We start from the raw sequence: 144179 nt of genomic DNA on the forward strand, positions 1-144179 counted from the left end.
AGTGAAAGGGCTGCCAAAAATTACAAGGACCCGGCACTCCAAAACACCCTTTGTTAGACATAAAGAAGGGCATCATACACACCCTTGAAAAATTATGATTGATGGCCTGCTGGTGACCCTCAAAAACATTTGGAGCAAGGGCCTGCTGATCTGACCATCTAAAACATTAGGGGCGAGGGCCTGCTGCTGCATTGGTGACTCTAGATAACCTTTGGGCGATTGCACGTTCCCGTGACTGAGACAATCCATTCGGATGTCTGTCCTATCAACTTTCGATGTTCGTTTCTGCGCCTACCATGGGGATCATGGGAAACGGAGAATCAGGGTTCGATGCCGGAGAGGGAGCCTGAGAAAGGGCTACCACATCCAAGGGAGTTCAATGGCTGAAATATTATTGGCTGTTGTTACATTGCCCCTTTTTTTTCCTAATTGTGAACCACCCAGAGAGGGTGGGACAAGTTATTAAAGCACAAGCGTCCAAGGAAGGCGGCAGGCGCGCAGCAATTACCCACTATCAACTCGGGGAGGTAGTGACGATAAATAACAATACAGCACTCTTAAGAGGTCCTGTTATTGGAATGAGTACACTTTCCGTTAACGAGGATCTATTGGAGGGCAACTCTGGTGCTAGCATCCGACTTGCTCCCGGCCTCCACAACATTCACCCAGTGTGCCGTCATGGTGAGGATTGTGTTGACCAGACTCTTGGCTACTGAGACTGGACTTGTAGGTGAGGGCCTGCTGCCGCTTTGGTGACTCTAGAAAACTTCTAGGCGATCGCACGTCCCCGTGATGGCGACGATTCATTTGGATGTCTGCCCTATCAACTTTGGAGCAACAAGGACCTTCTGGTATAGCACCGTTTTGCTTGTCCTCTCCACCAGAGGAATGAGAAGTTCTCTTTGTAGTGGGGGTCGGGCAGCACTAAATGCCCCCCATCAGTGCCGGTGACGTCACCGGGGTTCCTGGCAGCCCCATGGAGAGCCCCGGTACGTCACCAGAACTCCAAAAAATGCCTTTGCCCTGCGCAATTCAGTGCAAGGCAAAGAAGAGCATCGGAACATTAACTGCTCCAATGCCCAAGTAAGGGGGGTTGCCGGGGGGGGGGGGGGGGAATGGAGGGATGTCCGGGTTCAGCTCTGAACCCGGACAACCCCTTTAAGCATGAAAATGGCAGGAAAACCCTAGTTGACAGGATTAAATAGGAACTTTTCCTTTTGCTTTCTGCTGCAACTTCTCTCTTTGTCTGACTCTATGGCAAGGCACAGGGCAACTTCTTCTTCCTGGCTAATGAGACTTCTAGAAGTCTCTGCTCCAACAGAACTGAAGGTGTTCTGGCTGGTGCGGGTAACACATGTCCAGGAGGGACGCAGCACTGCACACCTGCTTCCTTAGCGGGGGGTCAGCTAGCACTAACTGGAACTAACTGGTCCCCACCCTTCCTGCAGGACATGGGACTCACCCACTCCTCCACAGGGGGTTTAGAATGGACTGGAAGGTTCCATTCTATTCTACATACTGCTCTGCCATATTTGCTGCCACCTGCTGGTGAACCAGGCACATTACATTTGAAAATAAACAGATGCATAACAGGAAATGCACAATATATGGGACCTGAAATAAATGTATAAAATGACATTGAGATTTCATACCCAGATAGAAGCAGGGCGTAGGAGTGCTAATGCCACTCGGGGCGTTACATTATCCTTGTCTGTTATTCGGACAATAATAGGACATGTTCTATTTTTTTGCAGAACGGAAATACAGACATACGCAAACGGAAAGCACATGGAGTAACTTCCATTTCTTTTGCGGACCTATCAAAATGAATGGTTCCGTATACGGTCCACAAAACAAACTGAACGGACATGGAACAAAAATATGTTCATGTGCATGAGGCCTAAGGGACATAGACACACATAGCTAAGGTTATTTTACGCCCCTATAACCCCCCTTCCCCCTGAAGGAAAGTCTATTGTAGTTAATTGAAATAAAGAAATATTGTTTGTCCTCTTAATTACAGGAAAAGGATGAGGAAAAAAAGGAAAGATTAATGATTCTTCTCTCTCAGAATTATCTAAGGCATTATTGTTTTTGTTAATAATGTATGATGTGTGTGAGAGAATAACTATGCTGTCTTGTTGTTATAAGCTTTTGATTGATTACAGAATGAAGACCAGAAGACGTTGTCAAATAATGGCAGAAACAGGCAATAGTGGCCAAAGTCAATTCTGGGTGTGGTATGTATATGTGTTTCCAGGAAAGCTGGGTGGCTATATAGTTTCAGGGATATCCCACAGAGGGGGCTGAGACCAGTAATGTAGCCTTAAATAATTTATTGATAGGACAAGAGGACTGGGAATGGGTGCGGCTTTGAGTAGCTGTTTGTGAATGTGTGAAGTTGTAGCGGAGAAGAATTTGATGGATGTTTAGTAAAGTTGTGTGTGAACTTTGTACTCCAAAAATAAGATGTAAGTATGACTATATGACACTCAGACTCCACCTCCGCTCTGTTGTCATCCAGCGATAACAGACTGTATTTACAGGAAACAACTTTACATACTCAGCAATCCGATGGGGCGCAAGCTTAATTCCCACCTGGCCAAGTTGCTGGCTTTGTAGTCACTGCCATACCATTTAGTAGAGTATGTTTCTTTAAGGGAGCTGACGTCTTGCACTCACACTTGCTGAAAGATACCTAGCTGGCATTATTTCTCCCAAAAAGCCATCCTTGTTTTGCATTCTCCTTGCGCTTGTGGACATCTAGAGCATCTGTTGCTGGTACATGTCTTTCACAGCCCAATCGGTCAATTGTTTTTGCATAGACATGATTCAGCACCACAGCAACAAAGCCAGGTCCAGGGGCGTAACTAGAAGTGACTGGGCCCCACAGCAAATATTTGTAAGGGCCCCCTCCAGCGCGCTTCGCACCTCCCTCCTCCTGTGTAAACCCCACTCCTTTGGCACAGACAAGGGCCGGGGGCACAGGCCAGGGCCAGGGGGGCGCAGATAAGGGCCAGGGGCTGCACTAAAAGGGCCAGGGAGGTGCACATAGGGGCCAGGGGCGCAGACAAAGGCAGGGGGGCACAGATAAGGGCCAGGGCCCAGGGGTACAGACAGTGGCCAGGGAGGCACAGACAGTGGTTAAAAATGTATGGGCCCCAGCCAGAGCAAATTTATGAATGCCCAGAGCAACTTCCCCACAACCCCTCCCTCAGCAGCGGCTTGTAAGACGCCTACACTCACCACACGTCGGACGTCCCACTCACTCAGTAGGTATGCCCCTTAGTGCCCCCAAACAGTAGTTATGCTCCATTATTTCCCCTTCACAGTAGTTATGCTCCCTTATTGCCCCCACACAGTAAAATGTTATTATTCCCCATTAGTGTCCACACTCCACACACTAGTTATGCCCCTTTATTGCCCCACAGAGTAGACATTTTCCATTAGTACCTCACAAAGTAGTTACTAGCTACCAGTACCACACTCTGCGCTGGGCTGGGCGCTGGACCGCTGGTGCTGGACCTGACGTGCTGCTGCTCTGCCTCTTCTCTACTGCTGCCGCCTGCAGCGCAGCTCCTCCTGTCCTCCCGCCTCCTGTCACGTACTGCTGCCGCCTGACGCTCCCTGCTCTGAATCATCAGTATGTGCAGTGGCGTTGCTAGGGCTGGTGTCACCCGGTGCGGTAGAAAATGGTGCCAGTATCAAGTGCCTCTCTCCTTCCCACCCCCCATGTGCCAGTATCATAGTGCCAAACCCCCCCATGTGCCAGTATCAAGTGCCTCTCTCTTCCCCCCCCATGACCTAGTATCATAGTGCCATCTCCCCCCCAAAAATGTGCCAGTATCAAGTGCCTCTCCCCCCCATGTGCCAGTATCATAGTGCCAAACCCACCCATGTGCCAGTATCAAGTGCCAACCCCCCCACGTGCCAGTATCAAGTGCCTCTCTCCTCCCCCCCCCCCCATGTGTCGGTATCAAGTGCCTCTCTCTTCCCCCCCATGTCCCAGTATCATAGTGCCATCTCCCCCCCAAAAAAAGTGCCAGTATCAAGTGCCTCTCCCCCCCATGTGCCAGTATCATAGTGCCAAACCCACCCATGTGCCAGTATCAAGTGGCAACCGCCCCCTCCCACGTGCCAGTGCCTCTCTCCCACCCATGTGCCAGTATCAGGTGCCAACCCCCCTCCCCCCATGTGCCAGTATCAGGTGCCTCTCTCCCCCCCCTTCCCATGTGCCAGTATCAGATGCCAACCCCCCTCCTTCCCCCCATGTGCCAGTATCAGGTGCCAACCCCCCTCCCCCCATGTGCCAGTATTAAGTGCCTCCCGCTCCCCCCATGGCAGTAACAGTCGGGTATAAAAAAATAAATAAATAAACACTTATACTCACCTCCATGTCAGCGATGCGATGAAGCCTTTTCCTGTATGTCCATATATGAAGTCAGTGCTTGTATTTCAGAAAAGTTTCTGCTGGGATTCGAACCCACGACCTTCTGTATCAAAGGCAAAGCACTTACCCACAGAGACTTCTACTGTTATAGCTGGCTAAGTGTACATCTATACACATGAAAGCTGCCCCAACACACCCAGTACTACTATATCTCTATATGACAGCTGTCCCAGCACACTCAGCTCTGCTATATCTCTATATATGACAGCTTCCCCAGCTCTGCTACATCTAATTCACATGACAGCTGCACGAGCACACTCATCTCTACTATATCTCTATATATAACAGCTGCCCCAGCACACCCAGCTCTGCTATATCTATATATCTCTAAGTATTGCTATACAGTAGATTGATATATAGAGATATAGCAAAGCTGAGTGTGCTGGGGAAGCTGTCATGTGTATAGATGTAGCAGAGATGGGTGTGTTTTGGCAGCTGTCATGTGTATAGATGTAGCAGAGCTGGGTTCGCTGGGGCAGCTGTCATATATAGAGATATAGTAGAGCTGAGTGTGCTGGTGCAGCTGTCATGTGTATTAGATGTAGCAGAGCTGGGTGTTCTGGGGCAGCTATCATATATAGATATATAGCAGAGCTGAGTGTGCTAGGACAGCTGTCATATAGAGATATAGCAGTGCTGGGTGTGTTGGGGAAGCTGTCATGTGTATAGATGTACACTTAGCCAGCTATAACAGTAGAAGTCTCATATTTTTTCAATCAGTGGCAATGCAGCTTTATGGCTGTGTGGGTAAGTGCTTTGCTTCTGATACAGAAGGTTGTGGGTTCAAATCCCAGACACATCTCTCCCGTCCCTCTCCTGAGGACAGCAATACAAAGTATGTGGGCGGGCTTAATACATCCAGCGCAGACTTCAGGAAACAATAAGATCACATTAGCGAGGGGGCCCTGTCTGTTGCTGTGAAAGGGCCCTGAACATTAAGACAAGAATCGATCGTATTCAACTAACTTGAAAATAAACTGTCACACACGCTGCCGGGCGCCGGGCCCCTTGGCAGCCCGGGCCCCAAAGCAGCCGCTTCCCCTGCTTCCCTGGTAGTTACGCCACTTGGTAGTTACGCCACTGCAAGGACTGAGCTCTCAGGGTGAGTCATGAGGAGGCGTGGCCGGCCTTCACTCAACTGCCTAAGCCAAACCAGGAAGTTATCAGGACATTTACTGCTGGTAAGATTGAAAAAGCAAAGTGGGACAACCCCTTTAAGTCAAAACATTCGGGGCTTGAGCTCCAGTGCCCCGAATGCTATTCTCCACCCCCCGGTACTTGTCCACTGATCGGCCACTTCAGAGCGCTGTGCAACCCTCCGTCCTGCAGCGCATAATCCCGCGAGACCCGCTGCGGGAGGTCACAGGTCTCGCAGGATTATGCGCAGCAGGACGCGGTTGCGCTCTGAAGTTTCACTTTAACTACTTGCAAACCACCGGATGACTTAAAACGTCCAGCAGGTCCAGATGTATCTCTGCCATGTCCCTGGATGTCCTTGCCAAGTACAAGGTGGGCGGCAAATTACATAATATGAGGCACTAGTGTGTGGGCAAATTTGTGAGGCAGTGTGGGGGGCAAATTACATGATGAGGGCAGTGTGGGGGGCAAATTACATGATGAGGGCAATGTGGGGGGCAAATTACATGATGAGGGCAGTGTGGGGGGCAAATTACATGATGAGGGCAGTGTGGGGGCAAATTACATGATGGGGCAATGTGGCAGACAAATTACATGATGGGGGCAGCGTGGCGAACAAATTACTTAATGGGGGCAGCGTGGCGGGCAAATTACTTAATGGGGGCAGCGTGGCGGGCAAATTACTTAATGGTGGCAGTGTGGCGGGCAAATTACTTAAGGGGGCAGTGTGGGGGGCAAATTACATGATGAGGGCAGTGTGGGGGGCAAATTACATGATGAGGGCAGTGTGGCGGACAAATTACTTAATGGTGGCAGTGTGGGGGGCAAATTACTTAATGGGGGCAGTGTGGTGGGGCAAATTACTTAATGGGGGCAGTGTGGGGGGGCAAATTACTTAATGGGGCAGTGTGGGGGCAAATTACTTAATGGGGGCAGTGTTGGAGGCAAATTACATGATGGGGCAGTGTGGCGGACAAATTACTTAATGGGGGCAGTGTGGCGGACAAATTACTTAATGGGACAGTGTGGGGGGCAAATTACATGATGGGGGCAGTGTTGGAGGCAAATTACATGATGGGGGCAGTGTGGCGGACAAATTACTTAATGGGGCGGTGTGGGGGGCAAATTACTTAATGGGGCAGTGTGGGGGGCAAATTACATGATGGGGCAAATTACTTAATGGGGGCAGTGTGGGGGGCAATTACATGATGGGGCAGTGTGGCGGGCAACTTACTTAATGGGGGCAGTGTGGGGGGAAAATTACTTAATGGGGGCACTGTAGGGAGCAGTGTTACTAATGAGGGCATTCTAGGTTGGGGCATGATGATAGAAATGTGAGGAAGCTAAGATGTCTGTGTGTCACACTCTGCAGAGACGAGGTGCGGCTGAAAGAAGTGTCCGGACTGAATGCAGAAGACGATGACAGAGAAGATCTACATCCGAGGAGACATCACCTGGAGGCCCTGGATGTGACAGGTATGTGCTGCTGTATAGCGAGTACAGCAAAATGCGGTGTGTGGGGGGAGGGTCGATTTAGAGAACTTGGCCAGGGTTAATGCAAAGTGTTAATATGCACTGTGAATATAAGCCCAGTACTGTGTTGTCACTGTGCATATTAACCCTTTACTGTGATGTCACTGCATATTAACCGCCTCCGGACCGCCTAACGCAGGATCGCGTTCCAGAGGCGGCAGCTCCAGGCACAGTCACGCATATATGCGTCATCTCGCGAGACGCGAGATTTCCTGTTCACAGGATCGGAAGGTAAGCGAGTGGATCTCCAGCCTGCCAGCGGCGATCGTTCTGGAAAGCGCCTGACTGTATAGGGAGGGTGCTTAGGGACTGATGGTCCTCCCCCTCCCCCCTTTTCCCCTTAGGGGCATTTAGGAATCTGGCCCCGTCTCAGTAATGGTTAAGTAGGTTGCAGATTAGGGTCATTGAGGGTTAATCACTGGGGAACCTCCTTAGACAGGATGGGGGCGGTGCAGGAAATCCTGAAGGTCACATATACCTCCTCTGTCCTGGTCACTTCCTCTTGCAAGTGGAAGCAGATTGGCCCTCCCTCCCTCCCTTTGCGGTTATTCTTGGGAGGCGGGTCGAAGTGCACGGTTCTGTTCAGTTATGGATACTTGGTTATTCTGTTTTGTTTTTCTATTTTTAAGAGACCCTGCTGGGAGTCCAGCGGTTTTGGATATTGCTCCGATGATTACGGCTTTGGAGAGCTGCGAATTTTGGTCGAGTTTATCAATAAAGTGAAAAAAAAAAGTCACAGCTGGCGGCATTTGAGTACAGCGGAGATATGGTGGTAGCAGATGGAGTAACTGCCCGCTGGGAGTCCAGCGGTTGGCAGACAGCTCTGATGATTACGGTTTAACTTGCCCGCTGGGAGTCCAGCCTTTGGCATACCGTTCCGATATTATGGTTTATTAAGGTTTGCCGCTTTAATAAAGAAGCTGTGGCCGATCACCATCCAGCAATAAAGTGATACAGTTGTCGTGTCTTTTGTTATGGGTCAAGGTTGGGTAAAGGGGCCAAGGGTGAGTTAAAGGTGGTATCCCCTCCCCCTGTTACCCTGGATACCAGCAGTCGCTGGCAGGCTGGAGATGCGATTTTCTTTTAACCCCTAACAGGTATATTAGACGCTGTTTGGCATTTGGGTCATTTGTGCGGTTTTTATACTGTCTGGCCATTGTAGAACCTCAGGAAACATGACAGGTGCTCAGAAAGTCAGAGCTGCTTCAAAAAGCGGAAATTCACATTTTTGTACCATAGTTTGTAAACGCATAGTTTGTAAACGCTTTACCCAAACCATTTTTTTTTTTACCCAAACATTTTTTTTTTATCAAAGACATGTAGAACTATAAATTTAGAGAAAAATTTATATATGGATGTTGTTTTTAAAAAAAAAAAATTACAACTGAAAGTGAAAAATGTCATTTTTTTGCAAAAATTTATTTAAATTTCGATTAATAACAAAAAAAGTAAAAATGTCAGCAGCAATGAAATACCACCAAATGAAAGCTCTATTAGTGAGAAGAAAAGGAGGTAAAATTCATTTGGGTGGTAAGTTGCATGACCGAGCAATAAACCGTGAAAGTAGTGTAGTGCAGAATTGTAAAAAGTGGTCTGGTCATTAAGGGTGTTTAAGCTAGGGGGGCTGAGGTGGTTAAAGGGGTACTCCGGGATAGGAAAATAAATCCCCTATCCAAAGGATAGGAGATAAGTGTCTGATCGGGGGGGTCTGGCCGTTGGGATCTCCTGTATGGTACTCCGGATCTCCTTGTGCCCGGAGCGGTGGTCAACACTGCCCCTCCATGTATCTATGGGAGAGCCGCAGATACAGCACTTGCGTATCTCCGAGTCTTCCATAGAGATACATGGAGGGGGAGTGCTGACCACACCACTGCTCCGTGCGGTGGTTGACACAGCTTATTTCTTGAGGACTGAGCAGGGGTGCCGTACGGGAGATCATGGGCATCCCAACGATCTTCGTGGGGGCCTCATGTTTGAGTTTCGCCTAAGGCATCACAAAGTCTAGAGCCACCTCTGCCCCTACCTCCCCTGAACATCTTCCTGATGGCAGTCCAAAACGTTGACTGTTTTCACACAAGTCACCAACAGGAAGACTCCCTTGAGTATCTTTCATAGTGCGTGGTGGGGTTTTGTTGCCTCTTCTTTATGCATTTGTTGCCACTTCAACTAAAATGGGAATAGTAAATGCAGTTTTTACAATAAAATGCATTTGTTGTCACTATACCGTGTCTTGAAGTAATATAGCACATTAACTAAAATGGTCAAACTAATATTATTATTGTTATTGCAGTAAAACGCCTTTACAACTTTGCTGTAACAACATTATCTTGCAGTCATAAAATGCATTCAATGACACGCTGAAAATGCCCTATTACAAATGGAAAATTGAAACTGATTTTTAGAAGAAAAAAAAAGGCGATTGCTCAAGGTTTGCTCCAGAGTGTATGCTCTAGTATGCCTATAATCTGTAGAAACTTGAGATAAAAAAAATAAATAAATGCTGGCTAGCGGTCCATATGCAGAAATAAATGTGTCTGTAATGTATAACTTAGTTGCCAGCGAGCTGTATGAACAATGCAATAACATAAAACTGAGTGACCTGTCTCTCCCTCACTCTATGCTAACTAAGCTTTCCATGATAAAACGCTAAAATATACCCAATTATATAGCCTTATTCTCTCCTTATACTCTCCCTATAGTGTCCGTAGAAGCTAGATTAATGGCTTTTGTCTCTGCAATTGTTTTTTGTCAGACACAGCCACAAGACATCCTATCACATCTCTTGGTGTGCATAGAATGACGTTTATTCCTTCTGAGCAAATATATGTCTGAATACTGTTTCCTGATTGGCTGATCAGGCTATCTGTCAGTTTCTGAGTCAATCAGGGCAAGCCCCATCCCCCATGTGATCCTCCATCTTCATCCTTCCTGTAGTTTTCCCCACAAATTTTCACATTTGTTGCATGAGTAACCAAAATTTATTTGACTGACAAATATTTGTAAAATTTGCTACAAATCCGATTAGTTTAGAATCTATTTGCTCATCTCTAGTATAATGACATATATTATTTACAGTTAGTTTGTACAATGATGGAGTGAAGCCTGTCCCCAATTTCACTAATGCATTTACTGTATGTCATACTGGGAGAAGCTATTTATAGACTGCAAGTAACAAAGCAATTGGCTATGCAGCTATATAGTGTAGTGGTTAAAGTTCTGGGCTATGATGCAGTAGCTGTGAGTTCAAATCCCATTGCAAACTCTTTCAGAAATAGAGGTTAAATTAGATTTATATATTTTATATATTTTTTTGTAATTGTAAAAAATGTATGCCACAAAATAAATCATACTACTTATATATATGAATGCATAATATGTGGAAAAATACTACTGATGTTTTAGCCATAATATATTTGCATATATTATAATATATTATATATTCTAAATATATAATAATATGTGTAAATATATTATGGCTAAATATATATATATATATATATATATATACACCGTATTTTTCACCCTATAAGATGGCAATGCGTCTTATGGGGCGAATGCTGCCATTTAACACTGATACATCGCCGGCCGCGATGCTGCACAGTGCGGCCGGGAATGTATCAGCGGGGAGAGAGGAGGAGCTGGGGGTCAGCAACTGATATTGGAATGGCAGCGGGGCCCCGTGCAGTCACTGCATTCTATTACACCGGGCCCTGCTAAGTTGGTAAGGCTGAGGTTCAGCCTGCATTTGTGGGAGGGGCTTGAGCCTATTTAAACCCCCACTTACCTCATCACAGTGGGCGTTCCGGTTCTTGGTTATTCACTGGCTAGTGTTCGTGTGTTTCCTGGTACCTACGGTCGCCTCTTGCAGAGTTCGTGTCTCCTGGTGGTAAGTAGGGGAGGGGGGGGCTCTTTCGCAGGGCAAGGACTGCGGCGGTCTGGCACCCTCCCTCCGCCTCATGCTGCCGGTGCGTTCCAGCGTGGAGCGCACGGGCTTCCGGCTCCCCTCCTCCTCCACTCGTCTCCCTGTGTTCCTGGCGGTATGGCGTCAGGTAGCGCACCCGGCAGCCGGTCGGCTCGTCATGCTGGGGACGGGGGGGGGTGTTTTTCCCTGGTCTGGCCGGCTCACCTTGTTACCGGCACGGCGCAGGAAGGCGTGCGTTCCAGGGTGGAACGCACGCACTTCCTGGTTCCGGTCCCCGCCCGCTCCACTTGCTTTCCGGCGGCAGCAGGGACAAATCAGCGCCTGCCGGCGGATACCCGTTCATCGGGGAGGGGGGGGGGGTTGGGTTCCTGGGCAAGGCTGCACCCCGGGTGCGGCATGGAAGCCGGTGCACATAGGCGTGCGTTCCAGCCTGGAACGCACTCCTCTTCCGGCGCTTCTGTGACGTCACCCGCCCCCTGCCGGTCTCCCTGGCTGCAATGTCAGCTTGCGTTCCACGCTGGGCGTGGGCTCACGGGCAGCCAGGCCAGACGGGGAGGGGGGGAAGAAAGGAGGGGATAGTAAAGGAATAATTCACATAAATGAAATAAGCAATTGGTATCAGTGTGTGCAGTAAACCCGCCACAGGGTCTATATAAAAAAAAAAAAAAAAAAGGGATAAGTACGTTGGTAAACCCGCCATATAGTCCGCAAAAAAAAATAATAAAAAATTGTAATAAATAATTGAAAAAAAAAAAAAAAGGTATATGTGAGTATTTACAGCACAAACCCGTCGGATCATCAAACCCGCCATATAGTCGACACCGACTAACCCCCTTTTAATAAAAAAAAAAAAAAAGAATTATTTAATTTTCTCGGTTGGACAAGGATAGGTGTCCCACGTAGGACCGATCTGGCCCCACCTCGGGCACCTGGTTACGGCCAGGGTGTCTGGTCTTCCTGGTTTCGCCCAGGCCACCGGGTTTTGTCTTGTTGCCAAGTCATTGTCGGCCGGTCACAGTCAGGTGTCCGGTCGCGGTTGGTGGCACCTCCTTCTTCCCTGGTACGCCCGGGGCTCGGTTCACTCCTGGTACGCCCAGGTCTTCATGTTTTTCTTGTCTATCACACGGGTTCACGCACCTGTCCTTCGGCTTTCAAGTCTTCCAAAGGGGCCGTCCTCGGCTTCTCCCCGGGTCATTCTTGCTTTCCGTAACTCCTAGGTTATGGCTTACCACTGCCCTTCGCGGGCCGCTGCTACGCGCAGCCTCTATTTCATGGCTACGCGCCTTCTCTCCTGTCAAACCGCCTGGTACGCTCAGGCGGCTCTCTTTTCGGTCAGGTGTTCGATCCGATGCGCTCGGATGGTCACTTGGCCTTAGGGTGAGCCCCAGCCTGGCCAGTTCGCCTGGTTCCGCAGGTTGGTGGGCACCCGTGTCCTCTGCACTTTCAAATGTTTTTTTGCCTGTGCTTTATTTACAGAAGTTTGTTCCCAGTTCTCCGTTCCTTTCGGTCCTGTTCAGGTAAGTTCGCACTGGCACCACCTCGGTCCCAGTCAAGTCATAACCACGCGTTAATTGTCTTTGTCTGTTCGGTTAGGCCAGGTTCGACTGAGCCGTCTCGTGAATTCCGTTACCGGTACGTGTCTCTCTGTCATGCACCAGTCAAAATTCCAGTACATCGTCACCCTCTTTTTTTTTTTCCTTTTATTTTGTTATGCCTTGTATTTTTGTTTAGCTGCTCTGCCATGTCTCGAGCCTCAGACATGGAGGACGGCCTTTCCATCTCCGGCTCAATCGTGTCAAGCCAAGCGGGTCCCTCATCCCTTCGGAGTTGGATCATCCCAAAACTGTTGGCCGAGTTGAACCGAAGAGGCATTCCACATCCGGCCACCGCAAGAAAGGCAGAGCTATACAAACTGCTCATGACCAGCCCCAGCACCACAACAGTGCAGCCAGAGGCGTCGGCCATCCATTTGTCCCTGGTGCAGCTACAGGCGACCCTGAATTCCTTGGTGGACTCGGTGGCGGATGTGCGGGCAAGGGTTTCGGAGCTCGAATCCCGGCCACCCGTTGTACCCCCGGCTCCTGTTCCGCTGATGACTCTCTCTACATCAGGCTGGCTGGCTACAGGTACGCCAAGACCCATTCCACATGTGTCCCCCTCTCACTTCATTCCTGATAACCTTAAGAGAGACATCCTGGCAGGGAAAGATGTCAATCTGGCATCAATCCTCATTGCCGCTCAAGATGTTCCCGAGAACCGGGTCATCAACTGTGGCGATGTGTCGGTGGTCCTTCGGGCCAAGGATTCGCGGCTCAACCGCAAGTTGTCCATTCCGGAATTTGTCCTGGCCTTCAGCCTCTTCAGGGACATCGTCTGCACCGCACAGCCGGAGAGAAGAGAGGAGCTTGACAGCTATTTGTACCTGGTCACTGACCTAGGGCACAAGTATGGTGGGTCGGCCTTCTATGACTACCACCGTTCCTTCGCAGCTAAGGCGGCGGCAGCTCTGGACCAGTTCCAGTATGTCACCAGCTGGTCCTTGATTGACACCGAGCTCTTCTGCCGTCACTTCGCTGGCCTCAGGGCTCCCAACTGTGCGACGTGTCAGTCGATTTTCCACTCCTCAGAGTGGTGCCCCAATACCGCGCACCCGCCTCAGGACAGGGCCATCCCGGGGACCTCCGGGTCATTTCCATCCAACCCCTCCACAGACAAGCTCGGCAGACCTATTGTCTACCTGGGGAAGAGCCAGGTCTGTAATAACTTTAATTCAGGGGGGTGCTCATATGCCAGCTGCAGGTCACTCCACGTCTGCTCCCTGTGCTTCAGGGCTCACCCACGGTCCGCCTGCCCAAAGAAATCTTCCAAAGGTTCCTGACTAGCGGACATCAACGTGGACCTCTTGGCGGCACTCCTTCACGATCACCACGATCAAGACTTTGTGGCGTTCCTGTTGGCAGGCTTCCGCCAGGGGTTCCACACAGGGCTCATCACCCTGCCGCAGGTGCCCTGGCAGGGCAGGAATCTGCTGTCCGCCACCCTGGACCCTCCAGCAACTAGCGAGTTGCTCCAGTCGGAAGTTTCCAAGGGGTTCCTCATAGGCCCATTCCCACGCATCCCGTTTTCCTCATGGCGCATTAACCCCATCGGCTTAGTGGCAAAAAAGAACACTAATAAAAAAAGATTAATTTATGATCTGTCCGCCCCTCATGTGTCCGGTATTCCAAGTCTTAATTCTCTGATTCCCTCAGAGGAATTTTCCATGCGTTATTCCTCGGTGGACGACGCCATCCAGGCCATCCTGTCACATGGTAGGGGCGCTTGGCTGGCAAAGGTTGACATTGCGGATGCATTTAAACTCCTGCCCATCCTGCCGCAGTTATGGCAATTCTACGGCATTGAGTGGGCTGGCCAGTATTTTTTCGCCAACAGGCTCACGTTTGGATCCAAGAGTAGCCCGTGGTTATTCGACCAGCTGGCCAAGGCGCTGCATTGGATCCTGATCCATCACGGGGGCCTCCGGTCGGTCATCCACTACCTCGACGACTTTCTGGTTGTCGAGGATCCGCAGGGCGGGTCCAGCATACTCACCATCCTCCTCGGATTGTTCGCCAGTCTGGCTGTTCCGATCGCGGAGTCAAAGACTGAGGGTCCTGCCACGAGAGTCTCATTCTTGGGCATCGTCCTGGATTCGGTTCTGTTGCAAGCCAGCCTACCGGAGGAGAAACTCACTCAGTGTCGGGAGGTCATTTCCCATGCGGCAGCCACGGGATGCCTGAGTCGAGTCGAGTTGCAGTCTCTTCTGGGGCGGCTCAACTTTGCCTCCAGGATTATGCCCCGGGGAAGAACCTTTGTGTCAAGGCTGCTCCAGCTTCTTCCCTCAGCACCCGAACAGGACAGCATCATCCGTTTGGACGGCCAGGCCATGGCAGACCTGGCCATGTGGGAGTTGTTCCTGTCCCGATGGAACGGCGTCTTCTTTTTCGTGTCACCTTGGTCTTCCTCCTGCCCGACCATTTTTTCAGACGCAGCTGCATCTTGCGGCTACGCTGCCATTTGGGGTTCCCAGTGGCTAGCGGATCGTTGGCCCAGTACCATCTTAGAGGAGGCTGAATCCATCCGCACCTTCTCTCTGTTGGAATTATACCCCATCGTGGCAGCTGCTCAGGCATGGGGCCACCTCTGGGCTAACTTGCCGGTGATGTTTGTGACAGATAACCAGGCCTTGGTCGACATCTTGGCCAAGGGCAGGGCCAAGTCCCCCAAGATCATGGCGCTGTTGCGCCAGCTGGTTTGGCTGGCCCTGTCACATAACTTCCATGTGCATTGTAGCCACATCCCGGGGGAGAGGAATGTAGCAGCCGACGCACTGTCTAGGTTTAATTTTGAACTCTTCTTCCAGGTCATGCCGGAGGCCGAGCCACGCAGATATCCCACCCCGCCTTTCAGTTCCCTGTCAATGGACTAGGCTTGCTCGTCTCGTCAGCAAGGGACCTGGCGCAGCAGTCCCTTGCCCCAAACACGGCCAGGAACTACCTTTCAGGCCTGAAAACCTTCCAGGAGTTTTCACGTCTGCACCCGCAGGCGGGCCTGGCGGACATTCCTTACATCATGGCCTTCATCGCCCATTGCCACCACCAGTTACACCTCTCCTACAACACCATTAAGTTGTACCTAGCAGGCGTCCAACACCACACCATGCTCCGCAACCCAGGGGGCGGATCCATTTTTTCTGCGCATGCAGTCAAGGCCACCTTACGAGGGGTCCAGAAGGGTGGGTCCAATCCCTCGTCCCGCAGGCAGGGCGTCACGGGAGAGATGTTCCGGAAATTATCTTCAGCCCTGGATGGTGCTCCTTTTGGGCCCTTTTCTAGCTTAATCATCAAAGCTGCCATGTACTTAGCTTTTTACGGCTTCCTTAGGCCAGACGAGTTCACGTGCAGCACGGCGGGATGGTGCAGCCTGCACCGAGAGCAGCTGGTGAGGGTGGTTGACCATTACGCGCTGAAGATAATTATCTCCAAAACCAGTCAAACAGGCCCCCCGGTGGAGGTCCAGTTTTTTCCCACTAGGAATGAATGGTGCCCGTTACAGGTATTTGACCAGCTCATCCTCGCCCTCCGGGATGCGCCACCTCACAGCCCTCTGCTACCCCATCTGAAGGGAGCGCTCACCACGGCGCAATTCATCAGCCACATCCGCACGGTGGCTGCTGGCTTAGGGTTGGACTCAGGAGCAATATCCGGTCATTCCTTCCGCATTGGGGCAGCCTCCGCGGCTTCCCGGCAGGGGGTCCCCGCCCACGTCATCCGAAAGATGGGGAGATGGCGTTCGTCTTGCTTCACCAGATACATACCTAACCCGCAGGTGGAGATTTCGCAGGCATTTCGGTCTTTGGTGTTATAAGGTAATAAAGTCTTACACCTTAACTATTTTGTTGTCATTTTGCCCCCTTTTAGGCTACTCTCATACCCGGCTCCAGGCACACCTCAGCCGGTTAGGTTCCAGGCAGGCACTCTGCCTAAGTTTCGTATTTAGCCTTGACCACAAGTTGGTAAGGCTGAGGTTCAGCCTGCATTTGTGGGAGGGGCTTGAGCCTATTTAAACCCCCACTTACCTCATCACAGTGGGCGTTCCGGTTCTTGGTCCCACCCACCCATTCCCTTCATTTCAAGGGTCCTCCTTAGGGTAGCCCCCTTTTAGGCTACTCTCATACCCGGCTCCAGGCACACCTCAGCCGGTTAGGTTCCAGGCAGGCACGCTGCCCAAGTTTCGTATTTAGCCTTGACCACAACTGTAGTATTCATATGTAACCTGCAGGCATGGGAGCTTTGTTAAACTATAGAAAACCTCTGAAGCAGTATCGCAATCCACGCAGTACTCACTCAAAACTCACGCGCCTGCTCCGGCAGCTTCATTCTTAAAGTGAGAGGAGCAGGCGGTGATGTAGTGAGTGATGTTATGCTGCTGCCCGGCCTGCCTGGTACTGGAGTTTCAAGTGAGTACTATGTGGATTGCGATACTGCTTCACCCGAGCATTGCAAAGTGTTCTACTTGAGCACACGAAAACTTTGGTGCTCGCTCGACACTAGTCACCACTCTTTATCATTGTTTTTCCCCCAAACAGCAGAACTGGAATGACAGCAAGAGGTGCACAGAGGCAAACCTCTGCACAGACGGATCTTCTCATTAGAAGAACAGCACATAGTAATCCATTCTGTACTGCAAGTAAAATTGGACGTCACATCCCAATCCTATGGTGACTACACAAAGCATTCAAAAATACATTTGCATAACATTGGTCTGTGAGCCATACATTGGGCTACACACAACTGCTCTCAAAGGATATCATGCTGAATAGCAAGAAGGCTAGCACATATGAGATATTGTTGGTTGGCAATTGTAAAGGGAGCTACCAGCATCGGATCTTAATAAATTGTGTGACCAAGTGCATTCAGTGTGGCTGAATATTCCTCAGACAACCACTAATAATCTCACTGATACCATGCCAAAGCGTGTAAGTGCATATATTTCTGTGCATGGCACTCATACTTCATATAGGATAAATCAGCGAGTGTGAACCCACTGTGCCAACTAGCAGATTTGACTTTGGGCTAAACCCTAAAGGCGTTATTCATGTGCTGCCAAGGTATTTACCCTTTAACCCCTGTATAGGGATATGGACTTTGTTGCAGGGAAGCAGCCAGACTGCTACTTCCAGGGATAGTCTAGATGTACTTAGCAACTGACCCAGCTGAAGCTTAAGGTACAGAAAATGCAACAAAACTCTGGAAAACTGCAGGTATAGTCTCCACAGTCACCAAGAGTTGAATGCTGTTTTTTTGTAGATCTGGGCAGTGCATAGTTAATAGTCTTGAGCTCGAATATTCGAATCGCTAATTTTTATTGCGAATATTGCCACTTCCAGAATTCGTGAACATCTAGAATATAGTGCTATATCTTTGTAATCGCGAATATTCTAGATTTTCTTTTCATCAGTACCTATGATCCCTCACTACTTCTTGCTTGTGGGCCAATGGGAAGGCTGCAATATCTTTGACTTTAGGAGTAGTGTTGATTGCAAATTTTCGTATCGCAAATTTTCCGATTGCAGATTTTCGCAATCAAGAAAATAATGACTGGAGATCACAAATTCTCAAATTCGCGAATATATGATGAATATTCGCCCAAATATTCTGTCACGGCTGAGGGTGGGGAAAACCCTCAGCCGTGCAGTGTCAATAATAAAGGGTAGCTGCTGGGCCAGGACAGGAAACAGGGAGCAGGACACCTCCTATAACGTCCCTAAATCTGACCCTGACTCCTAGCTGTATGAGCCAACCCTGATGGTAGGAGGGCTCATACTCCAGAACCTAGGGTCCCTACTAGCCCTCAGGATAGCCCTGGAACTAGGAGCAGGATAAGACGACCTGTTCCTCCTAGGCACGGATGAACAGGAGTCTCACTGGGCAAGCTGCAAGGAATGGGGAACATATACAGCAGATGGCAATGGCGGGTAGTGAAACTAGTACAACACCTACCTGCCACAGACACACAGACTGGAACCCGTGCAGAAGTGCTAATGTCTACACCAAATACAAAAGGACACTGCACACACACAAAGCACACAGGAACCTAGAAACCATAAGCTGCAATAAACATAGAGACACCACTAGACATATAGTAAGATAAGAACATCTATGTCTAAACATAACTTATGACCACAAGGGTGGCCCTCACTGGATAGATGGTATATGAGACCAGGAAGATGACTCCAGCAAACACCATGGCTGGAGTACCCCTCAGCTACTGGCATCCAGCAGGAGCTAAATAGCCCAAGTAGCCACACACACACACACACACAGAAACACCCAGTGTTCACTCACTAGGAAGGGAATTAACCCTTCCAACACCAGGCAAGGGAAGAAAGCCACTTAAAGGGGAAGTGCACACACAAACATCACACTCCACCTGTTACCGCCGGCAACGGCATGCAAGGCAACCATGTCCTGGGAAACAGCCACAAGGCCGAGACACTGCCACCACATGCACACAACACCACACGTTGCCACGGGCAACCGCAAGTGAAGGAAAGTGTCACAAAACACACCATAGGCCATGACATATTCTCAAAATATAGCGAATTTGAATATTGCCCGTGCCGCTCATCACTGATAGTTAATGCAAACACAGGAAAGACTTGCGGATGGAGTATTGATGGGGCCAACATGGGTTAACTTAATCACAAACTGAACTTGGGCTTGAAAGTGCAGGGGTACACAGGTACGTAAGATGACACACACCTTAAACACAGCAGGAATGCAGGCAGGAGATAACACAGAATAAATATAGGAAAATCACAATAGCACTAGACAATGAGAACACCTGTTCTCCAGGGAACCTAAAGCTCAGTCACCCACCTGCTGGAGAGGGTTCCTTAAATACCAATGGACTCTCAGCCTTTGACTGGGGAAGGATTAGGGAGCGCACGCACTGACTCTTTAATAGGCCAAAGGTGAGCGTGTGTATGCCCTAACGGTGCATCAGGCAGGAGCATGGAGGCAGCAGCATGGAGATGACGCCAGCAACCACGATGCTGGATGACTTGGTAAGTAACACAACAACTGCACCCGCAGGGGACAGCAGGAGGGCAGCGGGCACAGACTGCAGACCTAACATGTATAATGTGTCCTTAACCACTTGTGGACTGCCCATACAGTATAAAAGTCTGGGCAGTCCACATTTAACTCTACCAGTGGCATGCTAAGGGGGGCCGGGGGGAGAAGGGATGGTATGCGAAGGGGTCCTGCTCTAATAGAGGTGCCAGAGCCCAGAAGCAATGAGCGCTTTCATCAAAACAGATGAAAGCGCTCATTGCTGGAGAGCAGAGAGCTGTAGTCCTGTCACTCAACTCCCCGCGCTCCTCCCTTCCTTCAGGCCGGTGGCACACTGAATGATGAAGCAAGGAGACGTCTCCCTGCTCCACAATTCAGCCTGCAGGCACAGATCGCGCTTCTGGCCTGTGTGGGAGGAGCCTGCAGACCAGGAATCTGCCTAAGCTTCTCCCACACAGGGCTGCAGTTGCGATCTGTGTCTGCAGGGGAGAGCTGGATGTGAGCTTCAGGAACGGGACAAGATGAGGACTTTACTACAGTGAAGGGGGCACAATGGGCATTTCTACCATGCAGGGGGCACAGAGGGCATTACTACTACAAAGGGGTTACAGAGGGCATTACTACTACAAAGGGACACAGAGAGCATTACTACTACTAAGGGGGCACAATGGAAATTACTACTGTTGAGGGGGCACAATAGAAATTACTACTGTTGAGGGGGCAAAATGGGCATTTCTACTATAAAGGGGGCATAGAGGGCATTACTACTATGAATGGGACACATTAGGCATTATTACTATGAAGGAGGCACAGTGGGCATTATTACTGTGAAGGGGGCACAATGAGTATTGCTACTGTGAAGGGGGCACAATGGAAATTACTATTATGAAGGGGGCATAAAGGGCATTATTACTATGAAGGTGGCACAGAGGTCATTACTACTATTAAGGGGGAACAATGGGCATTAATACTGTGGAGGGGCAAAATGGGCATTTCTACTATAAGGGGGAACACAGGGCATTACTACTACGAATGTGACACAATAGGCATTATTACTATGAAGGGGCACAATGGGCATTATTACAACGAAGGGGGCACAGAGGGCATTACTACTATGAAGAGGGCACAATGGGCATTACTACAATGAAGGGGGCACAGAGGGCATTACTACTCTGAAGGGGCACAGAAAGTGCATTACAACTGTGAAAGGCGGCACAGATAGGGCATTACTACTGTGAAAGGGTCACAGAGAGGACATATCTACTGTGAGGGGGCACAATGAGGGCATGACTACTGTGAAGGGGACACAATGTAGGGATAAGTACTTTAGAGGGGCAGAATGAGGACATAACTACTGTGTAGGGGGCACAATGAAGCGATAAGTACTTTAAGGGGCACAATGTGGGCATAACTACTGTGAAAGTTGTACAGTGAGGGCATAAATATTGTGAGGGGGCACAGTGTGAGCATAACTACCATGAGGGGGCACAATATAGGGATAAGTACTTTAAGGGGCAGAATGAGGAAATAACTACTGTAAAGGGGGCACAATGAAGGGAAAAGTACTTTAAGGGGGCACAAATCTGGACAAAACTACTGTGAAGGTTGTACAATGAGGGCAATACTACTGTGAGGGGGTAAAAAAAAATTTGAGTATTGGGGGGGGGCAGAGAAAGAACTCGCCCTTCGGTGCCAAACACCCTAGGCACACCACTGAACTCTACAAAGATGTTTCTGCATTTACGCATCTACGGAAGCAGGGAGCCCATTGGCAGTGACAGTTGGGCTCCCCACATAAAAAGCAGAGATGGGTTATTACCATCTCTAGCTGAATTGAACCTGTATGTGTATGGAGGAGTAAAGGGGAGTTGGGAGAGATAGGTCGACAGCTACAGTGCCTTGAAAAAGTATTCACACCCCTTGAACTTTTCCACATTTGTTTACGCTACACCCACAAACTTAAATCTATATTATTGACATTTTATGTGAAACACAAATGCAAAGTAGCAAATATGTTTGAAGTGAAAAGAAAATGATACATGGTTTTCAAAATTTTTAATAAATAAAAATCTAAATGTGGAGTGCATTTGTGGCATGCCAGAACCGCAGGGGCTACACGTGAGGTGCACGGTGGGCCGATGAGGGCCCAATAATGATACAGTTCATTGGTTTACTCACGGTTAGCAGAAAGCCTCCCTGGGCCATCGCACAGAGGAAGACAGCACGAAATCCTCAGAGGCACACTCTGTGGTAGGGAAGCACCAGCCTAGATGGAGGTTGAGGTGCTCTTGATGGCAGTGGTGTTTAGGGTGCTTGTGGCGGCTGGGTCCCTTGGTGTTATTTGTCGTGACGCCAGTACCGTTAATGGTGGTACAACAAGTTGTAATTAAATTGAAGAATGAAGTAGACAGTGGTAGGATACAACTCACAACATTTACTGAAGTTTGTTCCAGTTGCGGCATATACATCCAGACAGAATACAGTCTTTAATGATTTAGAGGAATTCTGTTGATCCACTGTTAATAGGTTTGCCTGGGTTTTAACTTAGCTTCAAGGTCTCTTTTGAACCAGTATAATTTGGTGAGGTTGCCTGTAGTACTTACTGGTATGCTTAGTCCTATTGTTTCTGTATCTTCCAAGCCCTTAAACAGGTAGCTAATCTGTATTCTTCAATGTATGGTGAGGCTGCCCATGTGCAAAGGTGCCCATTAAGCCTTAGGTAGTGGCTGTTATCACCAATGTCTCTCTTTAGCTTGGTTTTTCTTCCAGTGACGCAAACACTATCCTCTGGTTGTAGGATGTAGGAACTAAGAGGATCACAGGAGGAAAACACTCTCCTGCCCCTCATACCTTGGCTCTACCTCATTTCTGCAGCTGACTTCACCCATTACTCTGTGGTGTGTAGCCTCAGCTTTTACAACTGACTCTGCTCTTCTACCTTCTCCTCTCTACCTTTCTTTTTCTACACTAGGCCTGACTTAAGTATTTATATAACCTAAGTGCTATCCCCATCTAGTGGTGGGATGTATAAATTACTCCAGACCAGCCTATGAACAGGGATACAACAGGAGATGCAATGCAGAATGGCATGCAACATGGTCACATTAATTTTGCAGTTCCCACGTGTCCTGATAGAGTCCAATCACGTCTTATATGGCAGGTAACAGATGTGCGGCGCAGTGGGGAGGGCAGGGGTGTACCCTTTCACTAGGGAGAGGGAGGAGTGGTGACCCCTAACTCACCTAGCACTGGCACCTTGCTGCCCTGATGTCCCTAGACAGGCTGCTAACCCGTACGCCGATCATGTGCCTTAGGTAGTGAGTAGGGCAGTGGGAGCACTTGTCCTCACCACTGACACCTAGGGTAACAACAGGGAAAGGACAAACAGCACAAACAATCCCCAAAAGGAGACCCAAACAGGAGAGAACCAGAGATCCGACAGCAACAGTTCCAACAGCTCTACAGCAACTCCAACTCCACCAGAGGTCAGAATAGAAGATCTGGAAAGAAGGTCTATATCTGGCAACAAGGGAAGCAGAAAGGGAAAATATAAAGTAGCTGGGAGTGGCTGAAAGAGAACAGCTGAAAGAAAAAGCTACAGATTCCTAAATAGGACAAAAAAGATTGCAAACCTAAGCAGGAAAATCTGGACCGGAATCCATTCTCACCACTAGGTCAAGGAGTGATCTCTCGAGAAACCGAGCGAGTAGCCAGCCACTGCGACCTTCTGAACCCAGGCACCATATGGTCAGTGATAGGTCGTGACACCCTCGTTATCACACAAAGGGGGTGGGGAAGTGACCACTGAGCTCCACCCGCACCCCTGTCCCTGCCTACTTGCCTCGCACGTCCTAGTGACAAGGGACAACTGGTCAACAAGCCCTTAGCTAGGAAAGTGCAGGGAAGACAGACAACACATGCAGCAGAGTAGTCAAACAAGCCGAGTCAAAAACCAAGAGAGCAGTAAGGTACCGGAGGAGCAAGCAGAGGATCATCAGGAGAAGCCGAAGTCAGAACCAGGAGGAAATGCCAAGACCAAGGGATGAGACGGACAGGAAATCAGAAGCCAAGCTGGAACAACAAACCAGGTAAGTATATCGCAGGAATGACCTCAATAACAATCTGTGGCCAGCAGATTGCTTGTTTAAATAGGGCGCTAGTGGAGTCATGTGACGTGGCCAGCGTCACATGACTCCTGAGTTCCAATACAGCCCATACAGCTGAGCGCCGAGTGATCAACTCGGCACTCAGCCCCAGTGTGGTTACTACAGGAACGGGTGACGCCGGGTGTGCTGATGACGCGAGCGTGCCCCGGCAGTCCCCGCCTCCTGTAGCCACGCACAGAGCGCACCGTGACACTCGTGACAGTCCATTTGTATGTAATTTATTCTTAGTATAACCACTACTATTTTGTTAAAGTCTTAGAGGTTTGTTAGAGAACATTAGTGATCAAAGAGCATCATGAAACCAAGAAACACACCAGACAGGTCAGGGATAAACTTATAGAGAAGTGTAAAGCAGGGCTAGATTATAAAAAAAAATCCTAAGCTCTGAACATCTCACAGAGCACTGTTGAACCCATCATCCATAGAGTATGGCACAACTACAAACCTACCAAGACATGGCTGTCCACTAGGGTTGAGCAAACCCGAACTGTAAAGTTCAGGTTCGTACCGAACTTTAGGATTTTTGGACCCCGGACCCAAATTTTTCAGTAAAAGTTTGGGTTCGGTGTTTGGCGAGTTAATGGCGCTTTTTGAAAGGCTGCAGAGCAGCCAATCAACAAGCGTTTAACTTGTGTGCCCTTAGAAGCCATCACAGCCATGCCTACTAATGGCATGGCTGTGATTGGCCAGTGCAGCATGTGACCCAGCCTCTATATAAGCTGGAGTCACATAGCGCTGCAAATCACTCTTCTCTGATTGGTGTAGGGATAGGATGCTGCTGCTGTGAGGGAGATAATAGGACAGAATCTTTAATCTGAAGTGCTCAGCTATCTACCTAGATTTTGTTTTGTGGGTACAGTGCACAATCTTTTTACCCGGCCCTGAGCACAGTGACCCAGAAAAATTACTTTTATCCGTCTGTTAGTTTGGTGGGCAGCGGCGGCCATTTTATGCAAGTTCTGTGCACCAGCACAGCATATGTGTATTTGTGACAGTCAAATAGAAGCTTGAACTACTGCAATTATATTCTGGGTTTAAAAAAATCACCCATTTATGGCAAGAACATCTGTGGCCTTTGCAGCATTTGTCTGTGTGAAATTTAGGCTTGAAATACTGCAATAATTTTAAGGGTTTTAAAAAAACACCCCTTTTTGGCAATACCCTACATCTGGGGCCTATGCTGCATTTTTTTATGTGACATACAAGCTAGAAATCCTGCAATAATATTCTGGGTTTTAAAAAAAAACACCCATTTTGGGCAAAATACTAAATTTGCGGCCTTGGCTGCATCTGTCAGTGTGAGATACAAGCTTGAAATACTGCAATAATATTCTGGGCTTAAAAAAACACCCATTTTTGGCAATACCATACATCTGGTGCCTTTGCAGCATTAGTCAGTAGGAAAGACATGCTTAAAATACTTCAATAATTTTCTGGGTTTAAAAAAAACTAAAGAATTTTTGATATACCCTACATCTGGGGTCTATGCTGCATTTGTAAGGCTACTTTCACACTGGTGTTTCTGGGTCCGCTTGTTAGATCTGTTTCAGGGCTCTCACAAGCGGCCCAAAACGGATCAGTTCAGCCCCAATGCATTGTGAATGGATAAGGATCCGTTCAGAATGCATCAGTTTGGCTGCGTTTGGTCTCGTTGCGTTTTTTAGACGGTCACTAAAACGCAGCTTGCCGCGTTTTGGTGACCGTCTGACTATGCAGAGCCTAACGGATCCGTCTAGACTTACAATGTAAGTCAATTGGGACGGATCCGTTTTTCACTGACACAATATGGTGGAATTGAAAACGGATCCGTCCTCCATTGACTTTCAATGTAAGTCAAGACGGATCTGTTTTGACTTAGACTTTTTTTTTATGGATAATGCAAACTGATCCGTTATTAATGGATACAAGCGTTTGCATTATTGGTGCGGATCCGTCTGTGCAGATACAAGACGGTTCCATACAAAACGCGAGTGTGAAAGTAGCCTTAGTGTGACATACAAGCTAGAAATAACATTTTAGGCCAAATACTAAATTTGCGGCCTTGGCTGCATCTGTCAGTGTGAGATACAAGCTTGAAATACTTCAATAATTTTCTGGGTTCAAAAAAACACATTTTTGGCAATATCCTACATCTGGGGCCTATGCTGCATTTGTTAGTGTGACATACAAGCTAGAAATACTGCAATAATATTCTGGGTTAAAAAAAACACCCATTTTGGGCAAAATACTAAATTTTCAGCCTTTGCTGCATCTGTCAGTGTGAATTACACGTGTTAGATGCTGGTGTTCTATTCTGTTATTAAAAAAACACCCATTTTGGGCAACATCCTAAATTTGCGGAGAATGAGGAGAGCGTCAAATAAGGGACGTGGCCCCAGTCGTGGTGCTGCTGGTGAAGGTCCTGTTGCAGGGAGAGGACGTGGTCGATCTGTGCCAGCTACAAGCACAAGTGAAACACCTTCCTCAGGTGCGAGTAGGCAACAGAACCTTCAGCCTTATTTTGTGAGCTCTATGAATGGTGAGGCCAGAACAAGTACAGGCGATAGTAGATTGGGTTGCTGAGAGTGCCTCCAGTTGCTTCACATTGTCTCCCACCCAGTCTCCTGCTGAAAGATCAGAGTTGGTACCTGCAGCCGATGTCCATCATTCTTTCACCTCACCCCCTTGCAAATCAGCCAAGCAGTCTGAGCCCCAAGTCATGCAGCAGTCTCTTCTGCTTTTTGATGACTCTGCAAGCAGGATTTCCCAGGGCCATCCACATAGCCCGGCCCCAGAAGTGGAAGAGATTGAGTGCACCGATGCCCAACCACTTATGTTTCAAGATGAGTACATGGGAGGCAGGGGCGTAGCTAGAAATGCATGGGCCCCATAGCAAAAAAAAATTATGGGCCCCCCCCCTCTGTGCCATCCACAGATCCCCCTCCCCTAAATAGTGCCATCCACAGATCCCCCCTCCCCTAAATAGTGCCATCCACAGATCCCCCTCCCCTAAATAGTGCCATCAACAGATCCCCCTCCCCTAAATAGTGCCATCCACAGATCCCCCTCCCCTAAATAGTGCCATCCACAGATCCCTCTCCCCTAAACAGTGCCATACACAGATCCCCCCTCCCCTAAATAGTGCCATCCACAGATCCCCCTCCCCTAAATAGTGCCATCCACAGATCCCTCTCCCCTAAATAGTGCCATCCACAGATCCCCCTCCCCTAAATAGTGCCATCCACAGATCCCTCTCCCCTAAATAGTGCCATCCACAGATCCCCCCTCCCCTAAATAGTGCCATACACAGATCCCCCCTCCCCTAAATAGTGCCATCCACAGATCCCTCTCCCCTAAATAGTGCCATCCACAGATCCCCCTCCCCTAAATAGTGCCATCCACAGATCCCTCTCCCCTAAATAGTGCCATCCACAGATCCCCCTCCCCTAAATAGTGCCATCCACAGATCCCCCTCCCCTAAATAGTGCCATCAACAGATCCCCCCTCCCCTAAATAGTGCCATCCACAGATCCCTCTCCCCTAAATAGTGCCATCCACAGACCCCCCTCCCCTAATAGTGCCATACACAGATCCCCCTCCCCTAAACAGTGCCGTCCACAGTATCAGGTGCCTCTCCCCCCATCCCCATGTGCCAGTATCAGGTCAGGTGCCACCCCCCCCCCCCAGGTGCCAGTATCAGGTCAGGTGCCAACTCCCCTCCCCTCATGTGCCAGTATCAAGTGCCCCGCGCTCCCCCAGTAACAGTCGGGTATTAAAAAAAAATAAAAATAAACACTTCTACTTACCTCCATGTCAGCGATGCGATGCAGCCTCTTCCTGTGTCCCGCCCTGTATGTCGTCACTGCTTGTATTTCAGAAAAGGTTTCTGCTGGGATTCGAACCCATGACCTTCTGTATCAGAGGCAGAGCACCTAACCTCAAGACCTTGCCTTGCTGCTGAATGAAAAATTATGAGACTTCTACTGTTATAGCTGGCTAAGTGTACATCTATACAGCTGCTCATATATTGAGATATAGCAGTGCTGAGTGTGCTGGGATAGCTGTCACATAGCTGTCACATAGAGATATAGCAGTGCTGGGTGTGTTGGGGCAGCTGTCATGTGTATAGATTTACACTTAGCCAGCTATAACAGTAGAAGTGTCAAATTTTTTCAGTCAGTTGCAATGCCTACTTTATGGCTGTGAGGGTTAATGCTTTGCCTCTGATACACTGATACATTGGAGGTTGTGGGTTCGAATCCCAGACACATCAGGAGACTTTAGAATACAGTAAGATTAGAGCACATTAGCGAGGGGGCCTGAACATTAAGGCTGCTGTGAAGGGGCCCTCGATATTTAACTAACTTGAAAATAAACTGTCTGTCCCCGAAGCAGCTGCTTCCCCGGTAGTTACGCCACCTCCTGGCTGTCTGTGTGTGTTAATAATAAAAAAATAAAAATAAAAAATAAATTGGAATGCGGTCGCCTAGTTGCTATGGCGATCCCTACGCCACTGGGAGGACCACCACAGCACGTCTCGGATGATGATGAAACACAGGTGCCAACTGCTGGGGCTTTCGAAAGTGTGCAGACCAACAAGGAGGGCAAGGGTGAAGACTGGGTGGAAGATGATAGGGAGGACGATGAGGTCCTCTACCCCATGTGAAATCAAGGTCATGCGAGTGACCTGTGTAGTTCAGAGGAAGAGGCGGTGGCGGTGGTCACACAGAGCCACCAACACAGCAGAAGAGGGAACAGGGTGCAAAAGTGGAGCGGCCGTTCCCTAGACAGTAAGCCTGCTACTGCCCACCGCAGCAAGGGACCGAGCACACCAAAGCCAGCTCCAAGGAGTTACCTGGCGTGGCAGTTCTTCAATGTGCTGACGACAAGACACGAGTGGTTTGCACGCTGTGCAATCAGAGCCTGAAGCGAGGCATAAACGTTCTCAACCTGAGCACAACCATGACCAGTCATCTAAGAGCAAAGCACGAGCTGCAGTGGAGTCGCCACCCCGCAAACAGAGGATCTGCCAGCAACACCACCACCTGGGTCACCAAGCATATCCACAATGTCCCAGGGAAGCGTTCAGCTCTCCATCTCCCAAACACTGGAGCGGAAGAGGAAGTACACCCCTACCCACCCGCGATCCCTGGCCCTCAAAATTACTAGCCTTTGAAATGCTGTCAATTCGTCTGGTGGAGACGGAGAGTTTTAAAAGCCTTATGGCGGTGCCCAGCCACCACTACTTTTCCAGGCGAGCTATCCCTTCCCTGCACAACCAAGTGGGGGACAAAATCAGGTGTGCCAACCTTACTACGGATACGTGGACCAGTAAGCACGGTCAGGGACGTTATATCCCCCTAACAGCACACTAGGTAAATGCAGTGGTGGCTGGGCCTGAGGCGGATAGCAGTTTGTCGCATGTCCTTTCACCACCGAGGATTGCAGGGCACTTCTCTTTGCCTCCTGTTGCTTCCTCCTTCTACTCCGCTTCCTCATCCTCTACCGCCTCCTCATCCGGTCAGCCATCACCACTAACTTCAGCACAGCCAGGGGTAAACAACAGCAGGCAGTTTAAAAATGTATCTGTTTGGGGGACAAACCCCACACCGCGCAGGAGCTGTGGACGGGCCTTGAACAGCAGACCAATGAGTGGTTGCTGCCAGTGAGCCTCAAGCCCGGTCTGGTGGTGTGCGATAATGGGCGAAATCTCATAGCAGCTCTGGGACTAGCCAGTTTGACGCACATTCCTTGCCTAGCGCATTGACTGAATTTGGTTGTGCAGAGGTTCCTTAAAAATTACCCCGATATGTCAGAGCTGCTGCAGAAAGTGCGGGCAGTCTGTGCGCGCTTTCGGCGATCTCACCCTGCTGCTGCTCGCCTGTCAGCTCTGCAGCGGAACTTCGGCCTTCCCGCTCGCCACCTCATATGCGACGTGCCCACAAGGTGGAACTCCACCTTGCACATGCTGGCCAGACTGTGCAAGCAACAGCAAGCGATAGTGGAGTTTCAGCTGCAGCACACACGGGTGAGTCGCTCTGCGGAACAGCACCAGTTCACCACCAATGATTGGGCCTCCATACGAGACCTGTGTTCCTTGTTGCGCTGTTTCGAGTACTCCACCAACATGGCCAGTGCCGATAACGCAGTTTTCAGTTATACTATCCCACTTCTATGCCTCCTTGATAAAACGCTTCTGGCGATGATGGAAGAGGATGCGGCACAGCAGGAGGAGGAGGAAGAGGGATCATTACATAGGGTTTCCGGACAGTCATTAACAAGTGGCTCCGAGGGTGGGTTCCCGCACCCACAAACGCTAGGGACACAATTGTCCGTCCAGGGCACAGTTCAGGAGGATGATGAGGAGATGGAGGAGGAGGAACCGTGTTCACAGCAGGGTGGCACCAAAACCAGCTCATGGCCATCACTGGTGCATGGCTGGGGGGATACAGAGCACACAGACGATACACCTCCCACACAGGACAGCTTTTCGTTGCCTCTGGGCAGCCTGGCACACATGAGCGATTACATGCTGCAGTGTCTCCGCAATGACCGCCGAGTTGCCCACATTCTAACTTGTGCTGATAGCTGGGTGTCCACGCTGCTGGATCCTCATTACAAGGACAACGTACCGTCCTTAAGTCAGTCACTGGAGCGTGATTGTAAGATGTGCGAGTACAAGCGCACGCTGGTAGATGCGCTGCTGGTGGCATTCCCACCTGACAGCGGGGGCACAATGGAAGCACAAGGTGAAGGCAGAGGAGGAGGTTGCCAACGCAGCTGGGGCACCACCAGCACCTCAGAAGGCAGGATTAGCATGGCCGAAATGTAGAAAAGCTTTGTCAGCATGCCACAACAACCAGCACCACCAGCTGATATGGAACGCCTTAGCAGGAGGCAGCATTTCACCAACATGGTGGAGCAGTATGTGTGCACATGCCTACACGTACTGAATGATGGGTCTGCCCCCTTCAACTTCTGGGTCTCCAAATTGGGCACATGGCCTGAGCTTGCCCTTAACGCCTTGGAGGTGCTGGCCTGCCCTGCAGCCAGTGAATTATCTGAACGTGTGTTTAGCACTGCAGGGGGCGTTATCACAGACAAGCGCAGCCGCCTGTCCACAGCCAATGTGGACAAGCTCACGTTCATTAAAATGAACCAGGCATGGATCCCACAGGACTTGTCCATACCTTGTGCAGAATAGACATTTATACCGACCTTACCCAGCCATTGTTATACTACAGCGCAATTGCTCATTGTTGTATTTTTGATATTTCCCACTCTTTTCGGGTGTACCCTATTTTAAAAAAATAATCAAAATTTAAACCAAAAACCAGTGTTGGCTACCTTGTCCTCCTCCACCGCCGCTTCCACCTACATCGCTATGTCCACTGCCTCCTCAACCTCCTACTTCATATGGACCTCCACCTCATACATCAAAATAGTTTTTTTTTATTTGTACGTATTTTATTTTATTTTATGTCATTTCACTGATTTGTCTGTTACATTTTCGGGTGAAATTCACCAATTTTTGGCTGTGATATACCCCTGCTCTACCTAGTAGACAGGTTAATAAATTTCACGAATTTTTCGGGTACATTCTTGGGTGACATTTTACCATTTGTGCCGTGAATAAACCCCTGCTCTGCATAGGTGACAGGGACCGAAATTTTTAAAAATCATCTGTTCCATTGGTGGGTGACATTAACCCATTTCTGGCGATGAAAAACCCCTGCTCAACATAGGTGACAGGGACTTAAATTTCAAAAATTCGGCTTTAATTGGCCCTTTCATTCGATCCTTCTTCTGCTTTAATAACTTGTCCCACATTTCCGCTCGATCACATTGCAGCCATTGACCTCCCTTGGGTGTGGTCTCTCTTTCTCACGCTTCCTCTCCGGCGTGGAACCCTGATTCGCCGCTAACCGTAATCAACATGTTAGGCTACTTTCACACTTGCGTTAGGAGCGGATCCGTCTGGTGTCTGTACAGACGGATCCGCTCCTATAATGCAAACGCTTGCATCCATTCAGAACGGATCCGTTTGCATAACTGTTTTTTTCAGATCTGATTTTTCACTTTGTGAAAACTTAGATCCGACAGTATATTCTAACACAGAGGCTTTCCCATGGTGATGGGGACGCTTCAGGTTAGAATATACTAAAAGAACTGTGTACATGACCACCCCCCCTCCCTCCCCCCCCTGTTTTTAACTCATTGGTGGCCAGTGCAGCCGCCCCCCCTCCCCCCCTGTTTTTAACTCATTGGTGGCCAGTGCAGCCGGGATCCCCCTCCCCCCTGTTTTTAACTCATTGGTGGCCAGTGCGGCCGCCCCCCCCCCCCCATTTTTAACTCATTGGTGGCCAGTGCGGCCGCCCCCCCCTCCCTACCCCCCTGTTTTTAATTCATTGGTGGCCAGTGCGGCCGCCCCCCCTAATTAAAATGACCGACCCCCCATCATTGGTGGCAGCGGAGAGTTCCGATCGGAGTCCCAGTTCGCTGGGACTCCGATCGGTAACCATGGCAACCAGGACGCTACTGCAGTCCTGGTTGCCATGGTTACTTAGCAATTTTAGAAGCATTATACTTACCTGCGATGTCTGTGACCGGCCGGGCGCTCCTCCTACTGGTAAGTGAAAGGTCTATGCTATAAGCAATGCGCCGCACAGACCTTTCACTTACCAGTAGGAGGAGCGCCGGGTAAGTATAATGCTTCTAAAATTGCTACGTAACCATGGCAGCCAGGAATGCAGTAGCATCCTGGTTGCCATGGTTACCGATCAGAGTCCCAGCGATTAAACTGGGACTCCGATCGGAACTCTCCGCTGCCACCAATGATGGGGGGTCGGTCATTTTAATTAGGGGGGAGGGGGGGCCGGCCGCACTGGCCACCAATGAATTAAAAACAGGGGGGGAGGGAGGGGGGGCCAGCCGCACTGGCCACCAATGAGTTAAAAACAGAGGGGGGGAGGGGGGGCCGGCCGCACTGGCCACCAATGAGTTAAAAACAGGGAGGGGGGGTGGTCTGCCCCCTGCTGCCTGGCAGCACCTGCCAGGCAGCAGGGGGCAGTCATGTACACAGTTCTTTTAGTATATTCTAACCTGAAGCGTCCCCATCACCATGGGAACGCCTCTGTGTTAGAATATACTGTCGGATCTGAGTTTTGCGATCTAACTTAAATCCGATGGTATATTCTAACATAGAGGCGTTCCCATGGTGATAGAGACGCTTCAAGTTAAAATATACCATCGGATTGGAGAAAACTCCGATCCGATGGTATATTAATAGGGACTCCTGACTTTACATTGAAAATCAATGGGGGACGGATCCGTTTGCAATTGCACCATATTGTGTCAGCGTCAAACGTATCCGTCCCCATTGACTTGCATTGTAAGTCTGGACGGATCCGTTTGGCGTTCAGGTGTCCGCCTGCTGAGCGGAACGGAGGCCAAACGGTGCCAAACTGATGCATTCTGAGCGGATCCGCATCCACTCAGAATGCATAGGGGCAGTACGGATCCGTTCGGGCCGCTTGTGAGAGCCTTCAAACGGAACTCACAAGCGGAACCCCGAACGCAAGTGTGAAAGTAGCCTTAGGCGCAGAAAAGAACATCGAAAGTTGATAGAAAAGATATCCAATTGGATCATGGACGTCACGGGGACGTGCGATCAGGCAAAAGTTATCTAGAGTTAACAAAGCGGCAGCAGGGCCTCTCTTGTCTAACGTTTCCAAATCCAAAATACCCCAGTGACATTCCCTATAATTTTGTATTATTCATTCCAATAACAGGGCATCTTAAGAGTCCTATATTGTTATTTATCGTCACTACCTCCCCGAGTCGGGAGTGGACAATTGCCGTGCGCCCCCTCCTTTCATTCGATCGTTCCGCTTTGATAACTTCTCCCACATTCCGCTCGATCATATTTCATTTCATACATTGACCTCCCTTGGATGTGGTATCCCTTTCTCACGTTCCCTCTCCGGCGTGGAACCCTGATTCGCCGCTAACCGTGATCAACATGGTAGGCGCAGAAAAGAACATCGAAAGTTGATATAACAGATATCCAATTGGATCCTGGACATCACAGGGACGTGCGACATGGTGGAGCAGTATGTGTGCACACGCCTACATGTACAGACTGATGGGTCTGCCCCCTTCAACTTCTGGGTCTACAAATTGGGCATATGGCCTGAGCTCGCCCTTTACGCCTTGGAGGTGCTGGCCTGCCCTGCAGCCAGTGTATTGTCTGAACATTTGTTTAGTATGGCTGGAGGGGCTTATAACAGGTTATATTACCCAATGTTTTAGGGTGTACCCTAATTTAAACAAAAATAAATAAAAAATAAAACCAAAAAGCAGTGTAGGCTACCTCCTCATCTTCCACAGCCACTTGCACCTACACCACCATACCCACCGCCTCCTCAACCTCCTGCTAAGATCAAGATTATTATTTTTTATTTTTACGTATTTTATGTTTTTGAAGTCATTTCCCTATCCACACTTGCCGTGCTCTTAACCACATTTTGCTGCCATTTGCAGCCCTCTAGCCCTTCCCATGACTTTTTTACAGCCATTTTAGTGCTCAAAAGTTCAGGTCCCCATTGACTTCAATGGGGTTTGGGTTCGGGGTCAAGTTCGGGTCCCAGGTGTCCGCTCAACTCTACTGTCAACCTAAACTGACAGCCCAGACAAGGAAAGCACTATTTAGAGAAGCAGGCAAGATGCTAATGTTCACTCTGGAGGAGATGCAGAGATCCACTGCTCAAGTGGGAGTCTGTTCACAGGACAACTAATAGTCGTGTACTCCACAAATCTGGCCTTTATGGAAGAGTGGCAAGAAGAAAAAAATTTTTTAAAGCAAGCCATAACAAATCCCATTTACAGTTTGACACAAGCTATGTAGGGGACACAGCAAACATGTGGAAGAAGGTGCTCTGTTCAGATAAGACCGAAATTTAACTTTTAGGTCTAAATTGAAAACATTATGTGTAGAACATGGTGGTGGCATCATCATGCTATGGGGATGCTTTTCTTCCGTAGGGACAGGGAAGCCGGTCAGAGTTTGTGGGAAGATGGATAGAGATAAATACAGGGCAATCCTTGAGAAAAACCTGAAAGAGGCTGCAAAAAACTTCAGATTGAAAAGAAGGTTCACCTTCCAGCAAGACAACGACCCTAAACATACAGCCAGAGCTACAATGGAATGGTTTAGATCAAAGCATATTCATGTGTTACAATGGCCCAGTCAAAGTCCAGAGCTAAATCCCATTGAGAATCTATGTCAGGACTTGAAAATTGCTAAATTGCTAAATTTAAGCCCCTAGATCTACATGAGCAAAGGTGGTAGAAACATACCTCAAAAGACTTGCAGCTATAAATGCAGCGAAAGGTGGTCCTAAAAAGTATCGTATTGACAGGGGGGGGGGGCTGAATACAAATACTATCCCAAACCCTAACCCACATTGTCAAGATCTTTATTTATTATTAACATTTTTTGGAAGTGACATATCATTTTCTTTTCACTTCACGTATACGGGCTACTTTGTGTTGGTCTATCACATAAAATCCCAATAAAATATATTTAGGTGTGTGGGTGTAATGTGAAATAATGTGAAAAAGTTCAAGGCACTGTATTGAATGTTTGTGGGCACCTCAAGTCATTGGGATCTACCAAAGAGTATCTAATGTGTATGATCAACTTAACAGTTACTGGGAAGAAGGTTCCCACCAGGGGCCTTAACCAACCTTGATATGTCCCTCTGGAGGACTCCTAAATGAATTAAAAAGGAAAATCTTTTTTTTTTTCTGGAGATCCTCTGAACTGATTTTCACTATAAAATGCAGAAAAAACTGCAACATTTATAAATCTTCTGCAAAACAGAGACAAGCTAGCCTACTTCTGTGTAGACAATGGCTGTTGGTTATTAGATGCATAGACATACATGATGCATATACTAAGTATCATATATTATGATGTTTTAGCACCCTTTGTCTTTGCTGGGTTGATATATCACGAATTGCAATGTGTTTTTAAGTGTAGTAACTAACTTCTATTTTTTTATTTTTTATTCTGTTATAATAGTTGACTGTTCTAAATTATGTACTACCCATTCCATTACATCCATTATGCACTCAGCAAATTTCTTAATACAGTCATATTTGTCCAAACCTGGAAACTAGAAATATGCAGTGTATAAGAAAAAAAGGAGTGTTCACATGAACATTCAGTAGGTGGCACTTAAAAGGCTTCTTTGAATTTGCAGTCGCCATTAGACAAACAGGAGTAGGAGCAGAGGCTGGAGCCAGTCCATCCCTGAGCACAAGGCACTGTAGCCAAGGTACTGAGGAAAAAGAAACAGCCCAGGCCAAAGCAGAAAGAGACAAAGGGGGGAGGGAGACTCAGCCAGGGAGTACATCAAGGAGCAGGCAGCAAATCCAAGCAGCAGAAGGCAACAATCACAGTGCAGCAGACTGAGCACTTCCAGAAAGGACAGCTCCTTCTTTCCTACCAGGTCTCTTTGTAGTATGACAGCAAAACTCTGAAGATATTTCTTGTGGATTTCTTCATTATCAGGTATTTATCTTGCTATTTACCTATAGAAAATGTCTAAGGATTCTACCAGGCTGCTGCTGCTACATTGTGCATTGCTGGGTGCTAGAATCCAGGTCAGCAGCATCTACTTCACCTGAGCCATTCACTGTTGTGAGTCTGCACAGTCTATCTAGAGTATAATATGAGAATACCTGATTATTTACCTTCTTAAGGTCCAGACTAGATCATTTGTCTTTCTCCTGATTATACACAGACATTGTTCCCCTGGCGCCCCTACATAGGATGAGATCATGTAGATTGTCCAGTGCTTTGGAACTCTGACTCTGCTGATACTATGTATATGCTCAGCAGGGCAGCAACATTCAAAGGCAAATCCATCTTGGTTGTGTGGAGGATATTTTCGGTTAATGTCCTGTAATCCTGATTTGGAATCAATACTTTGCGCAAGGGAAGCAATTAGACATCTCTGTTCTGTTTTCTCAACTTTAAAGCATAGCTGCTGTGGGATGTTCAGGGGAGGAAATCTGGCCTTTGATGATGAGACTCCTGTTAAACATTACCATTGATTTTCTTACCCCCAATGTATCAGAAAAGAGATACTGGGATACCACAGCCTTTAAATCAGCTTAGCTTCCTCAATCTCAGCAAAAGGCGGCGAATGGAGAAAACACAGATTAAATGTAGGCTTTAGCAGGGGAAGCCTACGATTTATATAACACATGACTCATTGTTTCATGTTTTATTGCACATTTTAATTGTTTTTTTATTCTACTAAAGCAGCAGCAAATATAAAAATATTATTAGATAAAATTGTCAAGACATTGTAACACATGATTTATCTATTTCTGAACATAATCATTGTTATTAAATTATAACTTTCTATCAGTTAAATGCTCCCTTATTAGATAACAAGGTGCAAAAATGATTCTTACATACAGAATACCACAATGTAAAATATCAATAAAGAAATAATGGGGTGAGTATTCTCTGCAGAGATATTGAAAAGCTGTGTCTACAAATGTAGAAAAGTTGAGTTTGTTACATGGCGTGTTGAGGTAACCAAATGCGGTAATTAAGGTTTTGCATAGGACTTCAGGAAACCCACACCATTGAAAGTAGATCTGTAGAATGATGCTCTATCCTCTGGCACCTTTTTTTTTAAACTAGTGATTTGTAGTACGTTCCCTTTTGGCGTTGCTTTGGCTGCCATCTATATTTAGATAATCAGATCATTTTAGATGCGTATATACTATAATGGACTGCTAGCATCAGATTATACAACACAAGGTTAGGAGTATGTTAGTAATGAAATAATTGTACAATATGAAGAAGGAAAAGCTAGATAGCTGATTATCTGCTGTGTATAGTGTAGAAAGCAAATATGTATTTAAAAAATGAATACATTGTATGTATATTGCTTAGCCTAAAATACATTCCATGTCCGATTAGTTAGAGTACAGCTTATTTTGCATAAAAGAAAAAAGTATAAAAAATTTATATGGAACGGTTCTGAGGTTCCCTACTATTACATTGCCATAGGTCTGATTAGTTCAGGTACATCTCATTTTGCATAAAAGGAAAAAGTATAATAAATATATGGAACAGTTCTGAGGTTCCCTACTATTACATTGCCACCCATATTTCCATACTCTAACACAAGTTATGGAGTGTAATACTGCTTTTCAAGGTTTTTCTAAAAACTGTATGAGAGCTCCTATGGACGCTGTATTGGCTGGTAATAATGCTTGTCACCTAGCATCTGCAGGACCAAGATAAGTCACAATCATCAAAATAGACGTTACGCAAGAGGACAACCCAGTGACTTAAAGTGAACCTGTTACCATGAAAATCTGCAAGCAGCATGATATAGAGAAGGAACTGAGCAGATTGATATCTCTTTTTATAGGGAAAAGATTGAGAGACTTCCTGTATGACTATGCATAGCGAGATAGCTGTCAATCACTGATAGGGTTGCCCACATGACTTCTAAGCATAGACAGGGAGATAGAGAGCACAGATTTAACCCCTTTAGAACTGTCTCCTTACATGAATGGCGCGGCCAGCATGGATTTACAGACCAGCAAGATACATGTGCATCCCTATTAGTGTTGAGCTTATCAAAGTATCCAAAGTGGACTTCAATCAGAATTTCAGGAAAATTTTGATTTGCCGCGAAGCTGAATTCATCACGCTCTGTGGTAACGAATCAATTTTACCTAAAATGGTGGTAAAAATAAAAAAATACATACTCAACTCATCCATTTGCGCGCGAAGAGTCATCTTGAGTGAAGATATTATGTGAAATCTTGCGCGTGGTGACATATGACATCATCACGTCACCGCACAAGATTTTGCATGGTGTCTTCAATCAAGATGGCCGCAGTGGCCTCTACACGATCAAATGGATAAGGTATTTTTTATTCTTTTTTTAGTGGATTAACCCTGAAAGACCTTAATGTTAATCTCAGATGCTGGGATCAGCGATGAACATGGCATCTGAGGGGTTCAATGACGGGGCGGCACCATTGATGTTCCCCATCATTGCTCTTGCTACATGCAAAGTAATTTGTCACAAAGTGAATTTCTTAGTGAAATTCTGCAAAGCAGCTGAATCAAATTTTGAATAACTTTTCTCATCCCTAATCCCAATGAATAACCAGTCACCTCGTCTAATGACACGGTGACTGGGCTAAGATGGCAGCTGTCCCCGACAGCCAGCCATCTTAGCTAAGGGTCCATGGAGGTTGTAACTCCCCTCTGCAGCCCCAATCGTAGTGTTGACCAACTAATCACAGCTTCCTCACTGTAAAAGCCAATGAGGAAGCTGAAGGTGGGCTCCAATGGGGGGTGAGTAGTACTGAAAAGGACCCCCCCCTTCATTTTAGTTGGATGCCAAGCCACCCATGAACACTTTTTGTCACAGTTTTTATTTTTTTACAGCCCTGCTCCAGTTTTCCTGTTTACGAGCTGTGACCGCCAAGAGCTGATCAGTCTGTACGTCACTGATCAGCACCTGAGCTCAGTTTTTGGCGCATGTATTTTGTTTTCTCATCTTTGCTCATGTTTTGGCATGGCGTGTTTGTTAAAAAAAAAGAAATAAAGGTTAGGGTTATATATATATATATATATATATATATATATACATACATTTTTAGCTAGATTTTTTTTTTACTGTAGTACATTTTATACTGAGCACCTATCAGTACCATCCATTACTGTATCTGCATTCAGTTTTCTGTGCAGGAAGCTCATGAAGGAAGTCATGTGTCATGAGCTGGCTTGGTGGATATATAAGATGTGCGACAGGCTGTCTGCACACATATCCCTTGTTGCTGTCATGGGTAAATGGGGCAAATTATCAGAGTTCCAAAAATGGATGGTATTGGCTTTTGGGCCAAGGGTGACAGTGTTTCTGGAACTGGGCAGTTTGTGAACTGTTCGTGTGCTGCTGTGGTGAAAGTGTATTGTTGAGTTGAGTGGACAAATGGCAACATTGCGAATAAGTGACGTGGAAACTGCAGAGCACCACATGCTATTGATATGAAAAGTGAACGTCAGCTTCAAAGGTGCGCAAGAGCGGACCAAAACGCTACAATAGAGCAGGACACTGCCAAAATGAACCAGCGGCCACCAGATGTGTGTGTAAAACAACAGCTCAGTGATTCCTACTGTGTATGGGGCTCTAAAGCAGACAGATGGTAATTGCACCTCTGCTAAAAATGTTGCATCAGCACCAAAAGCCTCCACAGACTTAAGGTATAAGGGAAATATCTGTGTTTAGAGCCGCATCTGGTTTGGGCTAAACATCACTGATGGAAATCACTGACCAAAACAATAACTGTGATTTCTTTTTTATTTTACACACAAAGAAAAAAACAAGGGAAAACTGAGCAAAGATGCAATCTCTCTATTTGCCTGCATGTGCCCTGGAACCAATGAGTGTGATCAGTAATGTATATTTTTACGTTTTACTGATTGTACTGTATCTGTGCACAGTTTTCAGAACAGGCTTTTTTTTTTTACTTTACGAAATACTCCTTTTTTTCCCCCCTTTTGTTGTTACAAATTTATTTCAGCCCCCACAAGTATAAAATTGAAAAATTGCTTGAGGGGTGTAGATTCCCAAATAGAGTCTCTTTTTGGTGGATTCCGCTGTAGGGTACCTCAGGGTACGTCTTTAAATGCCACATGTTGCCCGAATACCATTTCGGCAAAATCTACCCTTCAAAGCCATATGGCGCTCCTCCCCTTCTGAATCCTGCTATGTGTCCATACAGCAGTTTATGACCACATATGGGGTGTTTCTGTAAACTGCAGAATCAGAGTAATAAATATTGAGGTTTGTTTTGCTGTTAACCCTTGCTGGCTCCTTCGGTCAACTGTTTATTCAGTCCATTGCTTTTTTTGCTGCTTTTTGGTCCCTGCATGTAAACTTCTGGCATTGCCAGAGGTTGCCAGGGGTCACATGCGCCACTGCAGCCATCCTATATGTATACTGCACAGACCATCCAACTTCTGTTTCATAAATAGTTAACTAGATCACCATTAACACCAACTACTGTGATGCAGTAAAGGTTGACTGAGTGCAGATTAGCAGTAACCTATAAATTCTGATCTGTAATTCAATTTAATTTACTGTGTACAATAATGTACAGTAATTACTGCACACCATGTAGGCATTCAGTTGCTGTACCATGTAAAAAATGAACTCATTGGTTATGGTTCCAACTTGCTATGAAATTTGTCTTGGTGGGGGCATGCCAGAGAAAAAGAAATGACAATGGATAGACAGGGGCTGATGTGAGTGAATACATTCCCTGTACAGCAATGCTGAATATATATATATATATATATATATATATATATATATACCGTCTTTCCCCGAAAATAAGACATCCCCCGAAAATAAGACCTACCTCTGGTTTTGCCTCTTGCTGAAATATAAGGCATCTCCCCGAAAATAAGGCCTCCCCGATAATAAGGCCCCCCGGAATATAAGGTCCCAGAAGTTACTGCAAGGCATCTGACTCCTCCCGATCGTAGCGGCGGGCGCCGCCGCGCAGCTCACTGATTGGCCGCAGCACAGCCAGAGCTGTTCAGGCGGTGCGAGGTCTCTTTAAATCCGAGAGCCCGCGCCACTGCCAGGACAAGCTGCCGCCTGCTGCTCGCTCTGCCCTGACGGAGTCTGGCTGACTCACTGTCTAAATGTGAGTGAGTTGCGCAGGGCAGGAATCGGGCACATTGTGTGGAATCTGGCCGGCACGGACATACAGGGGTGACTGAGGTATGGGGGGGGGGAATGTCTGATAAATTGGTGGGGGATGTGCAGCGTACTCAAGTTAGGTGTAGAAATGTTCCTGGGTGTTGTAGTGCAATTGTGACACTAACCTGAGACAGCTGACTCTCTGCAAGGGCAGGTGATGATAAGTAATGTTCGTGACGCCAGTGCCAATTAAACGGTAGCACGCCGTTTGCTGATAGCAGGAATAACTGAGGAACCACGTGATGTTAAAACAGAACTCAAACTTTAGTAGTCATCATACATGGACATAGATGGAAGTGCAGTTCCTTTGCAGACAGTTGGTTGCAGTACATTTGATGCAGGCAATATATAGCAAGGTGACTTCAGAGTGTTAAACACAGGACTTGCAGTACAGGCGGCTTGCACTCTATTCCTGACTGATCCTGGAACATAGAAACTCTTCTCCAAGGCCCGATGCCCTAGCTCTGGCGTATATCCTTGGTTTTATAATTATCAAGTACCTCCTCTGTTGTCTTTAGTCCCTCTTGCTTTTCTGGACTTGCCTCTGTCTCTCTCAGCACTGACTCTAGAAACTTCTGAACTCCCCTTCCTAGGCTAGGCCCTGCCTATTTATACTGAACTGGGAGCTCCCTCTGCTGACTGGAACAGGGATTGCCTGCAACAGGCCTAACTGGCTTAAAGGGAAATACACATACAACCTAGCAGTGTCGGGTAACCTACCCGTATGCTGCACACCCCCAGACTTTAACGTGAGTAAGGCCTCGTACTCACACACACCTTCCTGAACCGGCATAACATGGTACATAACTTAAGCATTACATCATGAATATAATAGATAATTATTTCACACAGAAAAACATAACATTAATAACTTCATGACCAAATGACACAAGGGAAAGGGGCGTCTTCTTACTTCTTAGACACGGCCGCTGACCTGGCACAGCGGACTTAGGGTGAACCAGGTTAGTCCATTCTTCTTTGGTGGCAGTATAATAACGGAACTACCCAGGAGTATCCTGTGGGTGTATCACAGGCAAGGGCTCACGTGGAGGAGTCCATTCTTGCGCACAAATGTCAAGTAAAGTATTACCAGTAGCAACTGCTCGAGAGGAGACACCACCAGCATAGTCAAAGTCTCCTAAACGGACTGGCGGACGTCCCCTGGTCATCCGGGTGGACCTTCTCAATACAGGGGTCACCTCTTCCCTTAGCAACGAGGTAGAAGAGAGAGGAGCAACAGGAGGGTCTCCATCAGTGAGACCTTGGTCAGGAACAACAGGAACAACTAGATCCACTAGAGGGGAAACTGGATCCGGGGCATCTTGAACCGGCTCTTCTGGAGGTGAAGATACAGTAGGTGCCGGAGCAGGCACCAGCAAGTTCAACCATGGTGTCAGAAGCCAATGCATGGGATCAGCGTCATACCTCAGATTACTGACAGCCTGCATAGGATCCTCGGGCGGTATTGATGACTCTGACACAGGGGATTCAGATCCAGAACTCTCGGCACTAGGTTCTGGTGTCAGGCAGAGCTTTAACCAGTTTCGGTGTACAATTTGGGATCCCTTGCCTTCCCGGGTGATCTCATAAGTGTGAGTTCCAACATTTGGGATTGCAGTGACAACATAGGGACTTCGCTCCCATTTACTGTCCAGTTTACTGGTACGGCGGTTATTTTTTAACCATACCACAGCCCCTATTGTCAAGGGTTCTGCATGGGCTGCTTGATCATAGTCTCTCTGCTGTCGGTCCCTAGCATAGTCCATACGTTCCTGAACAATGGCTTTGGCTGTATTCAATCGCCTTTGATGTTCAGCAACCCAGTCGGTGTTAGATAATGGGTTAATGCAATCAGGTACGTGTATGTCCAATGAATGATCAGCAGGCAATGTCCCTTGGCGCCCAAACATCAAATAAAAGGGGGTATACCCGGTGGAACAATGTATGGTATGATTGTATGTGAACATGAGCTGTGGCAACAGATTAGGCCAATCTCCTCTGGTTTCAGGAAGCACGGCCCTCAGCATCTCTATCAAGGTCTGATTCATTTTTTCACATATTCCATTACCTTGAGGATGGTAGGCCGCTGTCCGGATCTTCTTACAGTTGTGTAAGCGGCACAGTTCATGGAACAGATGGGACTCAAAAGCAGGTCCTTGATCGGTGAGGATCTTTTCTGGACATCCGTAGGGCAGGAGGAAGTGCTTCCAGAACAGTTCGGCTGTAGTCTTGGCTGTCTGGTCTCTCACAGGCACCGCTACAACAAACTTAGTGAAATGGTCAATAATAGTCATGGCATAAGTATACCCTGAGCGACTAGGCTCCAGTTTCACATGGTCGATGGCGACAAGTTCAAGAGGACGAGTACTTACAATGGGTCTCAGTGGTGCCCTCTGATCATGGTGCTCACTTCGTTTTAAGGCACAGGCTACACACTCCCGACACCACTTCTCCATGTCTTCTCTCATGCCCACCCAGTAAAACCGCTGGCGGATAGTAGCCTCAGTCTTTTGGACCCCAAAGTGACCGGATTGATTGTGGTACATCTCCAACACCATACCTGCATCTCGTCGGGGTATAAGAATCTGGTGCACTCTCTCGTTGGACACTGGGTCTAGGCTTCTCCGTAGCAATAGGCCCTTTTGTATGAAGAGTTGATGGCGCTGTCTCCACAGTTTGATGAGCTCAGGATCTGCACTCTTACGCCGAATCCTCTCAGGGGCTCTGCCACTAGTAATGAAGTCCAACAACTCACCCAGCACTCTACTTTCAGACTGTAGTTTCACCCACCTTTCTTCTTTAGGATCAGGCCTACTGGAGGGTGAAGGAACTGCAGCTCTGTCATTGGTAGCTCGAGCCTGATCCTGTTGAGCAAATTTGTTATAGAAAGCCGGCATCTCTACATCTTCCCAAGCATCTCGCACATCATCAGGAGCTGTCTCTGTGGGAAGCCTGGATAAAGCATCAGCATTATCATTAGTACGTCCAGCACGATATTTTACAGAGAAATCATAGTTGGCGAGGCGAGAGGCCCATCTCTGCTCCAAGGCCCCTAATTTAGCTGTATTTAGATGTGCCAGAGGGTTATTGTCAGTGAATGCAATGAACAGGGTGGCGGCTAGATAATCTTTGAATTTTTCCGTCACTGCCCACACTAAGGCCAGGAACTCTAGTTTGAAGGAACTATAATTCTGGTCATTTTTCTCAGCTCCTTTCAGGGAGCGGCTTGCATAAGCTATCACTCTTTCTTTTCCCTCTTGGATTTGGGCTAACACAGCTCCCAGGCCTCGCTTGCTAGCATCGGTATAAAGATGGAAAGGCTTGCTATAATCTGGATAACCTAACACAGGAGGCTCGGTCAGTTTCTTTTTTAGCAATTGGAACGCTATCTCTCTTTCCTCATTCCACTCAATGGGCACAGGAGTTCTAGGAATTTTCTTGGGTTGCCCCCTCAAGAGTTCCTGGATAGGATCAGCTATTTGAGCAAAATGGGGGATAAACCGTCTATAGTAGCCTGCAAAACCAAGGAAACCCCTCACTTCCTTGACAGTAGTAGGAACCGGCCAATTACGAACAGCCGCTAACTTATCAGGGTCAGGTTGCACGCCCTCTCCGCTTACCACATGCCCCAGGTATCTTACTGCAGGTTTGAGCAGGTGACACTTGGATGGCTTTACCTTCAAGCCATATTTGATAAGGATTTCAAATACTTCTGCCAAATGTTTCAGATGGTCTTCATATGTTTTTGAGTACACAATGACGTCATCTAGATACAGCAGCACTGTTTCGAAGTTTTTGTGACCCAAACACCGCTCCATTAGTCTCTGGAAAGTTCCTGGGGCATTACATAGCCCGAACGGCATACAATTGAATTCATACAGGCCCATAGGAATGGTGAAAGCAGTCTTTTCCCTATCTGCAGGGGCCATGGGTACTTGCCAGTAGCCACTGGTCAAGTCCAAGGTGGAGAAATAGGCAGAGGAGCCCAGAGCAGTTAGTGACTCCTCAATGCGGGGCAGTGGGTATGCATCCTTGTGGGTTATTTGGTTAATTTTTCTATAATCCACACAGAAAGGGATACCACCATCCTTTTTCTTTACAAGGACCAGGGGTGCAGCCCACGGACTACGGCTGTCCCGGATTACATTAGAGTCTTTCATCTCTTGGATCATTTCTTTTACAGTCTGATATGAAGTAGGCGGTAAGGGTCTGTATCTCTCCTTGATAGGAGGGTGAGAGCCAGTAGGTATGGTGTGTTGTATGGCACTAACCTCTCCATAGTCAGTAGCATGCTTACTGAAGGCCTGGTGGTGCTCCTTGACAAGCTGTAGAATCCCTTCTTGTTGATGTTGGGGGGTAGTCTCGTCCCCTACATGGAGCTCTTCCCACCAGGGCACTTGTGGCTGGGTCACCGGCGAACATCCGCTGCCTGCAGCTGGCGGCTTTTCTGTCACTGGAAGACGAATGATGTCTTGGAAGGACACCTGAGAAAGCTGGGCAACACGGCAATGCTTAGTAAGCGCCACAGGATGATCACTCAGGTTAATCAGACGGACAGGTACTTTACCTTGGGAGACGTTCACCAGGCACTTGGCAGCTCTCACATAAGGGTAATCCTCCATCTGGATTGGTTCCACCAGGGCTGGATAATCTCGGCCTTGGACTCCCAGGACAGCACGACACCATAAAAGAGTTTGAGAATTAGGAGGCAAAGTCACAGGCTTAATATCACTAATCCTGGCAGTACAAATTTCTCCTTTCCCATTAGCAAACCTCTGCTGGGCACTTAACACAGTAATAGTCTTTTGAATCACCCTCTTGGATGCAGAGGAAGCAGTGGGCAAAGTCTGGTGTAATACGGCAAGTATTTCTGAATAACAGTTTTTGAAGACATTGGTGCCTAGAATGACAGGATGTCCTCCTCTGTCGCCGGCCTGTACTACTATCACCCCCTGTTGCGGTAAGGTTACTTCTCCCACCTGCAGGGTGGGTTCCCAGTATCCATGAATCTTTACTGGTTTGCCATTGCTGGCGATAATCTCCACCCAGGATTCAGGCGGCTGGGTCAATTGGTTGGTGTCCCAGAATCTTTCAAAGGCGGGCAGCTGAATAGTAGTGACCTGAGACCCAGTGTCTAATAGGGCTTCAAAGGAGACCCCGTTGATCTCTATGTTGATTTTAGGATGGGATCCTACATACCGTGGCATCCAATTTGGATCCTTTGGACCTAGTGTTCTACCTCCCGAGGGGTGGTCCTCAGCCTCAGGGGTTGCCCGTTTAACTGCCAGCACGTGGATTCTGTGTGTCCCAGCTTTTTGCAGTATGTACACACGGGCCTCTTGCGACCTCTATTACGCCTCCCAGGATCCCTGGGGTGAGTCTCTTGGTATGGAGGTGGGAACGGCCTAGGAGGTGACAGGAACTCTTCTTCTGACATTATGGGTTTTTCCCATTCCTCTATTTTTCTGCACACTCTCTCTAGACTTTTAGTGAGGTGATTTACTTGCTCTGTCAGCATGGCAATAGTATCGGTAGCTGAAGCTTGAACAGCTTGACCGGCCTGAGCTTGGTTAATGATAAGCGGTTTTGGCCTGCAGGCTGGTGATTCAGGTAGGGTGCTCAACTCCAGAGATACTGCTGACCCCAGAATTTTTATAGCCAGTTCTTTAAAGTCCAGAAAGGTACTGTTAGGGTGCTGGGCGGACAGCATCTTTAGTTGGGTCCTTATTTGCTCACTAGACACCCCGTTGATAAATTGTTCCCTCAAGGTCTGGTCCTGATTATCAGCCTCTTTGGGATCTATCTGAATTACAGCCCCTAAAGCCTCCTGAAGTGATAGGGCATAGTCACGGAGGGACTCACCGGACTTCTGTTTCTTGCCAAAGAAGTGCATCTTTATCTCTGAGGCAGTCCTAGTTTCAAAAGTGGCCCTGAGGCGGGTGAATATCTGTTCTAGAGTACTTCGCTCAGTAGCAGGCCAGGATAATACCTCCCTGCGGGCAGCTCCCTCCAGTTGCGCTAGCAGGATTTCCATTTGCTGATCGGCATTTATGGGGTACAGTTTGAATAATGCCAGCAACTTTTCTTTAAAGTCTCTTAGGGTATGGGTCTCTCCTTTATAGCGGGGAAACCATGGGGCCCCGAAATAGTAAGGCATGGTAAAGGGCATCATGCTGGGGGCTATAGAATCATTAGGAGCCGCAAGCTCTCCCGGGGCCGGCTGCTCGGGAACTCCCGGTTCTGACATGTGAGCTTATTGCGATGTGGCCGCTGGTGACTAAAGGGGCCGGAACAATCCCCTTCCCTCCGGTTACAAGTTCTTACCGGTATCGCCGGGCTTGCGCAGGCCAAGTCTCGAGAGATTCCGGATGTCCTGAGTACGCGATGACGTAGAAGAAACCGGGCCGCGGCGGTGCGATGATGACGAGGGGCGGGATTTTCTGTGTCTTTGAAGGGATCCGCCCACGAAGGTCCTCAGCAGCGCGGGAAACTTTACTCCAGGCGGCCGGTGGCCATCTTTTAGCAAGAAACGCTGTCTATTCACTGACAGCAAGCAGGATGGTAAAAAGTCCATAAAACCACACTCCGATGTGGCGATTTCCTTCCTCTTGATAGTGCAACACTGCACAGCGCTTTTTGGAGGTTTTAGGGACACTTTTGGTATGTTTTTCAGTCCACAAAGTCCACTTTAATAAAACAGGCAATTTGTCACTTTGGTCACAGGGCAACTGTATAAGGCACAAAGTTCACGCTTCTTGCACTAGAAAGCGTGCGTATCCTGTTCGTGACGCCAAAAGAGAGGTGCAGCGTACTCAAGTTAGGTGTAGAAATGTTCCTGGGTGTTGTAGTGCAATTGTGACACTAACCTGAGACAGCTGACTCTCTGCAAGGGCAGGTGATGATAAGTAATGTTCGTGACGCCAGTGCCAATTAAACGGTAGCACGCCGTTTGCTGATAGCAGGAATAACTGAGGAACCACGTGATGTTAAAACAGAACTCAAACTTTAGTAGTCATCATACATGGACATAGATGGAAGTGCAGTTCCTTTGCAGACAGTTGGTTGCAGTACATTTGATGCAGGCAATATATAGCAAGGTGACTTCAGAGTGTTAAACACAGGACTTGCAGTACAGGCGGCTTGCACTCTATTCCTGACTGATCCTGGAACATAGAAACTCTTCTCCAAGGCCCGATGCCCTAGCTCTGGCGTATATCCTTGGTTTTATAATTATCAAGTACCTCCTCTGTTGTCTTTAGTCCCTCTTGCTTTTCTGGACTTGCCTCTGTCTCTCTCAGCACTGACTCTAGAAACTTCTGAACTCCCCTTCCTAGGCTAGGCCCTGCCTATTTATACTGAACTGGGAGCTCCCTCTGCTGACTGGAACAGGGATTGCCTGCAACAGGCCTAACTGGCTTAAAGGGAAATACACATACAACCTAGCAGTGTCGGGTAACCTACCCGTATGCTGCAGATGTCTGGTGAAGGTGGGAGGGGGGAGAGACTAAATAATCCACTGTCCGCTGGCACAGGGCAGGGGGATCACTTAAAATGACACAGGGGGATCAGAGGGGGGAATCAAAATGACACAGGAGGATAAGAAAGGGTACTAAAATTGTAATCTTCCCTCAGATTCTCCTGTGTCATTTTGATTCTCCCCTCTGATCCCCCTGTGTCATGGAAAAATAAGACATCCCCTGAAAATAAGACCTAGCGCATCTTTTGGAGCAAAAATTAATATAAGACACTGTCTTATTTTCGGGGAAACAGGGTATATATATATATATATATATATATATATATATTAGATTATCATATCTTCCAGTCTAATTTTCGCTATATTAATTGCAAAAGTCGATGTCTGGTGAAGATAATTACTGACTGCAATGCTAAGATTTAATTGAGCAAATGATAAAAATCACTGATTTGCAATATTATTGCCACTTCGGACTTTATTCTACATAAGGGAGGAGTTATCAGTGATTGATTGCATTTCCTGTATAAGTGTGATGGCCCCTGTGTACAACAGAACTCACAGAAGAGATTTGAATGCATAAGTTACAAGTTTTGCTGAATCTTTTCCCTCAAAACTATATATCAATCAGCTGGGCTACTCCTGCTCTATAACAAGGTGCCTACAGATTGCACTGCATTTCATTGTGACGAATTCAGTTTAAGTGCCGGTGGTTCACCTTTACACATCTTATTGGAAATGGTTCATAAGCCGAGATCCCCACATAGCTAGAATGGTGGGTTCTTTACTCTGAGTCAAATGGTATAGTTTCATATATTAAACTATACTTTATATAGTTTCATATGTTATATGACACTATTAAATTATTTATTCCACATTTCAGGTTCAGATCATCAGATGTCTAAAATCGAATTCCCACAGGTTCCACAAGTTGAGTCAACCATTGATCTAGGAGAACATTGAATTGACAACACGTACATTAAAGGGGTTGGTTCATCTCATACATTGATGGGATGATATCGTTAGGATATACCATTGAGATTGGATAGGTGGGGGTCCCTTTTCTGGGACCTGCCCCTATCTCCAGAACGGAGTCTCCAAAGTGAAGGAGAATACGCGACATGTGCATGGTGTGCTCTCCATTAATAGTTATGGGTGAATGCAGAGCAAACCGCACAAGCGCAACCACCGCTACATTCACTGCTATGGGACAGCTGGTGCTTGGCTATTTTTGGAACTCCCATAGTGGTGAATGAAGAGTGGCCGTAAGTGCCACATTCCCTTTGGGGGACTCATGATGGATATTGGATGTCCCCCCACCCCTCTTTAATGAATATTTGAATAGTTTTTAATTTAAAATGACAAAGCAGGAGACAGTTTCCAAATTGTCACTCTGAGTCCATAGTTAACCTTAAAAGACATTGAACAAAAACAGCATAAATACAGTATAAATGTCTCAGATAAGCAGCGGGCATAATAGGAAAACCCACTGACTTGCTCTATATGCTGTAGTTCTGAGATCTCTGGTAAAGCGATTGGTAGGTAGTGAAGTAGTTATTTACTGAATCTTCAGATCATCAGACTACCCCAACTCAGTGGTTTTTCTATAGATTAATGGGCAGCATATGTTTGTCACTATATCACTTGAGATTAGGTAAAAGAGGAAATGTATTACAGTCTGTTAATAAGAAGTCATAAATTAGTCCGTAGACAAGCTAACACGATTGCATGGCTATAAACTGAGAATAGCAAATTCCATTTCCACATGGTAAAACCTGGTTTGTCAAAATGTAGGTATTTAGAGAGGGCTCACCTGTATAGTCAAGAATGGAAATGGGTGCTACTACAAAGAGGATTCACCCAATCCTCTAAAAATATTAGAATCAAGAGGAAAGTAGTAGGGCACACCAATATTCGGTTCCACACGGACAATTAATATAACAATATTTATTAGTAATATACACTATTAAATGAACATGCATAAAATTACACACTATAAAATGCTAAAATTAATAAAATGTTAAATACAGTAAAACATAATATTACTATTTAATAAATTTAATTATTTAAATATTTTCTGTATTTTGACCGGAGTTTGTTGTATGGTACGATAATGTCCTTCCAGACGGGTTAATTAACCAATCAATATCCCAGCTTGTCTTTGCTTTTAAAGATAGAAGTTCACCGATCCCTCGCTTCTTTCCATACGCGTTTCGGAGTGGGCTACTGAAGAAGGAGTCGTAGCCCACTCCGAAACGCGTATGGTAACTATCCCATGGAATGAAGCACAATAAAGGAGGATCAAAAGCACTGAAAGAAAAGAAAGAAGCGAGGGATCGGTGAACTTCTATCTTTAAAAGCAAAGACAAGCCGGACACCTGTTTCCTTGGAGAGTCGGTTTTTTGGCAAAGTCCACTCCTGCGAGATATCCACTAAAACGCAGAAGGAATATACTACCGACTGACCAATACAGTACGGCTGCACACGATCACCGAGGATCCCGAAGCCACATAATTTCTACACGCCGCAGCCTGCAAAAAACTTCATCACACGTGGGACGCCACCAGTGATGCAATAAAAGCCGGTATCACTCCATTTCAAACTGTGAGTAAAATAGTTCCGGCTTATTCCTATCAACAGGCAGCAACATTGTAGCGATAATATATGTGAAACGACTATTAAGTCACAACAATATAAGTGATTATTTAAAAGACTGTATCTAAATATCAAGTCTACTCCCAATATTGAAATTTCACTTACTGGGATATTGATTGGGTTAATTAACCCGTCTGGAAGGACATTATCGTACCATACAACAAACTCTGGTCAAAAAACAGAAAATATTTAAATAATTAAATTTATTAAATAGTAATATTATGTTTTACTGTATTTAACATTTTATTAATTTTAGCATTTTATAGTGTGTAATTTTATGCATGTCCACTTAATGTATATTTACTAATAAATATTGTTATATTAATTGTCCGTGTGGAACCGAATATTGGTGTGCCCTACTACTTTCCTCTTAAAAACTGGTTTGTGTTATGTACAGGTAAAGTATGCTATGGGCAATCTGTCTCTATGTATCCATACTTAGGCTACGTTCACACCTCACTTGAAGCATTCGTTTTTACTGAGCTTCTTTTTACACTGCTGGGTCTTGCAGCTCTTCTCCCATTCACTTCAATGGGAGCAGCACCATAGTAACCAGTCATGTAGCTACTGCAGAACAGCTGATCGGTGGAGTCTGACCACCATTTATCTGATATTGATGACCTATCCTAAGAGTAGGCCAAGAATATAAACCCCTTTAGGAGCTTTTACTGTGTTATATTTCAACTGCACCTTATGTGTCTGCTGATTTGGCTCTTCCTACAGATGCAAGGGCTGCAGTGTTGAATAGTATGGCATTTCATTCCAAACTTTGGCAGTTGGCATACTCTTTGTAAATCAATAATGAAGTCAAACCGAGAAAACATAAAAGCAAGCAGTATCTTTAAAGGGGTTTTCTCACTTCAGCAAACGGCATTTGTCATGTAGATAAAGTTAATACAAGGCACTTACTAATGTTTTGTGATTCTCCATATTGCTTCCTTTGCTGGCTGGATTCATTTTTCCATCACATTATACACTGCTCATTTCCATGGGTACGACCACCCTGCAATCCAGCATCGGTGGTCGTGCTTGCACATGTCCTTTCTCAGTTTGAACTCGGTTGCAGAGGGGTACAAAGTAGTAATATCCTGTATAACATTATAGCGGCCCACATTCATTAATGCAGGTACACTTGGTTTCTGCAGAAATTGCATAGTTAAAAAGTTGCATCTAAGAATGTGCCGATAGCTGTGAAATGATTAGCAAAATCTGTGAGAAAAGCGGGCATGGTTCATTAGTAAGGGCACAGCCACATGGTCAGGTTTCCTGTTGCAGTTTTGGAAGCCAAAACCAGAAATGAATTCAAAAAGGAGAAGAAGTGGAGTAGAGGGTAAGCTAGGGTACCCTAGAAGGAGGGAATACCTATTAAATGTTGTTCAAGAGGGAACCATTGCTTATCTGGGTTGAAACGTAACCATTCCACAGCTCTAGACAGGAGGATTGCTTTACCGTATAATTTTGATTAATTGCTCCAACTAAATTGAAGGTGTCTTGCCTATGCCTCACCAACCACGTGATGCAATGCTCTGTAACTGATTGCTTGATATATGTACTTCAGGTTGCCCCTGATCTTACACAAACCTAGTGATGTATTTCTATGTATGATTCTGTACTATTCTGTACAATTGTTAATTTTTACCTGTTTTGGTAAATAAAAAAATTATATAAATAAAAAATTTTAAAAAAGGAGAAGTCATATCTGTCCTTTATCATTTCTCCTCTTTTATGATCTACTCCTGATTTTGGCTTCCAAAACTGTATCAGAACCCTGATCATATGGCTGTACCCTAAATGTCTTTTAAGCCTCATTTATCCAGGGCAAAAGGTTAAAAAGGTGCAAGTTAGTGGTGCAAATGTACAGAGTAAAAGAAATTTCAACAAGCAGATTTTAATATAGACCAGTTATTAAATTAGATGGGATTCTCGCCTCCTACCCTCTCCACGTTCATTGGCATAATATACACCATTATTAATGAATGTGGGCCTGGGTCTTTCTTTTTTTTTTTCTTTACCTACAGAATATTTCATTCTTAGCAATGACAGTTTGACCTGAATGGAGATATATATTTTTTCCTACATAGCAATGCAGCACAGTACCCTACATAATGCAGAAGGAGCCCTGCGTTAACCCTTTCTTTAATTGCCATGGTATAGGCTACTGAATCAGAATGTATGATTGAAGTGACCCTGTCCCTTGTCCTATGCTGCCCGTTCTTAAAGCCTTGTAAGACAGAGCTGCAGGTTTGCTGCAGTATTTTATTGTAGAAATCAGAGGTAATTCAGGCGGTGAGTCTGTCTTGTCCATGTCCACAAAGTGATTGCCACCAATCCCTGTAGAAGTGTCAGTCTGTATAAGCCAGAACCCCACACTCACTCAGGCCAGGTTTACATTAAAATACAGCAGGAATATCTATGAAATAATCTGTCATTAAGGTTAGCAGTCCTCTTAGATAAGGCAGCATAGGAGAAATGACCAGCCCCTATCAACCACCAATTTAAGGGACACTTCCATCAAAATTTTAAATCACCTATTAACATTCTATATTTATTTTTCATGAAAAATGAGTGAAAGGTTTTAGATAAAAATTTTGAAGTCGTTCCATGTATTCTACTTTAATGCACTTTTAGCACACCAAATAGTATCACTTAATGGTCAGGCAATCAATGCAGCCAGAGAGAGCCCCCTGTAGTGACTCAATTAGAGCACCACACATTTCACTGATAAGTGCAAAGGTCTTCTGTGGACATCTTTATCAAGAAAACAGAGAGATTTTTTTTTACTGTTATTTCAATTCTATACCTACTATTATCATAAGGATTAACCTTCAGTCCCGCAGGGTAATAAACTGACCATTGATTAGCTACCTATATAGGAGATCCTATCATTTATGCTGAATGCTACAAGACACTATTGTGTACTTACTTTTCAGTGATATAGCACTGCTGAAATGAAAAAGAAAAACAGCCCAAAACTGTAAATTAGTTTTTTTTTTTATTTCACTTACAGGTGAAACTCGAAAAATTAGAATATCGTGCAAAAGCCCATTTATTTCAGTAATGCAACTTACAAGGAATTGCATTAATGCAGCTTAAAATTAGAATATTGTGAAAAGGTTGAATATTCTAGGCTCAAAGTGTCACACTCTAGTCAGGTAATTATTCCATAGCCCCTGAGCAAAGGGTACCTGAGATTGTGACTTTGGGGTTTTCATAAGCTGTAAGCCATAATCATCCAAATTATAACAAATAAAGGCTTGAAATATCTCGCTTTGCAGGTAATGAGTCTCATATGTTATTTTAATCTTTTAAGTTGTATTACTGAAATAAATGAACTTTGCACAATATTCTAATTTTTTGAGTTTCACCTGTATGTGATGGAAGTGTACCCTTAAAGTAGAATATTTCTGATACTGTCCAGGTTGTAGCAGAATAAACCTGCAACATCACCTGTACTCCTGTTAAGAAGTCCTCCGGCTGTCTGTCTGTTGCCTGTGTAAGCATTGCAGTTCTGCATCCGCCACATCCATGGTGAGCAAACTAGTAGTGGTCGTGCGTTAACTCCCACTCTGCTGTTCAAATCTGCTGCATACTTTTCTGTGCATGAGCAAGCACATGACTACTGCCATTTTGTTCCCCTATGGACAAAGCAGCCGCTGCACTGTGATGTTTACATGGGCAACAGACGGACAGACAGGGGACTTCCTAACAGGGGACATAAAAGCATACCATGGGTTTATTCTTCAACCCCTTCTGAAGTGTTTAGCTAGCAAATGTAAAGTCTTGTATCCAGCTTAATGAGGAACTCCCAGAAATATACAGTAATAATTTAAACATGGCTCCATTAGCTAGCGTTAGAACATTGATGTGGATCCAGTGATAGTCTCTATGACAATTCCAAACTGATGAGACACAGGGCAAACATTTGTTATTTGGACAATGATACGCCCAAAGGTTGAAAAGTTATTTTAATGGACAGTTGATTGCAGTTGCAATGTTGTACATATTTAGAAAACTTAAAGGGGTTGCCTCACTTCAGCAAATGGCATTTATTAAGTAGAGAAAGTTAATACAAGGCCCTTACTAATGAATTGTGATTGTCCATATTGCTTCCTTCGCTGACTGGATTCATTTCTCCATCACATTATACACTGCGCGTTTCCATGGTTACAGACCATCCTGCAATCCAGCAGCAGTGGTCATGCTTTCAAACTATAGGAAAAAGTGCTGGCCTATGTGTGCTCCCACTGTCCGGGCTACCAGAGAGGCCAGTGCATTTTCCTATAGTTTGCAATCACGACCACCACTGCTGGGTTGCAGGATGGTCGTAACTCCTGGAATAGAGAAGCATGTAATGCGATAGAAAAATGAATCCAGCCAGTAATGGAAGCAATATGGACATTCACATTACATTAGTGTCTTGTCGTAACTTTCTCTACATGATAAATGCCATCTGCTGAAGTGACACAACCCCTTTTAATGCATAACATTAAAATGGTATTCCAAACTTAAAGAGTATCTAAACCTTCATAACAATTTTTTATATGTTGTCCCTAATGCCCTAATAAAACTATCTCTAATATACTGTACTTTATTAATTAATTTTGTGTTTTTCTTACTCTTTTTCCTACCTAAAGTGCACCATTCACTGTGCGCTTATAACTCAGTTCTCTGTACACTGCTGACAGCTCACCGGAGTACAGAGTGTAAAATTATTGAATGGGCAGCAGCAGAGCTGTGGCATAGCACATGGGTACCCTGCAGCAGAGCCGTGATGCTCATAGGAGGGAATGGAGAGAGCCACTAGCTGATGAACCGGCGTTGCTTGGGTATTTATTGCAATTTTATATTAAATAAGTGACTTTCACAATGGCCGCCCCTTTTTAACCGTGACTGCCCCTTTAACAGTGACTTTCACGGTGGCCGCCCATTTAACAGTGACCGCCCCTTTAACAGTGAATTTTACAATGGCTGCCCCTTTAACGGTGACCGCCCCTTTAACAGTGACTTTCACAGTGGCCTCCCCTTTAATGGTGACCGTCCGTTTAACAGTGACTTTCACAGTGGCCACCCCTTTAATTGTGACTGCCCCTTTAACAGTAACTTTCACGGTGGCTGCACTTTTAACAGTGACTTTCACAGTGGCCGCCCCTTTAAAAGGTGACCGCCTCTTTAACAGTGATTTTGTTGACCGCCCCTTTAACAGTGACTTTCACAGTGGCTGCCCCTTTAACGGTGACCAGCCCTTTAACAGTGAGTTTCACAGTGGCCGTTCCTTTAACGGTGACCCCCGTTTAATAGTGACTTTCATAGTGGCCGCCCCTTTAATGGTGATGGCCCCTTTACCAGTGACTTTGTTGACTGCCCCTTTAACAGTGACTTTCACAGTGGCCTCCCCTTTAATGGTGACTGACCATTTAACAGTGACTTTCATAGTGACCACCCCTTTAATGGTGACTGCCTCTTTAACAGTGATTTTCACGGTGGCTGCACTTTTAACAGTGACTTTCACAGCGGACGCCCCTTTAACAATGACCGCCCCTTTAACAGTGATTTTGTTGACCGCCCCTTTAACAGTGACTTTCACAGTGGCCGCCCCGTTAACGGTGATCGCCCCTTTAACAGTAACTTTCACAGTGGCCACCACTTTAACGGTGACCCCCGTTTAACAGTGACTTTCACAGTGGCCGCTCCTTTAACAGTGACTCTCACAGTGGCCGTTGCTTTAACAGTAACTTTGTTGACCGCCCCTTTAACAGTGACTTTCACGGTGGCCGATCCTTTAATGGTGTCCATCCGTTTAACACTGACTTTCATATTGGCCGTCCATTTAATGGTGACCGCCCCTTTAAAAGTGACTTTCACAGTGGCCGCCCCTTTAACGTTGACTGCCCCTTTAACAGTGACTTTCACGGTGGCTGCCCCTTTAACAGTGACCGCCCCTTTACCAGTGACTTTCACAGTGGCCACCCTTTTAATGGTTACTGCCTCTTTAACAGTGACTTTCATGTTGGCTGCACTTTTAACAGTGACTTTCACAGCGGCCGCCTCTTTAACAGTGACTTTGTTGACCGCCCCTTTAACAGGGACTTTTACAGTGGCCGTTCTTTTAACAGTGACCCCCGTTTAACAGTGACTTTCATAGTGGCGGCCCCTTTAACGGTGACCGCACCTTTAATTGTGACTTTCACAGTGGCCGCCCCTTTAACAGTGACTTTGTTGACCGCTCCTTTAACAGTGACTTTCATAGTGGATGCCGCTTTAACGGTGACTGCCCCTTTAACAGTGACTTTTACAGTGGCCACCCCTTTAACGGTGACCGCCCCTTAACAGTGACTTTCACGGTGGCTGCCCCTTTAACGTTGACCACCCCTTTAACAGTGACTTTCACGGTGGCCGCCCTTTAACAGTGACTATCCTTTTAACAGTGACTTTCACAGTGGCCGCCCCTTTAACAGTGACCTCCCCTTTAACAGTGACTTTATCAGTGGCCGCCCCTTTAACAATGAACTCCACGGTGCCCGCCCCTTTAACAGTGAACTCCACAGCGCCCGCCCCTTTAACAGTGAACTCGACAGCGCCTGTCCATTTAATAGTGGCCCCTGCCCCCCATGCATGTAGCATTGTAATTGTGCCGTCATACGTCATATGACCTGCGAACTGCTAAAACCTGTGATCAGTTGTTATGGCAACCTGGAGTAGGACCTGCGAGCTTCTATTGGCTGATAAGGGACATGTGACCGTGTGTATGGCAGTTTACATTATATGTGAGGGCCTGCTGGTGAGCTGACCCTCTAAAAGATTGTAGGTGAGGGCCTGCTAGTTATCTGACCCTGTAAAAGATTGTAGGTGAGGGCCTTCTGGTAAGCTGATCCTCTAAAGCATTACATGCGAGAGCCTGCAGGTGAGCTGACTCTAAAAGATTGTAGGTGAGGGCCTGCTGGTGAGCTGACCCTCTAAAATATTATATGCGAGGGTCTGCAGGTGAACTGACCCTCTAAAAGATTGTAGGTAAAGGCCTTCTGGTGATCTGACCCTCTAAAACATTATATGCGAGGGCCTACAGGTGAGCTGACCCTCTAAAAGATTGTAGGTGAGGGGCTGCTGGTGTGCTGACCCTTTCACCATCTTCCAAAATGTTTCCCTCCTTGTGACACTAGGCTGCGCATCAGGGTGAGGGTGCTGGTGGGGTGTAATGAAACTGTCCCAGGCTTTGGAGAGTGTTGCCCTGCCTCTGTTGGAACTGCTGTGTGTTCCCATCATCTCCCCTCTTTGGTTGCCCAAGGAACTACGTACTCTGCCTCCAATGTTGTCAGCTGGAAATTTTTGGAGCAATTTTTCCACAAGGACCTTCTGGTATTGCACTATTTTGCTTGTCCTCTCCACCACAGGAATGAGAGATGAGAAGTTCTCTTTGTAGTGGGGGTCGAGAAGGGTGAACAAGCAGTAATCGGTGTTGTTCAAAATTTGTAAAATGCGTGGGTCACGGGAAAGGCAGCCTAACATAAAGTCAGACATGTGTGCCAGAGTCCCAACAGACACGACTTTACTGTCGTCATCAGGAGGATCACTCTCAATCTCCTCATCCTCTTGCTCCTCTTCTGCCCATCCACGCTGAATAGATGGAATAAACCTAATTTCCACCTCTTCCACATGAAAAGCGTCGGCCTTAATTGTGAGCAGCGAGTGTTTGAGTCGACACAGAAGTGGAATGGTGACGCTGAAAATATCGTTATCGCCGCTCATCATCTGTGTTGATTCCTCAAAGTTTCCTAAAACCTCACAGAGGTCAGACATCCATTACCTACTCCTCGGTTATGAAGAGTGGAAGCTGACTGGAAAGGCGACGACCATGTTGCAGCTGGTATTCCACTTCTGCCCTCTGCTGCTCACAAAGCCTGGCCAACATGTGGAACGTTGAGTTCCAGCGCGTGCTCACATCACACAACAGTCGGTGAGCTAGCAATTATAAGCGCTGCTGCAGCGTTGACAGACCGGCGGAAGCTGTCGATGACTTGTAGAAATGGACACACACGCGGCGCACCTTCACCAGTAGCTCAGGCAAATTGTGGTAGGTTTTAGAAAACGCTGAACCACTAAGTTAAAGACATGAGCTAGGCATGGGATGTGTGTGAGCTTGTCGAGCTCCAAAGCCGCCACCAAGTTACAGCCATTATCAGACACAACCATGCCTGGTTCTAGGTTGAGTGGCGAGAGCCACAGCTCAGTTTGGTCTCCTATCCCCTGCCACAGCTCTGCAGTAGTGTTCTCTTTGTTACCTAAGCAGATCAGCTTAAGCACGGCCTGTTGACGCTTCCCCACTGCAGTGCTACACTGCTTCCAGCTACCAACTGATGGCTGACTGGTGCTGCAAGAGGATAATTCTGAGGTGGAAGTGGAGAAGAAGTGGGGGTTGGAGCCACTAACGTAGGTAGTGGTGTCAAACGAAGGAGAGCAGCAAGCAGGTGAGACCATGACAGTACCTCCCCCTCAAAGGCCCCTCCTCCGCGGAGCACAAAACGGTTTCTGAGGGAAGCGTGCGTGGAAGGCTCGGAGCAAGGCAGGAGCATGGACATCTGCGGAGGGAACCCAGGAACGCTCCTCTGGACCATAACCACGCCAATGGACCAAAAACTGCAACCGACCGCGGACCAGGCGTGAGTCCAGGATATTGCTCACCTCATATTCCTCACGATTGCCCACTTGGACCGGACGAGGCCGAGGAACCGAGGAAGTGAAACGATTACACACCAGTGGCTTCAACAGGGAGACATGAAACACGTTGGAGATCCGCATTCCAGGAGGAAGCGCAAGGGCATAGGCTACCGGGTTTACCCTGCGAAGCACTCGGAAGGGACCAACAAAGCGAGGCGCCAGCTTGGGAGTAGGCACTCGAAGGTTGAGGTTGCGGGTGGACAACCATACACGGTCTCCGACCTGGTAGGAAGGAGCAGGCGCTCGTCTGCGATCAGCCTGGAGTCTCTGGCGCTGCGCAGAGACCTCAAGGGACTTCTGGATCTGTACCAAAGAAGCACGTAGGACGGAAAGGTGATCCTCCACAGCCGGAATATCCTGGGGAGAGAATACCTCCGGTAACACGGCAGGTTGGAACCCATAATTGGCCATGAAGGGAGACGTCCCAGAGGAAGAGTTCACCGCCGTGTTCCTGGCAAACTCAGCCCAAGGCAGGAGGTCAACCCAATTGTCTTGGTGATCGGAGACATAGCAACGAAGGAATTGCTCCAAGGCCTGATTGGATCGTTCTGCGGCCCCATTAGACTGAGGGTGGTAGGCCGAGGAGAAGGAGAGATGAATCCCCAACTGGGAGCAAAAGGCGCGCCAGAACCTGGACACAAACTGACTCCCCCGATCCGACACAATCTCCTTAGGCAAACCGTGCAACCGGAAGACCTCCCTGGCAAAAATCGTGGCCAACTCTTGTGCAGAGGGTAACTTCTTGAGAGGAACACAGTGGCACATTTTGGAAAACCGATCCACAATCATGAGAATGACCGTATGGCCTCGGGATGCAGGGAGGTCCACAATGAAATCCATCCCCAGGTGTGACCATGGGCGCTCCCCGGTGGCTATGGGTTGCAGAAGGCCCAACGGAAGGTGCCGAGGGGACTTACTCTGGGCACAAACGGAGCATGCCGCTACATATGCGGCGATGTCGGAACGTAGGGAAGGCCACCAGAACAGAAGTGAAACAGCCCAGGACAGCTGATTCTTTCCAGGATGCCCCGCGGTCTTGGAGTTATGGTAGGTTCGCAACAACCGAGTGCGCAACTCCTCAGGCACAAAACATCTGCCGTTGGGTCTCCCAGAGGGAGCACCAGATTGAGCCGCCAAAATCTGCTCACCCAGGGGAGAGGTCAGGCTGGTGCGAATGGCGGCCAGGATCTGATTCGGAGGTATGACCGAAGTCGGAATCGACTCCTCCCTGGACAGCTCGGAGTACTGCCGTGATAAGGCATCCGCCCTGATGTTCTTGGAACCGGGTAGGTAGGAGACCACGTAATTAAAACGTGACAAGAACAGAGCCCATCTGGCCTGACGTGGTGTCAATCTCTTGGCCTCAGAAAGGTAGGTCAGATTCTTGTGGTCCGTCAGGATGAGAACCGGAACCACCGAACCCTCGAGCAAGTGCCTCCATTCTTTAAGGGCCTGCACGATGGCCAATAACTCCCTGTCACCAATCTGATAGTTGCACTCCGCGGAAGACAGTTTCCGGGAGTAAAACCCACAAGGAAGCAGAGGGCCCTCTGGTGTTCTACGCTGAGACAGAAGGGCGCCTACTCCCGTCTCAGACGCGTCCACCTCGAGGACAAAGGGCAACCCAGGGTTGGGATGCGACAGAATCGGAGCCGACACAAAGGCGGACTTTAGGGCCTCAAAAGCTCGGATGGCCTCGAGCGGCCAGACCTGGGAATTACTGCCCTTCCTGGTCAGATCCATGAGAGGCTTGGCCAGCATGGAAAAGTCCCTGATGAACTTCCGATAATAATTGGCGAAGCCCAAAAAGCGCTGCAGGGAACGAAGACCATTGGGCTGGGGCCACTGTAAGACAGCCGAAACCTACTCAGGATCCATGGAGAACCCCTCAGCGGAAATGATGTAACCTAAGAAGGTTACCTGGGATCGGTGAAATTCGCATTTCTCAAGCTTACCGAACAGCTTGTTCTCTCGTAACCGTTGCAACACTCGTCTGACATCCAGAATGTGGGCCTCCATGGATTCAGAATATACCAAGATGTCATCCAAATAGACTACCACACACTGCTGCAACAGGTCACGGAAAACATCGTTGATGAATTCCTGAAAGACTGCGGGCGCATTGCACAACCCAAAGGGAATAACCAAGGATTCGTAATGACCGGTCCTGGTGTTAAACGCGGTCTTCCACTCATCGCCCGCCTTGATCCTTACCAGGTTATATGCCGCCCTCAGGTCGAGTTTGGTAAAGACCGTGGCCCCTTTAAGGCGATCGAACAGCTCGAAAATCAAGGGTATCGGGTAAGCGTTCTTGATCGTGATGCGATTGAGACCCCTGTAATCGATGCAAGGCCTCAACTCACCGCCCTTCTTTTTCACAAAGAAAAATCCAGCCCCTGCCGGGGACGAAGATTTGCGATGTGTCCGCGTGAAAGCGCCTCCCTCACGTACTCCTCCATGGCCTCATTCTCCGCTACCGACAGTGGATAGACTTTGCCACGAGGAGGAACGGCACCAGATTGTAACTCTATGGCACAATCGTATGGGCGGTGCGAAGGTAGGGCAACCGCGCGCACCTTATCGAATACATCCCGGTACTCCTCGTATTCAGGAGGCAACAGAGAGTCCGAGGAAGTACACAGCAACTTGACAGACCCATGGATGCAACTAGCCCCACACTGCGGTGACCACGAGAGGATCTCGACCGATCTCCAATCGAAAGTCGGATTATGCTTCTGGAGCCAGGGGTACCCCAAGACCACCGAGTAGTGTGGAGACAAAATAACCTGGAGGCAGACCGACTCTCTGTGAACGGCACCAATGGCTATCCCCACTGGAAGGGTCTCATGAGTCACGTGTGGCGGCAGAAGGGGTCTGCCGTCTATCGCCTCAAGAGCCAGTGGGGAACCTCGAGCCTGCAGAGGAATGGAATTGGCGGCAGCGAACACACTATCAATGAACAAACCACCAGCACCAGAGTCCACCAACGCCTGGGTCGTCACCGAGCCCCCGACCCAGGAGAGGACAACAGTGATCAGTGGTTTGTCAACACGGGAAACCGGGGACGAGGAGACTCCACCCAAGATCTGCCCCCGACAGGATCTCAGGGTACGAGCGTTTCCCGGACGGTTCGGACATGCCAACCGAAAATGCCCACCGAGACCACAGTACATGCATCGGCCCTCGCGTCTCCGGAGTGCCCTCTACCCCTCGGACAGGCGAGCAAACCCCAGCTGCATGGGTTCACCCCCAGACAAGTCATCCCCAGGAGGCGTGGGAGGAGAGGGAGGCACGGGTGGGACAGCAAACGTAGGCACCAATCTGTTAGAAGACCTCCGCAGGTTCTCCTTAAAGGAAGGTCTCTCCCTGAGTCTGGTGTCAATCAAAATCAGGAAAGAAATAAGAGACTCGAGCTCAACTGGTAGGTCCTTAGCTGCAACCTCATCCTTCAAGGCATCCGAGAGACCATGAGAGAAAGCAGCGACCAGAGCCTCATTATTCCAGCCCACCTCTGCTGCCAGGGTACGAAACTCAATGGCGTATTCAGCTACGGATCGTGAACCCTGTCTGATGGACATAAGGAGCTTCGCAGCAGAGGCAGCACGAGCCGGCACATCGAATACCTTCCGAAGAGAAGCAACAAAACCGGAAAACTCGGCAACCACCGGATTGTTGTTCTCCCATAAAGGGCTGGCCCAGGCCAAGGCCTTGTCCGAGAGCAGCGAGATCAAGAAGCCCACCTTTGATCTCTCAGTAGGAAAGGCATGTGGCAGCAACTCGAAATAAATGCCCACCTGGTTAAGGAAACCTCGGCACTGAGTTGGCTCTCCCCCAAAGCGCTGTGGAAGAGGGGCAGAACCGGTCATACCCCGAAACACCGCAGGCGCAACAACAGGTGTCGGGGTAGACTCTGGCGCAACAATCAGAGCGGCAGTAGGAGCGAGCCCAGGAGCGACAACCGACCCATCGGCAACGGGAGCGAAATGAGCCGTGCGTTCAAGCAGGGTTTGCAACGCCACAGCGAACCGACCCAACAGGTGATCCTGCTGATCAAGTCTGGCAACCAGCGTGGGTAGCGAGGATGGCCCTGTACCGTCAGAATTCATGGCTTGGTCCTAATGTCACGGAACCATGAACCAGACGTACAACAAGAGATAAGTGAAAATAAGAAGGCTTTATTGAAAATAAAGCTGTAAAGCAAAAGTCCAAACGGATGGTGAAACCGAGCAGAGTCTTTGCGAAGCCAGAGGTCAGGAACCAGAAGGGTAGTCAGACGAAGCCAGGATCAGGAACCAGCAGGGTAGTCAGACGAAGCCAGGATCAGGAACCAGCAGGGTAGTCAGACGAAGCCAGGATCAGGAACCAGCAGGGTAGTCAGACGAAGCCAGGATCAGGAACCAGAAGCAGCAGCAGTCTTAGAAGCATGTGAACACAAGAGGACCAAGCAAGGAACTGAAGCCACAGACCTCCTATATATATGAGCTAGGCATCCAGCTCCTCCCAGGGGAAGGAGGAGCCGCAGGGTGGAAGGCTACAAGAAACCCAGAAACCAAGATGGCCGCCAGCACATGTCAAACGAAGGAGAGCAGCAAGCAGGTGAGACCATGACAGAAGGATCATGCTGGTGGTGGTGAGGTTGCTAGTGTTCACGCCCCAGCTCATTTTTGTATGGCACAGGTTGCAAATTACAATTCTTTTGTCATCCGCACTTTTCTCAAAAAAGCGCCAGATTGCGGAACACCTACCACTTGGCAAGGGATATTTCCGCAAGGGTGTGCTCCGGGAAGCAGTTGCAGGCCTGTTTGGTGTGGCCCGCCTTCTACCTTTTGCCACCCCACTGCCTCTTTCAACCTGTTGCGGTGCTACAGATCCCTCCCCCTCTGTACTGCTGTCCTCGCTCGGCTTGCCCCCTTCCCAGGTTGGGTCAGTGACTTCATCGTCCACCACTTAGTCTTCCACTTTCCCACTCTGCTCATTATCCTGACTTTTTGATCTAACAACAACCTCAGTTATTGACTACTGTCTCATCCTTATCATCAACCTCTTGAGACACTAATTGCCATTGACTTATTGGCAACTGTGTCTCGTCATCATCATCATCCACCTCGTGAAACACTAATTGCCGTTCCCCACCGTCATCTTTTTGTGACTGTGAATGCTAAAGAGTTTGGGAATCAGGGCACAGCATCTCATGTCCCTCTTCAAACGGGCTTGTCGAGAGGCCCAAATGAAGGAATGGTGCTGAAAAGAGCTCCTCGGAATATCCAAGTGTGGGATCACTTGTTTGGCAAGACTTTCCATGGTGGCAGGAAGGAGGATCAGGGTAAAGATTGTGTTGACCAGACTCTTGGCTACTGAGACTGGACTTGGTGGAAGACAGGGTGTTGGTTAATCGACTGGAAGCATTATCTGCTGCAATCCAACCGACCACTTGGTCGCACTGGTCTGACTTCGAGAGCATTGTCCTGCGCCGCCCTGCAAACTGGGACATGACGCTAGGTATTGTGGGTGATTGTTTTTCTTGTGCTCTGGCAGCAGGCACAGTTTCAACGCACCCAGGGCCACAGCCTCTGAATGCGCCATCAGCATCACGGCCACTTCCCTGTCTCTTACTGGTCGCCTTCTTTATATTAAATGTTATATATGCTTGCAAGTATGTCACACGTACAGTAGCGTAGGATTTGTAATTGTATGTGCAAACGTCACACAGGAGATATACCGCAGATAATGTCGCTGATGTCAGCAGTGGCTAATAAAAATTACAGGGAATGTCACAGGTATTTGGGATGTGGAAACGCTACACAGGAGAAAAACCGCAGATAATGTCAATGCTGTCACCAGCGGCTAATAAAAAATTACAGGGAATATCACAGGTATTTTTGATGTGGATACGTCACACAGGAGATATACCGCAGATAATGTCGCTGATGTCAGAAGCGGCTAATATAAAATGACAGCGAATGTCACAGGTATTTGGGATGTGGAAACGTTACACAGGAGAAATACGCCAGATAATGTAGCTGATGTCAGCAGCAGCTAATATAAAATTACAGTGAATGTCACAGGTATTTGGGATGTGGAAACGTCACACAGGAGAAATACCGCAGATAATGTTGCTGATGTCACTAGCCACTAATAAAATATTTCAGGCAATGTCACAGGTATTTAGGATGTGGAAATGTTACACAGGAGAAATACCGCAGATAATGTCGCTGATGTCACCAGCGGCTAATAAAATATTACAGGTAATGTCACAGGTGTTTGGGATGTGGAAACGTTACACAGGACAAATACCGAAGATAATGTAGCTGATTTCACCAGCAGCTAATATAAAATACAGGGAATATCACAGGTATTTTGGATGTAGAAACGTTACACAGGAGATGTACCCCAGGTAATGTCACAGTCCGCAGCGGACACCGTCTATGGAAAAAGTACACTGGATGTCACTGATAATTTTCGGATGAGCACACGTTACACAGGAGATGTAGCGCAGATAATGTTTCTGTCTGCAATGGTCTAACTATTGCACGCTGTTTAGCGCAGGATGTGCTAAAAATAGATATTGCTGGCACACACAATTAAAAGGACTTTTGGGTCTGTAAAGTTTTAGCAATTTAACGCAGGTTGCGCTAAAAATATATATTGCTGCTGCCACACACAACTATAGTCCTTAAAAGGACTTTTGGGTCTGTAAAGTTTTAGCAATTCACTCCCTACACTATCTTTCCCTTCTTCAGCACAGCTCTCCCTGACTAACACTGAGCTGAACACATGTCATATAGCACCCGATGACGCCTTCCAGCCAGCCTATCACTGAAATGCCAGTAACTAACATGGCTACGGCATTACAGTGAAGGGCAGTACTTACCTGCATGTTTATTGGCTGTGTAGCACCCAACAAACATGCGGGGAGAAGACTCGAGCATTGCGCTCGAGCACATGTGGTATTCGGCTGAATACCGCCATGTGCCGAGCATCGAGATGCTCGAGCCGAACTGGTGTTTGGCCGGGCATGCTCGATCAACACTAAGATGGAGTTTCCTAGTGGAAGCGCCCTGCAAAAATGCATTTTTTTATTAAAATGGGGTAAAATTTAATATTTATATCACCAAGATTTGGAGATCTGAATTATGTATTAGATCAAGTTTTCAACAGATTTTTCATTTAATGTTTTAGATCAAAGGGACACCAGTCAAAAGGGTGTAATTTTTTTTACTCAATAGTCATAATTAGAAAACATTTGTTTTATAATTTTCAGCTACTTTTCTTTTCCATTTTGGCAGTGCATTACCACTGAAAATTAAATGCTAAATATTATTCTTCTGTAGGTGTCAGTACACAGAGATAAAGCTAGTATATAGACAGACAATCCATTATTTAGTTTATGGCAGCTGTGAAATGAAGAGGTTATCTTCTGGTATAATAGTAAATTGTAGAGTTTGGATAACAATATGAAAGCTTTTTTGTTCTCTTGATATGCCTAGATAATGATCATTGCAGTTATCAGTGTAATGTGTGATGCTCTAACTGAGTCGCTCATATGCCTCTCTGGTCTCAGTAAATGGCAGGCAATGTTTGCTCGTTGTTGCTATCATTGCTTGTTGGCCGATAGAGCATTTAGACTGCAGATTTCTGATTAGATGAGGGATGTGTTGGTGACTAATGATTTTAGAGTCACAGCTAAGACAGTAACCCGTCAGAGGGTCAATATGCTGAAGTGGTATAAATCCAAATAGACTACTGGTGGTCAAATGGGAATATTTCCCTGATTCTCACCCTATACTATAAAGCCCTGCCTATAGAACGGGGGCAATCCTGTATTCAGGAACCTCCTAATAGCCTTTGGATGGCCCTGAAGAGGGATCATAGAGGCAGACCAAGATAAGGTGTCATAGAACAGGTCTAATCAATGACCTACTCTAAATACACAAAATAATGAAGGCTGAGTACATAAAAATAATAAATCAATACTGAGTACATCAAAATGAATAATTGCTAAATACATACAAAGAATAAATAGACGCCCAATGCAATTTCTGCAATTTCAGATTATATCCTTATTTGCATCGCGGATGACCCTAGGGTGGCTCGTTCCCATCGCGGCCTGCTATTGGCTCAATGCCCCCTCCCCGTTGCCGGATGTTTTATGGAAGTATAACCTGTGTAAGGGGCCTGGACATTTTGGGGGGAATTATGGATGACCCAATTAAACTATGCCAGCTCCCTTGCTGGAGTAGTTTAAGACCATTTTCCATGCCATAAACTGACGTAGAAAATGGTAAATGAGACGGACTGGCTGGCCCGTCCTCTTCCCCGCCCATTTCACGCCCGCTTTTTCCATCACCTCGTGAGTGAGGAAGAGTCGCAGATTTGGCTGCAAATCCCCTTTGTTACCAAATCTGCGATAAAAATACACCAAAAAGTGGCATAATTACAATCATAAATTAATAAATGACCCCCAATATTCTTCATGGGAGATCTACATTGAGGGTCTCCAGATCCATATTTTAATCTTTATATTTTAAATCTTTATATATATATATATATATATATATATATAATGTGGGGATTTGCTTTGGTAGACAGGTTAGCGGACGCAGTATAGAGGCAAGGAACCAGGTTGTAAATCAAACTTCAGTGTTTTATTCACACTCAGCAAAACATAACAGTCTTGGTGCTTGTTCACACACAGCAAAAACAAAACAAAGTTCACCTGGAATCCTAGGTGTCAGTTCACACCTGGCTGAATGCTCAGCCACAGAAAAGTTCACTGGCAGGCTGCTAAGACCCGGCCTGGAACGTGGGGAATAGCCACCCACCCAGCACTTTGGCTACAACCAGTAAGAGCAGTCCCGGATCAGCTTTAGGCCTCATGCACACACATGTTTTTCTCGACCTCCGTTCCATTTTTTTTTGCAGATAGGATGGGGACCCATTCATTTCAATGGGTCAGCAAAAAAATGCTGATAGTTCATCCGTTTGTGTTCCGCGTCCGTTTTCCGTGTTTCCCTTCAGCAAAAAAAATAGTGCATGTCCTACTTTTTTTCACATTTGCGGACAAGGATAGGCATTTATTACAAGGGATCTGTGGAAAAAAATGGATCCTCCAAAAAAAAATGATTCCGCATGAGGCCTAACAGGCATACTAAACTGCTGAATTGTCAGACTGCAATCTGCAATAATGACACTTCAAGAAAAAAAACGGCTCTTACCTCACCGAGGCCAGGAACCTTGGTGACACGTACCGACCATCAATGATGGCCCCTTGTTCCTTCCTACAATCTATATATATAAAAAAGGACTTGTAGGTATGTGTGTATGTTCCGCGAAAACTCAAAAACGTAATCATCTATTTCAACAAAACTTGGCCTACACATCCCTTGCTACTTGGAAATAAATCTTGCGGAGGTCTCAGCTCTTTAGGACGCACCGTTCATGAGATATTCCCAAAAAATGACCTGCATTAGCCAATACAAGCCTGCCAGCCTTTCACTTAAATCCTAACTGCCATACACACGGTCACATGTCCCACATCAGCCAATAGAAGCTTGCAGGTCCTGCTCCAGATTGCCATAACAACTGATCACAGGTTTCAGGAGTTCGCAGGTCCTGAAATATTCAGTCATATGACGTATGACGGCACAATTACACTGCTACATGCATGAGGGCAGGGGCCACTCTTAAACGGACGGGCACTGTGGAGTTCACTGTTAAAGAGGCGGGCGCTGTGCAGTTCACTGTTAAAGGGGCGGGCACCGTGGAGTTCACTGTTAAGTGGGCGGTCACTGTTAAAGGGGCGGCCACAGTGAAAATCACTGTTAAATGGGCGACCACTGTGAAAGTCACTGTTAAAAGGGCGGTCACTGTTAAAGGGGAGGCCACTGTGAAAGTCACTGTTAAAGGAGCGGTCACTGTTAAAGGGGTCGCCACTGTAAAAGTCACCGTTAAAGGAGCGGTCACTGTTAAAGGGACGGCCACCATGAAAGTCACTCTTAAAGGTGTGGTCACCGTGAAAGTCACTGTTGAAAGGAGGGCCACCTTGAAAGTCACTGTTAAAGGGGCGGCCACCGTGAAAGTCACTGTTAAAGGGGCGGTCACCATGGAAGCCACTATTCAAGGGGCAGCCACCGTGAAAGTCAATTTTAAAGGGGCAGTCACCGTTAAAGAGGTGGCCACTGTGAAAGTCACTGTTAAAGGGGCGGCCACTGTGAAAGTCACTGTTAAAGGGGCTATCACCGTTAAAGGGGCGGCCACTGTGAAAGTCACTGTTAAAGGGGTGGTCACTGTTAAAGGGGCGGCCACCGTAAAAGTCACTGTTAAATGGGTGGTCACCGTAAAAATTTTTGTTAAAGGGGCGGTCAACAAAGTCACTGTTAAAGGGGCGGTCACGTTAAAGGGGCGGCCTCTGTGAAAGTCACTGTTAAAGGGATTCTGTCACCAGTTTCTTACCCCCCCCATTTAAAAATATGGTTATGTTCATGGAGCACTAGCGATTCCAAATGTGGTCTTATAACCGAAATCCGTAGGCTCATTTTGTCTAAAAAACTTTATAACTAACCTGTCATTTATCTCACAAATGTGCCCAAGGGGATGATCATGTCTTCCAGATGCCGCCCGTACCCGCCGCCGTTTGTGCCCAGCTCCTCCTTTGCTGTCATCAGCGCCGCCTCAGAATCCTTTGCTATGCCTCCGGCTCTCCCTCACTCCCCCCTCCTTCTTCTCTAACATCCCGCGCATGCCAGTTCTACTTTACACCAGTTTTATTAATGACCCCCTAAGTCTTTTTTCGTGCCTCTTCTCTTCAATAAGAAAACAAAGCAAAACTCAGTATGTACGTATGTATGTATATTATATATGTTTTTTCACTTTATCCTCAGTAGTGCCATTGAATTTTTTCTTCTATATTGTTGTACGCAGTATCAAGGGCATTTACACTGGCATCCGTCTCAACCCCACATAAGAGTGTCCTGCCAGGATTTGAATTGATTATATATATATATATATATATATATATATACACTCACCTAAAGAATTATTAGGAACACCTGTTCTATTTCTCATTAATGCAATTATCTAGTCCAACCAATCACATGGTAGCTTCAATGCATTTAGGGGTATGGTCCTGGTCAAGATAATCTCCTAACTCCAAACTGAATGTCAGAATGGGAAAGAAAGGTGATTTAAGCAATTTTGAGTGTGGCATGGTTATTGGTGCCAGACGGGCCGGTCTGAGTATTTCACAATCTCCTCAGTTACTGGGATTTTCACGCACAACCATTTCTAGGGTTTACAAAGAATGGTGTGAAAAGGGAGAAACATCCAGTATGCGGCAGTCCTGTGGGCAAAAATGCCTTGTGGATGCTAGAGGTCAGAGGAGAATGGGCCGACTGATTCAAGCTGATAGAAGAGCAACGTTGACTGAAATAACCACTCGTTACAACCGAGGTATGCAGCAAAGCATTTGTGAAGCCACAACACGCACAACCTTGAGGCGGATGGGCTACAACAGCAGAAGACCCCACCGGGTACCACTCATCTCCACTACAAATAGGAAAAAGAGGCTACAATTTGCACGAGCTCACCAAAACTGGTCTGGTCTGATGAGTCTCGATTTCTGTTGAGACATTCAAATGGTAGAGTCCGAATTTGGCGTAAACAGAATGAGAACATGTATCCGTCCTCTGATGGCTACTTCCAGCAGGATAATGCACCATGTCACAAAGCTCCAATCATTTCAAATTGGTTTCTTGAACATGACAATGAGTTCACTGTACTAAAATGGCCCCCACAGTCACCAGATTTAAATAGAGCATCTTTGGGATGTGGTGGAACGGGAGCTTCGTGCCCTGGATGTGCATCCCTCAAATCTCCATCAACTGCAAGATGCTATCCTATCAATATGGGCCAACATTTCTAAAGAATGCTATCAGCACCTTGTTGAATCAATGCCACGTAGAATTAAGGCAGTTCTGAAGGCAAAAGGGGGTCCAACACCGTATTAGTATGGTGTTCCTAATAATTATTTAGGTGAGTGTATATTACATTTCCTTATCAGTCTGCACTCAATACCTCATAATGACAATGTGAAAAAAGAATGTTCAAAATTTGTGCTAATTTATTGAAAAGGAAAAAACTAAAATACTGCATTGACTTAAGTATTCACACTCTTTACTCTGTACCTTTTGCAGAAATTACACCCTCAGTCTTCTTCGTTTGCACATATAGGTTTGGGTATGTTCTGTCATTCTTATCATCTCTGCAGGTCCTCTAAAGCGCTTCAGTTCAAATCAGGGCTCTGGCTGGACTAGAAGGACACTCATAGAATTCTCTCTAGGCACTCCTGTGTTTTCTTGGCTGCGTGCTCAGAGTCCTAGTCTTGTTGGACGTTGAACTTTCACTGCGGACTGAGGCCAAGAACACTCTGGATCAGATTTTCATTAGGAATATCTCTGTACTTTGTTCCAATAAGATTTATTTCAACTCTTACCAGACTCCCTGTCCCAGACACTAAAAAAAAATCCCCATAGCATGATGCTGTTATCATCATGATTCAAAGTAGGGATTGTATTGGGTAAGTGATGCGCAGTGCCTGGTTTCCTCCTGATAAGATGCTTAGAATTAAGGCCAAAAAGTTCTATCTTGGTTTTATCAGACTAGAGAATATTATTTCTTTAAGTTTAAGTGTCCTTTGAGTGCTTTTTTACAAATTCTAGGTGAGTTTTCATGTGTCTTTTATTAAGGAGAGGCTTCTTTATGGCCACTCTGCCATAAAGCCCAGATTGGTAGTTGCAGTGCAGTGGTGGTTGATCTTCTGAAAGTTTCTCCAATCTGCACACTGGATCTTTGGAGCCTAGACAGAGTGACCATTGGGTTCTTGGTCACCTCTCTTACCAAGGCACTTCTCCCCTGGTTACTTAGGTTGGTGGAGTGGCCAGCTCTAGGAAGAGCCCTGGTTGTTCCAAATTGCTTCTATTTAAGAAATATGGAGGCTCTAGAGACCTTTCAGTGCAGCAGAAATTGTTTTATACCATTTTTCAGATCAGTACATCCACACAATTCCTGTCTCTGGGCTCTACAGGCAGTTCTTTCCACCTCGTAGCTTAGTTTTTGCTCTGATATGCAACGTGAGCCAAGAGATCATATATAGACAGAGGTGTGTCTGTTCAATCAACTGAATTTACCACAGGTGGACTCCAGTCAATGTTCTGAAATCTCATAGATGATCAGGACAAATGGGAAGCCCTCAAATGTAATTTTCAAATTTCATAGGAAAGGGTCTGAATGCTTATGTCCATGCAAAATTAAAGTTTTTCCCATTTCTAAAATTCTGTTACATTTTCTCATATGAACAAAAAGTGAAAGGGGGGTGAAGATTTTTACAAATTCAGTGTGGTTTATTTAAAAGAAGTGTTAGAGAAACAGCTCAAATCTGGAGTTTTGGATATTTGGATAGTGTAGTGGTGCTGCCTATACTATAAATCACTAAGAAGCCCAGACCTAAGTTTGCTTGGCTGTTATCAGAACTCCCATAGAAGTGTAGTTATAGGAAATAGGGGCAGGTCCCAGGGTCATTTATTAGCATTACAATACTGCAGGATTATGATTCCTTAAGTTTCTTCTAATAGACGGGATACCCGTGGGCAGTTGGATACCCTTAATCAGGGATGCTCAACCTGCAGACCTCCAGCTGTTGTAAAACTACAACTCCCACCATGCCCTGCTGTAGGCTGATAGCTGGGAATGCTGGGAGTTTTTCAACAGCCGGACCGCAGGTTGAGCATGACTGCCCTTAATCATCAAGGTACATAAGAGTGGCTTGGCATAATGGCTGTTAGAATTACTTAACTAGATAACTTGTTTTACATGCTTTTAAATGCACTCTAAACATACAAAGCAAAGCATATCCCAGATAAAACCAAGAAATTCATGGAACTCTGGTTTCCCCCCCTCTTCACCTCAATGGTGAAATTTATGGCTGTAAGACAGCTGGTTGGAGCAGGAGCCTCTATCATCTGCCATCTCTGCAAAGATTGTTAGACCCTCACATTGGCTACATCCCACCCCATTAGATATCTCCACATTAATAATGAAACAAATCAGCAGTGAACTTATTCCTGTGTTCTCTGCAGGATTTTTATAATACTGTTTGTGTCAGGGACATGCAGAAAATGAGCACACTGACAAATAGTCCTTGCTTAAGGACTATTTGTCCTTTTAAAAACATCTACTTGGCAGAAATCACACGGGGATGGGGGTCATTACTAAGTTTTCCTATGGGGCCCTATGATATCTGTGTACAACCCTTGTACTCTCATCAGCCAAGTGCTAACAAGAGTAGAATAAGAAGTTGTTAGGGTTATGACATTTGATAGCATACAGGCTTTGTTTCCCTGGTTAATACCCCTTCAACTGTTATACTTTCTGTGAACCACATATAATTAAAGAAGCTCCATATTCAAAAATGCCATGTACCCACGCACGGTACATGACACGCAGTTGTGGTCAATTACAGTCTTGCTGCTTAGTTACAGTGCAAATGAGCTCTTGGCTATAAAATGTGGAACATATGTTGCACTTTGTGACGACAGTATTTACAGCTCGCTTCCTCACACAAAAGCACGTATATAGCTATAAAAAGCTACCCGTGACTGTGATAACAGAGAGGCAGTGACTTGGCATCAAGGTAGAGGCATCTGTTGTGAACTCAGCCTTAAAAACATGAAATAATATCATTTGATTAAAATGAAGAATAATTCTTATAAGCTCCTGCCTAGTTCTCTCAGTATCCCTTAGCCCCTCAGTTTTTTTTTTCAAGTCTAGTTTTACCAGTGCTGACTGTAGTGTCCAATGCTTGTTATATGATCTTGACCATCGAGACAAATAAAAGTGATATGGTCCTTATTCTGGTGTCATATGGTTTTGACCCTGGGGCAAAGTTCAAGTAATGCTTAGACATCTCTTGTTCTGCACAATAATTTCTAGTCAAGAACAAGAGAGATAAATACTGGAACTGATCTGTACTGCTAAATGCAACAAGGCCTTCTATGGATCTACCAAATTTGGCTTAAACCAGGTTTTGGTTTCGGATGGAGGTAGCTCCAACACCATTTCTTTATGGTAGCAACAATGTTTAGTTAAAAGGGTTTGGGGGATACTATATCTCCTTATAGTGAGCGCCTAAACGGCATGAGGAGCCTTTTAGACCAGTCAACGCTCCTATGGAATTCTGGTAAGAGGATAAACAACTGAGATCTTAGCTCTGTCTCTAATGCCCCCAGATGTAAAGTAGCCATCCTATAAGTCAATGTTCAACCTTGTCTCACTACAAATACTGTTGTCAAGCTGATGCAATCCCCGGGGATCTCTTTGTAATGATGACCCATTGTGATATTAAAAAAAAAATATTAAATTAGCCAAACAAGACCAACATTTTTTGGATGTGTCTCTTCTTGTTGACTGACCAGTAATGTTCACTGTTACTCAGAAGATAATATGAGATTCTGCGAGTGCCACCTTCTCTTCACTGCAGTGGTGAGCAGGTGTAATTACAGCTCCTCCATCCCATTCACTTGAATGGTTGTAGTCGTACTCTGTCCTTTTCAAGTAAATGGGATGGAGGAGCTGTAATTACACCTGCTCGCTGCTGAGATAAAACTGGACGACTTCTTTAAGACTGGCATTTCAAACGTCAATCTTAATCTATCCTTTGCTGGTGCATGTGCAGGTCTGTGCACCAGTGTGTAGATTTTAGGAATAATATATGTCAGTTTCCTGATTATAATAAATGTGCCATGCCAGCTATGCCCACACTAAGACTACGTACTTCCAACCCCACTTTGCCCACTTTATGGAAAGGTGGCAAGCAGGACCAAAAACTCCCAAAAGTTGCAAAATTTTACGCAAGTGGGATGTGTACCAAACTTTTCAACTTTTTGATGTAAGTTTTTTGGTATAAAGGGGTTAAAAAATGTCCCCCTGTATGTTTTCCTCATCATTAAAGGCCTATACCAGCTATATATGTTACCTGTAGTGTTGGATTAATATTTATTCTTTGCTTTGCTCACATATTCAAAGTGGATTTTTGATTCTTAAATGTCTCCTGTCTTTCACACTTTATCATTGACTGTAGTTTTGCTGTAACACAGACATTATATTTCCTTTAACAAACTTTAAGTGACATTTCAGTCACAGCAGTTTCTTTTCACTTTGACTACTGAGAATTACAATAAATCCTGTATGAGAGTGTGAGATGTAATTGAAAGTGACAGCATTTAATGCATCCTGGATTTATGTAAACCTAGGCGTCTGACTAATATTTCCCATTGTAGAAAAATTCTAATGAAAAGGCCAGAGTACATAGCCTATTATTATATGGGTCAGTCAAGGATAAACAGCTATCCTGCTGTTATAAAGGGGTCTTCAAACTACAGAGCCCGCCTGTTGTTTTATGGGTCAATCGAGGATCCACAGCTAGCCTGCTATTATAAGGGAGTCTTCAGACTACAGAGCCTGGCTATTATTACATGGGTCAGTCCAGGATGCACAGCCAGACTGCTGTTATAAGGGGGTCTTCAGACTACACATCCTGGCTGTTGTTATATACTGTAGGGTCGGTCCAGGATACACAGCCAGACTGATGTTATAAGGGGGTCTTCAGACTACACATCCTGGCTGTTGTTATATACTGTAGGGTCGGTCCAGGATGCACAGCCAGACTGCTGTTATAAGGGGGTCTTCAGACTACAGAGCCTGACTATTATTACATGGGTCGGTCCGGGATAGACAGCTGGCCTGCTGTTATAAGGGGGTCTTCAGACTACACATCCTAGTTGTTATATATTGTAGGGCCGTTCCAGGATGCACAGCCAGACTGCTGTTATAAGGGGGTCTTCAGACTACACGTCCTGGTTGTTGTTATATACTGTAGGGCCGTTCCACGATGCACAGCCAGACTGCTGTTGTAAGGGGGTCTTCAGACTACAGAGCCTGACTATTATTAGGCTACTTTCACACTAGCGTTCGGGTGTCCGCTCGTGAGCTCCGTTTGAAGGGGCTCACAAGCGGCCCCGAACGCATCCGTCTGGCCCTAATGCATTCTCAGTGGAGGCGGATCCACTGAGAATGCATCCGCCTGCCAGCGCTCAGCCTCCGCTCCGCTCAGTGAGCGGACACCTGAATGCTGCTTGCAGCGTTCGGGTGTCCGCCTGGCCGTGCGGAGGCGAGCGGATCCGTCCAGACTTATAATGGAAGTCAATGGGGATGGATCCGCTTGAAGATGACACTATATGGCTCAATCTTCAAGCGGATCCGTTCCCCATTGACTTTCAATGTAAAGTCTGAACGGATCCGCTCAGGCTACTTTCAGACTTAGAAAATTTTCTAAGTAATAATGCAGACGGATCAGTTCTGAACGGATGCAAACGTCTGCATTATCGGAGCGGATCCGTCTGATGAAACATCAGACGGATCCGCTCCGAACGCTAGTGTGAAAGTAGCCTTACATGGGTCAGTCCAGGATGCACAGCTGGCCTGCTGTTATAAGGGGGTCTTCAGACTACACATCCTGGCTTTTGTTATATACTGTAGGGTCGGTCCAGGATACACAGCCAGACTGCTGTTATAAGGGAGTCTTCAGACTACAGAGCCTGGCTATTATTACTAGTGATGAGCGACAGGGGTCATATTCGAATTCGCGATATTTCGCAAATATTTTGTAAAATATTCGGCAAATATTCGTGAATTTGAATATTCGTTATATTCTATGATTTTTTTTACTCGAAAAATCGACAAGGTAATGATCGCGTAATATGCGAATTTTTGTAATGCAAATTTTATCGCAAATTTTTCAATTGCCAAGCAAAAACATGATTCCGCCCTGCTTCTTGCTTGTGGGCCAATGAGTCATAGCACTATATCGAATCTATTTGTTTTTTCAAATATTCATAATATTATAAAACAAGAATATATAGCAATACAGCGAATATTCAAAAAAAAAAAAAAAAGGAATATAGAGCAATTTAACTAATATAGTGCTATAATCTTTTTTTTAATAGTTGAAATTTTTTTCCAATCTGGACTTCAGATGAGAAAAAAATTACAACTATTAGACAAAGAAGATTATAGCACTATATTAGCTAAATTGCTCTATATTCGTTTTTTTCGAATATTCGCTATATTGCTATATATTCTTGTTTTAGAATATTACGAATATTCGAAAAAACAAATATATTCGATATAGTGCTATATATAAGTTTTTTTTAGAATATTCAACATTTTTCCCATTTAAAGTCATGATTCCTCCCTGCTTCTTGCTCGTGGGCCCACAAGCAAGAAGCAGGGAGGAATCATGTTTTTAGTCAGCAATTGAAAAATTTGCGGTAAAATTTCACATTATGATAATTTGCAATAAAAAAATCTCAAATATTCGAAATTACGAATATATATCACTATATTCTAAATATTTGTGAATTTTCGAAGTACCTATATTCGCGATAAAAATTTGCAATTCGAATATTCGTGATCAACACTAATTATTACATGGGTCAGTCCAGGATACAAAGCTGGCCTGCTGTTATAAGGGGGTCTTCGGACTACACATCCTAGTTGTTGTTATATACTGTAGGGCTGTTCAAGGATGCACAACCAGACTGCTGTTATAAGGGGGTCTTCACACTACACATCCTAGTTGTTATATATTGTAGGGCCGTTCCAGGATGCACAGCCAGACTGCTGTTATAAGGGGGTCTTCAGACTACACGTCCTGGTTGTTGTTATATACTGTAGGGTCGTTCCAGGATGCACAGCCAGACTGCTGTTATAAGGGGGTCTTCAGACTACAGAGCCTGACTATTATTACATGGGTCAGTCCAGGATACAAAGCTGGCCTGCTGTTATAAGGGGGTCTTCAGACTACACATCCTAGTTGTTGTTATATACTGAAGGGTCAGTCCAGGACGCACAGCCAGACTGCTGTTATAAGGGAGTCTTCAGACTACACGTCCTGGTTGTTTTTTTATACTGTAGGCCCGTTCCAGGATGCACAGCCAGACTGCTGTTATAAGGGGGTCTTCAGACTACACGTCCTGGTTGTTGTTATATACTGTAGGGTCGGTCCAGGATGCACAGCCAGACTGCTGTTATAAGGGGGTCTTCAGACTACAGAGCCTGACTATTATTACATGGGTCAGTCCAGGATACAAAGCTGGCCTGCTGTTATAAGGGGGTCTTCAGACTACACATCCTAGTTGTTGTTATATACTGAAGGGTCGGTCCAGGACGCACAGCCAGACTGCTGTTATAAGGGAGTCTTCAGACTACACGTCCTGGTTGTTTTTATATACTGTAGGCCCGTTCCAGGATGCACAGCCAGACTGCTGTTATAAGGGGGTCTTCAGACTACACGTCCTGGTTGTTGTTATATACTGTAGGGTCGTTCCAGGATGCACAGCCAGACTGCTGTTATAAGGGGGTCTTCAGACTACACGTCCTGGTTGTTGTTATATACTGTAGGGTCGGTCCAGGACGCACAGCCAGACTGCTGTTATAAGGGGGTCTTCAGACTACACGTCCTGGTTGTTGTTATATACTGTAGGGTCGGTCCAGGATGCACAGCCAGACTGCTGTTATAAGGGAGATAAATATTTAGGTTACAGCGTTGCTATAAAATAGCGCAAACTCAGTGTAAAGCAACCTATGCTGGCCTCCTAAAAAATGCCAACTCACTGGAAACAGATTGACCTACAGCGAAACAAAAGAGTCTCTAAACGGCAATATATACAAAAATAAGAATTTATTTTATTGAGTACATAAATATAAAAGCATCGAGATAACAAGACACACACACACAAAATGTGTGTATACATAAGCCAATAAATGTAAAGTAAGCGTATATAAAGAGAGCCTGCAAGTGTCTGTTATATTACACAGTTTATAAAGTGCCAAGTGCAGCAAGTATACAGCCTGCAAAAGCTGGAGCCCATCAAAGGTTTGTAGTAGTAGGGACCAATCAAGGTTTTATAATAGCGCCCACATGAAATAAAGTATATGCATATACTATAATTGCAGCTTACCCATAATGATGCTGGCACGACAGTATATGCATACACTTTATTTCATGTGGGCGCTGTTTTACACAGTAGGTCTGTCCAAGATACAGAGCCAGACTGCTGTTATAGGGGGAGGTCTACATAAGTGTTTCTCAATTGCAGTCATGAAGTACCCTCAATAGGCTATGCTTTTAGAACTTCTTTTTTAACACAAGTCATATAATTATTTTCAGTGCATAAGGCTGGGTTTACACATCACAGTACCAAAACAGTGCCGACAGTTTTAAAATTGAGTGCAGAAAAAAGCTGATTTATTGTGAATCTGCAGTTTAGCCACATAACTTACCATTAACAGTGACAACACTTTTAGCTGGAGGCAATTTGAAAACAAAATTGATGTACATGTTGGCATGGTTTCAGTCAAATTGCAGGTGCACCTCGGTCACTGTACATCCGCAACATGTGAACCCAGCCTGAGAATTTGTCATTGTTTCACCTACTGGATGTGGACCCACTTGGGCTAGCTAGACAACCTATTGCTCAGGTACCTTTCCATAAGAGAAGGCACCTTAACTACTCAAAGATAGCCAGCAATGGACTGGGGTAAATTATGATGTGCACACAATGGCCCTTTAAGAGCCAGAGGGAGTGCACATGTGCCCCATATGAGCAGCAGGGAGAGGCCTTGCAAGCAAGATCAGGTTTCGGATGTAAGGGGGATAAGACAGACGACTCCGGAGGCTGGGCCAGCCCCAAGGAAACAGAAAGAATGGCAGGTTTGGGCCACTGGAGAAAGATCCAGAAAAGCAAGACAGTGAACTTAGCGGCATCTCTGCTCATCCAGGAGATCAGTGCGGTGGACAAGGGCCACCAATATAACTCTGGATATTTAAAAATAATAATGACCCTTTGGCAGTACTTTTGGACTGAAGTTGAGAAACAATGGTCTAGACTAGTGTTGATCGAGCACCAAAGTGCTCGGGTGCTTTACAGAGCACCTGAGCACAATGGAAGTCAATGGGAGAAACCGAGCATTAAACCAGGCACCCCCTGCTCTGAAGAGGGGAGGGTGTCGGGTCCCACTGAGGTCTATAGAGAAGATTGCTGTACAGTGAGGGAATCCCCCAATGAGAGTCCACGGCTTAGCAGTCCCTGCTCTGACTTCATATATAGCTATGTCCATATATGGAGTCAGTGCTTGGGGATACCCAGTGTATTTAAATCTAATTTAGCCTCTATTTCTGAAAAATTTCTGCCAGGATTTGAACTCAAAACCTTCTAAATTAGAGTAAAGAACTTTAAACACTCAGCTATAAAGCTGAATTATAAACTCTGTTAGAAAAACCTCAGAAAAGTTTGTCATGTAGTAAGTATTCCTATACAGCAGAAGTATCATGTAATATTTTAGCACAGGTTAACATGTAGCTATATAGCGTAGTGGTTAAAGTTATTGGCTCTAATGTAGAAGGTTGTGAATCCAAATCCCAGCAAAAAAGGCTTCTTACCCCAATTATAGTCCAGAAAAATGAACAGCACTCCAATGTCTCATGAAAAAAACAGAACTCATTTAATCACCTATACAGATAGATAAAATCATACTTCTGATTTATATGAATGCATAATATGTGGGAAACTACTACTGATGTTTTTAGCCATAATATATTTGCATATATTATAATCTCTTTTAAATATATACAGTACAGACCAAAAGTTTGGACACACCTTCTCATTCAAAGAGTTTTCTTTATTTTCATGACTATGAAAATTGTAGATTCACACTGAAGGCATCAAAACTATGAATTAACACATGTGGAATTATATACATAACAAACTAGTGTGAAACAACAGAAAATATGTCATATTCTAGGTTCTTCAAAGTAGCCACCTTTTGCTTTGATTGCTGCTTTGCACACTCTTGGCATTCTCTTGATGAGCTTCAAGAGGTAGTCCCCTGAAATGGTTTTCACTTCACAGGTGTGCCCTGTCAGGTTTAATAAGTGGGATTTCTTGCCTTATAAATGGGGTTGGGACCATCAATTGCGTTGAGGAGAAGTCAGGTGGATAAACAGCTGATAGTCCTACTGAATAGACTGTTAGAATTTGTATTATGGCAAGAAAAAAGCAGCTAAGTATAGAAAAACGAGTGGCCATCATTACTTTAAGAAATGAAGGTCAGTCAGTCAGCCGAAAAATTGGGAAAACTTTGAAAGTAAGGGCTATTTGACCATGAAGGAGAGTGATGGGGTGCTGTGCCAGATGACCTGGCCTCCACAGTCACCGGACCTGATCCCAATCGAGATGGTTTGGAGTGAGCTGGACCGCAGAGTGAAGGCAAAAGGGCCAACAAGTGCTAAGCATCTCTGGGAACTCCATCAAGACTGTTGGAAGACCATTTCAGGGGACTACCTCTTGAAGCTCATCAAGAGAATGCCAAGAGTGTGCAAAGCAGTAATCAAAGCAAAAGGTGGCTACTTTGAAGAACCTAGAATATGACATTTTCAGTTGTTTCACACTTGTTTGTTATGTATATAATTCCACATGAAAATAAAGAAAACTTTTGGTCTGTACTATATATATATATATATATATATATATGAAAATGAGTTTCTGTCTGTCTGTCTGTCTAGACATCTGTCTGGACGTTCTTTATGCACGACCAAACGACTGGACCGATCTTCACCAAATTTGGCACACAGTTACATCAGGTGTCTGGGAAGTTTTTCGGCTCTCTAGGACGTACCGTTTCTGAGATATTCCCAAAAAATGACCCACATTAGCCAATACAAGCCTGCAAGTCTTTCTCTTCAAATCCCAACTGCCATAAACACAGTTTTACTCCAGGTTTCCATAACAATCCAGCCATTTTTCTTTACTGCTAAAAGGGGCAGGCACTGTGGAGGTCACTGATTTTAAAGGGGCGGGCACAGTGGAGGCCACTGTTATTATATGGGCGGGCATTGTGGAAGTCACTGTTATTAAAGGGGCGGGCGCTATGAAGGTCATTGTTAAAGGGGCGGGCACTGTGAAAGTGACTGTTAAAGGGGTGATCACTGTGAAAGTCACTGTTAAAGGGGTGGTCACTGTTAAAGAGGCGGTCACTGTGAAAGTCACTGTTAATGGGGCGGTCACTGTGAAAGTCACTGTTAAAGGGGCGGTCACTGTGAAAGTCACTGTTAAAGGCGCAGTAACTGTTAAAGGGGCAGCCACTGTTAAAGCGGCGGTCACTGTGAAAGTCACTGTTAAAGGGGTGGTCACTGTGAAAGTCACTGTTTAAAGGGCGGTCACTATTAAATGGGCAGCCAATGTTAATGGGGCGGTCACTGTGAAAGTCACTGTTAAAGGGGCGGTCACTTTGAAAGTCACTGTTAAAGGGGCAGTCACTGTTAAAGGGGCAGCCACTGTGATAGTCACTGTTAAAGGGGCGTTCACTGTGAAAGGGGAGGTCACTGTGAAAGTCACTATTAAAGGGGCAGTCACTGTGAAAGTCACTTTTAAAGGGGTGATCACTGTGAAAGTCACTGTTAAAGGGGCAGTCACTCTGAAAGTCACTGTGAAAGGGGAGGTCACTGTGAAAGTCACTGTTAAAGGGGCAGTCACTGTGAAAGTCACTGTTAAAGCGGCGGTCACTGTGAAAGTCACTGTTAAAGGGGCAGCCACTGTGAAAGTCACTGTTAAAGGGGCGGTAACTGTGAAAGTCACTGTTAAAGGGGTGTTCACTGTGAAAGTCACTGTTAAAGAAGCGGTCACTGTGAAAATCACTCTTAAAGGGGCAGTCACTCTTAAAGCGGAGGTCACTGTGAAAGTCACCGTTAAAGGGGCGTTACTGTGAAAGTCACTGTTAAAGGGGCGGTCACTGTGAAAGTCACTGTTTAAAGGGCGGTCACTGTTAAATGGGCGGCCACTGTTAATGGGGGCGGTCACTGTGAAAGTCACTGTTAAAGGGGCGGTCACTGTGAAAGTCACTGTTAAAGGGGCGGTCACTGTGAAAGTCACTGTTAAAGGGGCATTCACTGTGAAAGTCACTGTTAAAGGGGTGTTCACTGTGAAAGTCACTGTTAAAGAAGCGGTCACTGTGAAAATCACTGTTAAAGGGGCAGTCACTCTTAAAGCGGAGGTCACTGTGAAAGTCACCGTTAAAGGGGCGTTACTGTGAAAGTCACTGTTAAAGGGGCGGTCACTGTGAAAGTCACTGTTTAAAGGGCGGTCACTGCTAAATGGGCGGCCACTGTTAATGGGGCGGTCACTGTGAAAGTCACTGTTAAAGGGGAGGTCACTGTGAAAGTCACTGTTAAAGGGGCGGTCACTGTTAAAGGGGAGGTCACTGTGAAAGTCACTGTTAAAGGGGTGGTCACTGTGAAAGTCACTGTTAAAGGGGAGGTCCCTGTGAAAGTCACTGTTAAAGGGGTGGCCATTGTGAAAATGCCTGTTAAATGGGCGGGCACTGTGGAGGTCTCTGTTAAAGGGGCGGGCACTGTGGAAGTCACTGTTAAAGAGGCAGGAACTGTGAAGGTCACTGTTTATTGGGTGGCCACCATGAAGGTCACTGTTAAAGGGGTGGTCAATGCTTACGGGTCGGTCACTGTTAAAGGGGTGGGAACTGTGGAGGTCACTGTTAACCACCTCAGCTCCCCTAGCTTAAACAATTTTAATGACCAGGCCACTTTTTACACTTCTGCACTACACTACTTTTACCGTTTATTGCTCGGTCATGCAACTTACCACCCAAATGAATTTTACCTCCTTTTCTTCTCACTAATAGAGCTTTCATTTGGTGGTATTTCATTGCTGATGACATTTTTACTTTTTTTATTAATCAAAATTTTAAGAAATTTTTGCAAAAAAATGTCATTTTTCACTTTCAGTTGTAAATTTTTTTTAAAAAAACGACATCCATATATAAATTTTTCTCTAAATTTATTGTTCTACATGTCTTTGATAAAAAAAAATGTTTGGGTAAAAAAAAAATGGTTTGGGTAAAAGTTATAGCGTTTACAAACTATGGTACAAAAATGAGAATTTCCACTTTTTGAAGCAGCTCTGACTTTCTGAGCACCTGTCATGTTTCCTGAGGTTCTACAATGGACAGACAGTACAAACACCCCACAAATGACCCCATTTCGGAAAGTAGACACCCTAAGGTATTCGCTGATGGGCATAGTGAGTTCATAGAACTTATTATTTTTTGTCACAAGTTAGCGGAAAATGATGATTTTTTTTTTCCTTACAAAGTCTCATATTCCACTAACTTGTGACAAAAAATAAAAACTTCCATGAACTCACTATGCCCATCACGAAATACCTTGGGGTGTCTTCTTTCCAAAATGGGGTCACTTGTGGGGTAGTTATACTGCCCTGGCATTCTAGGGGCCCTAATGTGTGGTAAGTAGTTTGAAATCAAAATGTGTAAAAAATGACCTGTGAAATCCAAAAGGTGCTCTTTGGAATGTGGGCCCCTTTGCCCACCTAGGCTGCAAAAAAGTGTCACACATTTGGTATCGCCGTACTCAGGAGAAGTTGGGCAATGTGTTTTGGCGTGTCATTTTACATATACCCATGCTGGGTGAGACAAATATCTCGGTCAAATGCCAACTTTGTATAAAAAAATGGGAAAAGTTGTCTTTTGCCGAGATATTTCTCTCACCCAGCATGGGTATATGTAAAATGACACCCCAAAACACATTGCCCAACTTCTCTTGAGTACGGCAATACCAGATGTGTGACACTTTTTTGCAGCCTAGGGCCCACATTCCAAAGAGCACCTTTCGGATTTCACAGGCCATTTTTTACACATTTTGATTTCAAACTACTTACCACACATTAGGGCCCCTAGAATGCCAGGGCAGTATAACTACCCCATAAGTGACCCCATTTTGGAAAGAAGATACCCCAAGGTATTTCGTAGTGAGTTCATGGAAGTTTTTATTTTTTGTCACAAGTTAGTGGAATATGAACTGTCATTGATCAACCCCCTGTAAGGCTCCATTCAAATGTCCGTATGTGTTTTGCGGATCCGATCCATGTATCCGTGGATCCGTAAAAAACATACGGACGTCTGAATGGAGCCTTACAGGGGTGTGATCAATGACAGGGGGGTGATCAGGGAATCTATATGGGGTGATCACCCCCCTGTCATTGATCACCCCCTGTAAGGCTCCATTCAGATGTCCGTATGTGTTTTGCAGATCCGATCCATGTATCCGTGGATCCGTAAAAAACATACGGAAGTCTGAATGGAGCCTTACAGGGGGGTGATCAATGACAGGGGGGTGCTAAATGACAGGGGGGTGATCAGGGAGTCTATATGGGGGGATCACCCCCGTCATTGATCACCCCCCTGTAAGGCTCCATTCAGACGTCCGTATGTGTTTTGCGGATCCGATCCATGTATCCGTGGATCCGTAAAAAACATACGGACGTCTGAATGGAGCCTTACAAGGGGGTGATCAATGACAGGGGGGTGATCAGGGAGTCTATATGGGGTGATCAGGGGTTAATAAGGGGTTAATAAGTGACGGGGGGGTGTAGTGTAGTGGTTTTTGGTGCTACTTATTACTGAGCTGCCTGTGTTCTCTGGTGGTCGATCCAAGCAAAAGGGACCACCAGAGGACCAGGTAGCAGGTATATTAGACGCTGTTATCAAAACAGCATCTAATATACCTGTTAGGGGTTAAAAAAATCGCATCTCCAGCCTGCCAGCGAACGATCACCGCTGGCAGGCTGGAGATCCACTCGCTTACCTTCCGATCCTGTGAACGCGCGCGCCTGTGTGCGCGCGTTCACAGGAAATCTCGCGTCTCGCGAGAGGACGCGTATATTCGTCCAGGAGGAATGAATTGACCGCCTCCAGGACGCGTCCCTGCGTTCGGCAGTCCGTAGGCGATTAAAAGGGCAGGCACTGTGGAGGTCAATGTTAAAGGGGCAGCCACTGTGGAATTCAATGTTAAAGGGGCGGTCTTTGTGAAGGTCAATGTTAAAGGGTCGGGCACTGTGGAGGTCATTGTTAAAGGGGCGGGTACTGTAGAGGTCACTGTTATGGGGGAAACTGTTTATATCTTTTTACGACACACGGAAACATAAAATGAAATAGATGAAATATACCCGTGTGAAGCCGGGTCCTTCTGCTAGTATATTATATATTCTAAATATATAATAATATATGTAAATATATTATGGCTAAAAACGTATATATATATTGTTGTTGCGATACCAAAATTTTGATTCGATTTCGATTCCATAATAAAATATTGCGAGACTCGAAAGCACGTAAAAAATAAATAAAACACCAAAAAGCCGTGTGCATTCTGCATTAAAAAAAATGGCGAACCGCGCAGTTTTTTTTTTTTTTTTTCCTGTTCCCACGTTGACCGCATAGGAGATTTTTTTATATTGTAATAGTTTGGACTTTTCGGACATGGCGATATGTGCTATTTTATTTATTTATTGTTTATATATTTTATATGTAAAATTGGGAAAAGGGGTGATTTATACTTAATAATTAGGTGTTTTTTTTAACTTTATATTTAATAACTATTAGCCCCCTTAGGGGCTAGAGCCTGGGATCTTTTCATCCCTTGTCCTATTCACCCTCTATTAGGGTGAATAGGGCCTCACGCTCTCCCTGATGCCCTGTGCATAGTACACACGGCAGTAGGGAGCTTACCATGGCAGCCAGGGCTTCATTAATGTCCTGGCTGCCATGGTAACCAATCGGAGCCCCAGGATTACACTGCTGAGGCTCTGATCAGAAGCTGCCACTGCCACCAATAAGGAGGAGGGGAGGGACCCTGTGGCCACTGCCACAAATGATTTTAATACTGAGGGGTGGAGGGGAGGGCGCACTGAATTACCAATGTTTTTAATACTGGGGAGGGGGGGCGGGCACACTGCGCCACCAATGATAATTAACCTTTAATGCAGGAGGCGGGTGCCAGCAACAGAATCACATAGCTGGGAGCTGTGATCAGCAGCAGTTAACCCCTTAGGTGCTGCACCTGAAGGATTAACTGCCGCTGATCGCGGTTATGTGATTCTGCTGCCGGCACCTGTATTTGTATTAAACGTTAACTTTCATTGGTGGCACAGTGTGCCCGCCCCTCCTCCGCCCCCTCTCTTCTTATTGGCAGCAGCAACACAGGGGGGAGGGAGAGAGTGACTCCTTCTCCCCTGTGCTGCTGAGGCGATCACGGGGGAGCAGCACGCTCCATGTTCTCTGATGCTAGGTTGCGCAGTAGCGCAGCCTAGTATCGATAAATGTCAAATCCCGGTATTGTATCGATACCGGGACAAAAGTATAGATTAGGTTATCGATATCCGCAACAACTCTATATATTTTTTTTAATTAAATTTAGCCACTATTTCAACTCACAACCTTTTACATCAGAGCCAAGAATCTTAACCACTACGCTATACAGCTACATGTTAACCTGCAGTGAAATACGAAATGATACTTCTACTGTATCGGAATACTTACTACATAACAAACTACTATGAGGTTTTTCTGTCACAGTTTATCATTCAGCTTTATAGCTGAGTGGTTAAAGTCCTTGCCTTAAATGTAAAAGGTTATGAGTTCAAATCCTGGCAGAAACTTTTCAGAAATAGAGGCTAAATTGGATTTAAATACACTGACTCGGGCACACAAGGTATTCAGCCAAACACTGCTATGTGCTGAGCATCGCGATGCTCGAGATGAACTGATGTTCGGCCAAGCATGCTCGCTCAATACTAGTTTAGGCTACACAATCAAACTGATGTTAAGAGGACTATCTAGACTGCTGTTGTAAGAAATAAAGGATCAGCTCAAAATGTATAGTCAGAGTGCTGTTATAGCTGGTTGTCCAAAATACAAAACCAGACTTCTATGAAATATTGTGATTCAGAACACCATTATACTGTTTGTTCTAAATTATACTAAAGGGGAGGGGTCCATCCTGTTACAAGCCTACAGCAGGGCATTGTGGGAGTTGTAGTTTTACAACAGCTGGAGGGCTGCAGGTTGAGCATGCTTGTATTAAGAGAGTCTTTAGCACGATAAAGAGGAAAGAGGGACATAACTCCCATCCTTGCCTAAATCCATACACTGCTATCTGGGTGAGAATTGCACTGTGCACAATTGGAACAGTGTTTAGCTATAATTGGATGTACTAATACTCCATTAATACACAATAGTAAAGAGATACATTTATTCTTCTTTCTCTCGCCTGGTTTCCTGACTCCTACACCATGTGCTGGCCATTGCACTATAAATGCCCTGCCTTGCACCAATCCAAACACCTTACATCAAAGGCACCCATGTACCATCAGGCTGGAGCCACAGCATCAGGGTATGCCCCAAGGGAAGTAAAGGTGCTCCTTTCACTGCATGGCCCTAGACATCAGGAAGCCCACTGCTAGCCACAAGTAGATGGCTAAAAAAAGACTGAGGAGGCAGCTATACTGCCTGTGCAGCCAGTTCATCTGCACAAGGGCCTAGGGGGTGAGGTGAGCTCTTCCTGGCTGTACATAAGTAGCAGAAGTGCTTAGGTTGAACTGCAAAGCTGAGAAAGGAGCTTAGCAGGCAGTTGGAGTGGAGCTTAGCATAAGTGATGAAGGAGAAGTAAATAGTGCAATGGGGTGGAGCTTAGTGTGTCCATGGGGCCCCATACATAAAAATTTTAAATATGCCCCTGGCAGCGTCGCACGTGATCCTGCCCCTAGCCCGGCGGTTAAATTACCGAATGGAGCGGCGAGGAGCAAGTGAGTATTATTTTTGTGTTAGGTACTACACAAAAAGATTAAAGTCCTTGTTATTAAAAAGCTACACTTGGAGTATATTTGATGTTTGTAACTGATGAATGTATCCACTGTGTATTTGTTTGACGTTACTAAAAAAAAAAAAAATTCTGTTTTGATCTTTTTTGCATATATATTTAGTTGACTCAAACTAAATGATGATGATAATAATAATTAATAATTAACCACTTAAAACATTCTGTATTTTTTTAGGTGCTTAACCAAGAAAACCATCTGATCTACTTGTGAAAATGCCTGAGCAAAGTAACGATTACAGAGTAGTAGTATTTGGAGCTGGAGGTGTGGGTAAAAGCTCCCTGGTTCTGCGCTTTGTAAAAGGTACATTTCGAGAAAGCTATATACCAACTATTGAAGACACCTACAGGCAAGTGATCAGCTGCGACAAAAGTATATGTACTTTGCAAATTACTGACACGACTGGAAGCCACCAATTTCCAGCTATGCAGCGCCTATCTATATCAAAAGGACATGCCTTCATTTTGGTTTACTCCGTCACCAGCAGGCAGTCCCTGGAAGAATTGAAGCCAATTTATGAACAGGTTTGCCAGATTAAGGGGGATGTTGAGAGCATCCCTATCATGTTAGTTGGAAATAAAAGTGATGAAAGCCAAAACAGAGAAGTGGACAGCTCGGATGGAGAAGCAATAGCAAAAAAATGGAAATGTGCCTTCATGGAGACATCTGCCAAGATGAACCACAATGTGAAGGAGTTGTTTCAAGAGCTTCTGAACCTTGAGAAACGCAGGACTGTGAGCCTTCAGATAGATGGCAAGAAAAGCAAGCAGCAAAAAAGGAAAGAAAAACTGAAAGGCAAATGTGTTGTCATGTAAAAGTCTATTTATTCTAACCTTGCAGCGCTGGAGATGATAGGGAAACTGCATGCACAACACTTGGCAATGCACTATTTTATCATCCGGAAATAAATGGCACATAATTTAACTGTTTTACCTCAAGAAATGTTTGAGGTAGACATGACTAGACTTGAAAATAATTTAGTGTCAATTTCATCTTGTTCAATGTCATTTAATAGGACTTAATCGTCATTTCCAGCATGCAACTTGCTAGAAATGCTAGTGTGGAAAATTTAGAATTTTTTAATTTATTTATATATAGAGACTGAAAATTTGAAATTGCATGTGATAGCCATGCATATACAGTACAAATAATAATAAGATAAATATGATATTAAACTATCCTGCATATTATGGTAGCGCGGAACTCCGGATTTCACATCTCGTACATTTGGGGTTTATTACCTAAGGAAATATTAAGTGCAAATAACTATGTACCTTTCATGCATGATAGGTCATGTCCATACTACAGCTGTATTCCTTTTAGAGTATATTTTATAAAAATTATATACACATAGCCAGACATGTTTTAATTGTGTATTTGTTTTTTCTTAATGTTTATTGCCTTAACAAAAAGTTTCTCTATCCAAATACTTTTTACAGGGATGAGACTATGTGCTGATGTATAGCCAGTATACACACATTCATGCATTGCACATGAATGTTCTACAAAGTGTATGTTCACCTCTGAAGATCATGTTACTGTTTTCACTGCATACATAAGAGCATCATTTTACTTTGCTTATTTTGTAATGATCTTTATCTTAATGAACGGTTCTTCTAGTTGGCACTAATTTGCTGACTGAGGTAAATTGTTCAGCTGGAACCGTTTTTTCTTCTATCGAACATGCGGCTGCTTTGGGATTGTTCTCATCCTCATTTAAAAATGTGGTGAGAATTTAACGCAGGGATGCTAAAATGGTTGCAAACAAGGAAAATTTGAGCCATAAAATAAGGCACCAGGACCTCCTGACACTGGTGCAATGTTGGACTGGCCCACCAGAGTACCAGAGGATCCTCCAGTGGGTCCAGGCTTTGATACCATAGTGGGCCCCGAAGGTCCAGAAAAAAAAACATTTGGTGCTGCTGCCTTTGGAGACAATAAACTGCCACTTGGGTCTACTCTGTTTCTTCAAATCAAAAGCTACTAGACTTTATTGATGATGTGGGGGTTGGGCCTCAAAAATAATTTCCTCTGGTGGGACCAATGAAGCCCAGTCTGACCCTGCACCAGTGGTAAGGAGTATGGTAACAGTGTCTAGGTCCCTTTAAGTGCTGCTAGACACCAAGACCAGTGGTAAGAAGTTTGGTGGTGTCTTAGATTACTTACTAGGGAACTAATCCCCCCCCCCCATCTTGTATTATGTAAGGCTGACCATCCCAGAATGAAATTCAGCAGAGCAACTTTGTGGATATTGAGCCAGAACTAAGTCAAAACTAGAAGAAGCCATCACAATCGAGAAAGCATCTGTGATCAGTACAAGATCAGTACAAGATAAGTGAAGCAAAGCAGTTCCAAGTTTATTTAACATTACATGTAGATCATATCTAAATGTAAACTGTAAAATGGTTTTCAAAGGTGACTTAAAATATCAACTAAATCACTTTAAGGCCTCATTCACACGTCTCTGTTCGGTTTGCAGACGCAAAAACTCAGACCAATTTGCCTCCAAATTTTGCATCTGCAAGGACTAAAGTAATTCATGCTCCTGTGTACTTCCTGCGGACCAAAGGTTTGCTGAAAAACATGGACGTTTTAATACACATATACAATTTAATGGCTCCCCGTGTTGTCCGTGGAGAGCATGAACAATACATGGATGTGAATCACTGACATGTGAATAAGCCCTTATTGAACTTTCAGTGGCATGTGATGGATGCATTTAGTTGGTGAACACATCAATTTTATAGTCACATGAGCAACTTTAACCCGCCAACAATTCTATACTGGGAATATTAATCTAAGCATCTAGTTAGGCAGCTCAAGAAATGAAGAGTATAAAGAGATACTAGATGTTGCCAATTTAGACATATCAGCTAAGAAGATGGCTCCTTTCCAGAATAACTACTGCACATAAAGGCCATTAGCAGTCATCTTCCAACACTAAGATGAATATATAGTATCAGACATTAAACTCTTGCAAATTCCGCAATATCAGAACATCTCCTATTACACTTGCAATATTGCAGGAAGAAAAGCCATCATAACGAAAGATCTATCTTAATGATCCAAGACATTAAATAAAAGTTATATATTTCCATGTGAATACAGGTTTATTGTACAATAAGAGTACACAACGTGGAAAACATGATCAGCAATTGCAGGTACCATAAACAGTGAAAGGTTATTCTGCTCTCATTCTGGACTTTCCATACTTTTAATATTTTAAGCTACAATGATCATGGGAATACAAGAAACAGTAGTTTATGGAAAAGCACATTCAGTTTCCACAATCAATGAATCCAGAATTTTGATACTTGAAAATCTTTTATATGCCATGCATTTCTGACAGGAGAAACATGCACAAAAAAAAACAAAAAAAAAAAACACAACAACAAAAAAGATACAAGCGGCATATATCTAGTGACAACTGAGATGAAGAAGAGAGGTCCATAGCAAAATTAACATGGGGTTCACTCCTTTTTGCTGATTCACACAACTCTCCTCCTTGGCACAGGAGGGTGCACGGTTTGCTCACCCTCTTACAGGGGATGAGTGATATGTGAACTTCTCCCTGGATTAGCAATATTACCTCATCCATGGGGGAAGAGGTAAGGTCAATGTCAGCTCATCGGACCACATATTCAGTGCAGAAACTGGTTCTAAAACATGTATACCTTGCATACTACACAGGCAGTTGAGCAGTTTATTATTTGGCACAGCTTCTCATGGTATAATAATGTGCTATTTGTGGTTATCAGTAGGAAGCAATAAGTCAACTGTTAGATGGGCCATGCACGTTCTTAAAGAGGTGTTCCATAAGTTGCATTGGGAGATGTTATAACTGTCTAATATATGACCCTTCTTGATTGTATATGTGGAGAGGTGGGGTCAAAGTGCTGTTGTAGAAGAACATATTGTATCTTGGAGACATGATTCAGAAAGTAAATTCAGAAAGTAAATTTGGGCTGATGCCAGGGAAATTGTCGGGAATGAGCCAAAGCCCCCCCAATAATTCCCTGATCGTGAGCGAAGGTGATTGCTGATTTTAGGGTACATGCAGCAATCATCTTCTCTCTATGTGGAAAACCTATGGCTACTGTGATTGCTGTTTAATCCCAATAAAAATTCATTGTATGCCACCGGTACATCCCTGTTTACACAAGGATTATCTGATGAATGAGTTTGCTTGGTCATCAGATGATTAGTGGGACATTTAAACAAAGCTATTATTGGGACGGAGTGTTTTTAAGAATGATCTTCCCAAATAATTGTCCAATTTCTTAGGCCATGTAAAAGTAGAAGAGCCTTAAAGAGGAACTGTTACCTCCCCTGACATGTCTGTTTTAGTAACTTCTTTCATTTCCCATGCAATTACTATTCTGAAGCATCTTTTTACGTACCTCTGTGTTGTCACTGCCTCAGTTATGTTACAAGAGGGGTATTAATGAAACTGGATGTCATGAGTGGTGGTGGTGGTGGGGTGTCCCTGCTCAGTCTGACCTTGTTCAATCAGCGCTGATAGTCTCAAAATTTAAAGGTACAATCCCCTACTTGCAACATCCAGTTGAAGATTTATAAGTAAAGTACTGTTTCTACTAGCAATAACTGAGAAACAGAATAGTGTAGAATTACAGTATATATGAAAAGATGCTTCAGAATTGCTAGTGCATGTAGAATGCAGCTAGTTACTGAGACATGTCAGGAGGTGTGCTCTTCAACTGTCCTAGAAGAGGAATCGCCAATTTTGCACAAAGGAGAGCATTTCCTCACACAAAAAGTACAGGTCCACAGCAGCCCCATCCTGTACCTCATCTGTTCCCTGCAATGTATATATTAAATGTATTTATGTATACTGCTGACTCATAGAACAGTGAATTCCTACTGAGTAACATTTTATAGATTTGCAGTGCTGCCCAGCTTCTATAGATATTCAATTAATTAGTATATGTGGATTGCTCAGATTGATACTATATCATCTTTGATAAAAACCCAAATATCTGCACCAGATTCATCTGTGACGTGCTGTCTTGGGGGTTGGTTCAACCAAAATCCAGCTTGCAAAAAGAGTCTGGGCGCCACTAAATGAAGTATAAGCGATGTTTTGGCACACAGACTTTTTCTCAAACTATATATTTATCTTAAGAAAGTCCTGTATGATGAAAAGTTGCTGTCTTTAGCATTTGTACTCCAAATGAAGCAGCTTATAATTAATTTGACAGCGTTTTGGACTATTTTTGCAAGCTTGATAAAAGCCCTACACCCAACATTATGTACCCATGCTAAATGTCCAATTATCCATTTCTACCACACATGTCCACCACACTGCCGAGTTCATAGTAATAAATTCATAGTTTCATTCTATACAATACTCTTGGAAATTTTTTAACTTTACCATATAGTGACCCTATAATAAGATACCAATGGCTTGGCTGTTATCCCTAAACCACTGTAATGTCCTCCAGTAAAAAAAACTATAGTCACCATATACTGCCATATGCCAAATTAAAATGCTCTCCAAAATCAAACTGTGAGCTTGTGATTCTTGAAAAATCAAATCATCTTTATAAGTTAGGGGGAGTTCATACTCGCATTGATCTTTCCGTTGTAGCATTCCGTTATATTAAGCTTAAAAAAAGTCCTGTCTGTCTTTAATTTGTCCAAAATGATGGAAAGCGGATGGAATGCTGCTTTGCCTTTTTATATTCTGTTGATCTTTATAGCAATTCTGTTATTTTCCAGCATAAGCATATTATAACGGAAAGCTTTGGGCACACATAAGTACCTGGGCCATTGCTACTACTCATGAGGTTTGTTACATTGCTTTGTCTAGCTGCCAAGTACAGTAATCAACATCTCTAGTGTTTCTTTTCCACAAAATGTGTCAGTCAATCCAGTGAACCTACTTTTTTTAAAATCTAATTTCTCAAATATTTCATATAAAAAGTGGATATGACAATGTCGTGAAGGGCGTCATTATTTATTATATGATTGTAAATAGCTAGCAATACCAACAAGAATTGGTTTTCCACCTTGTAAAGTAGCATTACAAGTTTAATTAATATCCCAGTTGAAAACAAATTAGACCAAGGTGGCATCTACCCATCAAGCGTGATTGTTTTAGACAAAGGGTATCAACCACAGTTATGGCATGTTTATCACTGCATTTCAACTGGGTTTGAAAACACAAGCTGTGTGTACAGGAATATAAGAGATGTTAGATTTAGGCTAATTTAAAATATGCGATAAACGTAAACAGGAAAGTGTCGGGATCTCATTATAGCCTATAGTTTTTTTTGCAGGATGGAAAAGCACAGACTTCTGCGTTTTTCCATCCAGTAAAGCAAAGTTGACAAAACTGATGCACTTTTGGGATCATCTTTTTTTCTATAGAAGCCTGTGGCTGTGTATCTAATAAAATGATCTTTTTTTATTTATTTTTTATGTAGTTTACACTTCAGATTGGGGTTAAAAAATCCAGCAGCCTGTTCCGGCATAAATGCTGGCTGTAGGACCAGCAGTATTTATCAAGCTAAAAGCTGGCATTTATGCCGGAAAGTGACTGGATTCCTGTCGGATCCCATCGTAGTCAATTGGGATCTGGCAGTTCCCAGTATTATCTAAGTATGCTGGAGACGGTGAACTTCGGCAGGCTGGTCCTCTGCCGGAACAGTCTGCCGGATATTATAATACTACTGTGAAAGCAACCTTAACTGAAACAAAAATGGATACAACAGTTACTCTTATCTACTGGTTAGGCTCTATTTACATCTGTGTGAGAGGCATTTTGGGAAGCCTTTGGCACAATCCTCCATTGTAGATTCCTTAAAATTTGCCAGAAAAAATAGCACTCTATGCAGGACTATTTTGTTCTGTAAAAAAAAAAATATATTGTGAGGGAACCTAAAGGACCCCATTGTAAGTAAGTGGGTTCCATTAGGCGCCATTTGTATAGGTCATGGGATCCAAATCACCATAATTTTCTTCTTCTTTGAGAGAACAGAAAAACAGAAATTAGAACAAAGATGCGAACAGAGTTGTAGAGATGCAAGAACTTCCTTTTCTTCATTTTTTTTAAATCTAAAATCTCCTTTGCGTGCATAACATTCATTAAATGCATTCAGATTCATCTAGAATTATTTACAGTTGACCTTTAGTTTTTAATGACTGTATCTTTATAATAATGAATGATTGCTTTTTATACTTACTGAATACCTTCTAGTCCAAACTACAATAAGGCACTGATTATTTGTTCTAGTTATTAGCACTATGGTACTTCAGTCCAAATATTTGCTTTTTAATTATGAACGTAACCACAGGCTGTAAGTAGGGAGAGGTTCTGGAGGGGCATATGCACTAGGTACTGGGTAAGGATGGCACCACTGCTCCCTCAATGTTGTGCTCTATAAAAACTATAGAGGTAAAAATTCCATATCCTGTAGACAGCAGTGTTATAGGGCGTGTCATTCCTAATTATTTTGTTGTTTTAGCTCTTTACTTTCCAAAGTGCACAGCTTAGAGGGAACTCTGGTTGGCACTGGTTTTAATAATAGGCATACATATATTTTGACAGCAGACTGACTTGGCATGGTGCAGGAGAAAAGGGTTGGCACCCAGCTTTAGTAGTTGTCTGTAGACCTTTGTGTGTATTACTTATTCTAGAAGGGTCAAATGTCATTTTCTACCTCGGATGAAAGAAATCCAAGCTTTGCCCCTGAACATGACCATGGTGGTAATGGTGTTACTATAGGCACAATATACAAACTAATATAACATATACATATACTGATATAACTAAGCACAATTGAGATATTTGGTACAACCATGCCAAAAAAAAACATTTGCTATATCGTTTAAACAGTAATCACTCATAGTGCAGCTTAACACGCAGCTTAAAACTCTAGAGACTAAATACAACATATGTATTTTAAAGCACAAGATCTGGCTTTGAGGTCTGAGCATATACACTTCATTATGTGTCATTTTAGGGTGTTAATAAAATTTGCCACTTGGCTACTACATTGACGGTTGCATCACTAGTAAAATACATTGGAGTATCAAGTTGAATGCTTAGGACTATATGTTCTTGAGGCTTAAATATTATTGTAAGGCTTTGTTCACATCTCTGTTTTGTAAATCCACTAGTTTGTTCTGGTAGAAGAACAGACTATGGGAGTTACTATATCCGGCATACAAGCAGGTTTTCAGCATGAATGTCTACTTTCTGCCAGAAAAATACTGCTGAATGCAGCTTTATTTTTTCAGCAGAAAGCTGATATTTGTGTCAGAGACCTGCCAGATCTCATTATAGTGAAAGGAAATCCAGTGGCACTTGGTGGTTTCCAGCTATGCCAGATACGGTAAACTGTCTGTAACTCTGCTGGAGAAGACCACCAGATTTACCAAACAGAGATGGGAAACTGGCCTTAACAGTTTAGTCTTTGAGGTCTCTAAGGATGCAGATAGCTTTGTATGCCACCAGTTGGACAGCCGTAGCATACAAAAATCACTTCATCTATATATCAGAAAGGTACTCTTCGTTGGTAAGAAGCCATGTGTGTGGTGAAATCCTGGAACTGGATCTGTAAATACTTGGTGCCGCTTCTCTTTTATACCTTATTTGAAAGCATTGTACTCTGAACATATAACTGTCACAGATGACACAACGGTTACACTATATTTATCTTGACGTTATTCAATTATAGACTGGCATGAAGATATATTTTCTATTTATTGTGATATTTTTGTGTTTTGATGGAAAGCTATTAGCACTTGCTGTCCGTTCACTGGTAGTATTATAGCAAAAGCCGTGTTCACATGATCTACTGTATGTATTAGCAGCATAGTCCTAATGATCTGAAGCACTGAATATGTAAATAAAAGGATGAGATGGCTGAGGAGTAGAACTTCAAAAGCAAAAAATTATCAAAGTATTAAAACATTTAAAAAAATGTTTCCTTGTTTTGATGTTCTATATTTTTATACATTTTATTTATTGTTTTGTCATTTTAATACCCTTCAGAGTAACTGTTAGGTTTCTTTTTAGATTTTTTCTCTATTATACAATGGATAAAAAAAACATTAAAGCCATGATATATGTAAGCGCCTTGCATAGATTTAGGCAAGGCCATTAAGCAATATTAGATTTCAACAACGAATTCATTTCCAATTTTTTACCCTTATATTTATTGTAGTTTTTCAGTCATTTTTGCATAGAGAATAATGGTGACAATGATTGTTATGCTATAAAATTGGTACAAAATGCTTATTTTGGTAGTAAAAACAATAAAGTGTAGAATAAATAAAATAATATACAGCTTTAATATTTTTTTGAATGTATGCAAATGACACAAATTCTTTGAGATGTACATAAACCATTGGATATATTGAAAATGTAACATGAATGGCTAATTTTAACACACGCATGATATTATATGACAGTGTAGCATTCAGGCTGTGTTTATTGTGGAACTGTCATCTATTTTACTCACTATACAGATACAGATATCATCTGTGCCTCCATGGTTCAATGTTTCCAGTGCTGTTATGAATATAAAGAATCTTGCAGAAATAAAATTTGAAGTATGAAGTAGTGTTTGGAGAATATTTTTTAAATTGTTAGTTATACACATGTACATTCAAATACAAGAAATAACCTAATCACTGGTGCTTTCCCTACTAAAGGGAAAAGATTTCATTTTCAAAACCCCATATCTATCGATCTGTTTAATCTAGCATTGGGAAAAGTTGATGACCAAATGTCTTAAAGGGGTTTTCTATACTCCTAATATTGATGGCTTATCCTTTTGAGAACAGGTCATCAATATCAGACATGTGGAAAACCTCTTTAATGCAAGACATGGAAATAGTATTTTTGGAATGCACTTTCCCCAACATTTTTGACATGAAGTGTGTGTGTACATGTAATAAATTCAGATGTGGTCCCACAGTGTTACTACTGGATTTGGCTTGGGTGTCACAGAGATTATCCATTCATCTCTATCAATTTATCAAATCATGGAATTGTGGACTTTTCCAGAGTGAACCCCCAAGTTGTAGTTCTATGAATAGTCTCCTATGGCAAAAGCTGAAACACATCACTATGCAGGCAAAATTGTAGTTTTATGAGTAGGATCTCTGTGCACCAGGGGCGGACTGTGAACTTAAGTGGCCCTAGAATCCCCTCTAGAAGTCGGGGCAACACAAATAGGCAGGGCCAGCAATACCACACACAGTGCAGCACAAAATGCTGCCTAAATTAATTAATGTTGAGAGCATCAGATATTTATGTACCTGGATGGTGGGCAAAAGGAGGGTTTTGGTGGCCCTCTGGGCATCGGCCCACTGGGAAATTTCCCTGTAGAGTCTATGGCTAGTCCGCCCATATTGGTCACACATGTGTAGATGAAGAGCCATTGAGGCAGTTAGATGGCAGAAATAAGGTGAAGACAGGCAATGTCAGTAACGAATACACAGGATATAAATCAAGAGCAATAAGCAGGAACTCAGAGAACCAACAAGGCATCCTGTACTGAAACATGCAACTGTTCATAATCATGAGCCTCCTGATTACTCTCTCCATTAGTGGCCATTCATCATGTTTTAGCTCTCTGTGGAGTATTCTGCTGTGCGGATACATTTAGTCAAACATATTCCTCTGCAATTCCTTTCACTTTAATGAGTCAAAGACCTAAAGGTTAAACCTTGGACTGTTTGAGCTATATTAAGTATGTATTTTTAGAGGGTACATTAGCATAGTCTACCACGCGGTTGTGTCCTGCGAAAAACTTACGCTGATAGTAAGCAGGTCAAACAGAGTCCAAAAATGAATAATCAATCACAAATGATGTGGAGGATTAATGGTCATTCCAAATAGTTTAGTATATATTATAAAAGTAACAGGCAGGCTATTAATTGAATCCACTTTTCCGTGTCAATGTGCATTTTAATCTTCTATTATTTACAGTTCAAAAGATTGGAATTAAAATACAACTCCTATTCCAAAAAAGTTTGGACACTGTGTAAAATGTAAATAAATCAGAATGCAATGATTTCCAAATCTCATAGACCCATATTTTATTCACTATAAATCATAGAACACATATCGGATGTTGAAAGTGAAACATTATACCATTTCATGAAAAAAAAATTTCATTTAGGGTCCATTCACACGTCCGCAATTTCGTTCCGCATTTTGCGGAACGGAATTGCGGACCCATTCATTTATATGGGGGAGCACGATGTGCTGCCCGGATACGGAATTGCGGACCCGCACTTCTGGGTCCACAATTCCGTTCCCGAAAAAAATAGAACATGTCCTATTCTTGTCCAGACAAGAATAGGCATATTCTATTAGTGCTAGCAATGTGCAGTCCGCAAAATGCGGAACGCACATTGCCGCTGTCCATGTTTTGCGGATCCGTGGATCCGCAAAACACGTTACAGACGTCTTAATGGAGCCTTAGAGCTTGCTGGCAGCAACACATCTCAAAAATGTTGGGACAGGGGCAACAGAAGGCTGAAAAAATAAGTGGTAATAAATAAAAAACAGATGGAGGAAGAATTTGCTACCAAGTCACATAAGGCTGAGTTCACACGGGCGAGTATTCCGCGCGGGTGCAATGCGGGAGGTGAACGCATTGCACCCGCACTGAATCCCGACCAATTCATTTCTATGGGGCTGTTCACATGAGCGGTGATTTTCACGCATCACTTGTGCGTTGCGTGAAAATCGCAGCATGCTCTATATTCTTTTTCACGCAACGCAGGCCCCATAGAAGTGAATGGGGTTGCGTGAAAATCGCAAGCAAGTGAGGATGCGGTGCGATTTTAACGCACGGTTGCTAGGAGACGATCGGGATGGAGACCCGATCATTATTATTTCCCCTTATAACATGGTTATAAGGGAAAATAATAGCATTCTGAACACAGAATGCATAGTAAAATAGCGCTGGAGGGGTTAAAAAATTTTTTTACAATAATTTTACTCACCTTAGTCCACTTGATCGCGCTGCCAGCATCTCCTTCTGTCTCCTTCTTTGCTGATTGTAGGAACAGGACCTGTGGTGACATCACATGATCCATCACATGATCTTTTATCATGGTGATGGATCATGTGATGGACCATGTGACGACCGGAGTGACGTCACCACAGGTCCTGTTCCTACAATCAGCAGAGAAGGAGACAGAAGGAGATGCCGGCAGTGTGATCAAGTGGACTAAGGTGAGTTAAATTATTATTATTATTTTTTTAACCCCTCCAGCGCTATTTTACTATGAATTCTGTGTTCAGAATGCTATTATTTTCCCTTATAACCATGTTATAAGGGAAAATAATACAATCTACAGAACACCGATCCCAAGCCCGAACTTCTGTGGAGAAGTTCGGGTTTGGGTACCAAACATGCACGATTTTTCTCACGCGAGTGCAAAACGCATTACAATGTTTTGCACTCGCGTGGAAAAATCGCGCATGTTCCCGCAACGCACCCGCACATTTTCCCGCAACGCCCCTGTGAACTCAGCGTAAAAAGAGCATTTATTTACATTTTACATAGCATCTCAACTTTTTTTTTTGAATTGGGGTTGTAATAATGTCACATGCCTCCTTAATGAATCTCATATCACACAGATCCACAGCATTTCATGACAGATATGTTCTACAAGAACATAGAGACCCTGTAATCTTTCCTGACAGCAAATACTTGCATTGCTCATGTAATCCAATCAGTGCTGCCAGTTTAAGACTGTGCAGGAACATACCCCAAAGTGTTAACACCCATCTGGAGCTTCATTGCAGACTGCTAGAAATTCATTCATAACTACTAGCAGAAATAATAAAGGAACGGTACAGCAGGGAGACATAAAACTAGGTCTTCCAGAATTGTTATTATATGTTATCACATCTATCAACCTATTTACCTGTTCTCTATCAATTAGTATTTCCAAAGTTTTTACATGACAAAATACTTCACTTAGGCTACTTTCACACTAGCATTTTTACTGGATCCGGAAGGGTTCAGCAAAACGCTTCAGTTACTGATAATGCAACCATCTGCATCAGTTATGAACTGATCCAGTTGTGTTATCTCTAACATTACCAAGACTGATCTGTCATGAACTCCATTGAAAGTCAATGGAGGACGGATCCGTTTTCTATTGTGGCAGAGAAAATAGATCCATCCCTATAGACTTGCATTGAGGGTCATGCCGGATCCGTCTTGCTCCGCATCCCAGGACGAAAAGCAAACTACTATGATGGATCTCAATACCGGAAAACTAAAACGCTAGTGTGAAAGTAGCCTTAATATCACTTATACCTTGATAATTTCAGATTTCTTTGGCACCCTTTATTGCCCTTTTCTTTTGTATCCTTTAATATTCTAGTGCTACATACAGTTAAAGGGGTATTCCCGGTAAAATAAGAAGTAACTTTTCTATTTTAATTATGGTAGTAAGGAAACATTAAAAGAATATTCCGGTTACATTAAGTTATCTCCTATCCACAGGAAAGAGGATAACTATTAGATCGGTAGGGGTCCTACCACTGAGATCCCCATACGGCAACCCCGTACCTCCTGCAGCCCTCTGAAATGAATGGACCGGCTGGGCGGGCATGCGTGCAGCCTCTCCATTAATTTCTATGGGCGCTATACTCACCTGTCTCCGGAATTCCCATAAAATAAATGGAGTGGCCACGCATAAGCCCGACTGGCCGCTCAGTTAATGTCAGGTGCTGCAGGGGGTACTGGCCCTCCGCTCTCATGATTGATGGGGGTCCCAATGGTAGGACTCCAATTAATAGCTATCCCCTATCTTGTAGACAGGGGAAAACTTAACGTAACCAGAATACTCCTTTAATGTTTCCTTACTACCATGATTAAAATCGGAAAGTTACTTCTAATCTTACCACACTAACTCAACATCTTAGTGCGTTAATTACTCTTCAAAGAGGGTATTGTCTCTCCTCTTTAATTTTGGTATCATTTTTATGATGGACGTCAATGAAAGAAAATCCTACAGTATATAGCATGGGTGTCAAACATGCGGCCCGGCAAAGATATTCATTGCTCTGGTTACCTGGAGGCGGGCGGAGATAAAATAAAAAAGTCAGAGGCGGTCCATGAGCGGTTGAAGGATGGCGGAGCAGTTGGAGGCGGTCCAGGAGAGGATGGAGGCTGGCGGAGGCGGTCCAGGAGAGGATGGAGGTGCGCAAAGGTAAACGTCACGTCCTGATGTGACGTCATCAGGCTCCGCCTGGAGTTCTGACATGCTGCGGACGGCAGGGGGAACATGGGAACATGAGAGCGCAGCGTTAGTTCAACTTAATAACAGGATAAGGATTCACGTTTATAAATACTTCGGTGAGCAGAGGGCCGGTGTATTGGGGGACACTGTTATGAGGGGGATCTGTGGATGACATATAGCAGTGTCATCCACAGATCCCCCCCATAACAGTTCCATCCACAGATCCCCCCACCTCATAACAATGCCATCCACAGATATCCCACCCCATAGCAGTACCATCCACAGATATCCCACCCCATAACAGTTCCATCCACAGATCCCCCACCTCATAACAATGCCATCCACAGATCCCCCATAACAGCACCATCCACAGATCCCCCACCCCATAACAATGCCATCCACAGATCCCCCCACCCCATAACAATGCCATCCACAGATATCCTACCCCATAGCAGTACCATCCACAGATCCCCATAACAGTGCCATCCACAGATCCCCCATAACAGTGCCATCCACAGATCCCCCATAACAGTGCCATCCACAGATCCCCATAACAGTGCCATCCACAGATCCCCCATAACAGCACCATCCACAGATCCCCCATAACAGCGCCATCCACAGATCCCCCATAACAGTGCCATCCACAGACCCCCCATAACAGTGCCATCCACAGGTCCCCCATAACAGTGCCATCCACAGATCCCCCACATGACAGTGCGTCATCCACAGATCCCCCATAATAGTGTCATGCACAGACCACCATTAATTCAAAGCCCACCAAAAGCACAACTTTTGGTTAAAAATATTTTTTTCTTATTTTCCTCCTCAAAAACCTAGTTGCGTCTTATAGTGAAGTTTAATATTTGTATATATATATAGGTCTCACTTGTGTTATTGGGCAACGGGATGTTGGGGGTCAGCAGTCATGAAACAACAATGTTGTTCTATGAAAATGTACGATTTTTTTTTTTTTTTTTGATGCGGCCCACTTAAACTTAAATTTTGTTTTTTTGGCCCATGTTAGCCTTTGAGTTTGACATGCTTGGTATATAGTGTGTTTCTAGGATACATCTCACCAACGGACCTGGGTAGGTAATTGTCTTTCCTTTAACTAATTTTTAAATATGGCTGCATGATCCATCTGTCACGGTCAGTGTGGGGGGGAAATTCCATACTGAACACAAGAGGGAAGGGGAACAGTAACTGGGCCTGGAAAAAAGAGAAGCAACAGGTCACCTCCTAGACAACCCTAATTCGGGCCCTGACTACCTATCTTAAAGGGAACCTGTCACCAGGATTTTGTGTATAGAGCTGAGGTCATGGGTTGCTGGATGGCCGCTAGCACATCCGCAATACCCAGTCCCCAAAGCTCTGTGTGCTTTTATTGTGTAAAAAAACCGATTTGATATATGCAAATTAACCTGAGATGAATCCTGTATGTGAGATGAGTCAGGGACAGGACTCATCTCAGGTTAATTTGCATATGTATCAAATCGTTTTTTTTTACACAATAAAAGCACACAGAACTATGGGGACTGGAAATTGCGGATGTGCTAGCGGCCATCTAGCAACCCATGACCTCAGCTCTATACACAAAATCCCGGTGACAGGTTCCCTTTAAAGGTAGGAATATTCATATGCAGGATACCTACAGTAGGCCCTTATTTCCCTATAAGGCCCTGGAATAAGTATAGGACCAGAGACATCCCATTCCTCCCCAGATGGACGAATGGAAGTCTCTGTCTCAGGCCCAGATACAACAGGGAATATAACAAATACAAACAAAGGCGACACTTAACTTCTGTAGAGATGGAAGAACAGGAACACCAGAGAGGATCTTACACCAGCTCAACCAAACTCAAATGAAGCTATCAACCGCATAGTCAGAAGGGTTGGGTGAGACTATAAAGGGTAGAAGTGATGACCACTGAGCAACAGCTGAGAAAAGGGACGTGGTCATTAACCTTATCAACCCTGAATCAAGAGAAATCAAGGAGGCTGTTAGATTCCTCCACGCTCAGCCAATCTCCTTGATTTCCTGACATCAGTCATCTGAGGGACCGTGACACCATCCTGCTTATCAGTATTTTACGAGGGTTCCCAATGCTCCTGGAAAGGTATTTACCCTGTGCCGATTCTACTCTGCATGTCAATAATACTGTTAAACTGCATGTCTATGACATGTACTGTAGATTTACTGCATGTGCAGTCTTTGCAGATTTCCCCAGTCCACTTTTATATTGAACTGTACATATTTTAAACATATGGTGGTATAAATATGACAAATGTATGACATGTAATATGCTTGAGCTTCCTCTTCAGATCTTCTGACATCCATTCCTCTATTGAAACTTATTGAAAGAAGTTCAGTTTATTAAATGAGAGTTATAGATACATTTTTATTATTATTTATTATACATAGAATATTATTATAGGTTATGACTAGAGTTGAGCGAACACCTGGATGTTTGGGTTCGAGAAGTTCGGCCGAACTTCCCGGAAATGTTCGGGTTCGGGATCCGAACCCGATCCGAACTTCGTCCCGAACCCGAACCCCATTGAAGTCAATGGGGACCCGAACTTTTGGGCACTAAAAAGGCTGTAAAACAGCCCAGGAAAGAGCTAGAGGGCTGCAAAAGGCAGCAACATGTAGGTAAATCCCCTGCAAACAAATGTGGATAGGGAAATTAATTAAAATAAAAATAAAAAAAATAAAAATGAACCAATATCAATTGGACAGAGGTCCCATAGCAGAGAATCTGGCTTCACGTCAGCAGAGAATCAGTCTCTTCATGCCATAGCAAAGAATCTGGCTTCATGTCAGCAGAGAATCAGTCTCTTCATGCCATAGCAGAGAATCTGGCTTCATGTCAGCGCAGAATCAGCCTTCATGTCATAGCAGAGAATCAGGCTTCACGTCACCCACAAATGAATGTTGGATCTTTGGAGAAGAATATAACGTTAGATGTGATAAATCTGTCTAGCCAGGAATTAACCCCTGAACAAAAGAATGTACTCTCCTTGGGTCTAAACTTTGTACCTAACACCAATTTTGATCCCTTCACTACGATTCTACAAGTTAATAGATTCATTAGAAATCTCACATTACGGAGGTGTTTTTCTGAGGCCCCCCCTCCACATGAGGATACAGTGACAAATGAGGATAAACTGACAGTTGATAATATCTATACCAATCTGTCTTTTAAAGAGCAACAGTCCTTACTTTGTCTCATGGATCTTCATGGGGAGGGGGGTGAACCACCTGACCAGAACAAACAGCACAGTTTCAATACTACTAATAAAAACTATTACCCCCTGAAATTCCGTACTGCCAGTATGGATATATTTCAGGAAGTGATAGAAAGAGAATTGCTGAAAGTCCAGGATTCGATCCCGGTGGTCAAAAAATATAATTTGAATATGCTACAAAAAACTGCCTTAAAACAATTAGAAGAAAATAAAAATCTGATAATAAAGATGGCGGATAAGGGAGGGTCTGTGGTGGTGCTCGACAGGACATGTTATCACTCACTGATGTTGGGACTCTTGTCTGACACCACCACATACCACATCCTAAAATTAAACCCCCTTACAGCATATAAAAAAGAATTGATTTTCATCTTAGATAAGGGCCTGGAAAAGGGACACATAACTCAAAGGCAATTTGATTTCTTGAATGTAGAAAATCCTGTAACTCCCATAATCCACGCCCTTCCTAAGATGCATAAAGGGCTTAACCCTCCACCGTTACGACCCATAGTGTCCGGCATTGGATCCCTAACGGAGAAATTGGGGGAATGGTTGGACTCAGTGCTGCAGCCCCTAGTGAAAAGATCACCTGGATACATCAGGGATACAAGTAATGTACTCAGATATATGTATAATTTCATTTGGTCCAAAGAATACACTTGGATGACATTGGACGTTGTAGCACTGTATCCTTCCATCCCCCATTCATACGCTCTCCTAGCACTAGAATATAGCCTCCATAAATACAGTGGCTATTCTGACATCTTTATTGACTATGTGTTGGAGGTTACCTTATATTTGCTAACGCATAATTATTTTGTTTTTGATGAGGTTTTCTATGTCCAGATCTCAGGTGTTTCTATGGGGGCCAAATTCTCCCCATCTCTAGCCAACATAGCCATGGCATTCTGGGAAGAAAAGTATGTCTTCTCGGTGGACAACCCTTATTCTGGGTGCATTGTCTGGTATGGCAGATACATCGATGACTTGCTCCTCATATGGGGGGGCGATGTGTCTGCCATACCAGACTTTGCCCGCTATCTCAACCAGAACGCATACAATTTGAGATTTACACAAGTATATCACCCCACTACCATTCATTTTCTGGATTTGACATTGATTGGGGTGGCGGATGGGGTGGTGCTGACGGAGACCTACCGAAAGGAGGTGTCCGGCAACACCATCCTTAAAGCCAACTCTCATCACCCCCTTCGGTACCATTAAAAGTATTCCTGTTGGCGAATTTACAAGAGCCAGGAGAAATTGCAGTACAGAGGAAGCTTTTGATAGGGAATGTATTGAGGTGTGGAGACGTTTACAGATGAGAGGTTATCCCCAATGGATGCTCCACAGGGGTCTCAAAATTGCGCAGAACAAAACTAGAGCAAAACTTTTAAATATCAAAACTGAAAGAGAATCAATAAATCCTGTTACTAATGGAGAGAGGGATGGATATAATAACAAAAATAGTGTTAAATCTAAAATTGTCTGTGAAAAAAACGAAAAAAACAATAACATTATACCAACAATAGTACTTACATACAGCAGACAGTTTGCTGAGATTAAAAATATTATCCACAGATGTTTACCTATTTTGTATGAGGATGACATCTTGAGGGACACCCTAAAACAGGGTTGCCGTGTAGTTTATAAAAGACCTGACACTTTGGGAAAAACACTTTCCCCCTCCATGTACACCTCAATATGTCCCAAAAATCCATCTACATGGTTGAAATATACTGGGTTTTCGAAATGTGGACATACGAGATGCAAAACATGCAAAGTCGCGAAAAATACCAAACAATTTCACAATTCTGCGCATACTGAAACCTTCCCTGTCAAGAGCTTCATAAATTGTAATACGATGGCAGTAATTTACATCATTGTTTGTACCACCTGCGATTTAATATATGTGGGTTGTACTACCAGAAAATCTAAGGATCGATTACGTGAACATCTCAATTACATACACAACCCAACAGCTACAGGAATATCTAATGCGGCATATCATTTTATACATATACATAACCGCAATATAGACACACTGAGTACCTTTGCCTTTGAACGTGTCACTTTACCCCAGAGAGGTGGTGACATTAAACAAAAAATTCTCCTTAGGGAAGCATTTTGGATCTGGAGACTCAAAACCAGAGTCCCATACGGTCTCAATCTCAAAAGAGAATTAATGTATTTGTATTAATATCCTTATGCAGCATAAACCAATTTTGCCTTGTTTTTATATTTAGTCATACATACCTTATTTTTAACTAATTGTATACATTCTCTCCGATACCTATGATCTAACCACTATATGATCATTATTTGACCTTGATATATATACTACTATGAGAATTCTTTTTTATGGTCCATCCAAGACACTGAGGTTGTAATGTTGTAGTTGTGATGCTCGGCAATTTAATCGATTCATGTACTTCAACACATATAAGCACTCACCATATTAGATGGGGAATGAAGAGACGGACATGTTGTATGTTGCTGCTTCTTGCTTTTCTCTTTTCTCTTTCCCCTTTGCCTATTTTTCTATATAGGGAAAAAAAAAAAAACAGAATTATGTCTAGACAGATGGTGAGAATATTGAAAACATGTATATGATATGTGGAAATGCGCGTGGGAATATGGGGATAGTTAAGGGCAGCAGCAGCAACAAATAATATTAAAATATATATATATTATAAAAATATACAAGAACTATTAATACTACAATGCTTACCCCAGGTGTGGTATATTAGGAGGATTACATAACTATGCCGAGACATGTACTCATAGATATTGATAATAAAACACACTGCGGGTTTGTTTCCAAACAAACATATATAATACTTATGAGTTTCTGTCTCTGTTATACTTTGTAGACCTCTTTACTATCACTTGGGTTACATCAAGTTATCATATAATGAAACAACATGTTTAGTTCTCTTTTTATAGACCAATACGTCCACTGGAGAATTTGTCACAGTTCAGATAGAGCGTTTTCTCAACAGATAGATGTGAAGGATAGAGGATAAATTCTGGGTGAGGTGGTGCGTTTGTCGGTGACGCCCAGACACACTGCAACTATTTCAGTATGTAGGATTAAGTTCTGCCTATGAATATTGATGTCTTTATTCACACCTTGCGTTAATTCGCTGGCAGTGAATAGTTTAATATCTTATTTATTTTACTCATTTAGCCTCATGTGAGGAATATGGTGGGTCTGGACCTTGCTGACATAGGACCATGGAAATTTATCAACTCCACCCCATATCAACCCCATGGATATTGTATTTGTGTGTTTATATACACACACATACAGTGGGGGAAATAATTATTTGACCCCTCACTGATTTTGTAAGTTTGTCCAATGACAAAGAAATGAAAAGTCTCAGAACAGTATCATTTCAATGGTAGGTTTATTGTAACAGTGGCAGATAGCACATCAAAAGGAAAATCGAAAAAATAACTTTAAATAAAAGATAGCAACGGATTTGCATTTCATTGAGTGAAATAAGTATTTGAACCCTCTAACAAAAAAAGACTTAATACTTGGTGGAAAAACCCTTGTTTGCAAGCACAGAGGTCAAACGTTTCTTGTAATTGATGACCAAGTTTGCGCACATTTTAGGAGGAATGTTGGTCCACTCCTCTTTGCAGATCATCTCTAAATCCCTAAGGTTTCGAGGCTGTCTCTGTGCAACTCTGAGCTTGAGCTCCCTCCATAGGTTTTCGATTGGATTAAGGTCCGGAGACTGACTAGGCCACTCCATGACCTTAATGTGCTTCTTCTTGAGCCACTCCTTTGTTGCCTTTGCTGTATGTTTTGGGTCATTGTCGTGCTGGAACACCCATCCACGACCCATTTTCAGTTTCCTGGCAGAGGGAAGGAGGTTGTCGCTCAGGATTTCACGATACATGGCTCCGTCCATTTTCCCGTTTATGCGAATAAGTTGTTCTGTGCCCTTAGCAGAAAAACACCCCCAAAGCAAAATGTTTCCACCCCCATGCTTGACGGTGGGGACGGTGTTTTGGGGGTCATAGGCAGCATTTTTCTTTCTCCAAACACAGCGAGTTGAGTTAATGCCAAAGAGCTCTATTTTGGTCTCATCAGACCACAGCACCTTCTCCCAGTCACTCTCTGAATCATTCAGGTGTTCATTGGCAAACTTCAGACGGGCCTGCACATGTGCCTTCCTGAGCAGGGGGACCTTGCGAGCCCTGCAGGATTTTAATCCATTGCGGTGTAATGTGTTTCCAATGGTTTTCTTGGTGACTGTGGTCCCTGCTAATTTGAGGTCATTAACTAACTCCTCCCGTGTAGTTCTAGGATGCTTTTTCACCTTTCTCAGAACCATTGACACCCCACGAGGTGAGATCTTGCGTGGAGCCCCAGAGCGAGGTCGATTGATGGTCATTTTGTGCTCCTTCCATTTTCGAACAATCGCACCAACAGTTGTCACCTTCTCTCCCAGCTTCTTGCTAATGGTTTTGTAGCCCATTCCAGCCTTGTGCAGGTCTACAATTTTGTCTCTGACATCCTTGGACAGCTCTTTGGTCTTTCCCATGTTGGAGAGTTTGGAGTCTGCTTGATTGATTGATTCTGTGGACAGGTGTCTTTTATACAGGTGACTAGTTAAGACAGGTGTCCTTAATGAGGGTGACTAATTGAGTAGAAGTGTCTAACCACTCTGTGGGAGCCAGAACTCTTAATGGTTGGTAGGGGTTCAAATACTTATTTCACTCAATGAAATGCAAATCAGTTGCTATCTTTAATTAAAGTTATTTTTTCGATTTTCCTTTTGATGTGCTATCTGCCACTGTTACAATAAACCTACCATTGAAATGATACTGTTCTGAGACTTTTCATTCCTTTGTCATTGGACAAACTTACAAAATCAGTGAGGGGTCAAATAATTATTTCCCCCACTGTATATACGCATGCAGTTCTTTTCCTCCGATACGCCTTCCCTGTGATACATATCACCTGTATTCTCATAATGAACAACCTCAGTGCATTTACATTCTGCTGGACTGTTAGATCATGAATTATATGTATATATGTCTGTAGGTACTATATGGTTTTTTCTTTGTCTTGGAGCAGAATAATACATTTCGCTAAGTTTTATTATTGTATTATATTATATATAGTCTTATATGTTGTAGCACTTCAGGTATGGAAATGTTTTATGTCACGGGCGAACTTGTTTGCACAGGTGTCTCGCGTCCACCTAACTGATTTTTGACTCACCCTGGTTTTCTGAGACTCCTCCTTATGGGCGGATGACTCAAGGTTGGGCCCTATTTCAGCCGGGTGAACGCCAGACACCTCAGATCATGAGTAAGAACGACACCGTTCGAAACGCGTAGATCGTGGGGAGCAGTGGGTCCCCGTGCCACTGTCGCTGTCTGTACCTGTATTTTGGTGAAGAATTCAATAAAGATCGGGATTTTGTATAAACGTCCTTTGGTGCTGGAGCATTTTTCTACTTCATCTACTTATCGCTGGACTGGCTTGAGTCCGCCCCGTGCACCGTCAACAGGATCGGAAGGTGAGCTGGCTGTAACTCCTTTTTTCACGTCACCCACCACTGGAACAGGCCACTGTCACACATTTAGGCCCCGGCACCCAGGCAGAGGAGAGAGGTCCCGTAACAGAGAATCTGGCCTGATGTCAGCACAGAATCTGTCTTCATGTCATAGCAGAGAATCAGGCTTCACGTCACCCACCACTGGAACAGGCCACTGTCACACATTTAGGCCCCGGCACCCAGACAGAGGAGAGCGGTCCCGTAACAGAGAATCTGGCCTTATGTCAGCGCAGAATCTGTCTTCATGTCATAGCAGAGAATCAGGCTTCACGTCACCCACCACTGGAACAGGCCACTGTCACACATTTAGGCCCAGGCACCCAGGCAGAGGAGAGAGGTCCCGTAACAGAGAATCTGGCCTTATGTCAGCGCAGAATCTGTCTTCATGTCATAGCAGAGAATCAGGCTTCACGTCACCCACCACTGGAACAGGCCACTGTCACACATTTAGGCCCCGGATCCCAGACAGAGGAGAGCGGTCCCGTAACAGAGAATCTGGCCTTATGTCAGCGCAGAATCTGTCTTCATGTCATAGCAGAGAATCAGGCTTCACGTCACCCACGACTGGAACAGGCCACTGTCACACATTTAGGCCCAGGCACCCAGGCAGAGGAGAGAGGTCCCGTAAATGAGAATCTGGCCTTATGTCAGCGCAGAATCTGTATTCATGTCATAGCAGAGAATCAGGCTTCACGTCACCCACCACTGGAACAGGCCACTGTCACACATTTAGGCCCAGGCACCCAGGCAGAGGAGAGAGGTCCCGTAACAGAGAATCTGGCCTTATGTCAGCGCAGAATCTGTCTTCATGTCATAGCAGAGAATCAGGCTTCACGTCACCCACCACTGGAACAGGCCACTGTCACACATTTAGGCCCAGGCACCCAGGCAGAGGAGAGAGGTCCCGTAACAGAGAATCTGGCCTTATGTCAGTGCAGAATCTGTCTTCATGTCATAGCAGAGAATCAGGCTTCACGTCACCCACCACTGGAACAGGCCACTGTCACACATTTAGGCCCAGGCACCCAGGCAGAGGGGAGAGGTCCCGTAACAGAGAATCTGGCCTTATGTCAGCGCAGAATCTGTATTCATGTCATAGCAGAGAATCAGGCTTCACGTCACCCACCAATGGAACAGGCCACTGTCACACGTTTAGGCCCAGGCACCCCCCAGGCAGAGGAGAGAGGTCCCGTAACAGAAAATCTGGCCTTATGTCAGCGCAGAATCTGTCTTCATGTCATAGCAGAGAATCAGGCTTCACGTCACCCACCACTGGAACAGGCCACTGTCACACATTTAGGCCCAGGCACCCAGGCAGAGGAGAGAGGTCCCGTAACAGAGAATCTGGCCTTATGTCAGCGCAGAATCTGTCTTCATGTCATAGCAGAGAATCAGGCTTCACGTCACCCACCACTGGAACAGGCCACTGTCACACATTTAGGCCCAGGCACCCAGGCAGAGGAGAGAGGTCCCGTAACAGAGAATCTGGCCTTATGTCAGCGCAGAATCTGTCTTCATGTCATAGCAGAGAATCAGGCTTCACGTCACCCACCACTGGAACAGGCCACTGTCACACATTTAGGCCCAGGCACCCAGGCAGAGGAGAGAGGTCCCGTAACAGAGAATCTGGCCTTATGTCAGCGCAGAATCTGTCTTCATGTCATAGCAGAGAATCAGGCTTCACGTCACCCACCACTGGAACAGGCCACTGTCACACATTTAGGCCCAGGCACCCAGGCAGAGGAGAGAGGTCCCGTAACAGAGAATCTGGCCTTATGTCAGCGCAGAATCTGTATTCATGTCATAGCAGAGAATCAGGCTTCACGTCACCCACCACTGGAACAGGCCACTGTCACACATTTAGGCCCCGGCACCCAGACAGAGGAGAGCGGTCCAGTAACAGAGAATCTGGCCTTATGTCAGCACAGAATCTGTCTTCATGTCATAGCAGAGAATCAGGCTTCACGTCACCCACCACTGGAACAGGCCACTGTCACACATTTAGGCCCAGGCACCCAGGCAGAGGAGAGAGGTCCCGTAACAGAGAATCTGGCCTTATGTCAGCGCAGAATCTGTATTCATGTCATAGCAGAGAATCAGGCTTCACGTCACCCACCACTGGAACAGGCCACTGTCACACATTTAGGCCCAGGCACCCAGGCAGAGGAGAGAGGTCCCGTAACAGAGAATCTGGCCTTATGTCAGCGCAGAATCTGTCTTCATGTCATAGCAGAGAATCAGGCTTCACGTCACCCACCACTGGAACAGGCCACTGTCACACATTTAGGCCCAGGCACCCAGGCAGAGGAGAGAGGTCCCGTAACAGAGAATCTGGCCTTATGTCAGCGCAGAATCTGTCTTCATGTCATAGCAGAGAATCAGGCTTCACGTCACCCACCACTGGAACAGGCCACTGTCACACATTTAGGCCCAGGCACCCAGGCAGAGGAGAGAGGTCCCGTAACAGAGAATCTGGCCTTATGTCAGCGCAGAATCTGTATTCATGTCATAGCAGAGAATCAGGCTTCACGTCACCCACCACTGGAACAGGCCACTGTCACACATTTAGGCCCCGGCACCCAGACAGAGGAGAGCGGTCCCGTAACAGAGAATCTGGCCTTATGTCAGCGCAGAATCTGTCTTCATGTCATAGCAGAGAATCAGGCTTCACGTCACCCACCACTGGAACAGGCCACTGTCACACATTTAGGCCCCGGCACCCAGACAGAGGAGAGGTTCATTCAACTTTGGGTTGCCCCGCAATATAATGGTAAAATGAAATTAAAAATAGTATTGAATGAGGAAGTGCCCTGGAGTAGAATAATATATTGTTAAGGGGAGGTAGTTAATATCTAATCTGCACAAGGGATGGACAGGTCCTGTGGGATCCATGCCTGGTTCATTTTTATGAACGTCAGCTTGTCCACATTGGCTGTAGACAGGCGGCTGCGTTTGTCTGTAATGACGCCCCCTGCCGTGCTGAATACACGTTTAGACAAAACGCTAGCCGCCGGGCAGGCTAGCACCTACAAGGCATAAAAGGCTAGCTCTGGCCACGTGGACAATTTGGAGACCCAGAAGTTGAATGGGGCCGAACCATCAGTCAGTACCTGGAGGGGTGTGCACAGGTACTGTTCCACCATGTTAGTGAAATGTTGCCTCCTGCTAACACGTTCCGTATCAGGTGGTGGTGCAGTTAGCTGTGGCGTGGTGACAAAACTTTTCCACATCTCTGCCATGCTAACCCTGCCCTCAGAGGAGCTGGCCGTGACACAGCTGCGTTGGCGACCTCTTGCTCCTCCTCTGCCTTCTCCTTGGGCTTCCACTGGTTCCCCTGTGACATTTGGGTATGCTCTCAGTAGCGCGTCTACCAACGTGCGCTTGTACTCGCGCATCTTCCTATCACGCTCCAGTGTAGGAAGTAAGGTGGGCACATTGTCTTTGTACCGGGGATCCAGCAGGGTGGCAACCCAGTATTCCGCACACGTTAAAATGTGGGCAACTCTGCTGTCGTTGCGCAGGCACTGCAGCATGTAGTCGCTCATGTGTGCCAGGCTGCCCAGAGGTAAGGACAAGCTGTCCTCTGTGGGAGGCGTATCATCATCGTCCTCTGTTTCCCCCCAGCCACGCACCAGTGATGGGCCCGAGCTGCTTTGGGTGCCACCCCGCTGTGAACATGCTTCATCCTCATCCTCCTCCACCTCCTCCTCATCCTCGTCCTCCTCGTCCTCCAGTAGTGGGCCCTGTCTGGCCACATTTGTACCTGGCCTCTGGTGTTGCAAAAAACCTCCCTCTGAGTCACTTTGAAGAGACTGGCCTGAAAGTGCTAAAAATGACCCCTCTTCCTCCTCTTCCTCCTGGGACACCTCCTCTTCCATCATCGCCCTAAGTGTTTTCTCAAGGAAACATAGAAGTGGTATTGTAACGCTGATAACGGCGTCATCGCCACTGGCCATGTTGGTGGAGTACTCAAAACAGCACAACAGGGCACACAGGTCTCGCATGGAGGCCCAGTCATTGGTGGTGAAGTGTGTCTGATCCCGCAGTGCGACTGACCCGTGCGTGCTGCAGCTGAAACTCCACTATGGCCTGCTGCTGCTCGCACAGTCTGTCCAGCATATGCAAGGTGGAGTTCCACCTGGTGGGTACGTCGCATATGAGGCGGTGAGCGGGAAGGCCGAAGTTACGCTGTAGCGCAGACAGGCGAGCAGCGGCAGGGTGTGAACGCCGGAAGCGCGAACAGACGGCCCGCACTTTATGCAGCAGCTCTGACATGTCGGGGTAGTTGCGAATGAACTTCTGCACCACCAAATTCAGCACATGCGCCAGGCAAGGGATGTGCGTCAAACCGGCTAGTCCCAGAGCTGCAACGAGATTTCGCCCATTATCGCACACCACCAGGCCGGGCTTGAGGCTCACCGGCAGCAACCACTCGTCGGTCTGTTGTTCTATACCCCGCTACAACTCCTGTGCGGTGTGGGGCCTGTCCCCCAAACATATGAGTTTCAGAATGGCCTGCTGACGTTTACCCCGTGCTGTGCTGAAGTTGGTGGTGAAGGTGTGTGGCTGACTGGATGAGCAGGTGGAAGAAGAGGAGGAGGAAGCTGAGCAGGAGGAGGAGGAGACAGGAGGCAAAGAATGTTGCCCTGCGATCCTTGGCGGCGGAAGGACGTGCGCCAAACAGCTCTCCGCCTGGGGCCCAGCCGCCACTACATTAACCCAGTGTGCAGTTAGGGAGATATAGCGTCCCTGGCCGTGCTTACTGATCCACGTATCTGTGGTTAGGTGGACCTTGCCACAGATGGCGTTGCGCAGTGCACACTTGATTTTATCGGACACTTGTTTGTGCAGGGAAGGCACGGCTCTCTTGGAGAAGTAGTGGCGGCTGGGAACAACATACTGTGGGACAGCAAGTGACATGAGCTGTTTGAAGCTGTGTGTGTCCACCAGCCTAAATGACAGCATTTCATAGGCCAGTAGTTTAGAAATGCTGGCATTCAGGGCCAGGGATCGAGGGTGGCTAGGTGGGAATTTACGCTTTCTCTCAAATGTTTGTGAGATGGAGAGCTGAACGCTGCCGTGTGACATGGTTGAGATGCTTGGTGACGCAGGTGGTGGTGTTGGTGGTACATCCCATGTTTGCTGGGCGGCAGGTGCCAACGTTCCTCCAGAGGCGGAGGAAGAGGCCGAGGCGGCGGCAGCAGCAGAAGAGGCCGAGGCAGCAGCAGCAGAAGAGGTAGCAGGGGGAGCCTGAGTGACTTCTTTGTTTTTAAGGTGTTTACTCCACTGCAGTTCATGCTTTGCATGCAGGTGCCTGGTCATGCAGGTTGTGCTAAGGTTCAGAACGTTAATGCCTCGCTTCAGGCTCTGATGGCACAGCTTGCAAACCACTCGGGTCTTGTCGTCAGCACATTGTTTGAAGAAGTGCCATGCCAGGGAACTCCTTGAAGCTGCCTTTGGGGTGCTCGGTCCCAGATGGCGGCGGTCAGTAGCAGGCGGAGTCTCTTGGCGGCGGGTGTTCTGATTTTGCCCACTGCTCCCTCTTTTGCTACGCTGTTGGCTCGGTCTCACCACTGCCTCTTCCTCCGAACTGTGAAAGTCAGTGGCACGACCTTCATTCCATGTGGGGTCTAGGACCTCATCGTCCCCTGCATCGTCTTCCACCCAGTCTTGATCCCTGACCTCCTGTTCAGTCTGCACACTGCAGAAAGACGCAGCAGTTGGCACCTGTGTTTCGTCATCATCAGAGTCGTGCTGAGGTGGTATTCCCATGTCCTCATCATCAGGAAAAATAAGTGGTTGTGCGTTAGTGCATTCTATCTCTTCCACCCCTGGGGAAGGGCTAGGTGGATGCCCTTGGGAAACCCTGGCAGCAGAGTCTTCAAACAGCATAAGAGACTGCTGCATAACTTGAGGCTCAGACAGTTTCCCTGATATGCATGGGGGTGATGTGACAGACCGATGGGCTTGGTTTTCATGCGCCATCTGTGCGCTTTCTGCAGAAGACTGGGTGGGAGATAATGTGAACGTGCTGGATGCACTGTCGGCCACCCAATTGACTAATGCCTGCACCTGCTCAGGCCTTACCATCCTTAGAACGGCATTGGGCCCCACCAAATATCGCTGTAAATTCTGCTGGCTACTGGGACCTGAGGTAGTTGGTTCACTAGGACGTGTGGCTGTGGCAGAACGGCCACGTCCTCTCCCAGCACCAGAGGGTCCACTAACACCACCACGACCATGTCCACGTCCGCGTCCCTTATTAGATGTTTTCCTCATTGTTCCCGTTCACCACAATTTTGAGAATGGCAAATTTGGGAATGGTTTTTCAACCCAGAAAAAAAAGTGTGCTTTTACGGTCACTACAAATAACTTGACCAGCTAAAACAGTAGAGATTTGGTTAAATAGAGATGTTTTTTTTTGCGCTGTGTGACAGGTATAGGTTTAATCACAGAATCAGATTTCTATCAGCACGCTAGCATGTGTCTTAGGTTTTTCTGAATGACACTATCACTAGCTTCAATGTAAGATATTCTTTTTGGGATAGATTTCAAGTAGGCCTCAAATACCAGAAACTAGTTATTTTGCGAATGGCAAATTTGGGAATGGTTTTTCAACCCAGAAAAAAAAGTTTGCCTTTATGGTCACTACAAATAACTTGACCAGCTAAAACAGTAGAGATTTGGTTAAATAGAGATGTGAGGCCTGTTTTTTTTTGCGCTGTGTGACAGGTATAGGTTTAATCACAGAATCAGATTTCTATCAGCACGCTAGCGTGTGTCTTAGGTTTTTCTGAATGACACTATCACTAGCTTCAATGTAAGATATTCTTTTTGGGATAGATTTCAAGTAGGCCTCAAATACCAGAAACTAGTTATTTTGAGAATGGCAAATTTGGGAATGGTTTTTCAACCCAGAAAAAAAAGTGTGCTTTTACGGTCACTACAAATAACTTGACCAGCTAAAACAGTAGAGTTTGGTTAAATAGAGATGTGAGGCCTGTTTTTTTTTGCGCTGTGTGACAGGTATAGGTTTAATCACAGAATCAGATTTCTATCAGCACGCTAGCATGTGTCTTAGGTTTTTCTGAATGACACTATCACTAGCTTCAATGTAAGATATTCTTTTTGGGATAGATTTCAAGTAGGCCTCAAATACCAGAAACTAGTTATTTTGAGAATGGCAAATTTGGGAATGGTTTTTCAACCCAGAAAAAAAAGTGTGTTTTTACGGTCACTACAAATAACTTGACCAGCTAAAACAGTAGAGTTTGGTTAAATAGAGATGTGAGGCCTGTTTTTTTTTGCGCTGTGTGACAGGTATAGGTTTAATCACAGAATCAGATTTCTATCAGCACGCTAGCATGTGTCTTAGGTTTTTCTGATTGACACTATCACTAGCTTCAATGTAAGATATTCTTTTTGGGATAGATTTCAAGTAGGCCTCAAATACCAGAAACTAGTTATTTTGAGAATGGCAAATTTGGGAATGGTTTTTAACCCAGAAAAAAAAGTGTGCTTTTACGGTCACTACAAATAACTTGACCAGCTAAAACAGTAGAGATTTGGTTAAATAGAGATGTGAGGCCTGTTTTTTTTTGCGCTGTGTGACAGGTATAGGTTTAATCACAGAATCAGATTTCTATCAGCACGCTAGCGTGTGTCTTAGGTTTTTCTGAATGACACTATCACTAGCTTCAATGTAAGATATTCTTTTTGGGATAGATTTCAAGTAGGCCTCAAATACCAGAAACTAGTTATTTTGAGAATGGCAAATTTGGGAATGGTTTTTCAACCCAGAAAAAAAAGTGTGCTTTTACGGTCACTACAAATAACTTGACCAGCTAAAACAGTAGAGTTTGGTTAAATAGAGATGTGAGGCCTTTTTTTTTTTGCGCTGTGTGACAGGTATAGGTTTAATCACAGAATCAGATTTCTATCAGCACGCTAGCATGTGTCTTAGGTTTTTCTGAATGACACTATCACTAGCTTCAATGTAAGATATTCTTTTTGGGATAGATTTCAAGTAGGCCTCAAATACCAGAAACTAGTTATTTTGAGAATGGCAAATTTGGGAATGGTTTTTCAACCCAGAAAAAAAAGTGTGCTTTTACGGTCACTACAAATAACTTGACCAGCTAAAACAGTAGAGATTTGGTTAAATAGAGATGTGAGGCCTGTTTTTTTTTGCGCTGTGTGACAGGTATAGGTTTAATCACAGAATCAGATTTCTATCAGCACGCTAGCGTGTGTCTTAGGTTTTTCTGAATGACACTATCACTAGCTTCAATGTAAGATATTCTTTTTGGGATAGATTTCAAGTAGGCCTCAAATACCAGAAACTAGTTATTTTGAGAATGCAAATTTGGGAATGTTTTTTCAACCCAGAAAAAAAAGTGTGCTTTTATGGTCACTACAAATAACTTGACCAGCTAAAACAGTACAGATTTGGTTGAATAGAAATGTCAGGTCTATTTTTTAGGCGCTGGGTGACAGGCTCAACTTGCCCCTGATGTAATATATGGCCAAAAAATAACCACACTGTTGATGGTTAAATGCACTTGGGTGACACAGGCTCAGCCTGCACCAGATGTAGTATATGGCCAAAAAATAATCAGACTGTCGATGGTTAAATGCACTTCGGTGACACAGGCTCAGCCTGCAGCTGATGTAGTATATGGCCAAAAAATAACCAGACTGTTGATGGTTAAATGCACTTCGGTGACACAGGCTCAGCCTGCAGCTGATGTAGGATATAGCACAAAATAACCACACTATCGATGGTTAAATACACTTGGTGATAGCTTGTGCTGGCGCACCACAAGTCACAAAATGGCCGCCGATCACCCCAGAAAAAAAGTGATCTAAAAACACTCTGGGCAGCCTCAAAAAAGTGAGCAAGTCAATAATAGCACTTCAATGATCCACAGCTTTAGATCGATCACAGAATGAAGTCTTTTGGAGGAGTTAATCTGCCTAATCTCGCCCTAACGTCGCAGCTGCAACCTCTCCCTATACTGATCATAGCAGAGTGACGTGCGGCGCTATGTGACTCCAGCTTAAATAGAGGCTGGGTCACATGCTGCACTGGCCAATCACAGCCATGCCAATAGTAGGCATGGCTGTGATGGCCTCTTGGGGCAAGTAGTATGACGCTTGTTGATTGGCTGCTTTGCAGCCTTTCAAAAAGCGCCAAGAAAGAGCCGAACACCGAACCCGAACCCGGACTTTTACGAAAATGTTTGGGTTCGCTCATCCCTAGTTATGACAAATGTATGATAATGCTTAGTCTTCAAAAGTGGACAGGGGAGGACTGGGAACCTAAAGTGGCCATGGAAATAAAAACTGATTGAGAGTGTGATTCTGGGGTTGCGGTTGCAGCAACCTATGGCTGCACTACAATCCTTGGTCGCACCAAGACTGCCATGGAGCCCCAGCCTAACAGACTTTGACATTGCACTAAACAGGACTGTATTGTGCACTGCCATATATCAATATTGTAGGCTAGGGATCAATAACCTTCGGCACTCGAGCTACTGTGAAACTATAACTCTCAGCATACACACTTAGTTGGCTGTTCTCGTAACTTCCACAGAAATGAAAGGAGGATTCTGGTAGTTGTAGTTTCAAAATAGCTCGAGTGGGGGGCGTGGCCAGCTATGGAGTGAGGATGCGCTCTGTAGGAGCTCTGCTGCATCCCTGGCAATTTTCCCCTCATACTCACCACTCCTGACGGGCAAAACGATCAAAAAGGGTAGACCCCGACTATCGGCTCCTCTGACATCCTCTCAAGGTGATCTTCCTCACTTCTTTGCCCAGCAATACATTTCCACGGGCCTGGCCCTGAATGACCACGCCATGCACTCCCAAGATGACGCTGGCGCTCATACCCTGCGGCCTGCTGAATCGCGGGAGCCCTTCTTTACAGTTCCAAGGACGCCGCTAAGCATCAGTTCCCTCCTTGCACTCTCCTGCTGAGCACCATGAGCAGCTCCTAGGGCCCGACCGGGTCTCCCTGACGCCATCACAATCGCACTCACCACGTGTGCACTCCAGCCTCACCTCCTTGCACTAGCCGGAGCCTTTGCTGGACTCTGTAACGCAACCACAACCCGCAGCACCACAGGTCAGTCCAGTGGTCTCACCTTCCCCTTTACTATTTTCAACAGCAGCGGCTGCTAGCTCTGTCAGCCATGTGGACTTTGCTTTAAGGCCCTCAGCTCACCCTTACTGGCCCAGAAGGCCCCCACCTACGGTGCTTAATGCCCCAGATACCCACCATGGGCCTTCTTGTGACCAAACACTGCTAGGCTCTGGTCCTCCCCATCAGACACAGCCTCTGGACCACCATCAATGGTCCCCCAACTTGTCTGCTAGGACGACCTCCTCCCTCTCAGCCTGCCAGTACCGAGACTTCTGGACCGGCCACGCTTGCTCCCCGTGGACGGCGACACCAGCGATCTGCCGGTCCCCTACGTGGATCTCCACCTAGCTCTGTCACTTGATGGACTGTCTGCTGTTCCTGACTGGGACTATTGACCTGTTGCCATAACGGCTCATCTCCCCTTTACCTTTTGCATTTCTCTGTTTCACTTGCCCTCCCTCAGTAGTAGGCAATATCTTTTTGACAGTTTATTTGGACAGGGAATGTGGCATGTCTGCTCCTTTCTGGTTGCTACTTTCTCCCAATAGTTTGAGACACTCCCTTGGGGCTGTTCGGGTCCTGGTGATTGTCTCCTTAGATCTTTTGGTCGCACTAAATAGTTATCTCTTTCTTTCTTTTTCTCTTTTGTTGCTTTGCCTTCTTTTTTCCTTCTCTGCTTGGTAACCTCATTTGTTTCTCTCCCCCCCCCCCCCTCCTGCCCCCTCCCCTTGCTCCTCTTGTTCTTCCCTTCCTCGCAGTTATGACGTCGTTCAACATAGCATCCTTAAACGCAAAATTCATTAACACTCCTGAAAAAAGGGCCCAAGTACTTCACCATTTTCATCGCCAGAAAGTACATGTTAGGCTACTTTCACACTCACGTTTGGTGCGGATCCGTCTTGTATCTGCACAGACGGATCCGCATTAATAATGCAAATGCTTGTATCCGTTCATAACGGATCCGTTTGCATTATTCATTCAAAAAAAAGTCTAAGTCAAAACAGATCCGTCTTGACGCACATTAAAAGTCAATTGGGGACGGATCCGTTTTCTATTGTGCCATATTGTGTCAGTGAAAAACGGATCCGTCCCCATTGACTTACATTGTAAGTCAGGACAGATCCGTTTGGCTCTGCATAGTCAGACGGTCACCAAAACGCTGCAAGCTACGTTTTAGTGACCGTCTAAAAAACTCAACGGAGACCAAACGAAGCCAAATTGATGCATTCTGAACGGATCCTTATCCATTCAGAATGCATTGGGGCTGAACTTATCCGTTTTGGGCCGCTTGTGAGAGCCCTGAAATGGATCTCACAAGCGGACCCAGAAATGCCAGTGTGAAAGTAGCCTTATCTGTTTTCAGATAACTCATTTAAAAGAGGGTAGTGACCCTAGCATTCGGCATCGTCACTACACGACCTGGCACTTTGCAAACAACCCAGCGAATAAGACAAAGGGGGTCGCCATAGTGATCCACAAATCTTTGCCTCATCAAGTGCTGGGCTGCACTGTCGATGCTGAAGCCAGGTATTTGATTCTCTCGCTATTGATTGGCGGACGAGAATTCCCCTTTCTTAATGCTTACGTCCCCAACCAAAACCAGGTTCCCTTTCTCTTAGACCTTGTCGATATGGCGCTGCCCCTAGTCCATGGTACGGTTGTCCCCTGTGGTGACCTTAACCTCACCCTAGACCCCACGCTTGACAACTCTACAGGGCGCGCTTCCCTTTCCTATTTGGCCATTAAAAAAGTTAGGAAAGCACTACTCCAATTACAATTATATGACTTTTGGCGTATTCAACACCCTGCAGACATATATTACACTTTTTACTCCACCCCACACTCTTCTTATAGCCGAATAGACCTCATTCTGCTCCAACAACTGGCTATCTCGTGGCTGGATTCCACATACATAGGCGATATCTTGTGGTCGGACCATGTCTCGGAATACTGCTCTCTAAACCTTCCTTTCCTTACCAAATGGGAGTGGACATGGCGTTTGAATGAATCTCTCCTCCTTGACTCTGTATGCGCTGCTGACCTTACTAGCACCGTAGAAAATTTCCCCACCATCCACCGCACAGACCCCTCCTCTCTTTGAACACAATGGGAATCTCTGAAGTGTGTTCTACGCAGGGTTCTCATTAAACATGGCTCTTGTCTCAAGAAGGATAAGGCACATTTTCTCAAACTTGCACTATGGAAGGATGCCTCTCTCGAGCTTCCCCACAAATGAGCACTCTCTTTATCGACTCACTGCGATCCCCAGAACGCACGCCTAGATGCTAAATAACTGATTCCAGCAGTCATTTAGCATCTAGGCGTGCGTTCTGGGGATCGCAGTGAGTCGATAAAGAGAGTGCTCATTTGTGGGGAAGCTCGAGAGAGGCATCCTTCCATAGTGCAAGTTTGAGAAAAACGGTACATAGAAAATACCGGCACAGTCGGATCAGCTAAGGTGGTATTTTAGCCAACCTGGTATTACTTGGTGATGGTATTGGACTCGCCACACTCGATGTGTGTGAATTCGATAGAATAAAAATACTCGCAAAGTCCTTTAACAATAGTGGGAGAAACGCACAGAAAGCTGTGTCAATTCACACTAGATGCATTTCGGAACCCAAGTTCCTTCCTCAGTAGTGAGATATAAAATGCTAAAATGGGGACCTGCTGGTCATGCCTATAAATACCCCATTTGGGCATATTGCAATACATGGACTGGATTCCAAATCGCACAATGACAAACTAATTGCGAATTGCACACACACAGTCATTAATTAAAATATGAAATAATAAATAAAGAATATAAAATAAAATGACATATTATAAAACATAAAAATACAAAAATACAAACATTAAAAAATTCGGAAACTCAGAAACTCCAGATGTCTAAGGGAGGGGGGAAAGATGCAGAGGGAGTCAATGCGCTGATAGACAGCCTGGCATTGACTCCCTGTGCGATCCATCCCACCTCTCTCTATAGAAAACCGAATATTTCTATTTCTGAGTTTAGTCCCAGAAGCATCAGAGATCCAAACTCAAAAATCTTCTTTGATTCATGTCTGGACATTTTGGCCACAAAGTCAACCCCTCTCACCCCATCACCAAGTGATAACAGGCTGGCTAAAATACCACCTTAGCCGATCAGACTGTGCTGGTAATTTCTATCTACCGTTTTGACCCTGCTACATCGAATCAAATTTTACACCAAATCAAACTCTGCTACATCGGCCCCTGCTATATCGGTCACGCCAATCGGACTACACTATACCGGCTACGTCAGACATCAGTGAGTCACGTAATTCATTGCACCTATCTGGGTCATCTAATCCTTTCCCTGGTCCATCACGTGGGACGCCACGTAGACCGACACGAGTGAACATTGGGAACGAGGCGGCAGTGGAGAAGCACTGGCTGAGATCGAGGTATTCACTATCTGCAAGCGCTGTTTGAGCGCAAATTATCCACCATTCGAAAAATCTTAACAAGGACATAATCCTTCGAACCAGAAAGGTTCCAACTACCGGTTAAATCACACATTAGTTATACGATTGTTACAGTATCGATTTAACAGTTGTTGAATTACTCTGCATATGGTAGAAAATCGATAATATCTGAAAGCAAAGAGGTCACATATATTGGAGTACTCCAGTTTTATAGATACATGCGTGAGCTTCGCATTATATTTATCTATATATGAATATGCTAATATGGAATAAGGTCATGTTTTAATATTCTAATATTTTATTAATACATGTATTGGGGTAATAAATTGTGTATGCAAATATACTGTGAGCCAGCCTAATTTATTATTCATATCGCAGTTATTCCCAAGCCTGGTAAGGACCTGCACACATGTGCCAGCTATCGTCTTATTTCCCTACTAAATGTAGACCTTAAAATATATGCCAAATTACTGGCTAACAGACTGAAAGTCTTTCTGTCCTCGATCACCCTGTCACGGATGGTGTTGCAGAAAGCTGGAACTTATAAATCAACATCCGACTGGCTTGATCCCAAACTAAGGAGCATATGGGTGAGCCCTATAAAACCCCTAGAGCTCTCCCTGACTGCTATGCCCATGCAAAGGTCTTTATGGTAGACAATTGCATGCCAGCGTACCTCATACTGTGTGACACCTGAAAACCCTATAATAGTGAGGGGACACGACCACCAGCTCCCTGCACTTAATACGGACGGAGTCAGGGTCACCTAGAATTAAGCCAGCAAGGAAACACAAATAAAGGAAAAACACTTATCTGAGGAATCAGCAGTAGCAGCCTCCAGCAGTGCACAACTCATCCAGGAAGAAGTATAAACCGCAAAGTGAGGCAATATGGGAGGGAATATAAAGGGAGACAATTAGTGTAAATAGGTGACAGCTGGGAGAAGGAAAGGAGATGACAAAGTGAAACCAAAACAAAGAACGTCATGCAAGAGGTAGAGAAGAACGTCTAACAGACCTTCTCACAGGACTGGCAGTGACACATCCACCCTGATCAGGTGGAGTTTGAGTCGGGACGGGAGGCTTGTGACAATACACTGAAGACATTAGATATTATCCACCGTGCAAAAACAAACAATACCTTTCACAGGGCGTCGGCGACATGCTTCGCCTCTCCTGCACCGCCGGCGTCCTGGTGTGACACAGAGGCGGGCACGCACTCTGCGTCCTGCTGTGGGAGCCGCTCGGCATCTTGGTTTCTGGCGCCCGGCCGCACGCTTCCTCTCTGTGCGGCCGGCGTTCCCTGTTCCCATGGTGATGGTCAGGGGGCTGCAGTCATGGTGGGAGGCCATATGGCGCTGGCCACGTCACATGACCCCTTCCATTCAGTATATAAACAGGCAACCTGCTGGCCACAGGTTGCCTGTGATTAAGTGTCTTAAGGCTATTGCTAGTGTTCCTGCGCTAATCTGGATATTGACCCGTGCCTGTTTTTTGACCCGCTACTGCCTGCTCCTAATTCTTGACGGGACCTCTTGGCTTGACCCTCGGCTTGTGACCTGACCTGTTCTTGTCTATTCTTGTGTACTGACTCTACCTCCCGGTTTTTGACCCTTTGGCTTACATACGGACTCGTCTTGTTGTTCCTCCGTGTAGATTCGACCTCTGTGTTGGAACCCCGGCTTGCCAGCCGCCCTTTTGGCCTAGCTTGATCTATTACTGTGTCACTGCTCTGCCCGCTATTCCATCTCTGTCCTCTCTGTCTCTCCACACTTATTAAGGTCAGGGACCGCCGCCCAGTTGCGCTCCGTTACCTAGGACGGGCAAGTGCAAGTAGGTAGGGACAGAGGCATGGGTGCAGACAGTGGGTGCACCGACTCCCTTCCTATCTGGCGGCGTGACAAATACCCCTCTCATGATCCTGTCCCTAGACGCTGAAAAGGTCTTTGACCGTATTTCCTGGTATTTTCTCCACACCGTCCTCTCATAGGCGTAGGTTCGGGATTTCTATCAAAGATTCTTAGCTTATATCAACAACCCTCAGCACAGGTCAAAGTCAACTGCACTCTCTCCCCCTCTAAAAATATCAAGAAAAATAACTGAAAAAAAGTGGCCTAAAGGGAGGAAATGCTCAAAAACCCCAAACACTATGGCGTGTTTATAACCGGGCGAGCAATTCCTCCGCATGTGATCCATTGCTAATGGCAATCCTCACCAAAAATGCATACAATGGAGGATGTTGGCAGCGGACCACATGCACCACAAAAGCATCCTACACAAGATGGGATAATGTGTGGCTGTGAATATAAAAATACATAAATCACTGCGAAAGGTGCACCACAATGATATGCAACTGACAACACTGGCTAAATCCTCACACTGATGCTAAAAACTGAGATTTTAGCCAATGTATTCCTTTCAGGAACACATCGGAGCCCTTTTGCACCACCGTCAAGGTATCTCAGTGTGGCATGGGTTCCTACCACTAGACTACCTACAGTGTGTGAACACGGTCTGAGAGGTGCTGGAGTACAACTTACAGCCAAACTCCCACATACCTCCATAGTTAAATAACTCAGGCAGTGGGAGAGATGATAGGGCTGTAAGCCCCACCTAACAGGCCATGTGACACAGGCTACCAGGTGCAACAGAATGCTACCAGCAGTACGCAATGGTACATTCTAAACATATCAGCAAAATAACTGAAATAAAGTGGGCTAAATGGGAGGAAATGCTCAAAAACCCCAAACACTGTAGCATGTTTATAACCAGGGGAGCAATTTCTCTGCATGTGATCCGCTGCTAACGGCAATCCCCAGCAAAAATGCATACAATGGAGGGTGTCAGCAGCGGACCACATGTACCACAAAAACATCCATCACAAGATGGAATAATGTGTGGATGAGAATATAAGAATCCATAAATCACTGCGAAAGGTGCACCACAATGATATGCAACTGACAACACTGGCTAATCCCTCAAACTGATGTTAAGAACTGAGACTTTAGCCAATGTATTCCTGTCAGGAACACATCAGAGCCCTTTTGCACCATCGTCAAGGTATCTCAGTGTGGTATGGGTTCCTACCACTAGACTACCTACGGTGTGTGAACGCGGTCTGAGAGGTGCTAAGATACAACTTACAGCCAAGCTCCCACATACCTCCATAGTGAGATCACTCAGGTAGTGGGAGAGATGATAAGCCTGTAAGCCCCACCTATAGCGCATCTGAAACATCAGTGACATTCAGTGTAATTTTTTTGCTGCTAGTGGCAGCGAGATTACCTGTGCTATATCTCCTGTATAACGTTTGCCCATCCTAAATATCAGTGAAATTAAGTGTAAGTTTTTTCGCTGCTGGTGACAGCGACATTACCTGTGCTATATCTCCTGTATAACATTTGCCCATCCTAAATATCAGTGACAATTATTCAGTGCAATTTTTTATTAGGTGGTGGTTACAGCGACATTACTTGTGCTATATCTCCTTTATAACGTTTGCCCATCCTAAATATCAGTGACATTCAGTGTAATTTTTTCTCTGCTGGTGGCAGCGACATGGTGCCATATGAGCAATAACTTTTAGACTTATAACATTAAACCAAGAAATTAAATAAAAACACAACAAATTTTATGTGGTGAAATAATGGCAGTGGTCCTTTATTAAGGGTTAATCTACATACCAATAAATATTCAATAAATAATTAAAAATTCAATCAATAAATAACCATTAAAAACCCGTAAGCCATTAGTGTCCCCCCAGCAAAGCTGGGTGACTAACCCCCCTCTTACTCAGGACCACGACTAATATATTTTTGGGCGAGTGGGTGGACAACATCTACTCTTCTTCAGATGTTCCAGGGCAGACAAGCGCCGGACCTGCGGACACCTGTTTAAATAGTGCAAATTCCCGCGTTCTGGCCTTGCATGTGCAATCAGTACTGGGCAGAACTCAGGTACCCAGCAACAGGTAAGTAACCAGGGACCAATCAGCTGTTTTCTTTCGCTTTACCTCAGGTGGAGGATGAATTACCTGTGTTACAAGGAAAAAAGGAAGGAAAAGACAGGGAGAAAGCAACAAGGGGGGTGGGGGAAAACACACCATATAGAAAAGAAATACCCTCCTATGCTCAATGTCACCATGGTGGTGACTTCGACATATGCCTACGTGCCCACTTCCATGGTGCCATATGACCAATAACTTTTACACTTAAAACATTAAACCAAGAAATTAAATAAACACACAACTAATTTTATCTGGTGAAATAATGGTCGCGGTCCTTTATTAAGGGTTAATCTACATACCAATATATATTTAATAACTAATTAAACATTCAATCAATAAATAACTATTAAAAACCCGTAAACCATTACTGTCCCACCAGCAAAGCTGGGTGACTAACCCACCAGACATGCGGGTATTAACCCGCATGTCCCCCCCTAAAAACCGCGGCCTTCTCTATCATTTCCTGCAAATCAACATTGAAAATATCCAGGCATATATCTGACAAGTGAACCAAGTCGTCCCGATATAGCCCTAACACAAAACCTTCCAGCTCAGAATGTCTGAAAACTCCAACCATTTAAACTTGGAAGCTATTTTTCCAAAGCTCTATTAACCCTTTTCCTAATTTTATTAATGAAAATGGATTGCTCACTTTTCCATACTAATCTTGGAATGACTTCAGAAAAAATCTAAGCAACATTAGGCAGTAAAGCACTTATATAACTCAAATCTGCTTTCATCTGATTTACTAATTCAAACCTTCTGATTTTCCCCAGATCATTCCCCCCAGAGCGAATAATCAGAACATCAGGCTGAGGTAAAGACCACAACTCACATCCTAAAATCGGAATGATCTGACTCCATTTCAAACCTCTAAACACTAACCAAAAATTCTGCGAGTAATTGTGCTCCACAGCCCTTCTTTCAGTCTAAAAGACAAAAGAATGGCCTAGAATCCACATGGTTAACTGGTTAGAACCTGAAAGAGATTAATTCACATCATAACAACAAATTAGGCCGGATATAAGATTTGTATCTATTAGACTCCCACCAACCAATTCTTTTAATTACCGCCTCAGTCGCCGCGCCAGTGCGAAATGAATGAGGCGAGTAATAGTCAGTACTTAAATTTAATGCCTGCAAACACTTTTTTAACATTGCATTGAATTGATAAACAGACATTGCCAACTCATTTTCCTGAATTAGAAAGGAACTTTCCTTCCTGGGTCTAATTTCTGAAAAATCCTTTACTGTCTGAACTGGACATAAAGAGGATCTGGGTAACGATGCTAGCCTAATCGATGCACCTCTTGCTAGTTGATCTGTTTTGGACCTTCTAATAAAGACAATTAGTAAATTGTCCTTAACCCTCACATCCTCCACCCTCAATGGAGCTAGAGAATATTTGTTTAGCGCCACTAGCTCAGCTACCCGGGTTGCCCCAAAAAAGGCCAAAACAAAAGTTTGAATAGTGATGCCTCATAAACCGAATATGTACAAAACCCGAAAACTGACACAATCCTTTTCAATAATTCGAATGAAATTGGTCTTCTAACATCTGAACAAACTAACTCCCTCCTGAGCCCTTTCAAAAACTGCTTAACTATAAACTGATTGGAGAACGACTGGTAACCGGCTAACTTAAAGAAAAATGATACCCCACAAACAGCTTTATTAACAGCTGAAAAACCTAAACCATCCTCCATTAACGAACATAAAAACAGAAAAAAATTAATTCAAGTCAGATTTAAAACAAAAGACATTCCTACCGGAAAAAAACTGACACCATCTCCTCCAAGAAAGAGAATAACTATACCACATCTGGGGAGCTAAAGACTTCTGAATAAAGCTGCAGATCATTCCCGGATAAGATTCCAAACCTGATCCAGACATGGAATCCCCATTTTCTCTGCTTCCGGTACTAGAGAAAAGAACCTTTCCCACTGGGCACGGGAAAGGGAATCAGCTATAGGATTATCTTTACTAGCAATATACTTAGCTTTGATCCACAAATTTAGCTCTAAACAACAATGAACTAGATAACGCAATAACTTCACCACTACTTTGCAATGAAAAGATAAACAATTAATAGCAAAAATGACACCTTTATTATCTTTTATTCCTGAAAGCGTAACCCCAAATCACTAATGAAACAACAATAGGAAATAATTCTAAAAGCACCAGATTTTTTACGAAACCCAGAACCATCAACCACTCTGGCCACGGCTCAGCTGACCACCGAAAAAAGCTCCATAACCCCAAGAACCAGTAGCGTCGGTGAATAAACCTAAAGCACCGGCTTCTTTAAACTTCTCTTGCCATGTTCTATGTCCATTAAAATGAATTAAAAACTCCTTCCAAACAGCCAAATAATCTCTCAAATCTCTGGTAATTCTAATATGCGCGTAAGGAGATTTCAACCCTTTCATTGCCATATACAGTATAATCTCCTTTAAAAAAACTCGGCCCACTGGAATAACCCTAGAAGCAAAGGCTAATAGGCCCAACAAACTCTGCAATTCTCTCAACTGAACCTTTTTCACTAAATGGCTAATAGTGTTTTATTTATTTTATCCATAGGCAGCCTGAATTCTTTATTAACAGAATCAATAATGATACCTAATGTTGAGGAAGGGTTGAGACGTATGCATATATATCCATATATGCATGCAAACACGTGCATGCATGTATGATATATATGCATGCATTGACTGCCACATCATAGGATGATGTGCGCAGATGTGCCCAGCATCTGCGCACATTTGCCCTTGGTGGCCCACAGGGGCTCATTGTGGCCCCTGTGGGAAATATGTGGTCCCTGGTTGATCTGTGCCCCCTTATATGATCTGTGCCCCCCTTATATGTGTCCCCTTATAGTTAGTATATATTTCCTGTATGGCCGTGAATATATTCCCTCTCATGTAGATATATATGGGGATGTGTGTATGCAGTGCATACATCTGTATATGTGTATCTGCCATGGCTCTCCCCCAGGTATACACTCACCTAAAGAATTATTAGGAACACCTGTTCTATTTCTCATTAATGCAATTATCTAGTCAACCAATCACATGGCAGTTGCTTCAATGCATTTAGGGGTGTGGTCTTGGTCAAGACAATCTCCTGAACTCCAAACTGAATGTCAGAATGGGAAAGAAAGGAGATTTAAGCAATTTTGAGCGTGGCATGGTTGTTGGTGCCAGACGGGCCGGTCTGAGTATTTCACAATCTGCTCAGTTACTGGGATTTTCACGCACAACCATTTCTAGGGTTTACAAAGAATGGTGTGAAAAGGGAAAAACATCCAGTATGCGGCAGTCCTGTGGGCAAAAATGCCTTGTGGATGCTAGAGGACAGAGGAGAATGGGCCGACTGATTCAAGCTGATAGAAGAGCAACGTTGACTGAAATAACCACTCGTTACAACCGAGGTATGCAGCAAAGCATCTGTGAAGCCACAACACACACAACCTTGAAGCGGATGGGCTACAACAGCAGAAGACCCCACCGGGTACCACTCATCTCCACTACAAATAGGAAAAAGAGGCTACAATTTGCACGAGCTCACCAAAATTGAACTGTTGAAGACTGGAAAAATGTTGCCTGGTCTGATGAGTCTCGATTTCTGTTGAGACATTCAAATGGTAGAGTCCGAATTTGGCGTAAACAGAATGAGAACATGTATCTATCCTCTGATGGCTACTTCCAGCAGGATAATGCACCATGTCACAAAGCTCGAATCATTTCAAATTGGTTTCTTGAACATGACAATGAGTTCACTGTACTAAAATGGCCCCCACAGTCACCAGATCTCAACCCAATAGAGCATCTTTGGGATGTGGTGGAACGGGAGCTTCGTGCCCTGGATGTGCATCTCTCAAATCTCCATCAACTGCAAGATGCTATCCTATCAATATGGGCCAACATTTCTAAAGAATGCTATCAGCACCTTGTTGAATCAATGCCACGTAGAATTAAGGCAGTTCTGAAGGCAAAAGGGGGTCCAACACCGTATTAGTATGGTGTTCCTAATAATTCTTTAGGTGAGTGTATATGGGCCTATAACTGCCCATGTATGCCCCAGGTTTATAATTATATATGTGTATATAGATGCGCCCCAAGTATCTATATACATATATATACTTAAATTCCCCCCATAGGGACAGCGTTTAGCCAGTTCCTGCAGTGGGGTGGATATGTCTCCAGGTGGCTGGTGACTTCAAAGGCTAAGAGATCAATAGATCTGAGGCCTTTTGTTGAGTTTATCAGCCTAGTTATGCTCTCCCCCACCTTGTGTTTGTGACATGGCTGGGCGTGTGGTGCTGCTAGCCTCAGGGGGCCAACTGGCTGTCCTGAGTGCAGGCATACGTCACAGTCACACTATGATGTCACATCCCTGAGGAGGGGGGAGGTGGGCTCTTTCTGAGGCTGATATATGAGCCCCAAGCGAGGAAGATGGGTCTTTTGGAACTGGACTACAAACAGACACATGGGAGAGAGCAGCTCCATGACGTGCCCCTGGAGAAGGCCTAGTAACCCTGGAAGGACTAAGTATTAACCCCTACCTGTCTAGCCCCTACCTACCCCTCACATACCCCCTATATCCCCAACAATAGTCCCTGCAGGCCCTGTCCTACATTACCCCTGAATCTGTGGCCTGCATTAACTCTAGCTCCACCAACCATCCCCTAACCCTGGCTGCTGAACTACTTCAGCATTAACCTCAGCCCTGTACCCTTGAGGCAGCCCCAGTTACTCCTGTAGCTGCCCTGTATCCTTTACCCCTGCATTCCCTGCCCTGCAGAGCATTTACTCCTGCTATAACGTCCTACCATTAACCCCTATCCCATTGCTATATACCCCTGTCCACAGCTACTGTAGTCATTTCCCTGTAGGGATAATTTCTAGTCCAGGTTGGGTGGGCTGCTAATATATGTGTGTGTGTACTGTATTAGATAGCTTTGTGGGTGGAACTTGGGATTGTGTAGTGTAGTTTAGTACTGTATATTTAGTGCTGTATTGTTAGTACTGTATTGTTAGTGTATTGCGTGTGTTGTGTACTGTAGGTGTTAATAAATACTGTGTGTTATTCATACCTATTGTGTAACGTGTGGTTACTAGCGGTAGTTTAGTAAGGCGCATGCAGCTAGTTTAGTGATTAGCGTAAGGCAAAGTATATTGAAAGTATTGTGTTATGTACAGTACTGACCAAAAGTTTGGACACACCTTCTCATTCAAAGAGTTTTCTTTATTTTCATGACTATGAAGGCATCAAAACTATGAATTAACACATGTGGAATTATATACATAACAAACAAGTGTGAAACAACTGAAAATATGTCATATTCTAGGTTCTTCAAAGTAGCCACCTTTTGCTTTGATTGCTGCTTTGCACACTCTTGGCATTCTCTTGATGAGCTTCAAGAGGTAGTCCCCTGAAATGGTCTTCCAACAGTCTTGAAGGAGTTCCCAGAGATGCTTAGCACTTGTTGGCCCTTTTGCCTTCACTCTGCGGTCCAGCTCACCCCAAACCATCTCGATTGGGTTCAGGTCCGGTGACTGTGGAGGCCAGGTCATCTGGCGCAGCACCCCATCACTCTCCTTCATGGTCAAATAGCCCTTACTTTCAAAGTTTTCCCAATTTTTCGGCTGACTGACTGACCTTCATTTCTTAAAGTAATGATGGCCACTCGTTTTTCTTTACTTAGCTGCTTTTTTCTTGCCATAATACAATTTCTAACAGTCTATTCAGTAGGACTATCAGCTGTGTATCCACCTGACTTCTCCTCAACGCCACTGATGGTCCCAACCTCATTTATAAGGCAAGAAATCCCACTTATTAAACCTGACAGGGCACACCTGTGAAGTGAAAACCATTTCAGGGGACTACCTCTTGAAGCTCATCAAGAGAATGCCAAGAGTGTGCAAAGCAGTAATCAAAGCAAAAGGTGGCTACTTTGAAGAACCTAGAATATGACATATTTTCAGTTGTTTCACACTTGTTTGTTATGTATATAATTCCACATGTGTTAATTCATAGTTTTGATGCCTTCAGTGTAAATCTACAATTTTCATAGTCATGAAAATAAAAAAAACTCTTTGAATGAGAAGGTGTGTCCAAACTTTTGGTCTGTACTGTATATAAAGGTATAAATAGGCGGGGTCTTCAATAGATGGCCCCTCCTATTTATGAATATTAATTATTGATATTTGCATAAATATTGGTGATTAATTTTCTCCCTTTACACCTAAGAACTCAGTTTCTTTACAAGGCCAAACCGTCTTCTCTTGAGCTAACAGGACACCAAACTGCTTACAAATCTGCATAAAACTAAACAACAAACTTGAACACTCACTAAATGAACCTACAAACAGAAAATCATCTAAATAATGTAACATACTTGACAAACCCATGGTCTCTGTAACTACCCAGTGTAAAAAAGAAGAAAACGTCTCAAAATAAAAACAAGACGAAGACAAACCCATAGGAAGGCATTGTCAATAGAGTTGAGCGAACACCTGGATGTTCAGGTTCGAGAAGTTCGGCCGAACTTCCCGGAAATGTTCGGGTTCGGGATCCGAACTCGACCCGAACTTCGTCCCGAACCTGAACCCCATGGAAGTCAATGGGGACCCGAACTTTTCGGCACTGAAAAGGCTGTAAAACAGCCCAGGAAAGGGCTAGAGGGCAGCAAAAGGCAGCAAAATGTAGGTAAATCTCCTGCAAACAAATGTGGATAGGGAAATTAATTAAAATGAAAATAAAATAAATAAAAATTAACCAATATCAATTGGAGAGAGGTCCCATAGCAGATAATCAGGCTTCATGTCATAGCAGAGAATCATGCTTCAAGTCACCCACCACTGGAACAGGCCATTGTCAAATATTTTTAGGCCCCAGCACCCAGACAGAGAAGAGAGGTCCCATAGCAGAGAATCAGGCTTCATGTCATAGCAGAGAATCATGCTTCATGTCACCCACCACTGGAACAGGCCACTGTCAGATATTTTTAGGCCCCGGCACCCAGACAGAGGAGAGAGGTCCCATAGCAGAGATTCAGGCTTTATGTCATAGCAGAGAATCAGGCTTTATGTCACCCACCACTGAAACAGGCCATTGTCAAATATTTTTAGGCCCCGGCACCCAGACAGAGGAGAGAGGTCCCATAGCAGAGAATCAGGCTTCATGTCATAGCAGAGAATCATGCTTCATGTCACCTACCACTGGAACAGGCCATTGTCAGATATTTTTAGGCCCCGGCACCCAGACAGAGGAGAGAGGTCCCATAGCAGAGATTCAGGCTTCATGTCATAGCAGAGAATCAGGCTTCATGTCACCCAACACTGGAACAGGCCACTGTCAGATATTTTTAGGCCCCGGCACCCAGACAGATGAGAGAGGTCCCATAGCAGAGATTCAGGCTTCATGTCATAGCAGAGAATCAGGCTTCATGTCACCCACCACTGGAACAGGCCATTGTCAGATATTTTTAGGCCCCGGCACCCAGACAGAGGAGAGAGGTCCCATAGCAGAGATTCAGGCTTCATGTCATAGCAGAGAATCAGGATTCATGTCACCCACCACTGGAACAGGCCATTGTCAGATATTTTAAGGCACCCAGACAGAGGAGAGAGGTCCCATAGCAGAGATTCAGGCTTCATGTCATAGCAGAGAATCAGGCTTCATTTCACCCACCACTGGAACAGGCCATTGTCATATTTTTTAGGCCCCGGCACCCAGACAGAGGAGAGAGGTCACTTAGCAGAGATTCAGACTTCATGTCATAGCAGAGAATCAGGCTTCATGTCACCCAACACTGGAACAGGCCACTGTCAGATATTTTTAGGCCCCGGCACCCAGACAGAGGAGAGGTTCATTCAACTTTGGGTTGCCCCGCAATATACTGGTTTGTCTGTAATGACGCCCCCTGCCGTGCTGAATACACGTTCAGACAAAACGCTGGCCGCCGGGCAGGCCAGCACCTCCAAGGCATAAAAGGCTAGCTCTGGCCACGTGGACAATTTGGAGACCCAGAAGTTGAATGGGGCCGAACCATCAGTCAGTACGTGGAGGGGTGTGCACACGTACTGTTCCACCATGTTAGTGAAATGTTGCCTCCTGCTAACACATTCTGTATCAGGTGGTGGTGCAGTTAGCTGTGGCGTGTTGACAAAACTTTTCCACATCTCTGCCATGCTAACCCTGCCCTCAGAGGAGCTGGCCGTGACACAGCTGCGTTGGCGACCTCTTGCTCCTCCTCTGCCTTCACCTTGAGCTTCCACTTGTTCCCCTGTGACATTTGGGAATGCTCTCAGTAGCGCGTCTACCAACGTGCGCTTGTACTCGCGCATCTTCCTATCACGCTCCAGTGCAGGAAGTAAGGTGGGCACATTGTCTTTGTACCGGGGATCCAGCAGGGTGGCAACCCAGTAGTCCGCACACGTTAAAATGTTGGCAACTCTGCTGTCGTTGCGCAGGCACTGCAGCATGTAGTCGCTCATGTGTGCTAGGCTGCCCAGAGGTAAGGACAAGCTGTCCTCTGTGGGAGGCATATCGTCATCGTCCTGCGTTTCCCCCCAGCCATGCACCAGTGATGGGCCCGAGCTGCGTTGGGTGCCACCCCGCTGTGAACATGCTTCATCCTCATCCTCCTCCACCTCCTCCTCATCCTCCTCGTCCTCCTCGTCCTCCAGTAGTGGGCCCTGTCTGGCCACATTTGTACCTGGCCTGTGCTGTTGCAAAAAACCTCCCTCTGAGTCACTTTGAAGAGACTGGCCTGAAAGTGCTAAAAATGACCCCTCTTCCTCCCCCACCTCCTCTTCCATCATCGCCCTAAGTGTTTTCTCAAGGAGACATAGAAGTGGTATTGTAACGCTGTTAACGGCGTCATCGCCACTGGCCATGTTGGTGGAGTACTCGAAACAGCGCAACAGGGCACACAGGTCTCGCATGGAGGCCCAGTCATTGATGGTGAAGTGGTGCTGTTCCGCAGTGCGACTGACCCGTGCGTGCTGCAGCTGAAACTCCGCTATGGCCTGCTGCTGCTCGCACAGTCTCTCCAGCATGTGCAAGGTGGAGTTCCACCTGGTGGGCATGTCGCATATGAGGCGGTGAGCGGGAAGGCCGAAGTTACGCTGTAGCGCAGACAGGCGAGCAGCGGCAGGATGTGAACGCCGGAATGAACTTTTGCACCACCAAATTCAGCACATGCGCCAGGCAAGGGATGTGTGTCAAACCGGCTAGTCCCAGAGCTGCGACGAGATTTCGCCCATTATCGCACACCACCAGGCCGGGCTTGAGGCTCACCGGCAGCAACCACTCATCGGTCTGTTGTTCTATACCCCGCCACAACTCCTGCACGGTGTGGGGCCTGTCCCCCAAACATATGAGTTTCAGAATGGCCTGCTGACATTTACCCCGGGCTGTGCTGAAGTTGGTGGTGAAGGTGTGTGGCTGACTGGATGAGCAGGTGGAAGAAGAGGAGGAGGAAGCCGAGTAGGAGAAGGAGGCTACAGGAGGCAAAGAATGTTGCCCTGCGATCCTTGGCGGGGGAAGGACGTGCGCCAAACAGCTCTCCGCCTGGGGCCCAGCCGTTACTACATTTACCCAGTGTGCAGTTTGGGAGATATAGCGTCCCTGGCCGTGCTTACTAGTCCACGTATCTGTGGTTAGGTGGACCTTGCCACAGATGGCGTTCCGCAGTGCACACTTGATTTTATCGGATACTTGGTTGCGCAGGGAAGGCACGGCTCTCTTGGAGAAGTAGTGGTGGCTAGGAACAACATACTGTGGGACAGCAAGCGACATGAGCTGTTTGAAGCTGTCTGTGTCCACCAGCCTGAATGACAGCATTTCATAGGTCAGTAGTTTAGAAATGCTGGCATTCAGGGCCAGGGATAGAGGGTGGCTAGGTGGGAATTTACGCTTTCTTTCAAATGTTTGTGAGATGGAGAGCTGAACGCTGCCGTGTGACATGGTTGAGATGCTTGGTGATGGAGGTGGTGGTGTTTGTGCTACATCCTCTGTTTGCTGGGCGGCAGGTGCCAATGTTCCTCCACAGGAGGAGGAAGAGGCCGAGGCAGCAGCAGAAGAGGTAGCAGGGGGAGCCTGAGTGAGTTCCTTGTTTTTAAGGTGTTTACTCCACTGCAGTTCATGCTTTGCATTCAGGTGCCTGGTCATGCAGGTTGTGCTAAGGTTCAGAACGTTAATGCCTCGCTTCAGGCTCTGATGGCGCAGCGTGCAAACCACTCGGGTCTTGTCGTCAGCACATTGTTTGAAGAACTTACACGCCAGAGAACTCCTTGAAGTTGCCTTTGGGGTGCTCGGTCCCAGATGGCGGTGGCCAGTAGCAGGCAGACTCTCTTGGCGGCGGGTGTTCTGCTTTTGCCCACTGCTCCCTCTTTTGCTACGCTGTTGGCTCGGTCTCACCACTGCCTCTTCCTCCGAACTCTGAAAGTCAGTGGCATGACCTTCATTCCATGTAGGGTCTAGGACCTCATCGTCCCATGCATCGTCTTCCACCCAGTCTTCCTCCCTGACCTCCTGTTCAGTCTGCACATTGCAGAAAGACGCAGCAGTTGGCACCTGTGTTTCATCATCAGAGATGTGCTGAGGTGTTATTCCCATGTCCTCATCATCAGGAAACATAAGTGGTTGTGCGTCAGTGCATTCTATGTCTTCCACCGCTGGGGAAGGGCTAGGTGGATGCCCTTGGGAAACCCTGCCAGCAGAGTCTTCAAACAGCATAAGAGACTGCTGCATAAGTTGAGGCTCAGACAGTTTCCCTGATATGCATGGGGGTGATGTGACAGACTGATGGGCTTGGTTTTCAGGCGCCATCTGTGCGCTTTCTGCAGAAGACTGGGTGGGAGATAATGTGAACGTGCTGGATCCACTGTCGGCCACCCAATTGACTAATGCCTGTACCTGCTCAGGCCTTACCATCCTTAGAACGGCATTGAGCCCCACCAAATATCGCTGTAAATTCTGGCGTCTACTGGGACCTGAGGTAGTTGGTACACTAGGACGTGTGGCTGTGGCAGAACGGTCACGTCCTCTCCCAGCACCAGATGGTCCACTAACACCAACACGACCATGTCCGCGTCCGCGTCCCTTACTAGATGTTTTCCTCATTGTTATCGTTCACCACAATAAGAAAAAAATTATTTGGCCGAATGTATTGAATTCAAATTCAGGCCTTTTTTTACAGGCACCTAACACTATCTACACTAATACAGGCACAGCAGTAACCACAGATTTAGCTGAATATAAATTGTAGGCCTAGTATTTAGGCGGTGGATGACAGGTATACGTTTACGGACAGAATTAGACTTGGTGATGCACGGTAGCGTTTGAAGTTATTGAGAATGACCTTATCCGCACCTTCAATCTAATATACCCTTTTATGGATAGATTTAAACTTGGCCTGATACAGCAGAAAACAATTATTTAGGGAATTGCTAAGTTGGGAATTGTATTTAACCCAGAACAAAAACTGTGCTTTGGCAGACACTAAATAACTGTGCCAGGCACAGCAGTAACCACAGATTTAGCTGAATATAAATTGTAGGCCTAGTATTTAGGCGGTGGATGACAGGTATACGTTTACGGACAGAATTAGACTTGGTGATGCACGGTAGCATTTGAAGTTATTGAGAATGACCCTATCCGCACCTTCAATCTAACATACCCTTTTATGGATAGATTTAAACTTGGCTTGATACAGCAGAAAACAATTATTTAGGGAATTGCTAAGTTGGGAATTGTATCTAACCCAGAACAAAAACTGTGCTTTGGCAGACACTAAATAACTTTGCCAGGCACAGCAGTAAACACAGATTTAGCTGAATATAAATTGTAGGCCTAGTATTTTGGCGGTGGATGACAGGTATACGTTTACGGACAGAATTAGACTTGGTGATGCACGGTAGCGTTTGAAGTTATTGAGAATGACCCTATCCGCACCTTCAATCTAATATACCCTTTTATGGATAGATTTAAACTTGGCCTGATATAGCAGAAAACAATTATTTTGAGAATTGCTAAGTTGGGAATTGTATTCAACCCAGAACAAAAACTGTGCTTTGGCAGACACTAAATAACTTTGCCAGGCACAGCAGTAACCACAGATTTAGCTGAATATAAATTGTAGGCCTAGTATTTAGGCGGTGGATGACAGGTATACGTTTACGGACAGAATTAGACATGGTGATGCACGGTAGCGTTTGAAGTTATTGAGAATGACCCTATCCGCACCTTCAATCTAATATACCCTTTTATGGATAGATTTAAACTTGGCCTGATACAGCAGAAAACAATTATTTAGGGAATTGCTAAGTTGGGAATTGTATTCAACCCAGAACAAAAACTGTGCTTTGGCAGACACTAAATAACTTTACCAGGCACAGCAGTAACCACAGATTTAGCTGAATATAAATTGTAGGCCTAGTATTTAGGCGGTGGATGACAGGTATACGTTTACGGACAGAATTAGACTTGGAGATGCACGGTAGCGTTTGAAGTTATTGAGAATGACCCTATCCGCACCTTTAATCTAATATACCCTTTTATGGATAGATTTAAACTTGGCCTGATACAGCAGAAAGCAATTATTTAGGGAATTGCTATATTGGGAATTGTATTTAACCCAGAACAAAAACTGTGCTTTGGCAGACACTAAATAACTTTGCCAGGCACAGCAGTAACCATAGATTTAGCTGAATATAAATTGTAGGCCTAGTATTTAGGCGGTGGATGACAGGTATATGTTTACGGACAGAATTAGACTTGGTGATGCACGGTAGCGTTTGAAGTTATTGAGAATAATAGCAACGGAGCGAGGCGCAGACATAGCGCAGGGCGTACTGACTTAGGGGGAAGACTGTAGGCTAGTAAGGGGTTAATGATGCTGGGTTGGTGTATGGTTGGGGGCTGGTCTGCTGGACGGAGTGGGGGGAGCTGGTAATTTCGCGGGCTGTATATAAATAACTGAGGGAGGGGCTACTGGTCAGTTGCCTGCTTGAGCCAGCGAGTTTTTTGTGGTCATGGCCTCCATGGATGAGCTTTTGGCGTCGGTGAGGGCTGCGGTGGAGTTACACGGTATGGATTTTCTTCAGCAGACCATCCAGGCTGCTCTTAACCCCCCCCCTCCGCCTCCGGTCGCGTCCGCTCGCGCTGTCAGGGCCAGGAGATC

The 144179-nt window shown here is 45.2% G+C and overlaps 1 protein-coding gene across 2 annotated transcripts; it reads left to right on the forward strand.

Annotated features, from left to right (window-relative positions):
- The first annotated feature begins 2150 nt into the window (after positions 1–2150).
- On the forward strand, positions 2151–98470 carry DIRAS2 (DIRAS family GTPase 2). 2 transcript variants are annotated; one of them, XM_040416950.1, is made up of 2 exons: positions 2151–2240; positions 90495–98470. In XM_040416950.1, the coding sequence occupies exon 2, from the start codon at positions 90533–90535 to the stop codon at positions 91130–91132; it is 600 nt and encodes a 199-aa protein (XP_040272884.1). In that variant the 5' UTR covers positions 2151–2240; positions 90495–90532; the 3' UTR covers positions 91133–98470. The 2 variants fall into 2 exon arrangements, with proteins under 2 accessions (XP_040272884.1, XP_040272883.1); XM_040416949.1 differs by lacking the exon at positions 2151–2240 and adding an exon at positions 36225–36379.
- Positions 98471–144179: the final 45709 nt, after the last annotated feature.

This window comes from Bufo bufo, chromosome 2, assembly GCF_905171765.1.
Source record: "Bufo bufo chromosome 2, aBufBuf1.1, whole genome shotgun sequence".
Taxonomy (NCBI): Eukaryota; Metazoa; Chordata; class Amphibia; order Anura; family Bufonidae; genus Bufo; species Bufo bufo.

What these genes read in the sequence shown, in the direction of transcription:
- DIRAS2 (XM_040416950.1), top strand. Translation starts at nt 90,533, where the DNA reads ATGCCTGAGCAAAGTAACGATTACAGAGTAGTAGTATTTGGAGCTGGA.